Source organism: Sphaerodactylus townsendi, linkage group LG17, assembly GCF_021028975.2.
Source record: "Sphaerodactylus townsendi isolate TG3544 linkage group LG17, MPM_Stown_v2.3, whole genome shotgun sequence".
NCBI classification, from domain to species: domain Eukaryota; kingdom Metazoa; phylum Chordata; class Lepidosauria; order Squamata; family Sphaerodactylidae; genus Sphaerodactylus; species Sphaerodactylus townsendi.
Genome location: NC_059441.1, coordinates 13,444,961 through 13,586,859, shown reverse-complemented (window position 1 = coordinate 13,586,859; position 141,899 = coordinate 13,444,961). Strand labels below are relative to the sequence as shown.

The 141,899-nt window shown below is 49.3% G+C and overlaps 3 protein-coding genes and 1 long non-coding RNA gene across 5 annotated transcripts in view; 1 reads left to right on the top strand and 3 right to left on the bottom strand.

Annotated features, from left to right (window-relative positions):
* Window positions 1–47, top strand: part of LOC125424516 — an 11,386-nt gene extending 11,339 nt beyond the window's left edge. Inside the window, exon 3 of the long non-coding RNA XR_007243244.1 lies at window positions 1–47. This exon is cut by the window's left edge and continues 124 nt beyond it. This is a non-coding gene — a long non-coding RNA (uncharacterized LOC125424516).
* The window catches only part of CPLX3 (complexin 3), a 17,668-nt gene extending 3,284 nt beyond the window's left edge, over window positions 1–14,384 (bottom strand). The window contains exons 1-2 of the mRNA XM_048481827.1: window positions 13,786–14,384; window positions 9,775–9,862 (exon numbers count right to left, since the gene is read on the bottom strand). Coding sequence (XP_048337784.1) covers window positions 9,775–9,862; window positions 13,786–13,949 — 252 coding nt within the window. The 5' untranslated portion in view covers window positions 13,950–14,384. The remainder of the gene's footprint in view (window positions 1–9,774; window positions 9,863–13,785) is intronic.
* A 26,741-nt stretch (window positions 14,385–41,125) lies between these two features.
* CSK (C-terminal Src kinase) lies at window positions 41,126–106,233 on the bottom strand. 2 transcript variants are annotated; one of them, XM_048481794.1, is made up of 13 exons: window positions 105,737–106,233; window positions 65,394–65,471; window positions 62,985–63,098; window positions 60,678–60,790; window positions 59,548–59,767; window positions 53,763–53,856; window positions 53,411–53,476; window positions 50,717–50,816; window positions 47,464–47,554; window positions 45,376–45,449; window positions 44,173–44,368; window positions 43,226–43,312; window positions 41,126–42,450 (listed from the first exon to the last, which is right to left on the bottom strand). In XM_048481794.1, exons 2-13 carry the CDS (start codon window positions 65,406–65,408, stop codon window positions 42,268–42,270), a joined length of 1,353 nt encoding a protein of 450 aa, XP_048337751.1. In that variant the 5' UTR covers window positions 65,409–65,471; window positions 105,737–106,233; the 3' UTR covers window positions 41,126–42,267. The 2 variants fall into 2 exon arrangements, with proteins under 2 accessions (XP_048337751.1, XP_048337750.1); XM_048481793.1 differs by lacking the exon at window positions 105,737–106,233 and adding an exon at window positions 92,921–93,061.
* Window positions 106,234–115,982: 9,749 nt separating this feature from the next.
* LOC125424519 (cytochrome P450 1A5-like) lies at window positions 115,983–125,505 on the bottom strand. The gene is made up of 7 exons (XM_048481830.1): window positions 125,437–125,505; window positions 123,414–124,283; window positions 122,134–122,254; window positions 121,256–121,345; window positions 121,035–121,158; window positions 119,763–119,849; window positions 115,983–116,387 (listed from the first exon to the last, which is right to left on the bottom strand). Exons 2-7 carry the CDS (start codon window positions 124,248–124,250, stop codon window positions 116,081–116,083), a joined length of 1,566 nt encoding a protein of 521 aa, XP_048337787.1. The 5' UTR covers window positions 124,251–124,283; window positions 125,437–125,505; the 3' UTR covers window positions 115,983–116,080.
* Between the last annotated feature and the right edge of the window lie 16,394 nt (window positions 125,506–141,899).

The following is a 141,899-nucleotide window of genomic DNA, read 5'->3' as shown; positions in this document are numbered from 1 at the left end:
TCTGTTGTGGAGCTTTTGTTAAATAACACAGAGGCCGTGCTCTTGGAAAAAGTAGCAAAAATTTCTTTTACAAATGACAGAATTTTCCAAGTAACGTCCAATGCTAGATACAGTTTATCTGACTGTGTTTTGAAGGTACTTTTGATTTGTACATCAGAAATGTCTGTAATGCTCTGGAGCCTATTTTAATATGCCTAATAAAGGTTGTTGTATTGTTGTTGTTGTTGTATCGAATGAGTATATTTTAGTCCAGGGCAGGAAATTTGTTCTGACCTTGCTTGATTGTGTCAGATCTCGGAAGCTAAGCAGAGTTTGATCCTCCTGGTTACCATTTGGATAGGAGACCAAATAGACGCTGAGATCTGGGGCAGAAACTGGTCGGGCTCCTGTTATAATGTTAGTATTTTTAGGTAGTTGGGATATTGTCTATATATAGGAGCAGCGGTGGTGCACTCTAATCTGGAGGAACCGGGTTCGATTCCCCGCTCTGCCACCTGAGCTGTGGAGGCTTAGCTGGGGAATTCAGATTAGCCCGTACACTCCCACACACGCCAGCTGGGTGACCTTGGGCTAGTCACAGCTTCTCGGAGCTCTCTCAGCCCCACCTACCTCACAGGGCGTTTGTTGTGAGGGGGCGGTGGTGTAAGTATAGATTTTTTATGGGGGGGGGGGGGTTCAGTGACCGAGCTGACTTTCTGGCTGTTCCGTTCCATGCATTGTTTCAAGCAAGCCGGACATGTAATGGGAGGGGTTTGAAACTGTGAAACCCCCCCCCCTACCTACATCCCTGTGACGGGGAAAAGGGAAAGGAGTTTGTAAGTCCCTTTGAGTCTCCTTATAGGAGAGACAGAGGGGGATATAAATCCAACTCTTCTTCTTATAGTTTTTTTGTAGAGCTAGTGTTAGGTACGGATTGATGATGCATTAGAAGAAGAAGAGTTTGGATTAATATCCCCCCTTTCTCTCCTGCAGGAGACTCAAAGGGGCTGACAATCTCCTTGCCCTTCCCCCCTCACAACAAACACCCTGGGAGGTGGGTGGGGCCGAGAGAGCTCCGAGAAGCTGTGACTAGCCCAAGGTCACCCAGCTGGCGTGTGTGGGAGTGTACAGGCTAATCTGAAATCCCCAGATAAGCCTCCGCAGCTCAGGCGGCAGAGCTGGGAATCAAACCCGGTTCCTCCAGATTAGATACATGAGCTCTTAACCTCCTAAGCCACTGCTGCTCCTTAGGCTTAAGTTTCTGTATTTTAGGTTAGTTACTAGGCTACGTTTACTACACTAACGCTGCTGCGCTTGGTTTAGAGGGTTAGTCTTGGGTCTTTATCTATATTTTTGCAGGTTGCGGTGTCGAAGGGAGGAGCTGCTATCTCTCGTTATTCTTGTCGTTTACTAGCGATCCCATGATTATTGGCGTTTATTTATGTTCCTTGTTACGAGGTTGTGACTATTGACGCTGTCGATGCCGAATCCTGTGCTCATTTATAACAGTGGGATTATTGATGTTTATCCATATTGCCTAATGACGACGTTACGATTATTGTCGTTTATGCCATTACTGTGATGTTATGATTACTGGTGTTTATTCATGTTGCTTATCCGAGGTTATGATTATCATAAGAACATAAGAACATAAGAACGAGCCAGCTGGATCAGACCAGAGTCCATCTAGTCCAGCTCTCTGCTACTCGCAGTGGCCCACCAGGTGCCTTTGGGAGCTCACGTGCAGGAGGTGAAAGCAATGGCCTTCTGCTGCTGCTGCTCCCGAGCACCTGGACTGTTAAGGCATTTGCAATCTCAGATCAAAGAGGATCAAGATTGGTAGCCATAAATCGACTTCTCCTCCATAAATCTGTCCAAGCCCCTTTTAAAGCTATCCAGGTGAGTGGCCATCACCACCTCCTGTGGCAGCATATTCCAAACACCAATCACACGTTGCGTGAAGAAGTGTTTCCTTTGATTAGTCCTAATTCTTCCCCCCAGCATTTTCAATGGATGCCCCCTGGTTCTAGTATTGTGAGAAAGAGAGAAAAATTTCTCGCTGTCAACATTTTCTACCCCATGCATAATTTTATAGACTTCAATCATTATCCCCCTCAGCCCGTCTCTCTCCAAACTAAAGAGTCCCAAACGCTGCAGCCTCTCCTCATAGGGAAGGTGCTCCAGTCCCTCAATCATCCTCGTTGCCCTTCTCTGCACTTTTTCTATCTCCTCAATATCCTTTTTGAGATGCGGCGACCAGAACTGGACACAGTACTCCAAGTGCGGTCGCACCACGGCTTTATATCGCTGTTATGGTGACGTTATGATTATTGATGTTTTGTTGTTTTATTAATGTATTGTTGTTTATCCCTACGGGGGGCGGGGCGGGATATAAATGGAAGAATAAAATAAATTATGATTACTGATGTTTATTCATGTTGCTTATCCGAGGTTATGATTATCGCTGTTATGGTGACGTTATGATTATTGATGTTTTGTTGTTTTATTGATGTATTGTTGTTTATCCCTACGGGGGGAGGGCGGGATATAAATGGAAGAATAAAATAAAAAATAAGTAAGGAAGTCCAGGGTTGTTACAGAGAGAATGGGGAAACACTTCTGAATGCCCCTTGCCTTCAAAACCCAATGGGGTGGCAACTTGTCAAAAGCCAGCTGCAAATCCCACGCCATATGTGTGGTTCTTCTCCTCCATGGGAGCCTCACAACAGCCCTTTGAGGGAGGCAAGGCTGAGAAAGAGAGTCTTAAGGGAGTCTTAAGGGAGGGCAGAGGTTTGAGCCTGGCTCTCTCCCATTCCAGTTGAACTCCCTAATAGCTCTGCCGTGACGGATCTCACTTGCGACCTTTAGCATAACACCAACTAACAGGTGTGGTAATCTCAGCCTTAGAGTCAAGCATATGGAACCATGCTTGGCTGAATTGGGATTTGCAGCCCAGGGAGCCGACTGTTGCGTTGCAAAAGATGTAGACAGTCGCGGAAATTCGCTGTGGTCCAGAACCTACGCTGCTGTGTTAAGAGGGAGGCCGATCATCTGTTTCGATCTGGTTTTATCACGCTGTTGTTTGTACAGTGTTGTCCGTAGTGATGTATTTTCAGCGGCATTATACTGCTTTTTAGTGAATTGTCTTTTGACTGTTCGATCTGCCTTGTGTCTTGGTGAGACAGACCACAAATGAAGTTAAAAAAATAAACGGGGGAATTCATTAAGAAGATCCTTTATAGAACCTTTTCCACACCAGTTCAAACACAAATTGTATGGGAGTTTGTATCTGTCTCATCTTATTCCTGCCCTTCTCTAAGGAGCACGGACTTATGTAGATGAATCTCTTCTCCTCTGTGTTGTTTGCACAACAGCCCTGAGAGGTTGATTTGGCCAATAACAAAACGGAGAGGGATAACCCTGAACTATCCATCTAGTACAGTGGTGGTGAACCTTTGGCACTCCAGATGTTATGGACTACAATTCCCATCAGCCCCTGGCAATTGGCAATGCTGGCAGGGGCTGATGGGAACTGTAGTCCATAACATCTGGAGTGCCAACGGTCCGCCACAACGGATCTAGTACATTTTTACCTGCCCTTCCTTCAAGGCGCTAAGGCTGGCATGCACACACTCCTCTCATCCCTGCATTATTCTCACAACAACCTTGTGCAGTAGGCCTAATGTCAACCCATTGACTTTCAAGGTTAAGTGGGGACTGCACCCAAATTTATCCCATCTTAGTGCCTCGCTCGGAGCTCTGCGAAATGCTGCCTGAATGTGGAAGAGAAAGACAACCAAGCACAGAGTATATGCAAAAAATATGATTGATATGCTAGATGACAGCATCGGATCGGAGCTAAGTAATCCATGTGGTGAATTTGCAGAGGTTCTGTAGTCTGTTGGCTTTTAGGGGCAGGGGTCTCTTAGGGTCATGGATTGAAAATTCCCTCCCGATTGTTGCAATGTTTTAATGTTTTAAACATCTTGTGATTGATGCCGCTTTTAATCAAACTCTCGACTTCCGTCTCTGTTGCCTGGGGGGGGGGCGACTTTTAAACATTTTTTTAAAAAATAAATAACAAAGCAACAAAGAAACTTGGCGACACCTGAACAAATGCGACGCTGAATTGTTGTGAAGCGCTCCATATTGCTGCGCTGGGAAGCAAATTCTCTCGTCCTCAGCCAAGATTTTGGCTCTGCGATCAGCATGACAGATCTTGACAAGAATATCTCTCTCTCTCTCTCTCTCTCTCTCTCTCTCTCTCTCTCTCTCTCTCTCTCTCTCTCTCTCTCGTTTGCATGTCTGCTTTTTTCAGCCTCACGACGTGCCACATGTCTAAAGGCCAATATTTCATTTTTGCTCTGATTCTCCCTTTGCACGTTGTCTGCCTTGTCAACGCAACTTAGGTTGAAATGCTGGAAAGGGATCCCCCTCCTTTGCTGTTCCATGTTGGTAAAATATTTAGGATGTGTGCACCCAGATCGCAATCTCACTGTGTGATACAGTTATCATACAGCTTCCTGATATATGGAGATCTAGAGGACTGAAGGGCACCTATGAACTTTTTGGGCGGTGATATCCGAAAATGAGCCACATCCCCTGAAAATAAGGCGTAAGAACATAAGAGGAACCCTGCTGGATCAGACCAGAGGTCCATCTAGTCCAGCATCCTGTCTCACACAGAGGCCAACCAGTTCCTCTGGAAGTCCTACAATAGGTTACAGAAGCCCAGACCTTCAGAAGAACATCAGAAGACTCCTGCCGGATCAAACCACTGGTCCATCTAGTCCAGCATCTTGCCTCACACAGAGGCCAACCAGTTCCTCTGGAGGTTCAACAATAGGTTACAGAAGCCCAGACCTTCAGAAGAACATCAGAAGACTCCTGCTGCATCAGACCAGTGATCCATCTAGTCCAGCATCCTATCTCACACCAACCAGTTCCTCTGGAGGTTCAACAATAGGGTATAGAAGCCCAGACCTTCAGAAGAACATCAGAAGACTCCTGCTGCATCAGACCAGTGATCCATCTAGTCCAGCATCCTATCTCACACCAACCAGTTCCTCTGGAGGTTCAACAATAGGGTATAGAAGCCCAGACCTTCAGAAGAACATCAGAAGACTTCTGCTGGATCCAACCACTGGTCCATCTAGTCCAGCATCTTGCCTCACACAGTGGCCAAGCAGTTCCTCAGGAGGTTCAACAATAGGGTATAGAAGCCCAGACCTTCAGAAGAACATCAGAAGACTCCTGCTGGATCAAACCACTGGTCCATCTAGTCCAGCATCCTATCTCACACCAACCAGTTCCTCTGTAGGTCCAATAATAGGGTGCTTATTGAACCTTCAGAAGGAGACATCCAGAAGATTCCTGGGATGGTAGCATTATCCTAGTGTATCTTACCTCACAGTATTGTTTGGTTCTCTGGGACAACAATATAATTGCCTAGAGCCAGACCTTCAGAAGAACATCAGAAGATTCCTGCTGGATCAAACCACTGGTCCATCTAGTCCAGCATCTTGCCTCACACAGTGGCCAACCAGTTCCTCTGGAGGTCCAGCAATAGGGCATAGAGGCCGAGGCCTTCATAGAGCATAAGAAAAGCCCTGCTGGATCAGGCCAGTGGTCCATCTAGTCTAGCAACCTGCCCCCATAGTGGTCAACCAGTTTCCCTGGAGGTTCACCAGAAGGGCACAGAGATCCAGGCCTTCCTCTCAGGTTATCTCCTGGCACTAGGTTGCTACAAAATGTGGAAGCTCCCTTTAGTTCCCACGGCTAGCAGCCACTGATAAACCTACACTCCACGGATCTGTCTGATGCCCTTTTAAAGCTTTCGAGAGTGGACTCGATGGCATTATACCCAACTCGGGTCCATCCCCCCTACAAACCCCACCCTCCACAAGTTCCACCCTGAAATCACCAGGAATTTCGCAACCCAGAGCAGGCAGTCCTATAGACTGCAACCTTCGGGTCTCTTAACATTGTTTTTAATGCTTCGCTTTTTGCTAGAAGATCAGAAAGCGTGACTTTTTCTGTCCCTTTGCATCAGAGGTGGGATCCAGCAGGTTGTCACCAGTTCCCGAGAGTGGGTTACTAATTATTTGTGTGTGCCGAGAGGGGGTCACGAATTGGGTCTGCTTTTCCGTTAGAAATTCCATTAGGTCCAAAAATCATAAAGTCCTGTTGTTTCCTATGTGGTGGTTAGCGAAGGTAGAAAACGGGATAATTCTCCCTGTTGGGCTGTTTTAAAAACATGTTTTAGAAATATGGTCAAGTTCCTTGTTGAAGGAAAGTCTCCTTCTTTTGATTTCTAGAAACAAAATGAAGTATTTGAAAGTATTAAGTATTTGACAGGCAGTCCATTAGAGGAGAAGTAATTGTTTCTGTTGGCAGCAGACGATAGGACTTGCTATAATGAGTTTAAATTATGGACAGAAAGATACCAGCTGGAAATTAGGAACTTTTTTTTTACAGTAAGAGTTTTTTACAGTAACAGGGAAATTATTAATGCCCCGCCCCCGGAATGCCCGGCCACGCCCCTGTCGTGCCCCACCCAGCCCCACTGGCGCTATGCCACTGTTTGAATCCCACCACCATGGGAACCTGTTACTAAAATTTTTGGATCCCACCACTGCTTTGCAGATAAAGCCAGGGAGATTGGCATGCGTTAAGCTTTCTTCAGATTTTCTTGCCCCTCCTCACCTTTCCTTGTAGCTCTCGCCACCCTGCCCCATTGTGGAGCAATCAGAAGCGCTTAAGAAAAACATTTTATTTTAATTATGAAATTGACATGAAATTGACATGGTTTAATGGGCAAAACGGTGGATAGGGATACTTTGCAGGAGGAGAATCCCCGTGTAAACAAAAGATCATGGGAAAAACTCACTGCAAAGCTAACAGCCACGGGGTAAGTAGTGTATGCATCAATAGCCGGAGCTTGGAATCTAAGTGGGATTGAGCAGTTTTCAGCTGATGGATGCCCCTGCCTCGTTTGATCGTTGATCATTCTTAGGGTGACTTTTTTTAAAAAATGATTTTTACTGTATTGTTTTTACTCGCTGGATCGCCTCCAGTTGGCTGCTAGAGTTGGCAGCAGATACATCTTCTTGATAAATGAGCGAGGTTTGGACCCGGAAGCCTCGGAACACGGCAAACGCCTTCCGCGGTCCGTTTCCTGATAGTTCCATGGGAATGTCAACTCAATGCATGGCAGCTGTGAAAAAGGCAAACTCTATGCTGGGGATAATTAGGAAAGGAGTTGAGAATAAAACTGCAAGGATTGTCATGCCCTTATATAAAGCCGTGGTGCGACCGCACTTGGAGTACTGTGTTCAGTTCTGGTCGCCACATCTCAAAAAGGATATCGAAGAGATAGAAAAAGTGCAGAGAAGGGCAACGAGGATGATTGAAGGATTGGAGCACCTTCCTTATGAGGAGAGGCTGCAGCGTTTGGGACTCTTTAGTTTGGAGAAGAGATGTCTGAGGAGGGATATGATTGAAGCCTATAGAATTCTGCATGGGGTAGAAAATGTTGACAGAGAGAATTTTTTCTCTCTTTCTCACAATACTAAAACCAGGGGGCATCCATTGAAAATGCTGTGGGGAAGAATAAGGACTAATAAAAGGAAACATTTATTCGCACAACACGTGATTGGTGTTTGGAATATGCTGCCACAGGAGGTGGTGATGGCCACTAACCTGGGTAGCTTTAAAAAGGGCTTGGACAGATTTATGGAGGAGAAGTTGATCTATGGCTACCAATCTTGATCCTCCTTGATCTGAGATTGCAAATGCCTTCGCAGACCAGGTGCTCGGGAGCAGCAGCAGCAGCAGAAGGCCATTGCTTTCACCTCCTGCAGGTGAGCTCCCAAAGGCACCTGGTGGGCCACTGCGAGTAGCAGACTGCTGGACGAGATGGACTCTGGTCTGATCCAGCAGGCTCTTCCTTATGTTCTTATGTTCTTCCCTCTCCCCACTCAGGAGACGCTCTCTGTGCACTACTCCACCTTTTTAGCCTAAAAGTATGCAGTCCTCCCCTTTTATAACACAAAAACGCACTGTTGTATGCTGCGGTATCTAGCTATTGTTCAGCACTAACACATATGACTGGTGGCCATCAAATCATAGTGCCACCAAATCATAGCCAACGTATGGCGATCTTGGGATAGTTTGCAAGGCAAGAGTCATTCAGAGGTGGTTTGTCATTGCCTGCCTCTGCATAGCAGCCCTGGGGGTCTCCCATTCAAATACCAACCAGGTCGAACTCTGCTTGGCTTGCAAGATCTGGCAAGATCAAGTTAGCTTGGGCCATCCGAGTCAGAGCAGACAACTAGAGGTGGTTTGCCATTCCCTGCCTATGCATAGAAGCCCAGACCTTCATAAGGACATCAGAAGAGTTCTGCTGGATCCAACCAGTGGTCCATCTAGTCCAGCATCCCGTCTCACACAGAGGCCAACCAGTTCTTCTGGAAGTCTTACAATAGGTTACAGAAGCCCAGACCTTCATAAGAACATCAGAATACTCCTGCTGGATCAGACCAGTGGTCCATCTAGTCCAGCATCCTGTCTCACACCAACCAGTTCCTCTGGAGGTTCAACAATAGGGTATAGAAGCTCAGACCTTCATAAGAACAGCAGAATACTCCTGCTGGATCAGATCAGTGGTCCATCTAGTCCAGCATCTTGCCTCATACAGTGGTCAACCAGTTCCTCTGGAGGTTCAACTATGGAGGTTCTCCTGGACTTCCTTGGGGGTCTCCCATTCAAATACCAACCAGGACCAACTCCACTTAGCTCGCAAGATCTGACAAGATCAAGCCAGCTTGAGGGCAGTGAGGGCAAGTGAGGGCAGACAACTAGAGGTGGTTTGCTATTCCCTGCCTATGCATAGAAGCCAATACCTTCATAAGGACATCAGAAGAGTCCTGCTGGACCAGACCAGTGGTCCATCTAGTCCAGCATCCTGTCTCACACAGAGGCCAACTAGTTCTTCTGGAAGTCCAACAACAGGGCATAGAGTTTAAGGCCTTCATAAGAACATCAGAAGAGCCCTGCTGGATCAGACCAGTGGTCCATCTAGTCCAGCATCCTGTCTCACACAGTGGCCAACCAGCTCCTCTGGAGGTTCAACCATGGAGGTTCTCCTGGACTTCCTTGGGGGTCTCCCATTCAAATACCAACCAGGACCACTCTGCTTAGCTCGCAAGATCTGACAAGATCAAATCATCTTGGACCATTGAAGTCAAGGCGGACAACTGTGCATAGTGACTCTGGACTTCTTTGGTGGTGTCCCACCCAAGGGGTTCCGTTTTCTGTCATGTTGATGGGTCTCACTTTACCTTCAGTTTCCCACTCTGTTTGTGCTTTGTAACGTGCAGTAATTTAGAATGCGCCCAAGTGCCAGTTTGTTCTGATATCTCTTCACACTGCCTTGAAATCTAACAGCTCTGGCATTCCTGTTCTGTTCTGTGTTGCTTTGCTTTGATCCCTCTGGGGGAAGGGAAGAAGGGGCCATACCAGTGGGCATAAAAGCATGCTTGGGAGAGCCAGTTCTTAGAACTGGCTTCTTCTATGACCACGCTGTCGTCTGTCAACAAAGGCTTTTGATTGAAACCACTGAGTCCGATGTTGGTCGCAGATCCAGGGCTTGACACCAGACCTTAACCAGGGCCGACCCTGCGTAGCTCCCAAGTTCTGAAAAGATTGGGCAAGCCTGAGCTATGTTGGGCTACCCCTATTGAAATCTGGCAAGACCCCTTCCTCTCACCCTCACAATGAAGGCCCCAGACGTACCTTAGGCAGACGGTATTTGTCTCGGAAGTGGGTCCGCAGCGTCGCCCTCTCAGCTTTGCGCTGGGCAAACTGGGCGTCTCGTTCCATTCTGCACAAAACACAGGGGGAAGGAAAAATGGGTGTTTATTAGTGAGGTACCCAAAGGGATTGGCTACGAGGGCAGAGAAAACATGGTACTTTCTGACCACGGTCACCCAACTCAGCTCCAGAGGACAGTGCATTACAGACCTTAGCCTAACGCTGAACGGGGTGAATTCCCCATTGTGACCACCTTCCATTCTCAGGTTGTTTATTTGGAATTACGGCCAGTTTAATTCTGTATAATGACGGTACAGCCCTAAAGCAGAGTTATGGCCTTCAAAACCCTTTTATTTCAACGGCCTTAGAAGGGTGTAACTCTGTTTAGGACTGACCTGTCTAGGACACGCACCTGCTTACAACGAGTACATGATCTTTAAGAAGAATCCTTTCTGTTATCTTATGCAGTCACCTGCTGGAGACCTACATTATGTAGTACCATAGAATCATAGAGTTGGAAGAGACCCCTCAAAGGCCATCAAGTCCAACCCCCTGCAATGCAGGAACACACAATCAAAGCACTCCTGACAGATGGCCATCCAGCCTCTCTTTCAAAACCTCCAAAGAAGGAGACTCCACCACACTCCGAGGTAGTGCATTCCACTGTCGAACAGCCCTGACAGTCAGGAAGTTTTTCCTGATGTTTTGGTGGAATCTCTTTTCCTTCACCTTGAACCCATGACTCCTGGCCCTAGTCTCTGGAAATATGTGTGCCACTGAACATATTCCTGTGAAATCTGTTTTGTCTTGCCCAAGGAGAGACGTGTGTTTCCCTCTTCTCTGCCCATTTCTAATGAGAGTTTTCATTCCTTTGGTGGTCATTCAGTTAGGCTTAGCTCTCTCGAGCAAATCTAGGAGAAGAGTTGCATCTGCTCCATTTATGCCCCGCTTTTCTCTCCAATAAGGATTCGAAGCGGCTCGCGTCCTTTTCTCCTCTGTCGTATCCTCACAACAGCCCTGTGAGGAAGGCTAGGCTGTGTGTGACTGGCCCTAGGTCATCCAACAAGCTTCCATAGCAGAGGGGGATTCGTACCAGCACCTCCCAGATCCCATTCCAACACTAACCACTACACTACATTGGCTGGAAGCGCAGCTGGTTTTGGTGGTTGCAGTAATTATTTCCGCTCTTCTGAGCAGCACAGACTTTTTTGTGTAGGTAGGTAGGTAGGTAGGTAGGTAGGGAGGGAGGGAGGGAGGGAGGGAGGGAGGGATGGATGGATGGATGGATGGATGGATGGATGGATGGATGGATGGATGGATGGATGGATGGATGGATGGATGGATGGATGGATGGATGGATAGTGGATGGATGGATGGATGGATGGATGGATGGATGGATGGATGGATGGATGGATGGATGGATGGATGGATGGATGGATGGATGGATGGATGGATGGATGGATGGATGGATGGATGGGTAGATGGATGGATGGGTAGATGGATGGGTAGATGGATGGATGGGTAGATGGGTAGATGGGTGGATGGGTGGGTGGGTAGGTGGGTGGATGGGTGGATGGATGGATGGATGGATGGATGGATGGGTAGATGGATGGATGGATGGATAGATGGATAGATAGATAGATAGATAGATAGATAGATAGATAGATAGATAGATAGATAGATAGATAGATAGATAGATAGATAGATAGATAGATAGATAGATAGATAGATAGATAGATAGATAGATAGATAGATAGATAGATAGATAGATAGATAGAATATCCCGTTCTTTCTACAAGAAAGCTATGGGATTCCGCTCAACATAAAGTCTGGAATCAATCAGCCAGGAAAGTAGTGAGGAAACTATTGCAATACATTTCAAGAATTCCATTGCAGGAATGCAACAACATATTGGAAACCGTAAGCGCAGCCCTAAATAATCTGGCTTCACCCCTGCCCCCTGTCAAATCCGGGAATTGAAAACTATAAATCATAAATCTAAACTTCTCGGAGGAAATAAGCGGTAGCCCGCCCCCCGAGAAAACAATTCCATCGCTCAGCAAAAGCAGATTAAAAGATTAGGGGTTCATTAAAATGCTGTACCGGCATTCCCCGCTTTCCGCAACAAATGTAAATGCATTGTGTCCACTTCTACTTTCCCTATTATTATTTTTAGAAAGCAAGACAAGGCAGAGTCTCTTCAGTAGCCCCTTGAGGACCGACAAGATTTTGGGGATATGAGCTTTCAAGAGTCAAAACTCCCTTTGTCAGGCACCAAGTTGGGGCTTCAAATGGAAAGTTCAACTTCCACTGTTTGCATTTTGTAACCCAGATTCTTATATCTGCATGGGTTTTTTTTTTTAAAGGAAGAATTAAGGTCTGCACCGTGCACAGAAATGGCTCCGAGCAGAGATAGTGTATTTTTACACAGACGGTGCTTGGAGCTATTTTTCATTTTTGAACAGTTGCCCTATTTCTGTGCTAGGCGTGGATTACTGGATGTCTTGGTAGAAGAAACCCAATCTGCTCTGTCATATTCTGCATGTCTCTGTCTCTTAGGACAATTTCTGTGGTATTGCATGTGACAAGGGAGTTTTGATTCGTGAACGCTCACATTCCGAAAACCTTGTCGCTCTTTACGATACTCCTGGACTTGAACCCAGCTCTTCAGACCAACTGCTTACCCTTCTGAGACAGCAATACCGCAACAGACTGTTCCTTTCAGATGGGAACAGAACGTTGCTATGTGGCGTGCCAGCTATATGCCTTTGTATATGCCTCTGTGGGTGTTTTGACATTTGTGCATCCTTCCTGCTTTCAGGAAGGCTAGTTTGGAAAGGGGACGAGGGGGTTAAACCATGTATCAGGCAGATATATCAGACCTTTGCATAGCCTTGTGCTAACTTATATGGAGGTGCACTTTCTGGACTTAGGATGGACATATTGGCTGTAAGCAAACCACCCATATTCTGAGATCTTCACATAAATACGGGAATGACAGACAGGTCCCTTGACCGCAGTAGGGTGGCACAACTGAGATATGAAATAAAGATGTCACCCACTTACCTTGACTCTCTTTGGTCGGCTATGCATTTAAGTACACCTTATTCAACAACGAGGTGAAATCTATCACCTTTTTATAGCACCTCTACTGAAACTGTAGAACATTTGGTTGTGGTGGGTTTTCCAGGCTCTGTGGCCGTGGTCTGGTGGGTCTTGTTCAAGACCCACCAGATAAACCTAACTGAAAAATCCTACACATAGTCGAATATCTGACACGTGAGAAGCCTTCGACAATACATTTGCTGAACCATATGTTATGCATTTGCCCCAAACATGACTATAATACACCTGATTTCTCCAGTATATCACCCTCTCATGTAAGGGATTGCCCTACAATATCTTGGGTACATTTACTTTTATTATGATGATGATTATTATTTATTGGATTTATAGACCGCCCTCCCCCGGAGGGCTCAGGGCGGTGTACAGTACAGATAGAGCACAATCAATTTAAAATACAATAAATATGAATTAAGATGGCTCTAATAAAAATAAACCCTACCCCATTTTGGGCAATTGGTCAGCTGAGAAAATAGAGCGGGTAGCTGAATTTTTGACCAACGTATTGATGAACTGATAGAGTTCAAATGTTTTTGGTCTGTGACTTAGCTTGTACTATTGATCCCTAATAATGGTCTCATTGATTGATTGATTGATTGATTGATTGATTGATTGATTGATTGATTGATTGATTGATTGATTGATTGATTGATTGATTGATTGATTGATTGATTGATTGATTGATTGTAGCACCTGGGGAGTGCTCATAAATTGCTGTCCCAGAAAGAGGGGGAAGGGGGTTAGGAAACGTGCACTTTTTCAGTTCCCTTTTCTCGGTCCGCCCTACATCAGCTCAGCAACAGCTGCATCCCAAAAAGTCCTGATCTATCCCCCAAAGCAACAGGGTTCCCGTTCTTACTCAGTACTTACTTCTCTTCCACCAGCTGCTTCTGATATTCTTCATACTCTTCCCTCGTCATCCCGTGCGCCTCCGCGGGGGTCTTCTCGCTTTCTCCTTTCTCTTCCCCTCCTCCGAGTCCCCCCGTGAGGTTCTTCAGTTGCCCCCCGACCACCGACTTCACCATGAAAGCCATGCCTGCGGTGTGGGTTGGGTCGGAGAGAGTTTTCCTGCGACGGAAGACCCCGGAGGCGGCGAAGGGGCGAACGGAGAGGGTTAGCCGGCTTGGTGGAAGCTCAGCTGTCGGTCGGGTTTAAATCAGCATCTTCTCCCGGGGCAGATGCGCCTCTTGCCCGGTTCCCATTGATGCGCCTGCTTGGGGAAATAGGGAATGTGTTCCGGAATCTGTTCCGGAATCCAGTGGGTTTCAGCACCGGCAGGCTGCGGACAGCTCCGAAGGGCTCAAGAGCCCCCTGACTTGAGCAGGGCTCCGTTCAGCACCACGGACAGCGAGCGCCGCCTAGAGACGTGCCTTCTTGACCCGTGTCTTGTGTCTGAACGGCTCCAAGAGCAAGCAAGGTCCGACTGTCGCCTCCACAGAGCCCAGGCTGGTCTGACCTGGCTTCCCAAGCGTGACAGTTTAACTCTGCCCACTGCTCCCGCCCTCCTTTCCCTAGCTCCACCTTCTCCCTCTTGCCTGTTTCCAAAGGATTAGGTTGCTCGCTGGAGCGAGATCCCACACACACACCTCTCTCTGTAGACCCCTGTTAATCTGGAGCTTGTGCCGGGGGAGGGGGGGCAGAAAAGACCCTTCCTTGCGCAAGCGTGTGTATCGGTGAGCCAGAGAGGGAGGGTTTTCCTGCACATTGTATTGATTGGTTTGGGGTTTTTTTTAGTTTATAAAATTTACTTCAAACCAGATGCACTTTTTTTGTGTGGAGGAGGTTCCCGCTTAAAGATGCCGTGCTATAGATGTTGTTCAGAACGGATGTGTTCTTATTGTTTTAATGCTACTGAAACTGTGGGACCTATTTTATGCCTTTGTCCTAAACATGCTTATTAGAGACGTGATTTCTTCAATATGTCACCCCCTCATGTTAGGGATCGCCCTACAATATTTTGGGTATGCTTCTCGGAGCTTCTCAGAGCTCTCTCAGCCCCACCTACCTCACAGGGTGTTTGTTGTGAGGGGGGAAGGGCAAGGAGATTGTCAGCCCCTTTGAGTCTCCTGCAGGAGAGAAAGGGGGGATATAAATCCAAACTCCTCCTCCTCCTCCTCCTCCTCCTCCCCCTTCTTTCTTCTTCTTCTACGTCTTCTTCTTCTTTCTCTCTTTCTTCTTTCTTCTTCTTCTTCTTTCTTTCTTTCTTCTTCTTCTTCTTTCTTTCTTCTCCTCCTTTCTCCTCCTCCTCCTCCCCCCTCCTCCCCCTCCCTCCTCCTCCTCCTCCTCCTCCTCCTCCTCTTCTTCTTCTTCTTCTTCTTCTTCTTCTTCTTCTTCTTCTTCTTCTTCTTCTTCTTCTTCTTCTTCTATGCTTTCTTTTGGATAATCAGTCAGCTGAGATAATGGAGCTGGTAGCTGAACTTTTAAGTAATGGGTTGACCAACTGATGGGGTTCAGATTTTTTGGTTTGTTATCTAGCTTGTACTATTGATGCCTAATAAAGGTCTGGTTGGTTGGTTGGTTGGTCGGTCGGTCGGTCGGTCAGCTTTCTTGCCTTTGATATGTTATTTTCCAAACCTGCCACTCAATTGTTCTTTCCCGCACCCTGGATACTCCAACAGGTTAATATACTCCACTTGCTTTCCTACCACCAGATCCTCTGAAGATGCCAGCCACAGATGCAGGCAAAATGTCAGGAGAGAATGCTTCTAGAACACGGCCATACAGCCCGGAAACCACACAGCACCCCACTGCTACACTCTGTTTTTGAGGGGAAAGGATATAGTGTGGATACTTGATAGCCCAGGCTAACCAGATCTTGGAAGCTAAGCAGGGTCAGTCTTGGTTGGTACTTGGATGGGTAACAACCTTGGGCTAGTCACCAAGGACTACCTTGGGCTAGTCACCAAGGAAGTCCAGGGTTGCTATGCAGAGAACGCCAATGACAAATCGCCTCTGTTTGCCTTTTGCCTTGAAAGCTGTAAGGAATCGCCATATATTGGCTATGACTTGACAGCCCTTTCTGGCCCTGCTAGCTAAAAGTGTTAGCTTGGTTCTTGTAAGGATAAAAATGGAGGAGAGGGGACAATCACATAAGCTGCGTTGGGTCCCCATTGCAGAGAAAAGCAGGCTGTAAATCTCACAATAAAGAGAAGGGGGGGAGGAAAGAAACACACACACACGACGCACCAAGCAAACTGCTCTTTCAAGCCCTGATGCATCTCAAAGAGACAGCCCGAGCATCCTCCCTCTGCGGAGCGGGCGCAGCCTTCAGATCAGATCAGTGGTCTCCCTCGACAGTATGTTCTCTCGAGTGAAACTTTAGCAGAGGCACGGAAGTAAACTGCGCAGAAGGCACGGCGTGGCAGCCCTGTGGCTTGATGCAGCGTGGGGCAATTCAGAAATAAGTCTCTGCACGTGTCGTGAGACTTCCTTCCACGGAAGCACTGCCACAGTGCCTGCTCCTGCGCATGTTTGTTTAGAACCTCCTGTAGCATTCAGTGGGACTTACCCACGAGTAAATGTGCAAGAGAGTACAACTGCTTGTAGGTTTGTCTGGGTCCAAACTGTGTGTGGTTGGGGTTTTTTTTTAGACTCAGCGTGGTGTAGTGGTTAAGAGCAGGGGCACTCTAATCTGGGGAACCGGGTTTGATTCGCCACTCTGCCGCTTGAGCTGTGGAGGCTGATCTGGTGAACCAAATTAGCTTGTGCACTCCAACACATGCCAGATGGGTGACCTTGGGCTAGTCACGGTTCTTTGGAGCTCTCTCAGCCCCATCCACCTCACAGGGTGTTTGTTGGGGGGAACACATTTAAGGGGTGACGATGCCACATCTGTGTGTCAGCCGTTTATTTCAGTAGTGTGGTGTAATGGTTAAGAGCGATGCACATTTAATGTGGAGAACCGGGTTTGATTCCCTCCTCTGCCACACAAATCTAGAGAGCCAGCGTGGCGTAGTGGTTAAAAGCAGGTGCGCTCTAATCTGGAGGAACCGGGTTTGATTCCCCGCTCTGCCGCTTGAGCTGCGGAGGCTTATCTGGGAAACTAGATTAGCCCGTGCACTACAACACATGCCATCTGGGTGACCTTGGGCTAGTCACAGTTCTTCTGAGCTCCCTCAGCCCCACCGACCTCATAGGGTGTTTGTTCTGGGGTGGCGGGAGGGAAAGGAGATTGTTAAGCCCTTTTGAGTCTCCTTACAGGAGAGAAAGGCGGGATATAAATCCAAACTACTACTTCTCCTTCTCTAAAGGGTTTTTTTGGTGGGAGGAAAAGCCGAGGGAAAATGATGAAAGCTCATAAGAAATCAAAATACAAGGCCTTGCTCCTGGGAGCGCATGAAAGACACATTTCCGTGTCAATCTATCCACTTCCCGTTGGTGTTCTTGCCCCCTCCCCATTCCTGTGAGCACTAAGAAATTCTAGCTCTCGCAGTGGGGTTTCTGTGCTCTCTTTAGATGGGAGGGCAGCACAGACCTCAGATATCTTCACTATGGTGGCTTAGGAGGTTAAGAGCTCGTGTATCTAATCTGGAGGAACCGGGTTTGATTCCCAGCTCTGCCGCCTGAGCTGTGGAGGCTTATCTGGGGCTTATCTCCCACACATGCCAGCTGGGTGACCTTGAGCTAGTCACAGCTTCTCGGGGCTCTCTCAGCCCCACCTACCTCACAGGGTGTTTGTTGTGAGGGGGGAAGGGCAAGCAGATTGTCAGCCCCTTTGAGTCTCCTGCAGGAGAGAAAGGGGGGATATAAATCCAAACCCCCTCCTCCTCCTCCTCCTCCTCCTCCTCCTCCTCCTCCTCCTCCTCCTCCTCCTTCTTCTTCTTCTTTGCAGCGCATCAGAAGAGCCAAAGAGTCAGCCCTTCGAAGGTGGCAGACCCTGAACGGAACAGCATGTCTTATTGCATTTATTTAATCTACTTTTAAGCCCCGATTCCCCCCGACTTATGTCCCGCAAGGCAGTGAGCAACCGAAAATATTAAAACCAGCTTAAAAAAAAATACACAACCATAAATTACCATTAAACAAAACATAGAAATAGGCAGCAGGGTCACCGATGGAACACCAAACAAAGATGGGAAATCTTTGCTGGTTGGTGGAAGACAGAGATAGAAGGGGGGGGGGGCAGATAAAACACGGGGGGGGGGGTTTCCAGAATGTTGGTGCCAAAAGTCAATAGAGCTTCCAGTCCCTCAGCTGTATCCTCAGTGTCAGTCTGATTTCCAATCTTGCTCTCTAACCACTGCACAGTGCTGCAGCTCACTAGGTGAAAAAGTACTCTATCCCCCCCCTCCCACCTCTGCTAAATCTAATGGCAGAGCAGGTATTTAAACACGGGTCTTTTGGATCCTAGACTGGAGAAGAGGAGGAAGAGGAATTTGGATTTAGATCCAATGTGGCGTAGCGGTGAAGAGCAGGTGCACGCTAATCTGGGGAACCGGGATTGATTCCCCGCTCTGCCACTCGAGCTGTGGAGGCTTATCCGGGGAACCAGATTAGCTTGTGCACTCCAACACATGCCAGCTGGGTGACCTGGGGCTAGCCACAGTTCTTCGGAGCTCTCTCAGCCCTACCCACCTCACAGGGTGTTTGTTGTGGGGGGGCGGGGAAGGGAAAGGAGTTTGTAAGCCCCTTTTGAGTCTCCTTACAGGAGAGAAAGGGGGATATAAATCCAAACTCTCTCTCTCTGTCTCTGTCTCTGTCTCCTCCTTCTCCTTCTCCTTCTCCTTCTCCTTCTCCTTCTCCTTCTCCTTCTCCTTCTCCTTCTTCTTCTTCTTCTTCTTCTCCTTCTCCTTCTTCTTCTTCTCCTCCTTCTCCTTCTCCTTCTCCTTCTCCTTCTTCTTCCTCCCCTCCTTTCTCTCCTGTAAGTAAGAAGGGCTTACAAATGCCTTTCCCTTCCTCTCCCCACAACAGACACCTGGTGAGGCAGGTGGGGGTGAGAGAGCTCTGAGAGAACTGTGACTAGCCCAAGGTCAGCCAGCAGGAATGCCGGAGTGCAGAAACACATCTGGTTCACCAGATAAGCCTCTGCCACTCAGGTGGAGGAGTGGGGAATCAAACCTGCTTCTCCGGATTAGAAGGCCGAAGGAACCTTCCTCCTCCTCCTCCTCCTCCTCCTCCTCCTCCCCCTCCTCCTCCTCCTCACCACCACAGCCTGTTCATTGTACAGTAAGGCCGGCCCTAGTTACAGACAAGAAGAGATGGGGGAATGCACTGCCAGCTGAGCTGGGGCTCCGGTGTGCAATCTGGCTTCCTAATGGCCTGCGTTTGCAGCTGGGCAGACGGCAGGGCTGCCAATTAGAGCCTGGCTGAGAGTTAAAAGCCTTCTGTCGAGGCCCTCCATGCGCGCCTGGCTCCTGGCCCCCTCACGGCCCCCTCTCCCCAGTGGTTATTCCTACAGTGATGCGCACAGACAGTCCTGTCCTCCGGTAGGGCGCCTTGACCTCCCTTCTGAAATCCCAAGGAACGCCAGACCACTCTGGAGGGAGAGATCCCCCCGTGGGGCGAATCTGGGGAGGGCGTGCGCGCCTCTTCGCGGCCATGTGCAGGGCAGGGGTCTCTCTCCGCCACAGGGCCTTTAGGCGGCACATGCCTTCCTCATGTGCTTGTTTACATGGGCTCGTTCGGCGTCTGTCGGGGCACGTTTGTGTCATTTGGCGGGCACGCTCTCCTTTCCCCGCGATGTCCTCGGGAGCGCATGCACATTCCGAGCCGGGATGTGCGGCCGAGCCGTTTCCCTCCTGCTATAGCAGGTGGAGAGACATGGGCCTCTGTTGGGTAACCTCCCACGGGCATGTGCAAAGGGCCCTCGGGGCGCACTGTTCAGAGGGACCGGGCAAGCGCATGGAATTTGACCACCCAGGCCAGAAAGAGAGAGATGGAGTTGGTACGGCTCGACAGCTGCTGTAATTAAATAAATTCCTTCTCAAAAGGGGAGCGGAGGCGTAAAACGTGGTCAAGGGGATGCCCACGGTTAAGGATGGCATCTGCCAGCGAGAGGGGGCCTTTTGTAAACAGCAAGAATGGATCAAGGCGCGGGAGAAATGATTATACCAAGTAAAACTGCACGTCAGGTCTCCAAACAACTAGAGCACAGGTGTCAAATTCGCGGCCCTCCAGATGTCATGGACTACAGTTCCCATCATGATACTGGCAGGGGATGATGGGAACTGTAGTCCATGACATCTGGAGGGGCGCGAATTCGACACCCATGAACTAGAGGATCTCGCCAAGGTGGATCTTTTGTCCGCCTTACTCAGAAGAACAATCCTGACCCAAGAACATAAGAACAAGCCAGCTGGATCAGACCAGAGTCCATCTAGTCCAGCTCTCTGCTACTCGCAGCGGCCCACCAGGTGCCTTTGGGAGCTCACGTGCAGGATGTGAAAGCAAGGGCCTTCTGCAGCTGTTGCTCCCGAGCACCTGGACTGTTAAGGCATTTGAAATCTGAGATCAAAGAGGATCAAGATTGGTAGCCATACATCGACTTCTCCATCAATCTGTCCAAGCCCCTTTTAAAGCTATCCAGGTTAGTGGCCATCACCACCTCCTGTGGCAGCTTATTCCAAACACCAATCACACGTTGCGTGAAGAAGTGTTTCCTTTTATTAGTCCTAATTCTCCCCCCCAGCATTTTCAATGGATGCCCCCTGGTTCTAGTATTGTGAGAAAGAGAGAAAAATTTCTCTCTGTCAACATTTTCTACCCCATGCCTAATTTTATAGACTTCAATCATGTCCCCCCTCAGACGTCTCCTCTCCAAACTAAAGAGTCCCTCTTTACAGTTCCCTGCAAATGGAGATTTCCGCTTCTGCACTCTTTTGCACCTGCAACCCGGCACCCGCCTCACATGTTGAGACCAGCATCTGAGTCCACACCACAGGGAGAGAATTTACGACTACAAAGGGGTAGCTGTGTCAGCCTGCTATAGCAAAGTAAAGCACAAGTCTAGCAGTGCCTTAAAAATATAACACAAATCTAGAGAGCCAGCGTGGCGTAGTGGTTAAAAGCAGGTGCGCTCTAATCTGGAGGAACCGGGTTTGATTCCCCGCTCTGCCGCTTGAGCTGCGGAGGCTTATCTGGGGAACCAGATTAGCTTGTGCACTCCAGCACATGCCAGCTGGGCGACCTCGGGCTAGTCACGGTTCTTCGGCGCTCTCTCCGCCCCACCCACCTCACAAGGGGTTTGTTGTGGAGGGGGGAGGAGATTGTAAGCCCCTTTGAGTCTCCTTACAGGAGAGAAAGGGGAATATAAATCTAAACTCTTCTTCTTCTTCTTAAAGATGGACAACATTTGTTTCAATTCGAGCCTTCATGAGTCACAATTCTTCAGAATTTTAAGAGTCAAAGCCCGCTTTGTCCGATACCAAACAATCGGGGTTTCTTGTCCGAGGGAGTTTTGACCCTCAAAGCCTCATACCCCCCAAATCCTGTTGCTCTCTCATGTTCTGATGGGTTTGAATCTTGCTCTTCTACTGTAGACTAGCATGAAGCTGTAGACCTCTGAAACTATCTTCAGAATAACTCTTTCAATTACGGCCTGACCCATTTCCTCATTCCTCACCTTTCTTGTGTTTTTAACTAGCGTTTTGCCCAAGGAAGCCTTCCGAAGAATGTTCAGCATTGAGAAAAGGAAAAAGCTCGGTATTTTTGGAGTCAAACGTGCCATTCTGGGGTTTGCGAAAGTCACCGTTTCCCTCCTCTTTTGCACAGGTTCCTGGTTGCATTTTTTCACATTTGCAGCTTTAATCTTTTTCCTCCGTATTCCTTTCAGCTTTAAACAGGTGCACCCAAGGTGCAAATTTCTGCCTTTCTGTCTCATTCTGGGGAGCTAAGCTGTTCTCTATCCATAGCATATTTTTGAGGAAGTGTGAGTCATGTTTTAAGCTTCAGGCTCTAACCTGCTAGAAATGAAATGGAAATCCTTGCATGACCCATTATGTTAATGGATGGACTGCCAGAAGCCGGAAATATTCTCTTTGTGCCTTTTTCGGGAGCGTCAGAAGCTGACAGGCTAGGGACATGGGCAGTTCGTTTTTAGCATGCACATTGGTTAAAACACACCGATGGGCATCCTTTTCAAAACAAATGGAGCCCAGAAGTCCGTGTTTATGGATGCCTTTGGGGTTAGCAAAGTAATAGGAATAACTATCAGCTTGTTACATGTGAGTCATTTCCCCTAGCAATATAGATGGCGTCCAAGGAAATTAAGAGGCGAGAGAGCGTGAAAGCTGGGAAATATGAAACTGACATTGACGTATTCCAACCAGTGAAGTCTAACACATCTTGCAACAAGATAGGTAACTGATATTGACGTATTCCACCCAGTGAAGTCTAACACATCTTGCAACAAGATAGGTAACTGATATTGACGTATTCCACCCAGTGAAGTCTAACACATCTTGCAACAAGATAGGTAAAGGAGATGTTCAGGTGAGAAACAGAAGCACTGAATCACCTCAATTATCTTTTACATATTTGGAACCAGGTCTGAGAGGACAAAATGCCCTCGCTGGACCTCTGGACACTGTTACATGATGCTCTGTAAAGCGCCAAGCATATTGGATATCTCATAGTTCATTACATTAGCATTCATTGTATTGTCGAAGGCTTTCACGGCCGGAATCACTGGGGTGCTGTGTGATTTCCGGGCTGTATGGCCATGTTCTAGCAGCAATCTCTCCTGACGTTTCGCCTGCATCTGTGGCTGGCATCTTCAGAGGATCTGATAGTAGGAAAGCAAGTGAAGTATATAAACCTGTTGGAGTGTCCACTTGCTTTCCTACTAGCAGATCCTCTGAAGATGCCAGCCACAGATGCAGGCGAAATGTCAGGAGAGAATGCTGCTAGAACACGGCCATACAGCCTGGAAACCACACAGCACCCCATTAGCATTCATTATTGACAAACTTAACTAACTAGTTGATGGTTGTTGGCTCTGATTTGCTAAACGTTGGTTTTTCTTTTCTCCATTTCCTGTTTCGTTTACTTCCCATACCCAAATCAAGAACTAAAACGACATTCCTGCAGGACATTTTGTTTTCATGGATGGGGAAAATAATCTTCCTCATCAAATGGAGATCTTGTTAAAAAGCCTGTCTCAAATGAACCAGGAAGGACGGGTGGGCAAACAGAGAGATCAACAAATCCTCTGTTCTTAGCATGGATGTGCGGAAACTAGGAGAAAGGTGTTTAGAGAGCAGGTAGGTTGAGACAACAGGCTGTCAAGAAAGTAGAGAGGAAAAAATGGATCCAGAATATATAGTTGATTAGACCACTGCAATGCACTGTACCTGGGGCGGCCCTTGAAGAGTGTCCCAAAGCTATGGTTGCTGCAGAATGCTGCCGCTAGAAGGCTGTCTACAGTGGGTTATGGGGACTACATTACTCCAATCTTGTTCTGTCCACACTGCTTCATGGCCCGATTCAAGGTGCCAGTATCCCCCTTTAAAGCCTTATAGGGCTCGTGTCTTGCATAGTTTGAGGATCTCCTCCCATATTAACCTACCTTATTGCTAAGAAGAGAAGAAGAAGAAGAAGAAGAAGAAGAGTTTGGATTTATATCCCCCCTTTCTCTCCTGCAGGAGACTCAAAGGGGCTGACAATCTCCTTGCCCTTCCCCCCTCACAACAAACACCCTGTGAGGTAGGTGAGGGCTGAGAGAGCTCCAAGAAGCTGTGACTAGCCCAAGGTCACCCAGCTGGCGTGTGTGGGAGTGCAAGCGGGCCGCATCTGGAGATTCCCAGATAAGCCTCCACAGCTCAGGCGGCAGAGCGGGGAATCAAACCCGGTTCCTCCAGATTAGATACACGAGCTCTTAACCTCCTACGCCACTGCTGCTCCTAAGGCAAGGGTGTAAGCAGGGTGGGGAAAATTGGGGCTTGTGCCCTGGGTGTTGCTTGAAGGGGAGCGCCAGGCAGGCCACAGCCCCCACCACAAGCCCTGAAATTGCTTCCATCACTGTCCCTTCTCTGAACCCCAGCAAGCTCAGAGCAGCTTTTTACAGACCCCCATCTCCTTCGGAGGAGAGAACAAGAGATCTAGAGACTTCTGGTGTTTTTGTAATGATCAGTTTATTTATAAAGTGTACAGGTGGAGCAGGTGGTATGGGGGCGCCAGACAAGAGAAACAACAGGCCATGCTCGTCTCAAAGTGGCATTGTTATTGTTTCCCGCCCCTCGTCCTCCAAGAAACTGCTGGTTTTTTTCAGGTCTGTCAGAATAGATCAAATTAGTAGTGGATCCCGCATGATCCAGGGGTGGTAGATTTGCATCCTAGGCCTTGTTATCCTTGAATTGTTGATCAAACCATGCTGAAGAAGAAGGAGAAGGAGAAGGAGAAGGAGAGGAGAAGGAGAAGAGGAAGAGGAGAAGAGGAAGAGGAGGAGAAGGACAAGAAGAGGAGAAGGAGGAGGAGGAGGAGGAGGAGGAGGAGGAGGAGAAGAAGAGGAAGAGGAAGAGGAGGAGAAGGACAAGAAGAAGAAGAGGAGGAGGAGGAGAAGAGGAAGAGGAGGAGAAGAAGAAGAGGAGGAGAATAAGAGGAAGAGGAGGAGGAGGAGGAGGAGGAGAGGAAGAGGAAGAGGAGGAGAAGGACAAGAAGAAGAAGAGGAAGAGGAGGAGGAGGAGAAGAGGAAGAGGAGGAGAAGGACAAGAAGAAGAAGAAGAGGAAGAGGAGGAGGAGGAGAAGAAGAGGAAGAGGAAGAGGAGGAGAAGGACAAGAAGAAGAAGAGGAAGAGGAGGAGGAGGAGAAGAGGAAGAGGAGGAGAAGGACAAGAAGAAGAAGAAGAGGAAGAGGAGGAGGAGGAGAAGAGGAAGAGGAGGAGAAGAAGAAGAGGAGGAGAACAAGAGGAAGAGGAGGAGGAGGAGGAGAAGAGGAGGAGGAGGAGAAGAAGAAGAAGAGGAGGAAGAGGAAGAGGAGGAGGAGGAGGAGGAGAAGAAGAAGAGGAGGAGGAGGACAAGGAGCTTGGATTTATATTCCCTTGGGGTCTCTCCCAGCTCTTTGTTCAATTCTATGATGATATGGATGAATGGCCTGGGAGAGAAATATGTTGGAAAGATCTTCCAACAAGATCGGGGCACATCCAGACGGCATAGGAACTGCATTGACACCCGTCTTCCCATTCTGCTCCTCCGGGCTTTAAAACTAGCCCCTCAAATCTGCCGTGATGGGTGTCTTTGAAATGCAGTTAGATGGATTAGTCAGGATAAAAAGCAGCCGTCATCTCTGAAGTCATGTTTTAGAGTTCCAGGCTAAGCCTGGGAGAAAAAGCAAATGTTCTATTCAAATGGAAGACTTTTAGAGACACATTTTTTTTCTCCTCTCCGGGGAGAAGGGGGGGAAGGTACAGCCTTATGGCGCTCGGATTAATTCACCATCATTACCTAGGAGGCGTCGAATGTACTATTCTGCAAATATAGTTTCCTGTTGGCGCAGACGGCCGCTTGCGGGGAGGTAGCTGCCAAGTCGCAGACGCTCTCCCTTTTGTGCCCCGTCACGGCCTGCAATTAAGACAAGATGGTAGGGTTTCGCACGGTCTCAAGCTGGGCCCCCCCACCGGGCTGGCTGGATCCCTGGCGCTTCTCCGCTCAGAAACGTAGGGCTGCAAAGTCCCACCCCAAATGCACGTTAAAGAAAAGAGGTTGTGCTAGAAAGGAAAACCCACGCGGGTCGAGGGGGCGCAGCTCTGGCGTCTCATTAGGGAAAGAATTTGAGTTTCGCCAGACCTGCCAATTATTTTGCCGTGCTGTTTCGACGACCCGTCGTGGAAGGAGCCTTTATTTGAAAACACCGAAACTCTGAAATTCTGGACAATTCAGAAGGTTACTTTGTCAGACTGCACAGGGAGGCCATTGAACTCCACAAGCACATGGACAACTTCCAACAGGAAGGAAGAAACCATGAAAATGAACAGAATTTGGCTGCCAGTGTTGAAAAACTCTAGAATCAAGACAGTGACTAATCAGCTCCACACAAACACAGGACGACTATAGACAATAGCACTCAAAGGAAACAAAGACCAGGATACTTCTATTCAGATGCATTCACCGATTGACCTTGCTATCTTCATTGTTACTCCCAGGCTACAGACTTCTTTGTGACTCACATACCAGGCTACTTCTATTCAGAGGGCCTCACCTTTTGACCTCACAGTATATATACTTCACTTGCTTTCCATTCCTACTATCAGATCCTCTGAAGATGCCAGCCACAGATGCAGGTGAAATGTCAGCAGAGAATGCTGCTAGAACACGGCCATATAGCTCGGAAACCACACAGCACCCCAGGAAAGAAGAGACTTTGAAAATTAGCAAAGCTTGGCTACCAGTGCTTAAAAACACCAAAAGCAAACCCCAAGGGCGTGCTAAGTTCATGAACAATGGACTCCACCCAAACAAAGGATTTGCATTCACCAATACTACGGCTGCTGCAGGGCATGAAAATGTGAATCACTCCCTGGACGGATAAGCCCCACCCACAATACAATACTATCAACCACATCTTTGCATAACAAGTTCCACCCAAACACTTACTGATTGGTTCCCCACCCTGGGACATGGACAATATATACCCCAAACATTTCCTTCTCTCTGGACACAGTGTGTAACAGGCTTCCCTCTGTGATACACCTCTGAAGATGCCAGTCACAGATGCAGGAACAAGATCCACCAGACCACGGCCACACAGCCCAGAAAACCCACCAGAACCAGAACCTTAAATGCATTTGTGGTAGAAGAAGAGTTTGGATTTATACCCCACCTTTTTTCTCCTATCAGGAGATTCAAGATGGCCTACAAGCTCCTTTCTCTCCCCACGAAAGACACCTGGTGAGGTAGGTGAGGCTGAGAGAATTTGGAGAGAACTGTGACTAGCCCATGGTCACCCAGCAGGAATGTAGCAGTGCGGAAACACATCTGGTTCACCAGATAAGCCTCTGCCACTCAGGTGGAGGAGTGGGGAATCGAACCCGGTTCTCCACATTAGAATCCGCCTGCTCTTAACCACTACACCACGCTGATAAATAGATGAATGACAGCGGCCTATTGAGGGAATGTCGGATCTCCTAACTGCTTTATCCTCCTCTTGTGGTAAGGATTCTGTGGACCCGATCCGTTTCAACTTACACGTTTTCCTAGCAATTCTCAATTCATGGTTGCCATCTCTGGGTTGGGAAAGACCTGGAGATTTGGGGGCGGAGTCTGAAGAGGGAGGGGCTTGTGGAGCGGAGGGACTTCGGCAGAGTATAATACCAGTAGACCCTGCCTTCCAAAACAGCTATTTCCTTTGGGGGAATTGAGCTCTGTTGCCTGGAGATCAGCTGTGGTCTCAGGAGATCGCCAAACACCACCAAAAAGCTGGTAATGGAGAGAAACATACCTCAGCAGGGGTGTATCTGCCTGGGGACATGGGGCGGCTTATGTCCCCGGGCGCAACTAATCTGGTCATGTGGGGGTGCAAAATCTCCCCTCACAATAAACTGTGGCAAGATAAACAGAGCGAAATCTTGAAGATATGGACAATATATGCGGACTGGATGAAAGAAGCTGGAGTCAATGAGGAGAGATGGGAGAAGAGATTACAAAGAATGAACTTACTGCTGTTTGTTTGATAAAACTATGAAGAAAATACAGGGGGGAGGGGGGAAAGGGGGAAATGTATTGTTTGAAAACGAATGAAGAAGAGCGTTAATATAAAATGGAATATTCAAATGATACAATAAACATTATTTTTTTTAAAAAAAAACCCACATAATCAGATGGTCTTCAGATGGCTTTGCCCACCTTCTTGTCGTGGCACTGCGGGGGGCGGGGCTCCATGACCCACTGGAGGAGGAGGTTTTGTCCCCTGGCACACTTCCCCCCCCCCCATATGCCTGTGCCTCTCTGTGACATTTCTCTGAAGATGCCAGCTATAGATGCTGGTGAAACATTAGGACCATAAACTACCAAACCAGGGCCACACGGCCTGAAAACCGACAACCGTCGGTTGACAATCCTACTTCTTTTAGTTTATAGGTGGGGATCAATCCCCATAATAATGCTGGGGATCATTAGGAAAGGAATTGAGAATAAAACTGCAAAGATTGTCATGCCCTTATATAAAGCTGTGGTGCGACCGCACTTGGAGCACTGTGTCCAGTTCTGGTCGCCACATCTCAAAAAGGATATTGAAGAGATAGAAAAAGTGCAGAGAAGGGCAACGAGGATGATTGAAGTATTGGAGCACCTTCCTTATGAGGAGAGGCTGCAGCGTGTGGGACTCTTTAGTTTGGAGAGGAGACGTCTGAGGGGGGATATGATTGAAGTCTATAAAATGATGCATGGGGTAGAAAATGTTGACAGAGAGAAATTTTTCTCTCTTTCTCACAATACTAGAACCAGGGGGGAATTCATTGAAAATGCTGGGGGGAAGAATTAGGACTAATAAAAGGAAACACTTCTTCACACAACGTGTGATTGGTGTTTGGAATATGCTGCCACAGGAGGTGGTGATGGCCACTAACCTGGATAGCTTTAAAAGGGGCTTGGACAGATTTATGGAGAAGTCGATTTATGGCTACCAATCTTGATCCTCTTTGATCTGAGATTGCAAATGCCTTAACAGTCCAGGTGCTCGGGAGCAGCAGCAGCAGAAGGCCATTGCTTTCACATCCTGCAGGTGAGCTCCCAAAGGCACCTGGTGGGCCACTGCGAGTTGCAGAGAGCTGGACTAGATGGACTCTGGTCTGATCCAGCAGGCTCGTTCTTATGTTCTTATGTTCTTATGCCTCTCCGTGACATTTCTCTGAAGATGTCAGCTATAGATGCGGGCGAAACGTTAGGACCATAAACTACCAAACCAGGGCCACACGGCCTGAAAACCGACTACCGTCGGTTGACAATCCTACTTCTTTTAGTTAATAGAGAATTGATCTCAATCTAAACGGACCGTCCCCCCTCCTGCCGCTGAAATATCTCCCTTGTTGGCTGCGATCAGCGAAAAGATTAGAAACAGAGCAGGGCCGAGACAAAAATATTTGGAAGATGTGCCGGGAGAAAGAAGGGAGCAGGTGACACGCGAAGAGAAGGAGCCGGGCTTATTTTTATCCAGAGGGGGGTGACGGCTCCCACTGGAGCCGACGCTCTATGTCTTAAAACATTTTAAGCATCATTCGCGTGGCTTTGACTGTAAATTATTTTAATCTTCATAATCCCTCCGAGTGAAAAGCTGCTTATAAAAGCCCGTGGGCTGGGAGGAAGGAGTACAAGTGTGTGGAGGGGCCGGACTGGAGCTTGTGGGGGTCGCCTGGGAATCATTTGGGGTGGGGGAGATGGGGCGGGGGGCTTGGGGAAGGGAAGGCTGAGAAATCACCCCAAAGACTGGGCGTGGAAGAAGGCCCTGTCCCAGTTTCCTGCTAGATCCCAGGCTTCGTGGGTCACTGGTGAAGGAGAAAATGCCAGTCGGATGTGTGTCGGGGTGTGTGTGTCGGTACATGTCTGCGCATCACAGGTCGCTGGGGCTGAAGGCATTTTTGCAAATCCTCTGGGGTTGAAATGCTTTGCGCATCACTTCCCTTCTCTCCGACGTTTCCTGACACGCGCCAACCTTCTGCCGCTTCCCAGCTGATCAGTCACTATTTAAAAACCTCTCAAGAAAGGTGCTGTTTTCACGAGCCAGATGCTCGTCCGGGCTTTCTTCCGTGGCGTGGATTTTTCCCGTGAAAGGCAGTGCGGTGTAGTGGTTAGAGTTGTGAGACTAGGATCTGGGAGAGCCAAGTTCAAGTCTCCACTAGGAGAAGATTAGCGTCTATTCTACTTATACCCCGCTTTTCTCTCCAAAGAGGACTCGAAGCAGCTCGCGTCCTTGGAAGCTTGCTGGGGGACGATGGAGCCGGCTTACTCTCTTTCTCTCTTGGCAGTGGCATAGGAGGTTAAGAGCTCGTGTATCTAATCTGGAGGAACCGGGTTTGATTCCCAGCTCTGCCACCTGAGCTATGGAGGCTTATCTGGGGAATTCAGATTAGCCTGTGCACTCCCACACACGCCAGCTGGGTGACCTTGGGCTAGTCACAGCTTCTCGGAGCTCTCTCAGCCCCACCTGCCTCGCAGGGTGTTTGTTGTGAGGGGGGAAGGGCAAGGAGATTGTCAGCCCCTTTGAGTCTCCTGCAGGAGAGAAAGGGGGGATATAAATCCAAACTCTTCTTCTTCTTCTTGGCCTACCTCACAGGGTGATTGTTGTGAGGTTAAAATGGAGCAAAGGACAATGTAAATGGGTTATTTTTTAGGGGGAAAGAGGAGTATGAATGAGGAAATAATGGCCTCTGACATGTTCCAAGGCTGTTTGCTGGTCCGCAGATCGCTTCCAGTGTTGTGGGCAACATGTATTCCCATATCGGAATGATCCTGTAATCTTAGGGCAGTGGTGGCGAACCTTTGGCACTCCAGATGTTATGGACTACAATTCCCATCAGCCCCTGCCAGTATTGGCAACGCTGGCAGGGGCTGATGGGAATTGTAGTCCATGAACATCTGGAGTGCCAAAGGTTCGCCACCACTGTCTTAGGGAACACAGCCCAGTATTTGTTCCAGGCCACGACACTGAGAGAAATTAACACCACAGGCAATAGTCTCTCCTTGTTACATTGATATTTATCAATGTTTATCTGTAGTAAAGGTCGCTGAATTTGATATAGTTCTTCAGTGGTTCTGTTAGATAAATATGATAAATCTGACAAGTGGATCTAATGTGGTTAACTGTGTATTTCTATCTTTGGTGTCCTTGTTTTTTTTTCCATGTATGGATCTTGGGAATATGGTTCTTGGGAGTCTGTTGTTGTGCTCTCCAAGTTTCACTAGGAATAGATAGAGACATCTCCCCGGAGAGATTCATGGCACACTCACAGAAAAAGCGTACATGTCCATATTGCTCAACCTCTGAGGAATCTTTGGGGCATGTTCTATTAGTCTGCCCAAAATTCACAGATCTCAGACCTAGCTTGTTCTTTTCAACACCGACTTACTTGTGCCCTCCATATTCCAAATTGAACAATGAGGATCCCAGGCAGTTGAAAATGGTGGCCAAGTTCCTGCTCGATATTGTAAAATAAGTTTCTGACTCTCTTTTTATTTACTTATTTTCCTGAAGTTTGTACTGTATGAACTATGAGCAGTTGTTTTACCCTGTCAAACTCAGGATCATATTACTGCACAGTTTTATCTGTATTTTCTCTTGATGCCTAATAAAGGTCTTTGAATTTGAATTTGAGATAGAGACATTCCCAGATTGTGGGGATGGTTGAACTCCTCTGAGTAAATATGCTGTCCAGTGGAGGAGAGCCTATGGGATATGTAAAGCCTAGATCTGGTGTACATTGGTCTATTCTTCTAAACATAACTCTCCCCACGTCATAATTGAACCAACACCCAAAGTATTGTCTTTGTAACAAGGCTTACGCTATCCTGCCGAACTGCTTATGTAAACCAACTGCAATTTTTGTCCATCTGTATTTTATCTTGTCATTTCAATAAAGGTATTGTATTGTATTGTATGGCATCCCATATCCTTGTTCAACGGTTCTGACAGTTACGACTGAAGGAATAGAGATGAATATTTGAAAACATTTTGGCACATGGCCCACGCTTGTGGCTCCCGAGAACATATTTGGACATGTTTGATCAGACCTGTGATTTCCCTTCCTACGTGACGGTGGTAGCTATGGAGACTCCAAAGGGATAAACAGAACTTCCAAGCCGGCCAATATTTGACAATTGAAAAGGAGGACGTGCCGGTGACTCCCCCTTTTCTTGGGACAGCCCCCCCTCTCCCCCAGCGGCCTTTACATTTCCCCAACGTCTCTGCCGCACACTAACATTACAAGCTTTGCTGGTTCTTCTAAGGCGTCAGAAGGTGTTTGTTCTAGTTAGATGTGCTTACCAGAAACGACAAACAGCGCTCCTAAAATAGACGAGCCAGATCCACCTCGGCAATTATGATGTGCGAAACTGCAGGCTGTGAGTTGCGAGGTGCCTTTGTGTGCGTGTGCAACTTGCCGTCATGGGCATGTGTTAGAGACGCGAAGCCGCAAGCCCTCCGCACGTGGAGACTTAAGTTTTAGAGATTTGGGGGGAGGGAACACACTACAACATTCATATGACGTGGTTTTTCACAAGGCTGAGCTGGTCTTGGAGTTCACTAGCAAAGGAGGGAAGGCAAACCCCGAAGTGCTGAGAAGGTCTTTGAGAAGAAGAGGAAGAAGAGGAAGAAGAAGAGGAAGAAGAAGTAGAAGAGGAAGAGGAAGAAGAGGAAGAAGAAGAGGAAGAAGAAGAAGAAGAAGAGGAAAAAGAAGAGGAAGAAGAGGAAGAGGAAGAGGAAGAAGAGGAAAAAGAAGAGGAAGAGGAAAAAGAAGAAGAAGAGGAAGAAGAAGGAGAAGAAGAAGAAGAAGAGGAAGAAGAAGGAGAAGAGGAAGAGGAAGAGGAAGAGGAAGAGGAAGAAGAAGAGGAAGAAGAAGAAGAAGAAGAGGAAGAAGAGGAAGAGGAAGAGGAAGAAGAAGAAGAAGAAGAAGAAGAGGAAGAGGAAGAGGAAGAAGAAGAAGAGGAGGAGGAAGAGGAAGAGGAAGAAGAGGAAGAGGAAGAGGAAGAGTAGTAGTAGTTTGGATTTATATCCCCCTTTCTCTCCTGTAAGGAGACTCAAAGGGACTTACAATCTCCTTTCCCTCCTTCCCCGCCCCCTCCACAACAAACACCCTGTGAGGTGGGTGGGGCTGAGAGACCTCCGAGAAGCTGTGACTAGCCCAAGGTCACCCAGCTGGCGTGTGTGGGAGTGCACAGGCTACTCTGAATTCCCCAGATAAGCTTCCACCGCTCAGGCGGCAGAGCGGGGAATCAAACCCGGTTCCTCCAGATTAGAGTACACCTGCTCTTAACCACTGCACCACTGCGGCTCTCGAGGCCCTGTCCGCACCTGCAGAATAATGCACTTTCAATCCACTTTCAATGCACTTTGCAGCTGGATTTTACTGTGCAGAATAGCACAATCCACTTGCAAAACAGTTGTGGAAGTGGATTAAAAGAGCATTATTCTGCGTGTGCGGAGTGTTTCTTTTAACGCTGAATAAATTCTTCCTGGTAAACGGAACTGTTTTCAACCCTCTTCTGCTGTGTGCGAGAGACGCTGTTTTAAATGCTGGGCAAATTGAGGTGTCACCGGGGGGGGGGGGGGTGCATCCTTCATGCGCCATTTTCTTGCTTTCCATTATTCTAGAGATGAAAATCGACGTGTTCACTTTGTGACTTCCTCCATTTTTTGGCAGCAAAGGATGATCGCTGGCAAGAAAACAGGATCGCCTTGCAACATGCTCTGAGTTTGAAACATACCTCAACGGCTGCAAGGTGGGCTACGGGCACTTCATGGGGCTTTAGCGTTCATGCGCACGCATCGATGCACATGTATGAGAGATATAAATTACGCACTCCGAGTGGTGCTAGGGAAAAAGTCCAGAAGAACTCTAGGAGTCCACTGTCGCCAAACTTTAATAGGACATTCCCCCCCCCCCCAAAAAAAAAAACCCAGGGAAAAATTGTTTCGAATCTGGTAAAAGGGGAAAGTGTGTGTTTTGTGTCTCTCTACCTGCGGCCGCGCAGAATCCGTAGTGGTTAAAAGCAGGTGCACTCTAATCTGGAGAACCGGATTTGATTCCCTGCTCTGCCACTTGAGCTGTGGAGGCTTATTTGGGGAACCAGATTAGCTTGTGCACTCCAACACACGCCAGCTGGGTCACCTTGGGCTAGTCACGGTTCTTTGGAGCTCTCTCAGCTCCACCCACCTCACAGGGTGTTTGTTGTGAGGGGGGAAGGTAAAGGAGATTGTAGGCCCCTTTGAGTCTCCTTACAGGAGAGAAAGGAGGGATATAAATCCAAACACTTCTTCTACAGAGGGAGACACACTCGGCCAGGAATGCCGAGAGCTCTGAGCCGAACATGTTCAGCAAGCAAAGGTACCATTTTCATACCGTGTTTCCCCGAATATAAGACAGTGTCTTATATTAATTTTTGCTCCCAAAGATGCGCTATGTCTTATTTTCAGGGGATGTCTTATTTCTCTGTGTTCTGTTCGTCGGGCATGCTTCCAAACAAAAACTTTGCTACGTCTTACTTTCGGGGGATGCCTTATATTTTGCACTTCAGCAAAACCTCTACTATGTCTTATTTTTAGGGGATGTCTTATATTCGGGGAAACAGGGTATGCTCCAGGCAAACTGTTAGGTTTGTAAACTACTAGTAAAACGTGGCTTGGAGCCAATGCACTTACATTTGGTTTGCTTCATGTTTGTAAATATACAAATTTCAGCACGGTGGTTGGCCCTGACCTGGATAAACCAGGGTAGCTCAATCAGGTCAGATCTGAAAGCTAAGTAGGGCTGGCCCCAAGTCGGACTTGGCCGAGGGACCATCAAGGAATACTACGGTTGCTATGCAAAACCAGACAAAGGCAGACAGCCGCTGGATATCTTTTGCCTCGAAAAACCCCTCCGGTTGCGATTTAGCAGCCAATGAAAAGCCTCGTGGACAGAAAGTCGGACTGAGGCTGACGAGTTCGATTCCTCCCTCTGGTCCAAATCTTCCCTGCCGGAAAACGCACGTTGGCTCACTCCGCACATACAGAATAATGCACTTTCAAACTACTTTCAATGCTCTTTGAAGCTGTGCGGAATGGCAAAATCCACTTGCAAACAGTTGTGAAAGTGGTTTGAAAACGCATTATTTTGTGTGGGCGGAAGGGGCCGTTGTGAACTCGGACCACTTGCTCCTTCGCTTGCTCAGACTAACCTACCGCACAGGGTTGTTGTGAGGCCCAAACGGAGGCAGGGACAACCGCGTTGCGCCCCCGCTGGGCTCCTTGGTGAGAGGGAGGGGCGTTTAAAAACAACGCTGCAAAAGAAACGGTCGGAAAGACCACCCCTCCGGGCATCCTCTTCCCCCCAATAAAGCTCACCAATGAAAAACGCTCTGGTAGAGCGGGACAGCGAACATAGAGGATTTTTAGCGTGCCACTCGGTGGTTTCTGAACACTGGCAGCCTGACAACGTCGAGTAGAAAACAGCTGACCATACTGCAAATCCCATTAGCGTATGGATGATAAAGGGCCTCAAATGACCTGGATGGATACAGATTCCGTGAATGTAATTGGTCGTGCCAGCCCTGTGGCCCAACAGACGCCAAATTGACACGACTGCAGGATCTCACTGCATCCAACTTGACCGTTCCTAAGGGTTTCCGGGTGCGTTCAGCGTCAAATCTTTTAATCCCCCGATCCTCCGCTCCCTCTCTTTAGGTATGATTTCTTGGGCTGGACGCCTGCCTCAATAGCCACGTCTGCAGAATTTCCTTTCTGAGCCAGCCTGGCGTAGTGGTTAAGAGCAGGTGGGTTCTAATCTGGAGAACCGGGTTTGATCCCCCTCAGGCGGAGGCTTATCTGGTGAACCAGATGTGTTTCCGCACTCCTACGTTCCTGCTGGGCGACCTCGGGCTAGTCGCGATTCTCTCTGGACTCTCTCAGCCCCACCTTCCTCACAGGGTGTTTGTTGTGGGGGAGGGAAAGGAGCTTGTAAGCCACCTGGAGTCTCCTTACAGGAGAGAAAGGTGAGGTATAAATGCAAACTCTTCTTCTTCCTGATGCATACTTTGATACCCAGTGAAGCATAGGAGCTTTGGCAAGCTGGGATCCAAAGCCCCAGTTAGCTATGAAACACCTGGGGCAGGTCACATGCACTGTTTGCCTAGCCCAAGGATTCCCACTGTGGTGGCAATGAGTGCCATGAGCCCGCTGCCCCTTTCCTCATGCCTGCTAGGTGTTTTCTAAGCGCGAAAGGAGCCAGGTGCCCAGCAAGGTTTCCGATTGGCTGTGCGGATTTCAAACGTTTTGCTGAGCAGCAGTGGCGTAGGAGGTTAAGAGCTCGTGTATCTAATCTGGAGGAACCGGGTTTGATTCCCAGCTCTGCCGCCTGAGCTGTGGAGGCTGATCTGGGGAATTCAGATTAGCCTGTGCGCTCCCACACACGCCAGCTGGGTGACCTTGGGCCAGTCACAGCTTCTCGGAGCTCTCTCAGCCCCACCCACCTCGCAGGGGGGAAGGGCAAGGAGATTGTCAGCCCCTTTGAGTCTCCTGCAGGAGAGAAAGAGGGGGATATAAATCCAAACTCTTCTTCTTCTTCTGAAGTCACAAGTGCCACGGCAGCGCGAGGATCTTCACGGTGTGACTGAAATTAAGCTGTGGCAGCCATTTTGTGGCTTGTCCGGCTTCCAGCAGCCGCCCTGTGACAGAATCCCAATGTACCCAGGTTCAAAAAGGTTGGGGACCCCTGGCCTAGCCAACCTCGCAGGGTTATCGTTTCTTTCTATAAGTACCCAGGGAAATTGCGGACCAACTTAACTGGTTATATGGAGATTACAGAGGGGCAACCAAAATGAAATTCAATCCACATACAAGACAGGGGGGTGGGGGTGGGGCGTCTATTTAGCTGTCTTGTGTTTAACAGCCACTTAGGGGCCTTTTCTGTCACAATATAAAAGCAATGAGCTGAAGCATCAGACTTCAGCAACTTACAGGCGTACGAACTCCAGAATTAACTTTTAGAAATAAAGGGGAATCGAGGAGAATGGATATGTAACAAATTCTGGGCAGCCAACGCTAAATCTTGCGGCGGTGCGTTCCACAAGTTATTTAGTCCAGCAGCAAGAATGAATGAACGGATCGACAAACGTCATTTGGGTCACATGTTCTTTGGAGCGGCTTGGGACCAATGGGAAGCCAGCCGCTATTTCTGTCCGCCAATAGGGGCAAAGAGAAAGAACGTGCCTCGTAACGTGGAGGCGGACAGCCACCTAGTGGTGAAGAATATGATGTCTCTCTCTGCTGGGAAAATATTAAATAGAGAAGGAAGTTTCAACACAGTTATTGCAATGGGCAATTCAAGCAGCTGTTTGTAGTGAGAAAGAGGGTCAATTTTATTCAGGCTTAAACATTCTCCCGCAGGCTTCAATGTTAAATCTGGACGTCTTTCACTCCCTCAAAAAGGCGGCATTTTAAGTTTATCAGTCCGAAATTTGGCACTGTCCTCGGGGAATACGACTACCCTCCTCAAAACTGTCCACTTTGGAAGGGAAATCATGAAAGCGCCGCCTTCGCACGAGGCCCCACGTGGAGGTTGCGGCGCGTCCGAGCCTCTTTGGGCAGGGGAGCCGCTGGGGATGCTGCTGCTGCTGCCCTCCAGTGGCCAAAGGTGTGCATTACAAGCGCACCCACCCCGAACATGGCATTTCTCAGGTTATAGTTGCTATAATGTGGCGTGTTGGGGCCTCTTTGGGAAGGGGAGCCGCTGCGGAGGGCTCCCGGAGATCGTGGTAATGCTGCCTAGATCATGCTAACGGCAGTGGCAGCGTTACAACTCTCTAGGACAGCGCTACCACGATCTCCGGCAGCATTACCACAATCTCAGAAGCGTTACAACACTCTCTGGCAGCCTTACCACGATCTCAGAAGCGTTACAGTGCTCTCTGGCAGCATCACAACTATCTCAGAACACGTTACCACGATCTCAGAAAGCGTTCCAACGCTCTACGGTAGACTTGGCGCGATCTCAGAAAGCTTTACTACGATCTCAGAAGCATTACAACGCTCTATAGCAGCCTTACCATGATCTCGGACACATATTGGAGACCGTTACAACGCTCTCGGGGAGCCTTAGCACGCTCTCGGGGAGCCCTCCGCGGCGGCTCCCCTTCCCAAAGAGGCCCCAACACGCCACATTATAGCAACTATAACCTGAGAAATGCCGTTTTCGGGGGTGGGTGGGTGCGCTTGTAATTCACACCTTTGGCCACTGGAGGGCAGCAGCAGCAGCAGCCCCAGCGGCTCCCCTGCCCAAAGGGGCTCGGACGCGCCGCAACCTCCACGTGGGGCCTCGTGCGAAGGCGGCGCCCTAGGAAGGGCTCTCGGCTCCCTTGTCCAAAGGGGGCTGCCCAGCTCCAAGAGGCCTGGGAAGATAGCGGAATCCCGCCATAACCTCCACGTGCGGTCTCGTGCGAAGGCGGCGGTCAGCGTGGCGTGGTCCAGGGGAGGGACGGGGGGGGCCTCGCCCGAGGGGCAGATTCTGCTCAGCTGCGGCACAAGATCAGGACGGGCGGGGGGGGGGAGGTGTCCCGGGGGAGCCAGGCCAAGTTGGGGGGGGGGCGTTTGAAGCCAATGACGGGAGCCCCTCCCTCCCCGTCTCCTCCGGGGTGATAAGTCCCGAGAGAGAGTGCTGATTGGGCCGCTGCCCTTCCTCCTCCTGCCGCTTGATTGGCCGGCGGGGCAGTAAAGGCGGAAGCGTCCAAGGGGTCCCAGCGGGGGGGGGGGGGGGGGGGGGGCCCCTTCTGCAGGGTTGGTGGCTGCTGCTGCTACTGGAGGGTCGTCGTGGTCGTGGTCGTGGTCGGTGGGGGGACTCTGGCCGCCCTCCCTCGCTGGCCCTGATGGACGGGAAGGAGCTGTCAGTGGCAGGGGCGTGTGGAGGCAAACTGGAGCCCTGGGCAAAACCTAAGTTGGATGGGCCGACACCCCACCCGGACCAAAAACATTTTTTTGCACCAGGTCATTGGTGCCTGCAGGGAGTGCGTTTCAAAACGTATCCGCACCAAAATGTCACCATATCATCAGGAGACTGTCCTGACGCTACCCCTCAAGTTTGGTGCAGTTTGGTTCAGAGGGGCCAAAGTTATGGACCCTCAAGAGGGTAGCCCCCATCTCCTTAGCTCCCCTTGGAAAGAATGAGGGATGGGGGCACCCCCTTTGAAGGTCCATAACTTTGGCCCCCCCTGACCCAAACTGCACCAAACCTGGGGGGTATCATCAGGGCAGTCTCCTGATGAGACCCTGAAACTTTGGAGACTGTGCCTTCAGAAATGTGCCCCCCTCCCCAGCCTGCATCCCCCATTGAGAGCATTTCAGAAAACTCACCCCAGAACGATTCTTGGGCAAATTTCTGGGATGCTCCTGCAGGGGGCGTATTTTTGGACGTATCGGAGCAAACTTTCAGGGTATCATCTGGAGACTGTCCCGACGCTACCCCTCAAGTTTGATGCCGTTTGGTTCAGAGGGGCCAAAGTTCTGGACCCTCAAGAGGGTAGCCCCCATCTCCTTAGCTCCCCTTGGAAAGAATGGGGGATGGGGGCACCCCCTTTGAGGGTCCATAACTTTGGCCCCCCCCTGACCCAAACTGCACCAAACCTGGGGGGTATCATCAGGGCAGTCTCCTGATGAGACCCCGAAATTTTGGGGCCGATACGTCCAAAAATGCACCCCCCTGCAGGGCAAAATGTGAAAAAACAACAAAAAAATAAAAACGGATTGCTCCCACGCCCCCACGTGACTCAAAATTCCGATGCCCTGGGCAATGGCCCAAACTGCCCAATGGATCTTACGGTCCTGCTCCCACGCACAACTCTAGTGGGCAAGTTGACTTGAGCAGGAGTCTCGAAAATGTGCACCCTTAGAATGCTGGGAAAGCAACAAAGCATTCTGGGAAAAAACCCAAAGTAGGCTCAAAACAGTTAAGGCAGTGGTGGCGAACCTTTGGCACTCCAGATGTTATGGGAAAACCCCAAAGTAGGCTCAAAACAGTTAGGGCAGTGGTGGCGAACCTTTGGCACTCCAGATGTTATGGGAAAACCCCAAAGTAGGCTCAAAACAGTTAAGGCAGTGGTGGCGAACCTTTGGCACTCCAGATGTTATGGGAAAACCCCAAAGTAGGCTCAAAACAGTTAAGGCAGTGGTGGCGAACCTTTGGCACTCCAGATGTTATGGGAAAACCCCAAAGTAGGCTCAAAACAGTTAGGGCAGTGGTGGCGAACCTTTGGCACTCCAGATGTTATGGGAAAACCCCAAAGTAGGCTCAAAACAGTTAAGGCAGTGGTGGCGAACCTTTGGCACTCCAGATGTTATGGGAAAACCCCAAAGTAGGCTCAAAACAGTTAGGGCAGTGGTGGCGAACCTTTGGCACTCCAGATGTTATGGGAAAACCCCAAAGTAGGCTCAAAACAGTTAGGGCAGTGGTGGCGAACCTTTGGCACTCCAGATGTTATGGGAAAACCCCAAAGTAGGCTCAAAACAGTTAGGGCAGTGGTGGCGAAACCTTTGGCACTCCAGATGTTAAGTGGGGAAAACTATACCAAAGAGTAGGCCTTCAAAACAGTTCCAGGGCAGTGGTGGCCGAACCTTTGGCACTCCAGATGTTATGGCGGGGAAAACCCCAAAGTAGGCTCAAAAAACGAAAGTTAGGGCAGTGGTGGCTGTAACCTTTGGCGGCACTCCAGATGTTATGGAAAACCCCAAAGTAGGCCTCGAAACAAGTTAGCGGTGCATAAACCTTTACACCTGCATGTTATGGGAAAACCCCAAAGTAGGCTCAAAACAGTTAGGGCAGTGGTGGCGAACCTTTGGCACTCCAGATGTTATGGGAAAACCCCAAAGTAGGCTCAAAACAGTTAGGGCAGTGGTGGCGACCCTTTGGCACTCCAGATGTTATGGGAACCCCAAAAGTGAGGCCTCGCTGCAAACAGTTAAGGCAGTGGTGGCTTAACCTTTGGCACTCCAGATGTTGGTTATGCGGGAAAACCCCAAAGTAGGCTCAAAACAGTTAGGGCAGTGGTGGCGAACCTTTGGCACTCCAGATGTTATGGGAAAACCCCAAAGTAGGCTCAAAACAGTTAAGGCAGTGGTGGCGAACCTTTGGCACTCCAGATGTTATGGGAAAACCCCAAAGTAGGCTCAAAACAGTTAGGGCAGTGGTGGCGAACCTTTGGCACTCCAGATGTTATGGGAAAACCCCAAAGTAGGCTCAAAACAGTTAGGGCAGTGGTGGCGAACCTTTGGCACTCCAGATGTTATGGGAAAACCCCAAAGTAGGCTCAAAACAGTTAGGGCAGTGGTGGCGAACCTTTGGCACTCCAGATGTTATGGGAAAACCCCAAAGTAGGCTCAAAACAGTTAGGGCAGTGGTGGCGAACCTTTGGCACTCCAATTGGCCATGCTGGCAGGGGCTGATGGGAATTGTAGTCCATAACATCTGGAGTGCCAAAGGTTCGCCACCCCGGAGTTAGGGAGAGGGGGCCATTCTTCCTCATCTCGTTCCTTGCCGTTTCTCAACTCCCCTGCAACGAACTTGGGAGGGGAACGTCGATGACAAACACGGCAGGCCACCCGGCGCTTGTATGGAATGGTTTCTTTTTATTATTACAGTTTAATCTCATGGTCGGCAGCATTAAATGAGCATAAAAGCACGAGACAGGACCGGAAAAGGCCTCAGAAGATGGGCATGCAAACACCGTCGTAAGCAAAAAACGATCCAAAACGGTCGATCCGTGGGGTGGCGTCTACGGTTTGAAACGTGCCCTCGCCGGGCGGCCTGGATACAAGCTCGCTAAAGTCGAGCGTGGTTTACTTTGTGTCTGTGTGGATTTCTCCTCTCTCTTTCTCTTTTTAAAACTTTTTTTAATCATTACCTTAAAAAATAAGATTTGTAACTTCGGTACAACCCAGCAGACGAGCTGATTTTTTCTTTCGGTGCAGTTTTGAAAACGAGAAAAACAGGATCGTAATAATAATAATAATAATAAAAATACCTGGAACAAAATAAGACTGCGGGAGGGGGGAGAAAATACTGGATTGGGAACTGGGTGGTTCCCAAAACAGCAAAAGTACCAAAAGGCGCTGAAAAACCCTCCAATCTTAACCCCCCCCCCCCCAACTCTCTTTTCCTTCCCTCGGTCTCCTCTCCTGATTGTGACTGAATTTCACGCCTCTTTTTAATTCCTCCCTGTCGGTACAAAGTCAGGTCCTAAGGAGAAATTAAAAGGGGAAGGAAAGACAGAAGTGGGCCTCGATCCGCAAAGAGGAATTGGAGACTGTTTGGAAGGCTAAGAACATGCTACTAAAATATCGCTAAATCCTCCATGGCCAATCGGATTCCTACAAGGTGGGGAGTGAAGAAAACCCTGGGAGGCGGGCAGATCTGCCGTTGCTTCTTTCATGTGCATCTTCAGGTGAAAGGGATGCAGGAGAGAGCTCCCCGCGGCTGCGGAAAAAGCCAGATTCCTCCCCCTGCGGCCACCCACCAAGGTAGGTTGTGGATACGCACAAGTCCAGTATGGTTTATCTAAGTACGGTCCTTTGAGTGGCGAGGTGCCGATTCCTGATCAAATGAAAAAAAATAATCAACGCGCTCGGTCCCTTGCTCAGACCCCCCCACCCCACCCCGACACACGTGCAAGTGAGGTGGGGGGAGGAGGTGGATCGTAGGAAGTGATGGAAGAGGCGTGTCCGGAGGAAGCCCAGCCCCCAGCCCCGCCCTCACTGGTAAAGCTCGGCGGCTTTGATATGCTCTAGCTGTTCCCGTAGTTGGTGGAAGGCAGGCCGGTGGGCAGGGTCCAAGTGCCAGCAGTTCTTCATCACGTCGTAGACAATCGGGGGGCAGCCGTCGGGGGAGTCCATCTTGTATCCCTTCTCCACGCGAGGAACTACGTCCTTCAGAGGCTGCAGGCCGGAGGGGAGACGAACAAGGCGTTAAAAGTCAGCAAATACAGATAAATAAGATCCAACCAAAGAATCCGGCACTCTGGTCGGGACCCATGGCTCCGTCTAAAACAGTGGTTCTCAACCTGTGGGTCACGGGCCCTTTGGGGGTCGAACGGCCCTTTCACAGGGGTCACCTAAGACTCTCTGCATCAGTGTTCTCCATCTGTAAAATGGATAAATGTTAGGTTGGGGGTCACCACAACATGAGGAACTGTATTAAAGGGTTGCGGCACTAGGAAGGTTGAGAACCACTGGTCTAGAAGAAGAGTTTTGAAATTATACCTCCTCCCTTTCTCTCCTGTAAGGAGACTCAAAGGGGCTTACAATCTCCTTTCCCTTCCCCCCACACAACAAACACCCTGAGAGGTGGGTGGGGCTCAGAGAGCTACATAAAGCTGTGATTAGCTGGAATGTGTTGGAATGCACAAGCTAATCCGGTTCCCCGGATAAGCCTCCACAGCTCAAGTGGCAGAGTGGGGAATCAAGCCCGGTTCTCCAGATTAGAGTGCACCTGCTCTTCACCACTACACCACTGCTGGCTCACTGAAGCTCTTGCACTGAGCCAGGATCTAAGGAGGGAGTCCTTTCCATCACCTGATCTTTTGCAGGGGAGGTGCTTAATAGTCATTCCCACCCTTCCAAATCTGGAGCTAAAGGGAGGATCTCTGGGGTCCCCTTCCCCACACTGAATTCCTCCTCCTCTGGAAAGGAACGGGCGGCGAAATTCACTTACAATTCTCGGATAAGGCACTCGCCCGAAGGAGTAGATTTCCCAGAGAAGTATACCAAAGCTCCACACGTCTGACTTCGTGGAAAATTTCTGCCGGGGTGAAAAAAGGCACCCATTGATTTAAAAAAACTGACCTCGGCAAAGTTAGAAATCGGCAGTCTCCTAATGAACACACGAAGCTGCCTTTTACCAGATCAGACCCTTGTTATTATCTTATCCTTATGCCAATAAAGGTAAATAAGGTCAGTGTTGTCTATTCAGACGACGAAGAAGAGTTTTGGATTGATATTCCACCTTTCTGTCCTGTAAGGAGACTCAAAGGTGGCTTACAAACTCCTTTCCCTTCCTCTCCCCTCAACAGACACCTTAAAGTGAGGTAGGTGGGGCTGAGAGGGTTGGGAGAGAACTGTGACTGGCCCAAGGTCACCCAGCAGGAACGTAGGAGTGCGGAAGCACATCTGGTTCTCCAGATAAGCCTCTGACACTCAGCTGGAGGAGTGGGGAATCAAACCTGGTTCGGAGAGAACTGTGACTGGCCCAAGGTCACCCAGCAGGAACATAGGAGTGCGGAAGCACATCTGGTTCACCAGATAAGCCTCTGACACTCAGCTGGAGGAGTGGGGAATCAAACCCGGTTCGGAGAGAACTGTGACTGGCCCAAGGTCACCCAGCAGGAACGTAGGAGTGCGGAAGCACATCTGGTTCACCAGATAAGCCTCCGACACTCAGCTGGAGGAGTGGGGAATCAAACCCGGTTCTCCAGATTAGACTCCCCCTGCTCTTAACTACAACACCATGCTGGCTCCTAGATCAGCTCTACTGGGCATCAGAAAGCCAATCAATTGACACACCAGAAGATTGCCAGCAAGACTTCATGAGATCGGCCCATTTGGCTCTGTTACTGGCCACGCTCCTCCCCCCTCCCCCCCACCCCAAGCATCTCTCCTTACCTTTTCTCTAAGTGCTTCTGGGGCTGTCCACTTCACCGGCAACTTGCCCGTGTCCTGGGTGGACGAGGCTTCTTTCGTCAGCCCAAAATCACTGACTTTGGCAATGTTGTCCTCCGAGACAAGCACGTTCCTCGCCGCCAGGTCCCGGTGAACGAAATTGTTGGCTTCCAGGTACTCCATGGCTTCGCAGACGTCTCTGCGGGAAGAGAACCGTCAATTTAAGAGGCTGGCGGGCAGCTAGGATAGAAGAAGAGTTTGGATTTATACCCCACTTTTCTCTCCTGTAAGGAGACTCAAGGTGGCTGACAAGCTCCTTTCCCTTCCTCTCCCCATAACAAACACCTTGTGAGGCAGGTGGGGCTGAGACAGTCCTGAGAGAGCTGTGACTAGCCCAAGGTCACCCAGCAGGAATGTAGGAGTGCGGAAACACATCTGGTTCACCAGATAAGCCTCCGCCACTCAGTTGGAGGAGTGGGGAATCAAACCCGGTTCTCCAGATTAGAGTCCACCTGCTTCGGGGATGGGGCGATATATTTAATTGATTGATTGATTGATTGATTGATTGATTGATTAATACACCACGCTGGCTCTTAGCTGAGAATCCCCTTTCCTGAGGAAAGTTTTGCATTGGACTATACTCTGTGTCCACAGAAGGGTGATAGCACGGTTGTATATTCCTCCGCCACAGAAGAAAACACACCAGACCTTCTTGGTTGCAGCATGATCCGTCTGGGTCCTAGTGCCAACCTACCCCTGCTTCCCCGATCCGTTTGAAAGTAGAAATACATTTTGGCGAAAATGTTGTATCAAAATACTAGTTCAAGTATGCACAAAAAATAGTTTTGACAAAGGCAGCGTGTAAAAATGAATGATAATATTCATTTGGGACTATATTCTAACGCGGAAGCATACAATTTTTTCAACTGCTGCGCCTCGACTGACAGAACTATCATCTTTCTGTGGAACAAAATATAGGAATGATTGTGTGTAGTCAATTTTTTAATCAACTTGGGAGTCAGCTGATTGGCCAAAGACCTAATCAAAATAGAAGCTTCTGCAAATTTCAGCACCCACAGATTTTAAGCTCCAACTTGATCTGAAAGGGGCATGAACCAACTTGATACCCAAACCAAGTCACACACCCAAACGGGGAGGGAAAATGAGAAAGAGGCAGCAAGCAACGTTTGGAGCCTTGGAACTTACAAGGAGAACTTTAGCAAGCAATCTCCTCCCAGCACAGACCTCCCTCGGGAGCGGAGGTAATCGACTAAGCTTCCCTGCAGACAGAACACAAAGGAGAATTAAACGCTATCGGCACAAGTAATTTCTCTGCAAATGAAGGTGTGGTTGGGCCAGACCGGAACTTCCAAGGGTTGCTATGACAGGCATTCAACAGCAGATGGCGTGTTCTTCTCAGATCCAGCATTCACACAGATGCTCTCCAAGAGCTATTTTCTTGCATGGATTAAAATGAACGGCTGATACACTTTAGAACAGTGATGGCGAACCTATGGCACTCCAGATGTTTATGGACTACAATTCCCATCAGCCCCTGCCAGCATGGCCAATTGGCCATGCTGGCAGGGGCTAATGGGATTTGTAGTCCATAAACATCTGGAGTGCCATAGGTTCGCCATCACGGCTTTAGAATGTTAACATTCATAGAATCATAGAGTTGGAAGAGACCCCCAAGGGCCATCCAGTCCGACCCCCTGCCATGCAGGAACACACAATCAAAGCACTCCCAACAGATGTTCATCCAGACTCTGTTTACAAAACCTCCCAAGAAGGAGACTCCACCACTCTCCGAGGCAGTGAATTCCACTGTCGAACAGCCCTGACTGTCTGGAATTTTTCCCTGATGTTTAGGTGAAATCTCTTTTCCTTCATCTTGAACCCATGACTCCTGGTCCTGGTCTCTGGAGCAGCAGAAAACAAGCTCACCAACATGGCATCCCTTCAAATATCTAAACATGGCTATCATTATCACCTCTTATCCTTCTCTTCACCAAACATCCCCAGCTCCCAAAGTCTCTCCTTGTAGGGCATGGAATCCAGACCTTTGACCATTTTGGTTGCCCTCCTCTGGACCCGTTCCAGTTTGTCAATATCCTTCTTGAATCGCGGTGCCCAGCACCGTCCACAATATTCCAGGTGAAAATTATAGGAAACATTCTTTTAAAATATTAAGTTTGGGGACGGGGAGCGGGAGGGGGTAAAGGCCTTAAATTGGGGGAGGAGGAGTCAACCGCATGGAGTCGAGTAGTCACACAGTCAACTCCTGATCTGAAACTTTTCACTTTGGTCACTCAAGGGCCCACATGTACAGAGTCTGTGTTCGTGCGCAGTATGTGTAAATATATATACCGTATATATACCAGATATACCTTAAATAGAGATATTATGGGGAGCCTGTTGCACAGACTCAGCAAGGATATTTATTCAGAATTATTTTGTAGCGCTCTGTAAAATAAACTTTGCCTTAAAATATATATATATATATAAAGGTGTATATGTGTGTGTGTGTGTGTATTCCAATATCTTTTCTAGGATATACATATATACATATATATACACATATACATATATATACATATATAAATACATACATATACATATATATATATACATATACATATATACACACACACACACACACACACAGGTGGGATCCAGCAGGTTCTCACAGGTTCCCGAGAGCAGGTTACTAATTATTTGTGTGTGCCGAGAGGGGGTTACTAATTGGTGATTTTGCCACATGATTTTTGACTTAGTGACGCCCCTCCTCTCAGCAGTAGCGCACAGAACTTGAAGCAGTCTAGCAGGAGGTGCACCGGCGTGTGTGGCAGCCTGCGTGCATTCGTTTCCCGCCCAAGGACCGGCGCAGTGACTGCATCCTTGCCCCAGCCCCGCCCAGGAATGCCCCGCCCCCGGAATGCCCGGCCACGCCCCCGTTGTGCCCCGCCCAGCCCCATTGGCGCTACGCCACAGTTTGAATCCTACCACTATGGGAACCTGTTACTAAAATTTTTGGATCCCACCACTGTGTGTGTGTATGTGTGTGAGTGTGTGTGTATGTATATATGTGTATATGTGTATATATGTATGTGTGTGTATATATGTGTGTGTGTGTGTGTGTGTGTATGTATATAAAGTTTATTTTAACCTCCGTTTATCGTTCCGCACATTCCCCTTGGTTTTGCTTTGACCAACAAATTACTTTTTTAAAAAGAAAGGAGGACAGAAACAGGCTGGAAAAAATAAACGGGAACGAATCCCAGAGACTCCTACCTTTGCCATGTATTCCGTGACGATGTAGAGGCCACTCTTTTCTTCCACAATCACCCCCAACATCTGCACTAGATTACTGTGTCGTAGCTGCCTGTAAAGAGATCGGCGGACGTGTTTTTTATTTAATAGAAATGTAATCAAAAGAGGGGTTTAAGATTAAGTGTGATTATCAACATTAACAAAGTTCTGGTTAGCTGTCTCTGGAATCCAGCGATTACCCTATATACTCGTGTATAAGTCGACCCGCATATAAGTCAAGGCATTTACCACAAAAAAACTGGGAAACCTTATTGAAGAAGAAGAAGAAGAGTTTGGATTTATATCCCCCCTTTCTCTCCTGCAGGAGACTCAAAGGGGCTTACAATCTCCTTGCCCTTCCCCCCTCACAACAAACACCCTGTGAGGTAGGTGGGGCTGAGAGAGCTCTGAGAAGCTGTGACTAGCCCAAGGTCACCCAGCTGACGTGTGCGGGAGTGCACAGGCTAATCTGAATTCCCCAGATAAGCCTCCACAGCTCAGGCGGCAGAGCTGGGAATCAAACCCGGTTCCTCCAGATTAGATACACGAGCTCTTAACCTCCTACGCCACTGCTGCTCCTGAGTATAAGATGAGGGTGGGAAATGCAGCAGCTACTGGTAAATTTCAAAAATAAAAATAGATACCAATAAAACATGTTTTTGAATATTTATTTCAACGAAAAACAGCACGGTATCAGCAATAACATTAAAAGTTCTGAAGTGGAATATAGAACTCTGACGGACAGGATCTCTTCAGAGTTTCACAGGGAAGATGTTCAACAAGATCCCCCTTTTAAAAAGTCCCTACAGGTTCTCCTTCAACGCAGACAGCTTATCATTACACAGTGAAGAGGCTTGCACAGTGATGGCCCCAAAGCAAGTCTTTTTTGCAGGACTGCAAGCTCAGCCGTTCACTCGCGTACAAGTCGACGGGGGCTTTTTCAGCACAAAAAATGTGCTGAAAAAGTAGACTTATACGCGAGTGTATACGGTAAGACATGAGGATATAAACAGAGAAGTACAGTAATTCTGGCAAGTCTCTATTCAGTGTAGAGTAACCGTTAGCATGTCAGAGTAGGATCTGGGTAATCCGGGTTCAAATCCCCACTCGGCCATGGAAGGTTGCTGGCCCTTTATCCTCTGGGCCCTTCCGCACATGCAAAATAATACACTTTCAATCAGTGGTGGGATCCAAAAATTTTAGTAACAGGTTCCCATGGTGGTGGGATTCAAACAGTGGCGTAGCGCCAATGGGGCTGGGCGGGGCACGACGGGGGCGTGGCCGGGCATTCCGGGGGCGGGGCAGTAATAATTTCTCTGTTACTGTAAAAAACTCTTACTGTAAAAAAAAAAGTTCCTAATTTCCAGATGGTGTCTTTCTGTCCATAATTTAAACTCATTCTAGCAAGTCCTATCGTCTACTGCCAACAGAAACAACTACTTCTCCTCTAATTTACTGCCTGCCAAATGCTTAATACTTTCAAATACTTAATTTTGTTTCGAGAAATCAAAAGAAGGAGACTTTCCTGAAACAAGGAACTTTACCCTATTTCTAAAACATGTTTTTAAAACAGCCCAACAGGGAGAATGATCCCGTTTTCTACCTTCGCTAACCAGCCACATAGGAAACAACAGGACTTGATGATTTTTGGACCTAATGGGATTTCTAATGGAAAAGCAGACCCAATTAGTAACCCCCTCTCGGCACACACAAATAATTAGTAACCCACTCTCGGGAACTGGTGAGAACCTGCTGGATCCCACCTCTGGTTTCAATCCAGTTTCAATGCACTTTGCAGCTGGATTTTACTGTGCGGAAGAGCAAAACCCACTTGCAAACAATTGTAAAAGTGGATTGAAAGTGCGTTATTCTGCATGTGCGGAAGGGGCCTACCATAGGAGCTGTTACAAAGAGAAAATGAAGAAGAGGCGTTTGGATTTACACCCCGCCTTTCTCCCCTGTAAGGAGACGCAAAAGGGCTGATAGACTCCTTTCCCTTCCCTTCCCCACACCTTGAAAGGTAAGTAGGGCTGAGAGAGTTCTGAATGAACTGTGACCAGCCAAAGGTCACCCGGCAGGCTTCATGTGTAGGAGTTGGAGAACAAATCCAGTTCGCCAGTTAAGAGTCCGCAGCTCAGGTGGGAAAGTGGGGAATCAAACCTGGTTCTCCAGGTTAGAGTTAACCACTACACCACATTGGCTCTCTATGGCGGAGAGGAGAAGAAGAAGTTGTATTTATATCTCCCCTTTCTCTCCTGCAGGAGACTCAAAGGGGCCTACAATCTCCTTGCCCTTCCCTCCTTGTCCTCACAATAAACACCCTGTGAGGTAGGTGGGGCTGAGAGAGCTCCGTAGAGCTGTGACTAGCCCAAGGTCACCCAGCTGGCGTGTGTGGGAGTGCACAGGCTAATCTGAATTCCCCAGATAAGCCTCCACAGCACAAGCGGCAGAGCTGGGAATCAAACCCGGTTCTTCCAGATCAGAGTGCACCTGCTCTTAGCCACTACGCCACTGCTGGAGAGGAGAAGGGTATAAGCCTCTTTGGGTTCCAACTGAGGAGAAAGACAGCACATAAATGAAGTAAGAACATAAGAACAAGCCAGCTGGATCAGACCAGAGTCCATCTAGTCCAGCTCTCTGCTACTCGCAGTGGCCCACCAGGTGCCTTGGGGAGCTCACATGCAGGAGGTGAAAGCAAGGGCCTTCTGCTGCTGCTGCTCCCGAGCACCTGGTCTGCTCAGGCATTTGCAATCTGAGATCAAGGAGGGTCAAGATTGGTAGCCATAGATCGACTTCTCCTCCATAAATCTGTCCAAGCCCTTTTTCAAGCTATCCAGGTGAGTGGCCATCACCACCTCCTGTGGCAGCATATTCCAAACACCAATCACACGTTGCGTGAAGAAGTGTTTCCTTTTATTAGTCGTAATTCTCCCCCCCCCAGCATTTTCAATGGATGCCCCCTGGTTCTAGAATTGCGAGCAAATCAATTCCACTGACAGAACCATCACGGTATCCCTCAAGGAACTCTAGGTAGATTCTACAACAAACTCTAGGATCTCTGTCAGAGAATTGCCAGCAACAAGCCTAAACATTTCTAGCTGTATTTCAGGGGAATCCAGAGTAGGTCCCCCACATCAAAAATCTGTTCAAGTTTCTCAACCGAGGGCAACTTCTCTTTCCCAAAACCTTCCCCACATCCCGACCGCCCCATTTCGCCCGTCAGACCGGCACTCACGTCATTACTGAAGCTTCTGCTAGGAAGGCCTGCGCCGTCGCGTCGTTTTTAATGCATTTCACAGCCACCTTGTTCCCGTGATAATCGCCAAGCATCACATCTGCAAAAGAAGGACCACAGAACGGTCAATGGGATGCCACCGGCGCGGTGGAGTGGTTAGAGCAGTGATGGCGAACCTTTTCGAGACCGAGTGCCCAAATTGCAACCCAAAACCCACTTATTTATCGCAAAGGGCCAACACTGCCTCAATACTGAGGCTTTAGTTTAGAAAAAACAGTTGGCTCCGAGGCGTGCGTTACTCGGGAGTAAGCTTGGTGGTAGTCGGTGGCTTTGCTTTGAAGCAACCGTGCAACTCTTCCAACGGGTGAATCACGACCCTAGGAAGGTTTACTCAGAAGCAAGCCCCGTTGCCAGCAACCGAGCTTACTCCCAGGTAAAGGATCGCGCTTTAGTTCTTCCCATGAAAATCAGTGGGGTTTAACAGCGCTTAATAGGGTTACCTACACTAGGTCTTAGGTTTAATGCTAATAATGGAGCCCAGCGGCCCAAGCCAGCCTAGATGTGGGGGGGGGGGAGCAATCTGTTTGCGCATGTCCACAGAAAGGGCTCTGAGTGCCACCTCTGGCACCCGTGCCATAGGTTCGCCACCACTGGGTTAGAGCATTGGATTATCGTCCTGAGTTCGAATTCTCACTGTGTCCGCAAGCTCGCTGAGTGACCTTCAGGCGGTCACGACCATGCCGCCGGGGAGGGCAAACCGGGAGGAAGAGAGAAACAGCCCTGAGCGTCTTGCAGAGAGATTAAAAAACGCCCTCAGCGGGCAAGACAAGACACACACAAACGTTTCGCCTGTTTGTCCTGGACACTGAGATGTTTCACAACCAGGGAAGTCAGACAATTTGTGTGTCGGAAACGGGTTCCAGCCAGTTGACCGAGTCCATTGGGGTTTTTACTGAAACGGGTCGAATGGTGAATGTGCACACAAACCTTGATTACAAAATACTTGGCAAATGTCAGCACAACACGCGTCTTATGCTCAGTTGCCGCCGGCTGTGTGCGCGAAGTTCTCCCACCTGGCTCAATTCTCCCAAACTTCCCACCTATCCACAATGCTGCCTTCCCGTCCCAAAATCCTACACCAGTGGGGGCGAACCTATGGCACGGGTGCCAGAGGTGGCACTCAGAGCCCTCTCTGTGGGCACACGCAAACAGAGTGCCCCCCCTCCCATCTAGGCTGGTCTGGGCTGCTGGACTCGATTATTAGCATTAAACCTAAGACCTAGTTTTGGGGAAGCAGGGTAGGTAACCCTGTTAAGCGCTGTTAAACCCCACTGATTTTCATGCAAAGAACTAAAGCGCGATCCTTTACCCGGGAGTAAGCTCGGTTGCTGGCAATGACCTCCTAGGTGCGTGATTCACCCATTGGAAGAGTTGCTCGGTTGCTTCAAAGCCAAGCCACCGACTACCACCAAGCTTACTCCCGAGTAACACATGCCTCGGAGCCAACCGTTTTTTCTAAACGAAAACCTCAGTATTCAGGTTAAATTGCCGTGTTGGCACTTTGCGATAAATAAGCAGGTTTGGGGTTGCAATTTGGGCACTCGGTCTCGAAAAGGCTCGCCATCACTGTCCTAGACCTCTCAACACGACCATTTCACGCCGGCCTCCTTTCCCATCCCTCCCTCAGACTGCAATTTTATCTTCTCCCAAAAGTCCATTCTCACAGATTCCTTATCAGTTCTTTTGGCTCATGCCGTTTTCCCGTTACCATTTATCCGAGAAGGATTATCAAATTATTTTCCTTGATTGATTACATCGGGGGGAGATGATGTCCTTTTACTTCGCTGAAGTTGCGCATTGTTTTGTTTTTCTATTTTCCTCTCTGAGTTCATGTCTGGGTGGCTGAGCCCAGTCCAGTAATTTATTTCTTTTATCTACAACAAAGTCCGTTTCTATGTTTTCCTTTGCCATCTGGATATATTCATGAAATGACAGGCCGGTTTCTCAGTTCAGGCAAGAACGGTCATTTCAATCTTTTCCTGAAATTATTCTCTCCTCCCGATACCACCCACATTTAGGCTTTGAATTCCGCCCATCTGCTCTAAGAGAGTTTAGATTTATATCCCACCTTTCTCTCCTGTAAGGAGACTCAAAGGGGCTCACAAGCTCCTTTCCCTTCCTCTCCCCACAACAAACACCCTGTGAGGTTGGTGGGGCTGAGAGAGCTCTGAAGAACTGTGACAAACCTAAGGTCACTCAGCTGGCATGTGTTGGAGTGCACAAGCTAATCTAGTTCACCAGATAAGCCTCCACAGTTCAACTGGTGTACACCGCCCAGAGCCCTTCGGGGGTGGGCGGTCTAAAAATTTAATAAATAAATGAACAAACAAACAAACAAACTGGCAACACTCTTTTCTGAGCCTCACTCCTTCGCTGCAGTCTACCTCACAGGGACGGCAGGAGGCAGGAGAGAGAGAGAGAGTGTTTGGATTTATACCCCACTTTTCTCTCCAGCAAGGAGACTCAAGGCGGCTTACAAGCTCCTTTCCTCTCTCCACAACAGACACCTTGTGAGGGAGGTGAGGGCTGAGAGAGTTCCCAAGAACTGTGACTAGCCTAAGGTCACCCAGCAGGAATGTAGGAGTGCGGAAACAAATCTGGTTCACTCAGCCAGCCTCGAACTGGCCAACATACCCCCAAATTCGCCTTTGCCGATGGTCTGCAGCAATTTCAAGTCCTTCATGTTGAGGGCCCATCCACCTGGAGGGAGAAAAGAAGTACAAAAGAGCAATGAAGAACAGGCCGCTCTGCGCTCTCAATTGCAAGCATCTTTCCAAATAAGAGCACTTCCCCAGTTCCTCATACGACGCCTACCGGGAGAGTGCGAGCAAGCCGCAAGCGTTCCCCCCAATAACAAGAACGCCCCTAAAATGCAAGTCAACTGCCAATTTCCCACGCAGTATTTACTGGGCGAGTGCAAACGTGCCTCAAAATATGAGCGTGCCCCAAAAGACGAGCGCATCGCCAATGCCGCGGGCATACTTACTGCGCGAGAACTCGTCCTGGGCAGCCACGGTGCCCTCCATGACTTTGGGCTTGATGAGGCGTGTGCACAATCCGTCAGCGTCCGAGGTGTAGTGCTGCCAAGGAAGACGGAGGACGAACGTTTAGGAAAAGAGGTCCGTTCCGCACATGGAAAACAACGCAGTCATCTAGACACTAGACATTTACTGCTGCAGCCCAGAATCGCACAGGCTTTCTGTCTCTTTAGCAGCGGTGGCATAGTGGTTAAAAGCAGGTGCGCTCTAATCTGGAGAAACCGGGTTTGATTCCCCACTCTGCCGCCTGAGCTGTGGAGGCTCGCTTATTTATTTATTTATTTATTTATTTATTTATTTATTTATTTATTTATTTATTTATTTTATGGGATTTCTATACCGCCCAATCCCCAAAGGGCTCTGGGCGGTGTACAACATGGAACTAGTTATCTGGTGAACTAGTTGAGCTTGTGCACTCCAACACATGCCATCTGGGTGACCTTGGGCTAGTCACAGTTCTTTGAAGCTCTCTCAGCCCCACCCACCTCACAGGGTGTTTGTTAAGGAGGGGAAGGGAAAGGAGTTTGTTGTTGAGGAGGGGGAAGGGAAAGGAGGAGCAGCGGTGGCGTAGTGGTTAAGAGCAGGTGCGCTCTAATCTGGAGGAACCGGGTTTGATCCCCCGCTCTGCCACCTGAGCTGTGGAGGCTTATCTGGTGAAGTAGATTAGCTTGTGCGCTCCCACACACGCCAGCTGGGTGACCTTGGGCTAGTCACAGTTCTCTCCTAACTCTCTCAGCCCCGCCTACCTCACAAGGTGTTTGTTGTGAGGGGGGAAGGGAAAGGAGATTGTAAGCCACCTTGAGTCTCCTATAGGAGAGAAAGGGGGATATAAATCCAACTCTTCTTCTTCTTCTTCTTTAACAGGGGTCTAATGCGAGGAAGAGGGTAACATGTACATGATGTTCTCTTATACTGAATCAGCCCCTTATAGTCCACTCTGACTGCCAACGGGTCCCTAGTGACTCAGGCAGGGCGTCTTTTGCATTACCTACCGCCTGGCACTTTTAGCCAGATGCGTAGGGAATCGAACCAGAGACTTTGCCACTCGGCAATGCCTCTCGGGAGCACCCTGATATTCCTAGTCTTATCTAAGAAGCCTAAAACTCAGCAATGCTACCTTGGGAGAATCCCAATTCTCAGGGGGATGTGGAGAGCGCATAGCACAGGGGTCTGCAACCTGCGGCTCTCCAGATGTTCATGGACTACAAATCCCATCAGCCCCTGCCAGCATGGCCCCATCAGCCCCTGCCAGCAAAGGCCCCAATTGGCCATGCTGGCAGGGGCTGATGGGATTTGTAGTCCATGAACATCTGCAGAGCCGCAGGTCGCAGACCCCTGGCATAGCAAGATTATGTCTGAAAACAGACCGCATTGAGACTAGCGACAATGGGCCTGGCCACTAGGGGGCGACGTGAGGCAGAGAACGGCTCTTGCGGCTTTTCGGCCGCCCCCAGAGAAGAGCCGCGCACATGTTTGGTTCGGTTCACGTGCCCCACAATGGCAATGCTCTGCAGGTGGCAGGGCCGCTCTTCCTCAGCCGGAGCCGCTGTTTAGAGCCCCGGCCAGCACCCAGCCTCTTCCTCCCTCTCCACTGTGCGCCGGCGCATGGCGCATACACCCCTGAAACGGGGCCCCATACCTGCTGCAGCAGTGAGCACTTTCAAAATCGCTCAGAACTGGCTTCCTGCCTGGCTGGGGGGGAGGGGGGGGACGAGAGGCAGGAAGCATTTGGCATGCCTGGAGACTGCGGCCGTCTCCAGCCCAGTGGGAATGATCTACCCCATGTGGCTCTCCACAGAGATGCTATCAAACTTTTTCAGCCCACCACGCAGAGTTTTTAAAAATGCCCCGCATCATGCTTGTTTCTCCCTTGTGCAAACCTCTATTTCCTCACTGTTTTCCATTCTTCCACACTGCATATATAAGAACGTCAGAAAGAGCCAGCTGGATCAGACCAGAGTCCATCTAGTCCAGCGCTCTGCTACTCGCAGTGGCCCACTAGGTGCCTTTGGGAGCTCACCTGCAGGAGGTGAAAGCAATGGCCCTCTGCTGCTGCTGCTGTTCCCGAGCACATGGTCTGCTCAGGCATTTGCAATCTCAGATCAAGGAGGATCAAGATTGGGAGCCGTAGATCGACTTCTCCTCCATCAATCTGTCCAAGCCCCTTATAAGAACATAAGGAAGAGCCTGCTGGATCAGACCAGAGTCCATCTAGTCCGGCACTCTGCTACTCGCAGTGGCCCACTAGGTGCCTTTGGGAGCTCACCTGCAGGAGGTGAAAGCAATGGCCCTCTGCTGCTGCTGTTCTCTCGCAGCACATGGTCTGCTCCAGGCATTTGCAACTCAGATCAAGGAGGATCAAGATTGGGAGTCGAGATCGACTTCTCCCTCCATCAATCTGTCCAAGCCCCTTATAAGGAACATAAGGAAGAGTCTGCTGGATCAGACCAGAGTCCATCTAGTCCAGCTGCCTGCTACTGCAGGGCTCCACTCAGGTGCCTTGGGAGCTCACCCGCAGGAGGTGAAAGCACGGCCTTCAAGCGTTGCTGCTGTTCCCGGTTAATACGGTCTGCTCAGGTATTGCACCAGATCAAGGAGGATCAAGATTGGGAGCCGTAGATCGACTTCTCCTCCATCAATCTGTCCAAGCCCCTTATAAGAACATAAGGAAGAGCCTGCTGGATCAGACCAGAGTCCATCTAGTCCAGCGCTCTGCTACTCGCAGTGGCCCACTAGGTGCCTTTGGGAGCTCACCTGCAGGAGGTGAAAGCAATGGCCCTCTGCTGCTGCTGCTGTTCCCGAGCACATGGTCTGCTCAGGCATTTGCAATCTCAGATCAAGGAGGATCAAGATTGGGAGCCGTAGATCGACTTCTCCTCCATCAATCTGTCCAAGCCCCTTATAAGAACATAAGGAAGAGCCTGCTGGATCAGACCAGAGTCCATCTAGTCCGGCACTCTGCTACTTGCAGTGGCCCACCAGGTGCCTTTGGGAGCTCACAGGCAGGATGTGAAAGCAATGGCCTTCTGCGGCTGCAGCTGCTGCTCCCGTCTCACTGAACTCACACAGTTTGTTCTCATCGTTTTGTCATTTATTTTATTCACTTCGTTTATAGACTTCATCTCATCCCTGTGGGGATCCAAAACTGTTGATGTCATTCTCCTCTCTGTTCAATCCGCACAATGTCCCTGCGAGGTAAGTTAGGCTGCGAAGACATGAACAGCCCTACGTTCATCCAGCCAGTGTTCGTGGCGGAGTGGGGATTCGAATGTGGGTCTCCTGGTTCCAACATTAGAACCACTATATCCCTCAACTGCAGAGAAGGAAGACACAATTAGTTTATACCCCGCTTATCTCAACGGTAAGGAGTCTCAAAACAGCTTACAAATTCTTTCCTCTCCCCACAATAGAAACCTTGGGACTGGCCCAAGGTCACCCAAGCAGGCTTCATGTGTAGGAGCGGGGAATCAAACCCGGTTCTCCGGATTAGAGTCTACCACTCTTAACCTCTACGCCACGCTTGGAACGTCGAAACAGATTTCTGCAGCAAGGATGGTCCGAGCACAACAACGGAAGTCCACGGAGATACCGAAATTGGAAGACTGGAGAAATAAGGTCCAAAGGTTATACGTAATGGACAAAATATCTTTTAACCTTAGAGCAGAGGTCTTCAAACTATGGCCCTCCAGATGTTCATGGACTACAATTCCCATCAGTCTCTGCCAGCATGGCCAAGTGGCAGGGCTGATGGGAATTGTAGTTCCTGAACATCTGGAGGGCCATAGTTTGAAGACCCCTGCCTTAGAGGAAAGCCAACTGAAGAATACTACCAAACTTGGCAGCCATGGATAAGTTATGTAATTAAAGTATATAAAATGCCGTTCTACTTATTTTGAGTTAAGGTAAATTTATTTACCTTCTTAATGATAAATATCTGTTTTGTAATTTTTTTAATTTCTTCTCTTCTTGGTTGTTATCTACGCCTGTAAGGAACAGGTTTTGCTTAAAATTAGATTGGTGAAATTTTGGAAGAAATGTAGAGGGGAAGTCGGGGGGGAGACAGTTTTGGGAGGGGAGGGAGGAGGGGGGGAAAGGAAGGGGAAATTATATAAGATGAGCAGCAAAGTCCTTGATTTAGACTAGATCACAAGGTTTTATAACTTGTTTTCCTTTTAAAAAATTGGACAATTATGCGCTCATAAAATGTTGATGTATCAATGTATATTTCCTTCAGAATTTCTGAAACAGCAATAAAAATTTACCCCCCCCCCCCCCCAAAAAAAAAAAAAAGAAAACGGGGGAAGGACTGCAACAGCAGCACGTAGAAACGTCATGAGGGCTTATCCAGACATCCCAAAACTCTGTTACCCGGAAGAGAAACCAGCAGGCTAGCTGGCAGGCGATCCACCAAGAGAATCGATAAGGAGAGGAAAATGCAAACAAACGAACAGCTGGGAGATTTGAAAGGCAGATTTTTCTGTATACAAATGCAGGCTGGGTTGTCAGGGAAGAAGAATTATCAGGCGGCATTTGAGCAACAGAAGAAAACGCGTTCAAGGAACGGGGCCACGGCCAAACATGTGCTCAGCAGACAAAGTCGTCATCTCTGCTCACGAGCAGCTCAGAATAAGGAGAAAGCCCTGCCAGAGGGCTAGGAGATTCGCTCCCGTTCAGGAATTAAAGGCTCAGGCAATTCAGCAAAGCACAGATCTGAGCCCAAAGGACAGTCTGAACTTACAAGCGCCCAAAGGCGTTTAAGCATTGTCTAAGCACTGCCTGTACGGTTTTCTGTTCACTCAGCTCTGCAAGGTCAGTTTTGGAAGTTCCAGAACAAAACCGCTTGAATCGGAACCTGGTTTTTCAAAATCCTCTCCTAACCACAGTTTCCAATTATGGCTAGTAGCGAGCCATGGTCTGTAAATTTGGACATCACGGCAAACCTCAGTTAGCACTAAGCCAAGGTGTTCAAGCCTCAGTTAGCACTAAGCCAAGGTGCTTAACCTCAGCACTAAACCAGGGTGTTTAAACCTAAGTTAGTACTAAGCCAGGGTGTGGAAACCTCAGTTAGCACTATGCCAGGGTATTTAAACCTCAGTTAGCACTAAGCCAAGGTGCTTAAATCTCAGCACTACGCCAGGGTATTTAAACCTTAGTTAGCACTAAGCCAAGGTGTTTAAACCTCAGTTAGCAGCCAGGGTGTTTAAACCTCAGTTAGCACTAAGCCAGGGTATTTAAACCTCAGTTAGCACTAAGCCAGGGTGTTTAAACCTCAGTAAGCACTAAGCCAGGGTATTTAAACCTCAGTTAGTACTAAGCCAGGGTATTTAAACCTCAGTTAGTACTAAGCCAGGGTATTTAAACCTCAGTTAGCACTAGCTCCCCTCCACAAACCTGACTCTATAGAGTTCATTTTTGCGTTGCCGAACAAACTTCCACTGCGGGCTAAAAATGTTCAGATCTGCATGGTATACCTTCGCATCTACCTGCTAGCTACCACAGGCTTCATCTCATCCTCCCTTCAAGGGGCTGAAAGCATCATGCAAGGCTCGCCCTCAATTTTATCTTCACAACAGCCCTGTAAGGTAGGTTCAGAGACAGAATGTGCACAAGCACCCTTGGTAGCAGAGCAGCGATTTGGACCTGGGGCTCCCCACTCCTCTAACTATTACACCGTGCCGGTTCCCCCGGCCTCTTTGCCAAAGGAGGTCCAAAGTGGCAGCAGCTCAGCCTCACCTCTACCAGCTGCATGAGGTTCTCGAAGTACGCCTCTTCGTCGATGCTGAGCTTGCTGGAGGAGTACATGATGCGGTAGTGCTCCACCTTCCCGTCGCAGCTGACGCAGAGGGTATAGTCCCCTGGGTAGTTGGTGCTCTCGCGCACCAAGAAGAGGCCCGTTTCAGGTGGGTACAGCAGCCGTTCAGCCTGCTCGCGGGTGATCTTCCCGTGGAACCAACTGCCAAAGGGAGACAAAGTTGCATGAGAGGTAGAGGCAGAGTCGCACTATGCAAGGAGCAACCAGAGGCAAAGTCGCACTATGCAAGGAGCAACCAGAGGCAGAGTCGCACTATGCAAGGAGCAACCAGCGGCAGAGTCGCACTATGCAAGGAGCAACCAGAGGCAGAGTCGCATTATGCAAGGAGCAACCAGAGGCAGAGTCGCACTATGCAAGGAGCAACCAGAGGCAGAGTCGCATTATGCAAGGAGCAACCAGAGGCAGAGTCACACTATGCAAGGAGCAACCAGAGGCAGAGTCGCACTATGCAAGGAGCAACCAGAGGCAGAGTCGCATTATGCAAGGAGCGACCAGAGACAGAGTCGCACTATTACATTTTGGCCCTACAAGGTAGGCCCGTGTTATTTCAGCAGCTTGCTTTGGCTTGCTTTACTTATACCCTGCTTTTCTCCCTGCAGTAGAGAGCCAAAGTGGCTTAAGATGTCATTCACACCTCCCCTGTCTTACCTTCGTCACAACCCCCAGGTAGGGTAACCAGAAGAGAGAATGACTGAGCCAAGATCAGCCCTGGCACAGTGGGAATGAAAACTTAGCACTTCTAGTCTGACGCCCTAATTCCGGCGTCCCTGACTTTTTCAAGCCTGCGGGTCGCGTTCGAATTCCGGCACAGCTTGGTGGGCGCAGCTACAAAGCGGCTGCGAAAAAACGGCGGCCCCGGGAGGTGGAGGCCACCATCAAACAGTGGCCAAGCTCACCTTCGGTCACACAGTAACAAAGCGTGTGTTGTGTTGTGTTGACCCCTGCCTGCCAGTTCTTTTCTCCAAGCTCCGGGTCCAGCCACCCACCCGCCCACATCAGATCGGAGCTGCTCGTGATGCCCGGCGCCACTTCCGGCCCCGTTCATACTCACGGCATCAGGCTGAGCTTGATCCCGGCCTTCACCCCTTCCCGCTTCTGCACGTAGTTGGCTGGGATGATCCCTTCACGGCCCACCTTATTTTTCGCTTTGTACCAGTTGGGGTCCTGTCAAGGGAAAGAAGACGTCACGGGCTTCCGGCCACCTGCCAACCCTCTCGGCCCAAAACACCAGCCGGGGGAGAAGATCTATTTATTTGTTTAAAATATCCAGCAGCCGCCTTTCCACCGGGCAGAAACTCACGGCGGCTTGCCACACAAACACAATAAAACACATAAATGTTAACAATTTTAAACTGCTTCCTAAAAAGCCAGGCGTATTTCTCCGATGGATGAATGAAGCCTCCATATGCAGCAGCAGTGTATCTCAGAGTACCAACTGCGGGAGACAAGACCACGGAAAAGCTGGTGGCAGTCTGACCCCGTTGTTGGGATTTTAGGAGCCATCTGGCTGTGGTGGAATTTTAGGACGCATCTGGTTGGCCACGGTGGGAGCCAAAGGCTAGATTCCCTAGATCACAGGTGTCAAACTCGTGGCCCTCCAGATGCTACGGACTACAGTTCGCATCATCTCCTGCCAGCATCATGCTGGCAGGGGATGATGGGAACTGTAGTCCATAGCATCTGGAGGGCCGCAAGTTTGACACCTATGCCCTAGATCTTTGGGGCAATCTAGCCATTCACTTTTTAAACAGAGATTTATAATTCAGATTCCGAAACGTGAAAATCCTCACCCTGGGACTTGCCCGAGTGACTTTCTTTCAAGGTTTAAATAATGGCTCAGACTAATTAAAAACAACTGTTTCGCCCATTGCTTTCCGGGCCGCTGGGGAGAGTCGACAGAAGCGGGAAGAACGCCGAGTAACCCCCAAATACTGCAAAAAACAGTGAGTTATCCCTAGTGCAGTGATAGCGAACCTTTTCGAGACCAAGTGCCCAAATTGCAACCCAAAACCCGCTTATTTATCGCAAAGCGCCAACACAGCGATTTAACCGGAATACTGAAGGTTTAGTTTAGAAAAAATGGTTGGCTCCAAGGTGTGCGTTACTCAGGAGTAAGCTTGGTGGTAGTTGGTGCCTTTACTTTGAAACAACCACGCAACTCTTCCAATGGGTGAATCATGACCCTAGGAGGGTTTGCTCAGAAGCAAGCCCCATTGCCCACAACCGAGCTTATTCCCAGGTAAAGGATCGCGCTTTAGTTCTTCGCATGAAAATCAGTGGGATTTAACAGCGCTGAACAGGGTTACCTACACTGCTTCCCCAGAACTAGGTCTTAGGTTTAATGCTAATAATTGAGCCCAGTGGCCCAGGCCAGCCTAGATGTGTGGGGTGGGGGCACTCTGTTGGCGCGTGCCCACAGAGAGTCTAGCTCTGAGTGCCACCTCTGGCACCTGTGCCATAGGTTCGCCATCACTGCCCTAGTGGATACTCTCAAATGTCACCTCGTGGAAAACCTTCTTCCAGATCTCCCTCCTTAAGTTTGCCTAGAACAGGGGAATCAAACCTTTGGTCCACCCCAGCCCAGTACCCCCAGACAGCGGCTAGTAGAAGAAGTTTTTGGATTTATACCCCATCTTTCCCTCCTGTAAGGAGACTCAAGGTGGCCGACAAGCTCCTTTCCTTTCCTCTCCCCACAACAGACACCTTGTGAGGCAGGTGGGGCTCAGAGAGTTTGGAGGTCATCCAGCAGGAATGTAGGAGTGCAGAATTACAGGGAAAGGAGCCGTGGTGGGATCCAAAAATTTTAGTAACAGGTTCCCATGGTGGTGGGATTCAAACTGTGGCATGGTGCCAATGGCTTTTGGCGCGGGCCGGGGGGGCATACCGTGAGGCGTGTGCACAGGCATTCCCTGGGCGGGGCTGTGGGGAAGGACGCAGCTTACGCTCGCGTACCGGGTCCTTGCAGGCGGGGAAAGCGAGTGCACGCACTTGAGCGCCCGAAGGCTGCCACGCACGCCGGTGCACCTCCTGCTAGACTGCTTCAAGTTCTGCACGCTACTGCTGAGAGGAGGGGCGTAACGAAGGCAAAAATCACGTGGCAAAATCACCCATTAGTAACCCCCTCTCGGCACGCACAAATAATTAGTAACCTACTCTCGGGAACCTGTGAGAACCGGCTGGATCCCATCTCTGGAAAGGAGCTCGTAGACCACCTTGAGTTTCCTTACATGAGAGAAAGGTGGGATATAAATGCAAACTCCTCCTCCTCCATAAGGTTTGCTCAACCCTCCTTCAATCTTCCATTTGCCCCCTCCGTTTCAGGACCAAGGACGAGAGCGGTCCAGGACGGTCCGGTTACCTTGGTGACAGAGATGATGGTGAGAACATCTCCTTTGCTGAACGGAAGGTCCTGGTCGGCAGTGCCGTGGAAATTGTACTTGGCGATACATTCTGTACCAGACTGCCAGACGGCCTGGTGGGAGAAAAGAGGGGGGGGGGGGCGGCAACAGTTTTGACCGAACTGTTCAGAGCTCATCGCACAATACTGAAGTTGCGGGAAAGAAACGCAAGAGACCGAGAAAGCAGAACCGGATACCGCGCGCGGTTCTGTCGGGGTGGGAAACCTAGGCCCCTTCTGCACGTGCAGAATAATGCATTTCCAGTGCACTTTGCAGCTGGATTTTACAGCAAAATCCACTTGCAAACAATTGTGAAAGTGGACTGAAAGTGAATTATTCTGCACGTGCGGAAGGGGCTCTAGTACGGCAGGCACGCCCCTCCGCAGCTAGAGGGGATTTCGTGAGCTATAGCCTAATTTTAAAGTATTGTAAAGTAAAGAAGGCTTTCACGGCCGGAATCACTGAGGTGCTGTGTGGTTTCCGGGCTGTACGGCTGTGTTCTAGCAGCATTCTCTCCTGACGTTTCGCCTGCATCTGTGGCTGGCCTCTTCAGAGGATCTGAAAGTATATATAGTCCACTTGCTTTCCTACCATCAGATCCTCTGAAGAGGCCAGCCACAGATGCAGGCGAAACATCAGGAGAGAATGCTGCTAGAACACGGCCGTACAGCCCGGAAACCACACAGCACCCTAATTTTAAATCTTGACTGTATTTCTGCAACGATTAGGCCAACTGGGAACTTAGCCAGTGCCGACTGGCCGCCGTGCCCTAGTCTAGTTCCTAAACCTGGGCTGCCTTATTTGCATTGTTGGCAAATACTTTGGCAGCGATGCAAACTAAACCCATTCATCAAGGCAAAAGGACTGGTGTCATCAGCGAGAAAGGATCTGCGGAGGCAACACACACACGTCGCCTCTTTCTTTGACAGCTGCCAAACCTGGCTGGGAGAGGCGGGGCTGGGCCCTCTTCAGCATCACTGAGTCCTCCTTCATTGGCTAGGACAACAGAAGGCGGGAGCTACCTGGTTCCTCGCGAAATGATTGGGTAGAATTCTGCCTACACTTTTCACAATGGGGCAGGTGGGTCTGAAAGGGCAATGGAATTGCTTGGAGAAAAAAATACATTGAAAATGAGGAGTTCCGATCAAAAATGTTTTTAAAAAGAGGGAATTCGGGCAGTGGTGGGATTCAAATAATTTAACAACCAGTTCCAGTGACGGGATTCAAACGTCAACTGGTTGTTTGCAAGCACCATTTTAACAACCGGTTCTGCCGAAGCGGTGAGAACCGGCTGAATCCCACCACTGAATTCAGGTCTGCGAACAGGTCAAGAAGGCACAGAATTCTGCCAACAGGTCAAAAAGGCGCAAAGACAGAACTGCAACGGAGACCAGACCTCATTTTTATTCAACTGGAATATTTGTATGCTGCCTCTACAGCATAGGTGTCAAACTCTCGGCCCTCCAGATGTTATGGACTACAGTTCCTATCATCCCCTGCCATGCTGACGGGATGCTGGCAACTGATGTCGAGCTCGGAGAACTGGAACAACCTGAATTCTAAGGAACAACTTATTGAAGGCCCGGAGGTGTGTGTGTCAGGGAGTAAAACTGAAGTTGAGTCTCTCTCCTTCAGTACAGAGAGCAGAAGAAACAGGACGCCCCCCGCTCGAAATTAGACCTACGCAACATCAGATTCACGGCAGACTCAGGGTGCCGTGAAGACGTCAGGGCCACCTAGAGCTCACCTTCTCGGGAAGCATTTCAATCTTTCTCCCCACCCCTTCTTGTTTCCTGAAGACGGAACCCAGCCGCCTCAAATTTGTATCTCCAGCTTACTCAAGGGCACCTCTCTGATGCAAAGTTGACAGCATTGCGACCCGGCGTCAAGTTTGGAGCAAGCGCGTTTGTTTCCGAAAGCAACATTTCTGGTGCCTAACAACCACGCGCATCCACAGCCCATAAATAAACACAACACACACCCAAACGTGTGAGTTGGAAGGAGTCAGTTGGCTTCTTTCCCGTTCTTCCGAACTGTTTTGCAAAACAAGTAAACTCGTTTCCCTCCATGAAAAACGCCTTTCGGGGAACACACGACACTCACAGAGCATCAGAATTGTCTCCGCTGTCTGGCAATGGCTCTCCAGAACCTCAAAATCCGGCCCAAAGCCAGGAGAGGGAGGGGCGTCTCATGGAGATGCCGGTAGCCGAACCTCAGCCTCCTGCGTGCAAAGCCACCGATAGGCAAGGGCAGCGTGTCACAGTGGGCGGATCTCATTTTCATAGCCACAGTCCCCATGCAAAACACGGGACTCAGTTTTCTGGCCCCCACCCCTGTTTCACAGTCTCCTCCACAATTTTGGTCCTTACCTGGATTCCTGACATTTTTTCGGGGGACTCCGGGGACTGGATCTCACAAGAAGGACACGTCACTGGGTACCATGAGACCTAGAACGAGAAAGGGAGACACAGCAATATAGTCATAGTCAAGTATTTACTGTTTGAGCCATTGGCTATAACAATACAGAAATACATGCAGTTAAAACGGTAACTTAGTTAAAACAATAATTTAAACTAAAACAATAATTTAGTTTTACATTAAAATATAAATTATTAGTGTTCGCAATCTCTAAATTGAAATGCCCCATCAAATACGTCAGATGTTTTTGCAGCTTCTTCAGCTCGTCTAAGTTAATCTCCAGTACTTTAGAACATCAGTTCAAACAGCGCTTTACATACTTTGCTCGTAGCTTCCTAGCCGCCAGGGCAAAGAGAGCCATCTTATAAGAAACATAGGAATCCATATCAGATAATAAGAAAATCAGTTTCTCATCATCAGACAAAAAAAGCTGTCCTAGGTAGTATTGGCGCCAAACACCTTTTCCTTATTTCAGAATATAAAGGACAGGAGAGTATGTAATGGAAGAGATCCTCAGGCTCTTGTTTTCCACAGATACAAAAGCGCTGAGAAGATGGTACTAGCAATATTAACATCCTGTTTTCTGTTGCGCGTTTACAAGTTCGAGACACATGCAGGGGAATTCACTCGCCAAGGATATTCAACAGGGAAGCAACCCCAAACATTTAAAAAAACCTGTTTCTCTTTGCAACTTTATCACCCGGCACGTAACCGGGTTAACTCTGTATAATTTGCAACCCAAATTATATAGAGTCAACGCGCGTTTCTTTCCATAAGTCCACGTCGAACGTGTTGGAGATGTTTAAACCAGGGATTTGGAGGAAAGAGAAAAGGAAGAACTGGGTCCCATTGGGGGTGCAGATGGTTTTGCTTTGGAGAGGGGGAGGCAGCTGGCGGGATTTGTTTTATTTATTTCCCGTTATTTATGATCCACCTTTCCCATCTGGACTCAAAGTCGATTGCACAGAGGGAGTCAATGCCATTGACAGTTCGATAAACAATGAGATAGGAATTTTAGAGCTAAACAGAAGTCTTAAAAACAGAATTGGAGCAAGCATGTTGTATTAAAGAGAGAGAAAAACCCATCACCTCAAACGCGCAAAGAGAGAACCGCTTGCGGGTGCAACAGCTGGTGTGAACCGCCGACGCCATTTGCTACGGATCCATACCGAAATCTCTTGTTACCTGCTTAGGCGAGACAGCCAAATCTACTTTGTACCAAATCACATCGTTGCGACATCTAGTCCAGAAACAAGGGGGGGGGAATCCACGTCGGGCCTTACGCAGGAACAACCAAATTGGTGCAAAATAACTCAGCAAGCTTCCGAGCCCACCAGATCTCTTCATCAGGGTGGATATTACAAGAACGAGCAGAAGACCAAAGATTGGAAAGCCGATCTCTCGGGCCGTGGTGCAGAAGGCACAGCTAGCCCTGTATGGCAGGCAGAAGTTCTCCAGGACTTCAGGCAAAGAAAGGTCTTTCGTCAAGAGTTTCCGCCTGGGGAATTTCCAACTGGAGATGTCAGCAATCTAACCTGGGACCTTTGGCGTGCCACTCCCACTGAGATGACAACCATCAGCCACACAACAAACAAAAACCCACCCGGTTTTGTTGCTCCCAGACTTTTTCGTCCACCCGTTTCACCCAGCTGGTCAAAAGACCACCCGCTTGGCGGGTCCGCCCCCCGCCACTACGCCTGCCCATCAGAAAAACGCAAAATCCTTCCCGACGTTCCTCTTTTGTGCAAGAGCCGCGGCTGCCGGCTTCCGTGCAGCCCCCTGACATATGCTTAATTTTACAGCATCCGGAGAAACTGATGGATGGCCGTCTTTGGGAAGTGCCGAGGCTCCATTAGAGCTTCATTGATTACGAGGGAAAGCTTTCAAAGAATGATTGTTATCGAAGGCGAGCCGTGCCGGACAGCTGCGTCTCGGAAGAGCCGGCCCTGCCATTTCTATCTGCAAATTGAAAAGGAGAAGCAGTGGCGGCAGCGAGCCCAGGCAAATTGGGCACGAGTCCAGCGCGAGGGGGAAATATCTCGCCGTGAGGTGCCTAGCGGCGTTTACGGGAACCAGGCAAATAGCATTCGAAGAAGAAGACAACGAGTTTGGATTTATACCCCGCCTTTCTTTCCTATAAAAAGCCACGAGGCAACTTACAAATTTATTTTCCCTTCCTCTCCCATAAGATAAGGGGGTGGAGCTGAGAGAGTTCTGAGAGAACTGTGACTGGCTCAAGTTCACCCAGCAGGCTTCCTATGGAGGAGTGGGGAAACAAATCCCATCCACCAGATGGAAACTTGCTGGATGACCTCGCAAGGTTGTTGTGAAGATAAAGGGAAGGGAAGGAGAACCACAAAAGTCATCTTGGGTCCACAATGGGTAGAAAGATGGGGCGTAAGCAAAGAAGAAATGAATGGATAACTCCCCGTTGTTCTTCCTAGTGGTCCCCAATCTTCTGAAACTCAGAAACGCATAAAATATACGTATCGTATAATACCAACATATTTTATCTTTTAATGCCATCAATACACACAGTTTCTTTTTTTAAGTGAAAAGAAAAGAAAAAAAATGCAGACTTGTTCTCTGGTGTGAAGGAAGGGCCAAATTTTTTTACGCAGATTTCCAGATCACGGGGGGCATCGCACCGCTTACCCCAGCGACGTGAAAGGGATGACTTGGGTCCCTTCTACACATGCAGAATAATGCACTTTCAATCCATTTTCAATGCACTTTGAAGCTGGATTTTACTGTGCGGAAGAGCCAAATCCACTTGCAAACAATGGTGAAAGTGGATTGATAGTGCGTTATTCTGCCTGTGCGGAAGAGGCCTATATTTGGGGGAGGCTGTTTTGGAGCTACGCTGAGAAAGGAAAGCAAGCAAGTCACGCTCCATGGCAATTTCCTTCCATCCGCGGAAATTACCGGTGGGTCCAAAATCTACCTTGTAGGGTTGTTGTGAAAAGAAACCAAGGAAGGACAAAGCACGCGTGCCACTAGGAAGACTAGCAAGATAAAAACGTGGAAGGTAAATAACCGTACTATGATCTGTTTATCTTTCTGTAGGCCAGGAGAATGTACACCAACTTGAATTCTCTAAATCAGGGCTCTGCAACCTGCGGCTCTCCAGATGTTCATGGACTACAATTCCCATCAGCCCCTGCCAGCATAACCAATTGGCCATGCTGGCAGGGGCTGATGGGATTTGTAGTCCAGGAACATCTGGAGAGCCCACTGCTCTAAATGAAAGGTGGGCTCTAGGTGGTCCGAGGGTATACATCATCTGAATTCCCACAATCCAAGCCTCCTCGCTCAAGTCTTTTAAAAACAAGTCCTAGGTCTAGTCTGTGCCTGGAATGCAAAGCCTCCCGGGAGCTCTCAGTTGATTCCATGATGGAAGAAAGGCAATAAGATAAATAAATCATGAGAATTTAATAGTCCTTTCCCCCATGCAGACACCCGCAGAAAGAATGGCTGATGTCTGGCGACAGTAATGGGAAAAAGAAAGTCCAAAGGAAGAGTGTTTTATCTCCGGCAAGGCAGCGTGGCGGAAGGCGATCGTCAGTTACAGCAGAATTTCGCCAATATTTTTGGAGCGGGACCTTCTTCCGAGCTTCCATCCGCTCGTCGGGACCTTTCTTCAAAACTGCTCCATGTTTCCGCCGGTCTCTTCCTCAACGTAACACGCCAGAATCACACCTGTCAGGAGTGCTTTGATTGTGTGTTTCTGCATGGCAGAGGGTTGGACTTGATGGCCCTTGGGGTCTCTCTTCCAACTCTATGATTCTACAATACCACCTCTCCACAAATATAGAGCCACTGGTGTGAAGAGACATAGCCCACCAAGTGTTTCCACCAGACTCTGAATCAAACTGGGACTCTCAGACATGCAAGGAGCAGCAGTGGCGTAATGGTTAAGAGCAGGTGCACTCTGATCTGGAGGAACCGGGTTTGATTCCCAGCTCTGCCGCCTGAGCTGCGGAGGCTTATCTGGGGAATTCAGATTAGCCTGTGCACTCCCACACATGCCAGCTGGGTGACCTTGGGCTAGTCACAGCTTCTTGGAGCTCTCTCAACCCCACCTACCTCACAGGGTGTTTGTTGTGAGGGGGGGGAAGGGAAAGGAGTTTGTAAGCCAGTGATGGCGAATCTTTTCGAGACCGAGTGCCCAAATGGCAACCCAAAACCCACTTATTTATCGCAAAGTGCCAACACGGCAATTTAACTTGAATACTGAGGTTTTCGTTTAGAAAAAACGGTTGGCTCCGAGGCGTGCGTTACTTGGGAGTAAGCTTGGTGGTAGTCGGTGGCTTTGCTTTGAAGCAACCGTGCAACTCTTCCAATGGGTGGATCACGACCCTAGGAGGGTTTACTCAGAAGCAAGCCCCATTGCCAGCACCCAAGCTTACTCCCAGGTAAAGGATCACGCTTTAGTTCTTCGCATGAAAATCAGTGGGGTTTAACAGCACTGAACAGGGTTACCTACACTGCTTCCCCAAAACTAGGTCTTAGGTTTAATGCTAATAATCGAGCCCAGCGGCCCAGGCCAGCCTAGATGTGTGTGGGAGGGACTCTGTTTCCGCGTGCCCACAGAGAGGGCTTTGAGTGTCACCTCTGGCACCCGTTCCATAGGTTTGCCACCACTGTTGTAAGCCCTTTTGAGTCTCCTATAGGACAGAAAGGGGAGGATATAAATAAAGGAGGACATAAATAATCCTCCTCCTCCTCCTCCTCCTCCTCTTCTTCTTCGCCCCTCCCTCCCCATCTACCTGTTTCTCCCCCTCCACCACCATCTTGCAATTCTCCACCTTGGCTATCTTAATCCTCTTCCTGCTCTGCCACTCGCTTGACCTCTCCTGGCTGCCTCGGAGTATCGCACCTGCTTTACAGTCACCCCCCCCCCTTCCCAGTCTGCTCCCCCCCCCCCACGCCCCCAGCCTGGCTATATTTAGCATCCCCAGCTTTCCATCCTGAGAGAGAAACCTCCCAAAGCTCCGCATCTGCTATTAATGGAGCTGGCAGCCAAGGGCATCTGCTTTGACAGGTGGATGGCACGATCTCCGCCAGAGCCCAGAGGCGGCGTTTGCTCGGGAGAGGTAACCCTCCTCGTAGGCGGGCGGCAGCCCGGGAGAGGGGGAAGGCGTCCAGAAGGGTCACCCGTAGCTTGTCACCCTGCTGACAGATGGGCCGAAGATGCTTTCCATCTGCTCAACCGCAGCAGCCTTTGCGTGCCAGTAAAAGCTCCGGTTTGCAGGGGGGTCTAAAGGGCCTGAAAGGCCGTCGACGGGTTAAACACACAGGCGGGGCTGAACAGAGTGGTCAAAGGGGCCACGGGGGTGCGGCAGCCCCAGCGTACGGCAAACTCGTAGGGTTTTCACAGAAATAAATGTTCAGTGGTAATTGGCCACTGCCTGCCTTCTTGCACTGCCAAAGAAGAAGAAGAAGAAGAAGAAGAAGAAGAAGAAGAAGAAGAAGAAGAAGAAGAAGAAGAAGAAGAAGAAGAAGAGGAGGAGGAGGAGGAGGAGGAGGAGGAGGAGGAGGAGGAGGAGGAGGAGGAGGAGGAGGAGGAGGAGGAGGAGGAGGAGAAGGAGGAGGAGGAGGAGGAGGAGGAGATGAAGAAGATGATGATGATGAAGAAGATGAAGAAGATGATGATGAAGATGAAGAAGAAGAGAAGATGATGAAGAAGAAGAAGAAGAAGAAAAGAAGAAGAAGAAGAGGAGGAGGAGGAGGAGGAGGAGGAGGAGAGGAGGAGGAGGAGAAGGAGGAGAAGAATGAGAAGGAGGAGGAGGAGGAGGAGATGAAGAAGATGATGATGATGAAGAAGAAGATGAAGAAGATGATGATGAAGAAGAAGAAGAAGAAGAAGAGGAGGAGGAGGAGGAGGAGGAGGAGGAGAGGAGGAGGAGGAGAAGGAGGAGAAGAATGAGAAGGAGGAGGAGGAGGAGATGAAGAAGATGATGATGATGAAGAAGAAGATGAAGAAGATGATGATGAAGATGAAGAAGAAGAAGAAGAAGAAGAAGAAGAGGAGGAGGAGGAGGAGGAGGAGGAGGAGGAGGAGGAGGAGAGGAGGAGGAGAAGGAGGAGAAGAATGAGAAGGAGGAGGAGGAGGAGGAGGAGGAGGAGGAGGAGATGAAGAAGATGATGATGATGAAGAAGAAGATGAAGAAGATGATGATGAAGATGAAGAAGAAGAGAAGATGATGAAGAAGAAGAAGAAGAAAAGAAGAAGAAGATGAAGAAGATGAAGAGGAGGAGGAGAAGAAGAAGATGAAGAGAAAAAGATGAAGAAGATGAAGATGATGATGATGATGATGAAGATAAAGATGAAGATGATGAAGAAGAAGAGGAGGAGGAGGAGGAGGAGGAGGAGAAGAAGATGAAGAGAAAAAGATGATGATGATGATGAAGAAGAAGAAGAAGAGAGGAAGATGTTGATGATGAAGAAGAAGAAGAAGAAGAAGAAGAAGAAGAAGAAGAAGAAGAAGAAGAAGAAGAAGAAGAAGAAGAAGAAGAAGAAGAAGAAGAGGAGGAGGAGGAGGAGGAGGAGGAGGAATGAAAACAAAACTGCTGTTCAGAATCTGCCCGGCTGACATCACAGCAAATTACAGTTCGCCTCAAGTCAGGAAATCAGCAATTGGGTTGCAGCTTCAAGGGGAGTGGGGGTGAGGGGGTGGGGGTGAGAGGGGGCTGCAGGCTCATTCACAAAACAGCAAACCACAGTCTGATGCCATGCTTGGAAGAAGCCCGTATCCAACAAACTAATCTCCATTTGACAGAACCCCTTGCATTTGGGGCATTCACCAGATGATTACAAGCTCACAAAGAAGTCCCTCCTGGGAGCATTATTTGTGGACGGGCAAAGCAGAGCCTGACAGGCCTCGTCATCCGATCACGTCCCCTAAAATGCAAAAACCCAGTTGGAATTTTCCTATACGAACAGTTGCGGCTAAGTGTTCAAAGTACACCCGGTGCGATAAACCTGGTAGCGCCCAAACCACCGTCCCAGCCTCCCTTGGGAAGGCAAGCTATCCCGTCCGGCGTGGCGTAGTGGTTAAGAGCAGGTACACTCTAATCCGGAGAACCGGGGTTGATTCCCCACTCTGCCACTTGAGCTGTGGAGGCTTATCTGGGGAACCAGACTAGCTTGTGCACTCCAACACATGCCAGCTGGGTGACCTTGAGCTAGTCACAGTTCTTCAGAGCTCTCTCAGCCCCACCCACCTCACAGGGTGTTTGTTGTGAGGGGGGAAGGAAAGGAGTTTGTAAGCCCCTTCGAGTCTCCTTACAGGAGAGAAAGGAGGGAAATAAATCCAACTCTCCTTCTTCTCCTTCTTCTCGGGCGGGGAGAAGCAAGCTAGGAAGCGCCAAAGAGCCGAGAGAAAGATATTCCCTTTCTGGCAAGCTCGTGTAGGGTTTCGACAAGCCCACAGCCAAGATACGGGCCCTACTGCGTGGGTCTCGGAACAATCCGGCCTTTGTCCGTGTTGACTTGACCTCTCCGGATGTATGAGATCACTGGCAAAAGGCATTAAGCGAGGGCATTCTTGTTCAACGGAGGGGTGGTGGGAGGGGGGGAGGCAGAGGTGGCTAGGGCGCATTAGGGACCGCTAACAAGTGCCCCCGAGTCGAGGAAATGTCAGGGGACGCTGCTGGCTCTCTCCCAAGACCAATTTTTAACTCAGCCCTGACCCAGCGCTCCCGAGTCCCAAACAGGCATGTACTAAATTAGGTCTTTTTTGGCAGTGTACCGTGTTTCCCCGAAAATAAGACAGTGTCTTGTATTAATTTTTGCTCCCAAAGATGTGCTATGTCTTATTTTCAGGGGATGTCTTGTTTTTCTATGTTCTGTTCGTCAGGCATGCTTCCAAACAAAAACTTTGCTACGTCTTACTTTCGGGGGATGCCTTATATTTCGCACTTCAGCAAAACCTCTGCTACGTCTTATTTTCAAGGGATGTCTTATATTCGGGGAAACAGAGTAGGTAGGATTGTGTAGTTGGGCTGCCGGAGTATGATATTATCAGGAAGTCTGTTGATGCCTGTTATTAATTAGAAGAAGAAGAAGAAGGAGAAGAAGAAGAAGAAGAAGAAGAAGAAGAAGAAGAAGAAGAAGAAGAAGAAGAAGAAGAAGAAGGAGGAGGAGGAGGAGGAGGAGGAGGAGGAGGAGGAGGAGGAGGAGGAGGAGGAGGAGGAGTTTGGATTTATATCCCCCCTTTCTCTCCTGCAGGAGACTCAAAGGGGCTCACAATCTCCTTGCCCTTCCCCCCTCACAACAAACACCCTGTGAGGTAGGTGGGGCTGAGAGAGCTCCGAGAAGCTGTGACTAGCCCAAGGTCACCCAGCTGGCGTATGTGGGAGTGCACAGGCTAATCTGAATTCCCCAGATAAGCCTCCACAGCTCAGGCAGCAGAGCTGGGAATCAAACCCGGTTCCTCCAGATTAGATACAAGAGCTCTTAACCTCCTACGCCACTGCTGCTCCTTGGGATCTTCTCCAAGCAACATCTACGCTCTGCCACCGAGCTGGGACCCCGTCGCTGCCACAGCTCAGGGGCAGCGCGCATGCACGCCTGAGCCCCCCCTCATCTCCTGGAGAAGCTGTTATTTTTTTTAACCCAGCCGATGAAACTGGTACCGCACAAAAACCAGCCTGCCTCATAGCCCCGGGGGCTCATTGCACAAACGCAACCATAAATATGCACAACCATCCGTGCAGGAATGACAAGCGGGCGGTGGGGAGGGGGGGGGGAACGACGCCAGCATCGCAAAGCTAAGGCCCGTAATGTGCAGAAAAGCCCTCCCAGACGAGCCGATCTCTCAGAGCCAAAGAGCCCCTGGCAGATAGATATGGCCGTCCCAGGAGGAAGAGGCTGGAAGGAAGGGGCGTGCAGCTGAGAAAGACGGCGTGCGCTACCGAAGAGGAAGCAGAAACACTGTGAGCAAAAAGCCAAGAAGGTTCTCAGGCCCCTTCTGTGCATACAGAATAATGCGCCTTCGATCCACTTTCACAACCGTTTGCAAGTAGATTCGGCTATTTCGCACAGTTGCAGAAGCGTTGAAAGTGGACTGAAGGCGCATCGTTCTGCATGCGCGGAAGGGGCCAAACAGGCACTTCAGAGCTTGAACATCATAAAACTGAACTATAGGATCCACTGGGCTCACTGGAACGAGCCATATTTTTTTTTAACATGCAAGTTTCTAGCTCTCAAGAGGTTGGAAGAAACAGAAGCCGGCTGATCTGGCAAGAGAGCTTGGAGCTCACTCGCGACCCCTTCTATTGTCGAGGTGCGCGGCCTGTGCCCCCAAATGCACCCACATTCTTGCGCCACGCAAACTCTTTCGCAGATTGCCTCTAATCCCCCCCCCCCCCCGCCCCACACCCAATAACTATCTGGGGCCAGGATGCTCGGAGGTGACAATATACCTGTTCTTTCTTTCTCCCACCTTCAGCTTCAACAAATTAATATCAAGAGTAAAAACTAATCAATGTGTCTATTTCTCCACAACAACAGTGCGTAAGGAAGAAGAGAAGAAGAGTTTGGATTTATATCCCACCTTTCTCTCCTGTAAGGTGACTCAAAGGGGCTTACAATCTCCTTTCCCTCCCTCCCCCCCCCCCCACAACAAACACCCTGTGAGATGGGTGGGGCTGAGAGAGCTCTGAAGAACTGTGACTAGCCCAAAGCCACCCAGCTGGCATGTGCTGGAGTGCACAAGCTAATGTGGTTCACTAGATAAGCCTCCACAGCTCAAGTGGCAGAGCGGGGAATCAAACCCGGTTCTCCAGATTAGAGTGCGTAGGTTCTGAACCACTACACCATGCTGGCTCTCTCCCAGGAAGATCTGGGAAGCCTCTGAAAGCAGAACGGAAAGCCAGGGGGAGGCCAGGAGTGGGGCCACAGTTCAACGGGTCAACACCTACTTACCATGAAGAAAGTCCTGGGTTCCACTCCCGCCATCTCCAGCCGAAAAGGGGCCAGACGTTTGGCAATGCTGAAAGACTTCGTTTGGAAACCTTCGAAAGATGCTGCCAGTCACAGTAGGCCTCAACAATGCCGAGGATCTGACTCGGTTCAAGGCAGCTGCGCGTGATTACGAGAGCCGGGTTCGAATCCTCATTCTGCCGACTGAGTAGTATCTTTGCGCCAATCCCTCTCCTGTAGGCTACATCTATCACACAGCGAGGACCGAACGGAGAGCGGGAGAGCTGTGCATGCCCTAAGGAAGGGCAGGAGAGAAACGTACTTGCTAGAGAGGAACTCTAGCCTCACAGGGAAGTAGGAAGTCGGGTTAGCGTGTTTACAACTCCCCCAGTCTTTATGACGCTCTGACCGCTGCCTCTGTGACATTACCACACGGGTGGCTGAACTATGCCTTTGCTAAAAGAGTTCACACTGATGGGGGGATTCTCTAACGCCATTGATGGTTTGACATTTTAAGGCTCAATGAAATATCCCACTGACTGAGAAATGCCTGATGCTTCCATTGCGAGGAGGGAGAAAACAGTACGATTGCAGGAATGTGTACTGGGGAAACTGAGGCAGGGAGTTGCAGCCACAACGTTCTTTGGATCCCAACCGTGTAATTTGGGGGGCTCGTTCCGGACTTTCAAAAAAAACACCCCCGTCTTCACTGAGATGTTCGAGGCTGCAGGCGGGGAGCTCCGATTCAAAGCCAGATCCAAAACAAACAATAAAAATCCTTTTCATCAAAAAGTCCTTCCCAACAGAACCTAAAACAGCATGCAAGCTTTCAAGCTCAGCAGAATTCCTCAGCAAGGCCTGGATGTTCTCAAAAGGGGGGAAAGAGAGAGACACACACAGAGAGAAAGAAAAGCTATTTCGGTCTGTGATCTTATCGGCATCCTGTGAAGATCGACAGATCGGAATCTTTGCTGGGCGGAACTGGTATCGGGTTGTGCTTTTGGTCTCCGGGAACCCGGAAGGGAGCCGCCGATAAGATATCAAAACCGCCAGTGATTCTTTGGGCTCTAAGTGGAAAACTCAGACCCTTACAAGGCTGAGATCAAAGGGGAAATCTCATTATCCTACAAAGGATACCGGAGATTAGTTTTAGGGGCGCTCTAATTAACAGGGTCATTAGAAGACAACTTGGGTAATATCGCCCAGTGAACAGGCAAACATACCCTGTTTCCCTGAATATAAGACATCCCCGGAAAATAAGACGTAGTAGAGGTTTTGCTGATGTGCGAAATATAAGGCATCCCCAAAAGTAAGATGTAGCAAAGTTTTTGTTTGGAAGCATGCTTGACGAACAGAATACAGAAATATAAGACATCCCCTGAAAATAAGACATAACGCATCATTGGGAGCAAAAATTAATATGAGACACTGTCTTATATTCGGGGAAACACGGTAGTAACTTCTCTGCGTTCGCTTCCTTCTAGCCCAGAATCCTTCTTTTGTCAAATCCGTTCGAGGATTTCTGAAGCTTGTAAGCGGCTAGGATTTTTATGACTACGGCTTATTCCGGGGGTCTATTTCAACCCCTCCTACACACGTGCTGGTAAAGTTTCTCGGTTTTTTTGCTGTTTTGTGCTCGAGCAAAGGACTCAATTTTAAGGCAGACGTCAAGAGGCAAAGCCGCCTCGGACGTTAAACCTCTAAAGGCATTAAGAGTCGCTCTCGGCCGCCCGATTCGATTTCTGAAAAGCGATCGATCGCCCGCTCGACCCTATTACATCATCCATGATACAGCAGCCCTCCCCCCCTCCCCGAACAGCAGCTATCATATCCGGTTGGTTTAGCTGCTCCTAAACCAACAAGCTCTTGCTACCCTACTGAAGGGCAGCAAACACAACATACAAAAACACAATAAAACAAGACTTAAAAATCCATTTCAACAATCTATCCTAAAACAAGATGGTTGCCGCCACTCGACGTTACAAAATCCCTTTTCTCGTGGGTTGCAAAGACGAAGGGAAGAGGAGGAGAAAACGGAGGCCGGATATCCAACGCCTTTTATAATTTTATGGCTGTCAAGGGGGATAAACCGTTGAAGAACTAGTGGATGTTAAAAGGCCTAGATTGTGTGTGCCTTTAGTTGACAGTCCCACCTGCTTTGGCCCTAGAGGTTTATAAAAAATAAAGAGGTAGATTTGAAAGGGGCAGGCAAATCCACCTTCCCCCTGGCTAGTTCACGCTCCACCTGCCGCGTCAACCCGTTTTCCGTCACCTCTCCCGACCAGCCGACAAAGACAGAAAGCAAGAGCCGGGAAAGGGGAAAGCAACATTCATTCCTTTAGCGTCTGAGTCCTCTGAAGCATAGAGAAACACAGCTCGGTCTAGCCCCTACGGTTTGCGGGTCTAAAAATACCCGGGAAAGAGGAACAGAGAGATAAGGTCAAGTCACGGCGTAAAGGAAGTGGCAGAACACGGAGGGGGGTGGGATGAGTGAAAGAGACCGAGAAAGACATGCTGGCTCGGTGTAGAGAGACACAGATGTGTATTGGGTCTGCTTTAAGAGCAAGAGGCCCGCCACCATTTTGTGAGCGGGTTTCCGCAACTTCAGCTCTGCAGTTCTCAAAGGTGAAGCCCAACGTGCATGTTTAGGTATCCTCCACTGTTCGTTCTGCTGCCAGTCGAGGTTAAACCGGAATCGGTTCCAAGCTCTGACGTTCCGTGATCTCATTTGCTCAGGAAAGGTCTTCCAAATCATTGGCTACCACGCTCTTGAAGAAGAGGAGTTTGGCTTCATACCCCGCCTTTCTCTACTGTGAGGGGACTCAAGGGGGCTTCCAAACTCCTTCCCCCTTCCTCTCCCCACAACAGACACCTTGTGAGGCAGGTGGAGGCGGAGAGATTTCTGAAGAACGATGACTAACCCAAGGTCGTCCAGCAGGCTTCATGTGGAGGAGCAAGGAAACAAATCTGGTTCACCAGATAAGCGTCCACCGATCATGCGGAGGAGTAGGGAATCAAATCTGGTTCTCCGGATTGGAGTTCACCTGCTCCTAACCACTACACCACAGTTCCAAAAAGGAATAACAGTTTCAAAGGCTTCTGAGAGCCCCAAGATGGCTCTGGAATCAAGGGGTCTGGTCCCACAAAGAGGGCACATGGTGGAATATAATTCAGGGGTCTGCAACCTGCGGCTCTCCAGATGTTCATGGACTACAATTCCCATAAGCCCCTCCCAGCAAGTTGGCTATGAACGTCTGGAGAGCTGCACGTTGCAGACCTCTGGAATAGATCTTTGGTAGTCTTTTAGCATCACTGATGGCCCCATCTCACCAGATCTCAGAAGCGAGATCTAAGCAGGATCAGTCCCGGTTAGTATCTGGATGGGAGACCATTGTCAAGGATGGCAACTAGTTAATTGGGGGGGATTCATGAACCGATCCAGCTTGATTGTATCTTGGTGATTGAAATACATTCCGTCAATGTACCTGCCACAGAATATATGTACTCAGCCTGCTTTATGTTACCATGTTGTAAGGGGACGTTCTTTCCTTGATCTTTCCTCTCTCTTTCACACGCCTTGTAGATAACTAGGCTTATCCGTGACACCTTCCTCTCCCATGGGAAAAGGGACTCGAGGGGGTGGAAGTCAATGTGATTTTGGGCTGTATCAATAGGAGTATATTATTATTATTATTGTAGATTTCACAGCTGCCAGAGGCCTAGGAAGCTGTAATGTATCGGCGTAGTATTCGTGCGGATCCCAGAAGGGCTGCCTTCTGAATTTGACCGATGTTAATTTTGTCAATTCGAAGATGTTTCAAGTGCTGCCCTAGTGTTTTTGGGATGGCGCCCAGCAAGCCGATTAACACTGGGACGACCTCAGCTGGTTTGTGCCATAGATGCTGAAGATTATTATTATTATTATTATTATTATTATTATTATTATTAGTAGTAGTAGTAGTAGTAGTAGTAGTAGTAGTAGTAGTAGTAGTAGTAGTAGTAGTAGTAGTAGTTCAATTTAATAACCCGCCCACCCCCTAAAGCTGTGGTGGCAAACCTATGGCCCTCCAGATGTTAATGGACTACAATTCCCATCAGCCCCTGCCAGCATGGCCAATTGGCTATGCTGGCAGGGGCTGATGGGAATTGTAGTCCATGAACATCTGGAGTGCCATAGGTTCGCCACCGCTGCCAAGGGCTCTGGGCAGTGTACAACAAAACAGCGCATAGCTACAATACATAATAAATAAAACAAAACATAAACGTGATATTCAAAACACAGCAGCATTAACACAACCGCCATTGGTTGAGCACAAATTATTTGACGGCGGCCAAGGCCGGGACGGGGGGTCAGATAAGATCTTACATTGGCAGTGCCGGAGATGGCACAACAGAGGGCACGGGGGCATCAGAGGGGGCAGGCAATCCGCGGCTGGTATAGTGTCTAGTTCGAGGGATGTGATTGTCCCTCTCTATTCTGCATTGGTTAGACCTCGCCTGGAATATTGTGCACAGTTCTGGGTCCCACAATTCGAGAAGGATATTGGCAAGCTGGAACGGGTCCAGAGGAGGGCAGCCAAAATGGTGAAAGGTCTGGAGTTCATGGCCTACGACAGAGGTCTGCGAATTGCGGCTCACGGATGTTCAGCAGACTACAATTCCCATGGACAGTTTCTGCCAGCTCAGCCTGCAAGCTGGACCGAGCTGGCAGGGGCTGATGGGAATTGTAGTCCATGAACATCTGGAGAGCCGCAGGTTGCAGACCCCTGGCCTATGAAGAGAGGCTTTCCGTTTGTCACGATGTCCCCCACCCCAACAGTATTTGCATCTCACTGTATGCAAGCAGAGGAAAGCAACTGGGCATCTGTAACAGCCGCCGGCATTTTCCAAGCTCACAGCGTCAAATCATGGATCGGCGCTCTAACTGAGTGGTGCCGTTCATGCGTGCACACACGATGCTCACGTCAGGGGCCAAAGGCCCACCTTTGCTTTGGGAAAACAAAAGCAAGACAACGCTAGGAGGAAGAAGAAGAAAAGAAGAGTTTGATTTACATCCTTCCCTTTCTCTCCTGTAAAGAGACTCAAAGGGGCTTACAATCTCCTTTCCCTTCCCCCCCCATAACACCCTGTGAGGTGGGTGGGGCTGAGAGAGCTCCGGAAAGCTGTGACTAGTCCAAGGTCACCCAGCTGGCATGCGTTGGAGTGCACAGGCTAATCCGGTCCACTAGATAAGCCTCCACAATTCAAATGGCGGAGCGGGGAATCAAACCCGGTTCTCCAGATTAGAGCGCACCTGCTCTTAACCACTACGCCACTGCTGCTCCCTAGCAAGTTTTTACAGCCTTTTTCATCACAGGGCCCCTTGAGAAAGATTTTGGGTTTTCCAGCAGCTGTAAAAAGCGCCTGCTCCAGCAAAGATATTTTTTCCACAATATTTTTGTGCGGCCCAGGGTTTTGCAAACAAAAATAATTGGCACACGCCAAGACGACAGGAGTGAAAACGCTGCAAAGCAACTTCCCACAACACCTCTTTTGAATGCAACACCCCTTTTGAATGCGGTTAACAAGATGGAACAAAAGAATCCAGGAAATGCAAAAATTAAAAAAAAAACGGCCACACCAGAAGCCGTCTGCGTTGAGAACAGAAGCTCGGCTTGTTCACAATGCCGGCCTTCTTTCTCCTGTCATTGGCGGGGTTGTGTTTTGTTTTCAGGATGACAGTTCAGGTTCGGACAAATCTTAACGCAACCCCCCCCCCCCTCCAAAAAATGCAGAGGGGGTGCAGTGGGTTTCTGATGCGACGTTGGGCTCTGCCCCATCACGGACAATTGGGAGAAGGGTTCAAAAAACAGGTTTTGAAACCAGTTTCCAAATGTGAACTTATGACACCCTGATGCACGGCTCACAGTCACCCGTTGCGACACTGAATGATAGTTAAGAGAAGTATGACGGGGAGACAAACTTGGGGGCGGGAAGGACGGAAGCCCAGAGCGCCCAGGCAGATTCCTCAATTGGAACTGCAAACGGGACGCGTCATTTCCAGCAGTCCACGGAGGAGGCACAGAGAGCCAGCGTGGCGTAGTGGTTAAGAGCAGGTGCGCTCTAATCTGGACAACCGGGTTTGATTCCCCGCTCTGCCACGTGAGCTGTGGAGGCTTATCTGGGGAACCAGATTAGCTGGTGCACTCCGACACACGCCAGCTGGCTGACCTTGGGCTAGTCACAGTTCTTTGGAGCTCTCTCAGCCCCACCCACCTCTCAGGGTGTTTGTTGTTGGGGGGGGGGAGGGAAAGGAGATTGTCAGCCCCTTTGAGTCTCTTTACAGGTGAGAAAGGGAAGGATATAAATCCAAACTCTTCTTCTTTTCTTCTTCTTCCACGCCTAGCAATGTCTTGCTTTTGTTTTCCCTTTGAGTCTCCTTACAGGAGAGAAAGGGGGGATATAAATCCAAACTGTTGTTGTTGTTGTTGTTGTTGTTGTTGTTGTTGTTGTTGTTGTTGTTGTTGTTGTTGTTGTTGTTGTTGTTGTTGTTGTTGTTGTTGTTGTTGTTGTTGTTGTTGTTGTTGTTGTTGTTGTTGTTGTTGTTGTTCTTCTTCTTCTTCTTCTTCTTCTTCTTCTTCTTCTTCTTCCTCCTCCTCCTCCTCCTCCTCCTCTTCTTCCTCCTCTTCCTCTTCTTCTTCATGATCTCATATCACCTCTTTGGTCTCACCTCCAGCCCCAAAGGTGGCACCTTCTTTCTTTCGCCCCCTTGAACACAGCCAGGAAGACACATCTGCTTGGGGGGGGGGGTAGCTGAATCCAGGCAAAAGGAGCATGTAGCCCTGACGTGGATGGCTAGCCCGATCTTGCTAGCTCCGAGAAGCGAAGAAAGGTCAGCCCCGTTTGGTATTTGGCCGGGAGACCACCGCAGAAGCCCAGGTCGCTCCACCGAGGCAGCCAACGACCAACCACTTCTGAACGTTTCTTGCTTTGAAAACCCTACAGGGTTGTCGTACGGCGGCTGCAACAGCCCTTTGGAGCAGCAGTGGCGTAGGAGGTTAAGAGCTCGTGTATCTAATCTGGAAGAACCGGGTTTTATTCCCAGCTCTGCCACCTGAGCTGTGGAGGCTTCTCTGGGGAATTCAGGTTAGCCTGTGCACTCCCACACATGCCAGCTGGGTGACCTTGGGCTAGTCACAGCTTCTCGAAGCTGTCTCAGCCCCGCCCACCTCACAGGGTGTTTGTTGTGAGGGGGGAAAGGCAAGGAGATTGTGAGCCCCTTTGAGTCTCCTGCAGGAGAGAAAGGGGGGATATAAATCCAAACTCCTACTCCTACTCCTCCTCAGTGGGGGGGAAGGGAGAGTAGATTGTAAGCCCCTTTGATTATAAATTTGGTTATAAATCCAAATTCTTCTTCTTCTTCTCCTCCTCCTCTTCTTCTTCTCTTCTTTTTCTTCTTCTTCTTCTTCTCCTCCTCCTCTTCTTCTTCTTCTCTTCTTCTTCTTCTCTTCTTTTTCTTCTCCTCCTCCTCTTCTATTCCTCCTCCTCCTCCTCTTCTTCGTCTCCTTCTCTTCTTCTTCTTCTTCTTCTTCTTCTTCTTCTTCTCTTCTTCTTCTCTTCTTCTTTTTCTTCTCCTCCTCCTCTTCTATTCCTTCTCCTTCTCCTCCTTCTCTTCCTCCTCCTCCTCCTCCTCTTCTTCTTCCTCTCCTTCTTCTCCTCATCTTCTTCTTCTTCTCATCTTCTTCTTCATCATCATCTTCTTCTTCTCTTCTTCTTCTTCTTCATCATCTTCATCTTCTTCATCTCTTCTTCTTCTCCTTCTTCTTCTTCCCGCCCCCCGGCATCACGTAGCTCAGCACAATAAAGGAGAAAACACAAAGGGCTGCTTTCCAAAATTACTGCCCTCCCACACGATTTCAAGGGCGACACAACAGGGTGTTTCGAGCCCACTGGATAATTTTGTTGCTGTTGTGCGTTCTCTCAAAGCGACCCGGAGACATGACCTGCAACTTTCTCAAGCCTCTTTCCGCATTCTGGCGAACGACATCTCAGACTTCTCTACCCCACCCACCTCCGCAGGGTTCGCGGGCCTGGCCTATTAGAGGCGGCGTTGCCCTAAAGCCGACTTCGGTCGGGAAAGGGCGGGATGTGAATCCAATAAAATAAATGCATGGGGCAGGGACGCAGAGAGCGCCGTCAGCCCCACCCTTGACAGCTGCTTCCAGAGAAGAGTAAGGAAAGGAATGCTTTCCCCTCGTATGGGAAACGAGAATTTTGGCTCCCTGGATGTCGCGGGAGGGGGGGCGGCTTTAATCCGCCTGCCGCGGCCTGTTTGGGATTACGAACCCAACAAGATTAGTCCACATCTGGCTGCGCTGGAAGGCTTTGGGTTTTGCAGCCAAGGCCTCTGGGATGGTGGATACCGGAGCCAACCAAAACACCGCCCAAACAGGACAGTGGTCAGAACAGCCGGCCTACCTCGTGACGAACACGACGGTCGCTTTTAAACCTACATCTGGAGAGGCGTGCTGGGACAGCCATTTCGGTTTATGGCTCGCAAGACCCACGGCTCGGAAAGCAGACCCAAACACGGCGTGGGTCCGGAAGCGCAGGTCCGGAAGCGCAGTTCCGAAGGGCTCAGGGTTTTGCCAGGCCAAAGAGGCCATTCGCAATCCTCGCGTCTGACCGGTCGCTTGCGTCGAACTTTGCACGATTAATCTCCAGCCTGATCTCCCTGAGTCAGCCGGGGCGCCGCACCTTTTTCTCACAACTCGGCTGGGCTGGGAAACTTAGTTTACGAGGTGAGCGGGTCGCCCGAGGATCCGCCTGGCTCTCCTGCGCTAGTCCTCGCTGCCAACAACCTTCGATTAGCAGAGGGGAGCAACTTACACATGAGTAAGCCCACTGTTCTGAAACCGCTTTTCCCTAGGCTCTGTTGGTTCTGACTGCCAGCATAGTGGAGCGGTTAGAGCACAGATGTCAAACTCGCGGCCCTCCACATGTTATGGACTACAGTTCCCATCATCCCCTGCCAGCATGATGATGGGAACTGTAGTCCATAACATCTGGAGGGCCACGAGTTTGACATCTGTGGGTTAGAGTGGGTTAGAGCGAGTTTGACATCTGTGGGTTAGAGCGAGTTTGACATCTGTGGGTTAGAGTATCAGTCCAGAAGTTCATTGGGTAACCTGGGCACAGCCACACCTTCTCAGCCAAGCCTACCTCGCAGGGGTTGTTGTAAGAATAAAATGGAGAAGAGGAGACTGATACCGCCCAGAGCCCTCCGGGGATAGGGCGGTATATAGGATTAAACAATAAATTAAAAAATAAAATAAATAAATAACCCCGCTACGGAGAAAGGTGGGGCACAAAGGAAGTAAAAAAAATCAACGTCACACTTGCGGTGTTGCAAACTGTGGGTCATATCACCAGCTGCGTTGGCACAAGGGAGAAATTCTTGATTATACTCTGTTTCACATAAAGATGTCAGTTCAGTCCATTGAGGTGCAGCAGTTGAGAAAATTGCATGCTTCCGCATTAGAATATAGTCCAAATGAATATGAGAATTATTATTCATTTTTATGTTCAGAGGTTAGCAGATCTACAACAAAGAAGGTCCAGAATGCTATGTTCTGTGGCAAAGGAGTCTATGATCTACTAACATCTTTATGTGAAACAGAGCGTAGCCTATTCCAAGGGTTGACGGATTTTCCAGTGGATCTCCCAATGTGTATTTTAGTGGCAGAGGGTTGGGGGCGGGGACGGGCTCTGAGTCTCTCTGGAGAATTGATTTACTTTTATTTATTTAAAACATTTCTTCAACGCCTTTCCACCTTGCAGATTTCAAGGCGCAACAACAAAACACACAATTTAAAGCCACACTTCTTCAAAACTGCCACCAAGTTAATCAGAGCATCCCTGAATAAAACCATCTCCAGGCGCCACCTAAAGACTGAGAATAGGGGGGACCAGGTGGCCTCCGTGGGGAGGCTGTTCCATAACGGTGGGGCCACCACAGAAAAGCCCCTGTCTTGTATACCCACTGAATGAGTGTCTTTGGTTGGTGGAAGGGCTTCTCCCTGCAAACTGCTTTAAGCCTCTGGAAGGGAAGAAAAGACTCAAAACACAAAGAGGGCTGGAATTGGGTATTTGGTGGGAGGGAACCCACAATCCAAATAAGGTTCGGCTCAGCCAAGGGAGGCAGGCCCAGTCCACAATACGCCCTCAGGAAAACAGCTGCGAGCGAAATACGGCTGGCCTCTGGAAGTTCCATTTTTACATTCTCTCTTTCTCCTTTTTTTTTAAACAATAGCTCTTCCTTCCTTCTCTGGGTCTATTTTTAGCTCAGGGAGAAAGGAGGAACGGCAGATAGAGCCAAAAAGGCATTTTAGTGCCAGAACTAATTGAAAAAGGGGGGTGAGCACACAGACACAAACATACACACACACACACACACACAAAAGCACCGCTTTTGAGCTGCCGTGTGTCCCAAACGGGATATTCCAGAGCCGTGACTCATAAAGGCCTTGCTTCTAAACTTATTCTGCTTTTTGGGACTCCCCTTGAAAGGCTGTTTTATACTCCTTTCCCCTCCTCCGGGCAAAATGCAAGATCTCACACCAGCGACGACCATATTCGTATTTTATTTTTCACGCCTGGCGTTTTATCTTTCATGTCTGGCACCACACAGAACAGCTAAGGAACAGGCTGCATGTCAGGACTGTTGTGTTTCAGGGCTGTATGGTGCAAGGGTTAGGCCCCTTCCGCACATGCCGAATAATGCACATTCAATCCACTTTCACAATTGTTTGTGAGTGGATTTGGCTATTCCGCACAGTCAAATCCAGCTGCAAAGTGCATTGAAAGTGGATTGAACGTGCATTATTCTGCCTTTGCGGAAGAGGCCTGGCTTGTGTGTTTTACTTTTGGAACACATCTTTGGGTCGATAGGAGGAGAAACAGAATGGAAACATTCACTACATTTCTTTATTCAAATTGTGCCGCAAGTCTATAGTGCCCGGCTAGACAATTTCTTTTCCTGCCCTTCTTCCACAATTTTCTCTCCTCCTCCTGTTTTGTCCTCACAACGCTCCTGCGAGGTACGCAAAGACAACAGAGGTTGACAGGTTGAGGGTCTCTTCGTGGCTCTCTAGCAGCAGTGGCGCAGGAGGTTAAGAGCTCGTATATCTAATCTGGAGGAACCGGGTTTGATTCCCAGCTATGCCACTTGAGCTGTGGAGGCTTATCTGGGGAATTCAGATTAGCCTGTGCACTCCCACACACGCAAGCTGGGAGGCCTTGGGCTAGTCACAGCTTCTCGGAGCTCTCTCAGCCCCACCTACCTCACAGGGTGTTTGTTGTGAGGGGGGAGGGGCAAGGAGATTGTAAACCCCTTTGAATCTCCTACAGGAGAGAAAGGGGGGATATAAATCCAAACTCTTCTCTTCTTCTTCTATTGGACAAAAATCTGGGAAACCTGGGTTTTGAAACTCCATTCAGCCTGCATTGGGAACTTGCAAGGTGATCGTCCCGCCAGTTGCAGGTATCTTCTCCGAACTAACTCTACCTCGTGAAAATTATTTTGGGAGGATAAAATGACCCCAATTTGCCACCATGTTTCCTTCTGAGCCTTCATTCATAGCTCAGCCGGTTCTTTCATCCACTCTCCTGAGACCGAAAGTGCTAAGATTCCTGATGTCCATTATTGAGTGCGCATAATGAGAAGAGGCAGTAGAAAAGACAATAATGCTAAAAGAAAAGTTGAAGGCAGAAAGAGAAAGAGAAAACCCAATATGATAAAGGAAACCAGAGGCGTGTAGTGGTTAAGAGCAGGTAGCTTCTAGGCGGGAGAACCGGGGGTTGATTCCCCACTCCTCACACCTGAGTGGTGTGGAGGCTTATCCTGGTGAACCAGATGTATTTCCTCGCCAAGACTCCTACATTCTCCCTCTTGGGCTAGTCACAGTTCTCTCCTGAACTCTTTCAGCCTCCACTCTGCCTCCCACTGTAAAGGGGTCTGTTGTAGTGTGAGGAGAGGGAAGGGAAAGGAGATTGTCAGCCCCTTTGAGTCTCCTCTACAGGAGAGAAAGGTGTAAGGGTATAAATCCAAACTTCCTCCTCCTCCTCTTCTTATTGCAAGACCAGAGAACTTATAGGCTGTTAACAATAAGGGATGTTTTGGGAGGACTTTGTTTTCTATAGGGTTACCGCTATGTCGTTTCCAGAAGCAATTTGATGGCACTTAACACATCACGTATTTTTGGTGCATTTCAGCTGAGTAGCTGGAGGTTATGAATGAAAGGAAGCGGCCTATGAGAAATGGAGGGGGGGGGTCTCTCGGCTTCCAATCGGCTTCCCCTTTAACGATTTCCAAAAGCGTATACAACTTGTGTTCCACACCTCTGCCAAATTCTGCACATGTGCCGAAACTCACACCCCCTGCCACCCACGGCCAGACGTGAGCGGTCAGTGAAAAGACACACGTCGGCTCTATGCCAAATGAAGACCCAGTGTGGCACGAGGCTTTCTTGAAAACCTTCTTCTCTCATGTAGAGAGGCCCGTCTGGAAAGGTTCCCCTTTAAGCGCAACCAAAAATTAAAATGATCTGAATGGGGCTATCTGTTGGTGAGGCAGGGCTAGGGCTCTACCGCTGCCCCGTTCTGCCAAATCGAAATAAGGAAGCATAAGAACTGACGCCTGCTGGATCAGACCAGAGTCCATTTAGTCTCAGCTCTCTGCTACTCGCAGTGGTCCACCAGGGTTGCCTTTGGGAGCTCAATGCGTGCAGGAGGCAGAAAGCAAGGGGTCTTCTGCTGCTGAAATAAATTCAGATTCCCCCCATAATTCAAAACAAAACAAAAACCTGAGTTCAAAACTGTGGATGGTCGGAGGCGGGGCTCTCATATGCAAGCATCTATCGGGACAATGCAACGGTGTGAACGCTTTTAGAATTTCCTCTTCACCTAATTTCCTTCCAAGCACATGCAGGAATAACTGGCACTTTGAAAGCCAATAAAGTTTTTATTAATACACTTTAAAAAGGCTAAACTTACAAAACAAATGATATAAGTGCTCAACCGGAATCATACATAAAATGCAATATAGTATTGAATTTTCCCATACATATATAGATCCATAGATCCATTTAATACCCTCTACCACCCCTCACCCCTTAGTGCCCCTCACCCATGCTTTACAAGATAGTAGTACTTAAAATGTTACTTCGGATTTACTTTCTACAAGATATGTATTATAACATTAATATTTTATCATGGATAGTATTATTACTTCTAAATTTACTTCTTACATAGAATAATGCACTTTCAATGCACTTTGAAGCGGTGCGGAATAGCAATATCCACTTGCAAACGATTGTGAAAGTGGATTGAAAGTGCGTTATTCTGCATGTGCGGAAGGGGCCTGAGAATCTTCTTGACTTCAGTTTTTAAAAAATAATAATTAAAGTTGTCACATTTCTCCCTCCATATTCCACGCGCTGCAAAAGCTGCCGTTATTCCGGGGCCTGCGTGCCGTTCCCTAGCGAACCGTTTGCGGAGCCGTTTAAGCCGTCAAACAAGAGCCAGAAAAGCAAACAGGGTAAGTGGCAACTCGGCGAGCTCCGAGCGAGGACAGAAATTCCCCAACAAAAGATCCTCAGCACACGTTCATTGCCAAACAGAAACCCGGGAGGCAACTGCCCCTCCGGGGGGAGGGCGGTAAATAAACCTAACCAATAAATAAATAAATAAATATTCATCTTCCTCCTGAAAACATTTAAAATTTTAAAAAATGCCAGGAAAGTCTCCCCGGGCGGGGAGTTCCATGTTTAATTTATTTAGAATATTTCTATGTCGCCTGCACTGGTATGGATGCGACCGTTGAAAAGGGCAAAATCAGCACCAGAAATTAACTGAGAGCAAGCGTGGTGTCGCGGTTAAGAGCAGGTGGAGTCTTATCTGGAGAACTGGGTTCGACTGCCCACTCCTCCACATAAGCAGGTGACTCTGATCGGATGAACTGGATTTATTTCCCCCCTCCTGCACATGAAGCCTGCTGACTGACCTTGGGCTAGTCACACTTCTTCAGATCTTTCAGCCCATGTTGTGGGGAAAGGAAGGAAAGGAGTTTATAAGCCTCCTTGAGGCTCCTTAAAAGAGAGAAAGCCTTGGGGTCTGCAACCTGCGGCTCTCCAGATGTCCGTGGACTACCATTCCCATCAGCCCCTGCCAGCATGGGCTGATGGGAATTGTAGTCCAATTGTAGCCTGTTGTGTTTGGTATTCGGACGCTGCGTTTTAATGGGGTTTGGTTTTAATGTGTATAGAGCCATGGTGGTGAACCTTTGGCACTCCAGATGTTATGGACTACAATTCCCATCAGCCCCTGTCAATTGGCCATGCTGGCAGGGGCTGATGGGAATTGTAGTCCATAACATCTGGAGTGCCAAAGATTCACCACCACTGGTATAGAGCCATAATTATTTATTTAATTAATTATGGGATTCATTGATTTTATTTCGTGCTCTATTTGAATATCTTGTTAACCGCCCTGAGCCCTCTGGGGGAGGGCGGTATACAAGTATAATAAATAAATAAAAATAAAATAAATTAATGAATGAATGAATGAATGAATGAACATCTGGAGAGCCACAGGTTGCAGATCCCTGGGAGAGTCCTCTCAGAAGTCTCTCAGACCCACCAGACCACGGCCACACAGCCCGGAAAACCCACCACTAACCAGTTGAATCCGGCCGTGAAAGCCTTCCAAAAAAGTTAACTTGCCGAGTAAACCAAAAACAAATAAACAGCGGGGAAGAGTTCGCAGCAAGTTGGCTGGCCGGCGGCTTCTAAACCGTCAGGATTTTTTTCCCTTTAAAAACACACTTTGGATGAACGAAGTTGTTAATTCCACACCCTGGGAGAATACATCTATGAATGAACGAATTAATGAATCGCAGTCTAGACCCAAAGCCTGCGAGAGAGAGTGAATGAATGAATCACAGTCTGTGAATGGGGACGCAAAACTGGCGACAATCCCAAAATAACCTAAGCAGACTGGATCTTATCTTTTATGGAGGGAGAGGGTATGAATTAGTAAATCCAACAGGAGGCAGAGACCCAAAACAGCAATCGCTGGACAGAGGCCAGGAGCAAATGTTTCAAAAAACAGTACAGCCCTGGTACCTATTCAGCATCAGTGACCAGAAGCTGGGACAGGAGGAAGAGGAGGAGGAGGAGGAGGAGGAGGAGGAGGAGGAGGAGGAGAAGGAGGAGGAGGAGGAGAAGGAGAAGGAGAAGAAGAGGAGGAGGAGGAGGAGGAGGAGAAGGAGGAGGAGGAGAAGAAGAAGAGGAGGAGGAGGAGGAGAAGGAGAAGGAGAAGGAGAAGAAGAGGAGGAGGAGGAGGAGAAGGAGGAGGAGAAGAAGAAGAAGAGGAGGAGGAGGAGGAGGAGGAGAAGGAGAAGAAGAGGAGGAGGAGGAGGAGAAGGAGAAGAAGGAGAAGAAGGAGAAGGAGAAGGAGAAGAAGGAGAAGGAGAAGGAGAGGAGGAGAAGAAGAGGAGAAGGAGGAGAAGGAGGAGAAGGAGAAGGAGGAGGAGAAGAAGGAGGAGGAGAAGGAGAAGAAGGAGAAGGAGAAGGAGAAGAAGAGGAGGAGGAGGAAGAGGAGGAGGAGGAGAAGGGGAAGGGGAAGAGGAAGGAGTAGGAGTTTGGATTTATACCCCACCTTTCTCTCCTGTAAGCAGACTCAAAGGGGTTTACAAGCTCCTTTCCCTTCCTCTCCTCACAACAGACACCTTGTGAGGCAGATGGGGCTCAGAGAGTTCTGAGAGAACTGTGACCAGCCCAAGGTCACCCAGCAGGAGTGCAGAAACACATCTGGTTCACCAGATAAAACTCCGTCGCTCAGGTGGAGGAATGGGGAATCAATCCCGGTTCTCCAGATTAGAATCCACCTGATCTTAACCACTGCAGCATGCTAGCTCTTTTTACAGGTGGAGCACGTGCAGAGTACATTTCTACCACTACAGAGTCCATTGCAACCAGCTCCTACACCTGAGATTTGGTAGAAAAATCATCCAGGCAGAAAGAAACAGAAGAAAAGACCGGCAGGATCGGACCGACGGGCAACGTAGTCCAGCAGCCGGTTTCGCATTGCAGCTAACCAGATGCCCCCAGAAGGCCTACAAGCAAAGCACAGGGGCCCCCAAGAAGAGTTTGGATTTATATCCCCCCTTTCTCTCCTGCAGGAGACTCAAAGGGGCTGACAATCTCCTTGCCCTTCCCCCCTCACAACAAACACCCTGTGAGGTAGGTGGGGCTGAGAGAGCTCCGAGAAGCTGTGACTAGCCCAAGGTCACGCAGCTGGCGTGTGTGGGAGTGTACAGGCTAATCTGAATTCCCCAGAGAAGCCTCCACAGCTCAGGTGGCAGAGCGGGGAATCAAACCCGGTTCCTCCAGATTAGATACACCAGCTCTTAACCTCCTACGCCACTGCTGCAAATCCCCTAATTGTAGCTCCTCAAGCACTGGGATGAAGAGGTACACTGCCTTTGAACATGGAGGTTCCACTTGGTTGTCAGAGCCTGCTTGTGTGGACTGACTTGGCCAACTCGACTCTTAGCCATTACTAAAAGAGATGAATCCCTCAAGCCAATCGCTCTCAGAGCAAAGGAGCATTTCCTTTCATTCGTCTTGAATCGACCGTCCTGTAGTAAAGCAGGTGCCCCCCCACCCAGTGCCATTCATAAAAGGGCCATTCATAAAAACACCCCATCCACAGACACGGCAGGGAATTCTACGCATCAGGGGGATACCTCAGGTATGGCCCCCCAAATCTAAATTAACCAAAGGGGACTTAATGCTCAATGCTGTTGAGAGTCAATTAAGCAACGGGGAATAGAGAGGAAACTCTCTGGTAGAAACCTGGAAGGAAAGACCACAAGGTAGGGAATTTCCACATATTTTCCACCTCAATCCCTGAGATTTTATATGTACCCCCGTCTTGTCCACAACAAATGGTAAAACTGCATCTGGCTAGATGCGTCGTTGGTATCGCGCAATCCATGGCTGCTCCACGCATGCACACGCGGCCGCCACGTTTCCTCGGCTCTCTTCCCACTTCCAATTCCTCTCCCCCCCTGACCTGCCAAGACAAAGGTGACCTTGCCCTCCCCCACAATGGGGGGGCAGACTCCAGAGCAAAACCACGCCTGCCGAGCGGCCCCCTGCCATCCAGATCCCGTGCTACCTGTCACACAACTGTCAAATTTATTTCCAAAAGACGCCCTCCCTTACCCATAGGCATCAACGCCACCCTCTCGCAAACAAGTCCCAGAACTCGGGGGTCCCAGGAGGCCCCCTTTACCAGCTCCCCAAACCTCATTCCCCCAAGAGGAGAAAAGCAAACCCGGACGAATAATTTGCACAGGCTTCGCCTCCGTGCGGCTGTAACACTGCATCGTGGGGCCGGGCCAACAGCCCCTCTACGCGCTTGAATTATGGACGAAATCTCTAGCGGCCCGGGAGAAATAAGAGGATTGGAAGAGGGGGGGCGGCGAGAAACGAGAGAGGGACTTACAAGCCCAGAGCAGGAGCCGAGAAGCATCTTGCGTTATGTAACCGCCACAGCGACGCATGACAACCGCCAGGCTCCCGACCGAAGCCCCCTTTCCGCTGATATCCCCTCGTCCCTTTGGGGGAGAAAGCTGAAGATGAGATAAGCTGGAATTACAAAGCGTTCGATCCAGCCGGCTCCTGGAGAGATCCACAGAGGGTAGCAAAGCGTGCTCCAATTCCCTGGAAGAGAATCACCAGATCCACAGTTCTGATGCAGGTACCAGACCCACTGGACTGGAGGCACAATATCTCACGGCCCCGTCCCGCCCTCCCCCCCGGCTTCTGACATATCTCTTCCCTTGGGTTCAAGCCAATGCTTCATGCTGGAGTCCAAAACTTGCTGACCCACTTGAAATTAGACACACAAACACACAATGCATTTTCAGAAAGGAGGAAAGATGGCTTAATGCAGGGGAAACGAAGGGGGGGAAATATGCAGATGGTTTAAAATAAAATGAGAACAGACAGCTTTGGAAGAGAACAGTCCACCTGCTCCCGGCTCGGAATACGACTGATAACATTTTTGACTTTGGACATTCCATTCTTTTTGCATTGTTCGACATATTGCGTATGATACCCGTCGCATGATGTCTACTTTTTGTAATCCTAGCTGTATTGCATTGCTTGTTAGGCGTTTTAGAGCCAGCGCGGTGCAGTGGTTAAGAGTAGGTGCGCTCTAATCTGGAGAACCGGGTTTGATTCCCCGCTCCGCCACCTGAGCTGTAAAGGTTTATCCGGTGAACGAGATTAGCTTGTGCACTCCCACACATGCCAGCTGGGTGACCTTGGGTTAGTCACAGTTCTTTGGAGCTCTCTCAGCTTCACCCATCTCACGGGGGGATGTAAATCCAAACTTTTATCTTCTTCTTATTCAATCAATCTGATTAGAGTCTGATTGAAGTCTCCCTAAGGCTGTTTAGAAATCAAGTAAATCACCCGAACGAAAAGGTTTCTGATCTTTCACCCCAAAAAGAGCATAAGCCGTTGGTATATGTGTGTGGGAGGGGTGGGGTGGGTGGGTGTGAACGTGCTGAGAACACAGAACAAATCTGGGAAGAGAAGAATTTAGTACCCATAATCAAGTGGGTGCAACTATTGCTCCACCCACCCTAGTACATGATCCGGCGGCCTCATTTGATGTGGGAGGAATTTATCCCAAAAAGTAGCTAGGACTACAACAATCGAAATAGGATCTGGAAGACCCAGGTTCAAATTCTGCCTGCACTGAAGACACACTTAAGAGCAGCAGTGGCGTAGGAGGTTAAGAGCTCGTGTGTCTAATCTGGAGGAACCGGGTTTGATTCCCAGCTCTGCTGCCTGAGCTGTGGAGGCTTCTCTGGGGAATTCAGATTAGCCTGTACACTCCCACACACGCCAGCTGGGTGACCTTGGGCTAGTCACGGCTTCTCGGAGCTCTCTCAGCCCCACCCACCTCACAGGGTGTTTGTTGTGAGGGGGGAAGGGCAAGGAGATTGTAAGCCCCTTTGAGTCTCCTGCAGGAGAGAAAGGGGAGGATATAAATCCAAACTCCTCCTCCTCCTCCTCCTCCTCCTCTTCTTCTTCCTCTTCTTCTTGGCACTGAAGTTACACACTTTTTAAAAAAGGTAAATAACAGTATATAACCTGTAGTTTACAAAGCAGTATTGCATCAAACGTAACAAGAAAATATCCTTCGCGTGAAACACAGGGGCTGGGGGCTTAGGCAAGGTAGACACACCGTCCCTCCCCCTTCACCGTATGCCAAATAGCATATTGTTTGACCCAGCACAAATCTGCAAACAAAGCAAAACCGAAAAATAGGGGCCGCTTGCTTTTGCTCTGCTAACCGGTATTCCCAACTGAGAAATCAACCGCTGCTTGAGACCTCGGTTTGCTGGGAAAGCGTAAACCGCGGTTTGCCGATTTCAGATATCATGGCAAATGACAGTGTGCCCCAAACATTAGAAAACATGGGGGGGGGGAGGTGTTCAGGGATTGTGTCCACAATCCCAGGATCCTTTGGTGCTTGCTTGGACATCCCCAAATGACAATTTCCTGTTCCTTCTGAAACCAAGCTGTAGCAAGGGAGCCCCACAGCTGAAGTAATATTTAAGGTGATTTTTTTTTCCGAACAAAAAATGGGTGTAACTTTTCAAGGACAAAGCTTTACAGTTAATTTTCAAGGGATGCGCTAGTTCTGACGGCTGTCTGGTAGAGACCAGAGCGATGGGATCGGCGCAAAACGGAGCATCTTTCTGCGGACCTCCCATCTCCAAGCCATTTGGAAATTAAATCTGGACTCTGCCTAATGGGCAGGTAATTTAATTTCTTGTAAACAGACTCGGAGAAATCCGGTCCAAGGACTCGAACAGCAAAACGCTGAGAAGACACTGGAATCTGCCAAATGGATGCTTTGCTCACATGCAGGATGGCACCCGGCTTGAACTAGGGCGCTACGAGAGCTTGGCACAACCTTTTTGACGAGCCCGCGAGCACCTTCAGACTGGCTGTCTTGTTTTTAAAAACCTGCACAACCTATTGTATTTTCAATTAAAAACCTTGCTGGGCAAACCTCCCCACCTGGCCCCAACCATTTTCTAATAATATTAGAAATTAGAGGTTAAGAGCATAGTGGTTAAGAGCAGGTGTACTCTAATCTGGAGGAACCGGGTTTGATTCCCCGCTCTGCCGCCTGAGCGGTGGAGGTTTATCTGGGGAATTCAGATTAGCCTGTGCACTCCCACACACGCCAGCTGGGTGACCTTGGGCTAGTCACAGTTCTTTGGAGTTCTCTCAGCCCCACCTACCTCACAGGGGGTTTGCTGTGAGGGGGGAAGGGAAAGGAGTTTGTAAGCCCCTTTGAGTCCCCTTATAGGAGAGAAAGAAGGGATATAAATCCAAATCTTCTTCTTCTAATAACACTCGGGCACTGTGATACTTAAGGAAGTACAAAAGATTCTGAAGATAGCCATTTAAAAAAAAACCGGAGGTTTTTCTATTGGGAATTTTGGGAGAAGACTTTCCTAAGCAATACAGAATGTTATGCATATGACAACTGCAGCAAAGATTTTATTATGCACAAAAATGGAGAGATAATTAGCAACAAAAGAGACCGGGACTCTGAAAGCTATGGAATATTCATAAACAGTGAAGCTGTTTTTTTAGAAAACTGGAAACCTTTTACGGAACATCTTTTGAAAATCTATTCAAGTACAGAAGGAAAGACAGGGCTCAAAATCTAAAGAAAACAGCAGATTGCCACCACTTGAGTACACTTAAGAAATAACTACTGAATTAATGTCTTAATTAGAAATGCACGAAAACGCAGAGATAACATTTAATCAAAGATGAAATACGGTAGCTAGAAGTCAGTCTATGACGTGCAGGGAGTTGTGTGTGTTTGTTAATGTTATGTGTGTTTTGTTTGTCCACTTTGCACGTGAGAGAATAAAAATTAAAACCTGGGCATCAGAAAAGGTGTTGGTGGGTGTCTTGGGGCTGACGGGCACGACATTGGAGATTGCTGGTCTAATCTATACACTGAAGCCCGCCAACTCTAGTTTTAGACAGCAACGTACTAGACCAATCAACAGAACAAAAAAAGAAAGAAAGTCCTTTACTACTCAGGCAGTGGGTTGAACAAACCGACCTCATAAGAACATAAGAACTAGCCTGCTGGATCAGACCAGAGTCCATCTAGTCCAGCACTCTGCTACTCGCAGTGGCCCACCAGGGGCCTTTGGGAGCTCACCTGCAGGACGTGAAAGCAATGGCCTTCTGCTGCTCCTGAGCACCTGGTCTGCTAAGGCATTTGCAATCTGAGATCTAGGAGGATCAAGATTGGGAGCCATAGATCGACTTCTCCTCCATAAACCTGTCCAAGCCCCTTTTAAAGCTATCCAGGTTAGTGGCCATCACCGCCTCCTGCGGTAGCATATTCCAAACACCAATCACACGTTGCGTGAAGAAGTGTTTCCTTTTATTAGTCCTAATTCTTCCCCCCAGCATTTTCAACGAATGCCCCCTGGTTCTAGTACTGTGAGAAAGAGAGAAAAATTTCTCTCTGTCAACATTTTCTACCCCACGCATAATTTTATAGACCTCCAAAGCATACGTTTTTAAAAAGTTGTGGGGACTTTAGCGCGCGTGATACCATCTGCAAAGAGGGAAAAAAATCTATACGTCATTAAATATTTCCCTTTTGCACTCCAGTAAGAGGACAGCAGTCGAGGCGCCAATGAGAAAATATAAGGAAGTTCACCCCGTGCGTAGAAAATAGAAGGACGTTCACTTTCCCATTCAACGAAAATGGGAAAAGGGGCAAAAATGACCCCGGCCCACTCAGTATATACTGTCAACCTATCAACTGTAATTGACAAAATTATTGAGGAACTTGAAACACCACAGGGCAATTGACCTTATTAAACACACTAATACTTGGAAACACTGAAGGGACCAGTCAGCTATGCGGAAAAATCCAATAGCTACGCAAAGCAATTGTGAAATTGACCGAACGCTTGTACATTTTGGTACCTACGAAGGCCGCAAAGGGGAACATCACACAGTCATCGCACTATTGGATTAGAAGCCAACAGGATTTTTGGGATGTCACTTTTGACTCTCGAGTGTGGGGTGGGGGGAATAAAACTTTTTCAGAAAAAGAGTTTTATTTTTACTCTTTGTTTCACCTCATGTGTAGTGTCATGGAGTCCACCTTCCAAAGTGGCCATTTTTCCCAGGTGAACCGAGTCACCTGGAGATCAGCTGTAACGGCAGGATATTTCCAGTCACCACCAATGTGATTCTGAGCTGCATCAATAGGAGTATAGGCCCCTTCCGCACACGCAAAATAATGCATTTTCAAACCACTTTCACAACTGTTTGCAAGTGGATTTTGCCATTCCGCACAGCTTCAAAGAGCACTGAAAGCAGTTTCAAAGGGCATTATTCTGCATGTGCAGAATGAGCCATAGTGTCCAGATCTAGGGGTGTAATAGTACCTCTCTGTCCTGCATGGGTCAGACCTCGCCTGGAATATTGTGTACAGTTCCGGGCACCGCAATTCCAGAAGGATATTGACAAGCTGGAACGGGTGCAGAGGAGGGCGACCAAAATGGTCAAAGGTCTGGAGTCCACGCCCTATGAGGAAAGACTTAGGGAGCTGGGGATGTTTGGAGAAGAGAAGGTTAAGGGGCGACAGGATAGCCCTGTTTCAATATTTGAAGGGATGTCATGTTGGTGAGGGAGTGAGCTTGCTTTCTGCTGCTCCAGAGACCGGGACACGGAGTAATGGATTCAAGGTGCAGGAACAGAGATTCCACCTAAACATTAGGAAGAACTTCCTGACCGTCAGGGCTGTTCGACAGTGGAATTCACTGCCTCGGAGAGTGGTGGAGTCTCCTCCTTTGGAGGTTTTTATAGAGAGGCCTGATTGGCGCTCGCCTAACGCTACAAAGTCCTGCCACAACACACACACCCCCAATTCACAGGGCAAGGTGTGGTTGTTTGCCGAGCTTGACGCCAAGCTCCGAGTTCCCAAGAGCTCTGATTCAGCTGATCTACCCGTGCCACTCGAGCAAATCTTTAAACATGAGGGGCTAAGTCACATGCCGAAGCAGGAAACACACCTGTAACAGAGAGCATGTAAATGCGCTGAAGCCTGAGCCCATTGCCAAAGGAGCTCTGCTCATGCAAATCGAAGTCCCAAAAGCATTTTCTGGGCAATTCACAGGCCGGGCACAGTCGTCGGAGGGAAGAATGGGCGGGATGAAAGAACACAGAGGTGCCAGGCAGAGGTGGGATCCAGCAGGTTCTCACAGTTTCCCAAGAGTAGGTTACTAATTATTTGTGTGTGCCGAGAGGGGGTTACTCATTGGTGATTTTTGCCTTAGTTACGCCCCTCCTCTCAGCAGTAGCGCGCAGAACTTGAAGCAGTCTAGCAGGAGGTGCACCGGGGTGCGTGGCAGCCTGCGCCTGCGTGCATTCATTTCCCGCCCAAGGACCGGCGCAGCGGCTGCGTCCTTGCCACAGCCCCGCCCAGGAATGCCACGCCCCCGGAATGCCCGGCCACACCCCGTCATGCCCCGCCCCGGCCCATTGGCGCTACGCCACAGTTTGAATCCCACCACAATGGGAACCTGTTACTACAATTTTTGGATCCCACCACTGGTGCCAGGACGTTGCCCTGCCTCCTCCAGAGTAGCACTATGACAGCTGTCAGATTCCTGGGGTCAGTAACAAATGGGGGAATAGACATTGCAGACTCAGGAAGAAGTGTGTGCATGGGCGAGTGCCATAGCGCTGCCCTGGGGCAAGGGACCCCATACTGCACTATGACAGATGCCGTTGGCCGCCCTCGCTCTGGTCTGGCACCAGTGCCAGGAAACAACAGAAACAGGCACACAGGCACAGCCGCCGCTGCATTTTGTTTCAGAAGCGGGAACAAAAGACGGCACTATGGCAGCTACTTTGGCCGCTCTGAGTTACAGAGTCCTCCTCCACGTTACCAGGTGCGAAAAGAACAATTTGCATGGCCTCTGAAACATCTGCCCAGGTTACTAGTTTGATTGCAAGGTCAAATGAAAACACAGGCGTCTGACCTTTGAAACACCGCCTCTTTTCAAGACACCTATTCTGCCTGCCTTTTAAAATGTCAAGAAGAACGCAGGAAACCCAAGCAGAGATTGAAGGGTTAATACACCCCTCTCTCTTCGCCCACAGGGCCCGGACGCAAATCGAGGACAGCAGAAGACTTACAACGGAATAGGATTCCGGTTGCAGAACCAACCAGAAATCTAAAGAAACAGAACTGAAGCAAAGAAAGATAGTCGAAGTGACACGTGAAAGGATGCAAAGTTACATAACAGGATCCAACTGGGAGAGAATCGTACACAGCAGTAGAGACTACAGCCTTTAATAATTTATCCGAGCAACTCTGTGAGTGATTTTGCACCGTTCAGTCCTATTGGCTGCGTAGAAAAGCCCTCCTGAATAATTCAGCTTTGCATAGTTTTGTGGAAAGCCAGAGAGATAGGCCACAACAGAGAAGGCACAGTTTGCGGGCAGTGGCCGATTTTGTCCATTTGCAGGTTGGCATGGGCGGAAGACGCGGTGCCAACCAGCCAAGCTGTTGCGGGCGAGCGCACCAAGCCGAAGGGGGCTCGCGGCACAGATGACGCGCAGAACACAAACTAAAAAAACAGAACCACCAAAATTTAAAACCACGATTCTGGACTGCTAATAAAAGCAACCAAACCCTCCCAAACAAATAAGAAACGAAACACGTAGCAGCCGCGGCACTGTTTGCCGGTAGCTTGTTTTTGGGGTGGCCTTATGGTAGCAAAGGTGAAAGAAAGGGAAATTATAAAGCTATCCTATAGCGTATTAGCTGATCACCGTTCAAACAGTTAAACAATTCATCTATTCTCAAAAAGGTGACAATGGGGAGCTATTCTGCAACACAGTTACACCCCAAAGGGGGTCACGTTAAGTCTGGTTACATGCGCATTCACCCAGATTTAAGTTACCCACACCAATCTGCTTACCCCATACTGGCAAAATAATATAATTCAAATTGGCAGCTAGCCCTATGAACAGAGGACCAAATGAGGTCTCTATGCAAATTCAGCAAGAAACTGTCCACCCCGATGCAAAAAACCAAGCACAACGCAACGGAGTCCTGTTTTAACGTTCATTTGGATGTCGCTCGGTTGCAGACAAGCCCAGATGATTTATCTGAGTTCCGCATATGCCGAATAATGCACTTTCAATCCACTTTCACAACTGTTGGTGAGTGGATTTGGCTATTCCGCACAGTAAAATCCAGCTGCAAAGTGCATTGAAAGTGGATTGAAAGTGCATTATTCTGCCTGTGCGGAAGAGGCCTGGCTTGTGTGTTTTACTTTTGGAACACATCTTTGGGTCGATAGGAAGAAAAACAGAATGGAAACATTCACTACATTTCTTTATTCAAATTGTGCTGCAATTCTGTAGTGCCCGGCTAGACAATTTCTTTTCCTGCCCTTCTTCCACAATTCTCTCCTCCTCCTGTTTTGTCCTCACAACGCTCCTGCGAGGTACGCAAAGGCAACAGAGGTTGACAGGTTGAGGGTCAGCCAGAGACCCTTTGTGGCAGAGTCAGAATTTGAACTCAGGTCTGCCAGATTCTAGTTAGAGAAGTAAAATTTCCTGAAAATTTGAAGTTGGGGGCGGGGGAGGGTTCTATATCCCAAAAAATGGAACTGGCGATGAAGAGGTATTAAATACATTCATTATTTATGTTTTATTCATCCTCTACTTATTTTTCTGTCTTTAAAAAAAAGGAATCATTTGCAATTTAGCAGATTTGCAATTTTTGCAATATTTATGTAATCTGGAAGTATCAACACTTCCATTTTCTACAAGCAAAACTGAAAATATAGCCAACACTAAGAGAGAGCTTCAAATCGCCATGGCCTGTGCTACTTCAGCAGATGTATTTCAGCTTTTTGCAAACTTGAGTGTTAGGAAGACACAAACACTGAAAACAGAAAGCACAAATTGTGTAGTAAACAAAAGGAAGTGTGTTACTGGAACAGAAACAACCTCATGCAGCGATATTACAGAGAGTTGCCTACTTGATCATTGCATTTACTGAAGAATTTTGTATTTATAAAGTCTCACCCCCATAAACATGCTAGCATATTAGCTGCAGCCTCAAATGTAAACAAAAATACAACCGTGAAAACAAGTTGCAAATGTCTACGGTGCACACTTTCTAACGCTGCGGATTATTTTACATAAAAAATCTTCAAGTCATAGAATCTGGGAGATCTCTGTTCGAATCCTCAATCTGCCATGGAAGGTCACTGGATGCTCTCGGGTTGGTCACATGGCCGAACCAACATCACAGGGTTGCTGTGATAAGGAGAAAATGTTGTAAGTCATTTCAGGTCCTCGTTGGAGAGGAAGACGGGGAATAAGTAAAGTCAACAAGGAAAAATAAACAAAACTTTCAATCCACTTTCACAACGGCTATGGATTTTTCTATTCCGCACAGCTGCAAAGTGGATTGAGAGTGGACTGAAAGTGGATTATTCTGCGTGTGCGGAAGGGGCCAGAGTGAATCAAACTTTATCTTACCAAGAATTTCACTCATGCCAAAAGCTAAAATATTTCGGGTCTACCCCAGAAATTTGGCCTTCCTGTTAAAAAGAAATGGAAGAAAATCTTCAGAAAAAAGGAACATTTTTGACTAAATCACATTTCTAGGAAATCCGGCCCTCTAACCACTACACCACATTCCGGAAAGTTCCACGAAAACACACAGTGTCCTACAAATGACCCTAAGTCCATGAACCTGACTCAAACTTGAAAACTACTGGTGTACATGAGAATTGTCATTTCAGGGTAATAACTTTGGGACAGCCTCCAAAGCAAGCGAATAAAGGAATCCCTTGTTAGCATAAAGCCGATCCACAAAGACCCATAATTTAATCCACAAATTATACCCTTAAAACGACATGGGTGGGGCTGGCCCATGGCCAAGTTATCTGGGGGAGACAAAAACGTACACGTGATACGCAGGCCTGCAAAAAAAAAAAATTCAAACCTCTCTTGTAACGGCTCACGACCCAAAATGTGAATTGTGACTCCCCAAAGACAAGATCTCTCAGCGAGATCTGAAACTCTGTCGCGCCGTTTCCTGTTAACCCGTTGAGTACCGCGTCACATTTGAGGACTTGGGAGAGTCTGGAACACACTGCACGGTGAACGGCGGCTCCCGTGTTTTCGGATTGAGCGCACAGATGTGATTCCCATAATCCCGGCACTGATAAATAGACCCACATTTGAAAACACAAGCATCACAACTCTGCGTGTTCATGCATAACAGCTGTGGCTATTTCCATCCTAGAAATCAATAAGTGTCATATAGTAAAATCCTAAATAGACTGACGATACGGCCACCACCCCAGCGTTCAATCTCCTCTACCTGAGCCATTGCCCCTTCCGCACGTACAGAAAAATGCATTTTCAATCCACTTTCACAATTGTTTGCAAGTGGATTCTGGCTATTCCACACAGTAAAATCCAGCGGCAAAGTGCACTGAAAGTGGATTGAAAATGGATTATTCTGCATGTGTGGAAGGGGTCTCAGTTTGCATAACAAAAGACAAGGCTTTGGCAAACACACCTGGAATTGGAAGCCAAGGACTATGGGCTGAGCTGTGGGGCAGACCCCACATCAGATCTGTGTGTTTACCCCATTTCTTCCTTTTGCAAGCTATGCTCTAACACGGGCCCGCAAAGCTCACCGGCCAATGCCCCCCTTCTTTAATGCATTCTTACAAACGGCTGCTTGAATGCACAGCCATGTTTTCCTGAAGAATCGGTTGATTTTTGATATGATAATCTTTGATACAAGGTCACTGCTCGTTCATAAGTGACTATCAAATGGAGGGGGGAGGGGAAGCAGGGCCAGGTAGGCGCTAGGACCCAGGTGGAACATTCTACAATAAAGAGAGTCCAGCCTGTTGACTTCTACATGGTCACCCAGTGAGCACCCGTGGCACGAGTGGTGATTCGAACCAGGGTCTTCTAGATACTAGTCCATAACTTTTAATCGTAACATCTTAGTGGCTCTCTCTGCATAGGTGGAAATGGCGCCGCGTGGAAACTCCTCTATCTTGTGGGGAGCATCAGTGCAAACCTTTATACAGCGGAACCTCGGTTTTCGTTGGTACTCCGTCCGAAAAGAATCGATGAAAACCGAAACCGATGAAAACCGAGGCAAACTTTCCCATAGGAATCAATGTAAATCCAATTAATCCGTCCGAGGCACTCCAAAAAACATACCGAAAACACATTTTTTGGTGAATAAACGTAGTGTTTAACACTGAAATCAGTAACAAACAATAACACTAGACAGTGGTGGCGAACCTTTGGCACTCCAGATGTTATGGACTACAATTCCCATCAGCCCCTGCCTGCATGGCCACTAGGACCAGCTTCAGAGCCAGTGGACCAATGTCACACCTGAAAGCTGTCCAAAGAGGTCTGTTTCTGACGCCTCTTTAAGATTGGTCTGAAATGGGGCAAGACATTGTCATTAAACAAGTTGCAGACACGGCCTGCAACAGTTTTGTCTGGGTGATTTTTCTCCACAAACCCCTGCACCTTACTGCAAATCGATGAAAACCGAGGCAAATCCATGAAAACCGAGACAAATTTTTCACTGAAAAAAAATCTATGAAAACTGAAACCGATGAAAACCGAGGTTCGGCTGTAGTTTGTTTACAAAAGATGTCGATGGCCATTTTGAACCCTGGCAAAAGCCATGTAAAATCCCGGCGTTTCGCCTGCATCTGTGGCTGGCATCTTCAGAGGATCTGCGGGCAGTGAAGATGCCAACCACAGATGCAGGCGCAACGTTGGGAGAAAACGCTACCGGGACACGGCCACACAACCCGGGGAACCCACAACACCCTAGCGGTTCCGGCCGTGAAAGCCTTCGACGACACAAAGCGTCAATTCCTTCCCCCGGCGAAAACAAGCAAACATATATGCATGAAAAGGGGCGCTTTCTTCATTCAGCGACTCAACAGCTGTTCTTCTGAGTGCCAGCTTCGTGGAGCCCAGATCCAGACAGAGAAAGCGTTCACACAGGCGCAAACCGAGTGATGGTTTTAATCAGCCCGCCGCCAAAACCTTTGGCTAAACCTTTCATCCCATCAAACGGCTACCTGCGGCTTCCCCGGGGCATCAAACCTTCCCCGTCCTTTCCCCACCAGGGTGGCGTACGCCAAGCGGCAGGAGGAGATAGCACAGATCCTCCGCCCGGCCGTCCACAGGCCGTTGTGAGTCACTGAGGGTGGAAATGGAGAAAAGGAAAGATCACAACCTCTAGCCATCAATAGCTGCACTGTATTCCCCCGGCCTTTGGCTTCCAAAAGGATCTGGCGGGCCGCGGCCGGCCCCACAGTATCTTACAGCGTGCAAAGTAGCAGAATATCGACCATGAGAAAGCAGTGTGTGCTTGTTTGTTTCCCCTTCCGAGATGGAGAAAGAACTACAAACAGCCTTTCCGAGCCCTCGTCCCAACTTGATGCAGGGCCCCGGGTTCCGGAGGGCGCGCACTACGCCACTGACCGACCCGATGTGCTCGACGTGGGCAGAAACCCTCTTTCCACAGAGGTCTTGACCCCATCTTCCACCCCCACAGCTTCATCTGTGCATGTCCTGTAAAGGAAACCAATGAATCCAATCGAGTCACCCAGAACCAGGGAGGAAAATGATACCTTCTCGCATTTGAGCGTCTGGTTATGCCACCCGGGGCCACCCAAAGGACACCAGGGGGGCCCTCTGGATACCCCAAGCGACGAAGCAGGAAATCTTATCTCTCCATCCCCCCCCCCCCCAAAAAAAATGCCTCTCGCCTCGACACGGAAGAAAGGGGCAGAAGCAACTACAGGCCTACTCCAAAGCACCAGCACCAACGCAAAACAAAATAGCCATCTTAGAGGAGGCAGCGGTGGGGCAGGGAGGGGGGGGGGGTGGTCCTCAAGGCAAGGGAACATCTGTGCCCCCCCCCTTTCCACAACAGAACGACCACTCTGCATTGGATGCGGGCAAGGTACCCCTCCCCCCCCCCCCCCAGGGACCAGCCACTTAAGGGACCACTCTCTCCTCACCCGGGCTACAAGAACTCCAGGTGGGCGAGCATCTATCTCCCAGTCATGCACATTAAAGGGGGGGGGGGTCTCCTTCTGCGATGCTGGGATTGTACCTGGTTGGGGGGGCGGGCTAGGTCTTTGCCACTCACCTCTGCCTCCGATTCCCAAGGCGGGGTCTCTGGGTGGGCTTCTTGGGGCTGGGGCGGGGGGTCTTCAGGCGCCTTCCATGCGCCCGGGGTGGAGGGGTGGGTGGGAGGGGTCGCCGGGGGGGCTTCGAGGGAGGGAGGAGGGGGCGGCGGGGGAGGAGGAGGGGCGGTGGGGAGGAGGGAGAGAGAGGGAGGAGGGGCGGGGAGGAGGGAACAAAGCCGCCGCAGCCGCCGCGGACGTTCCAATTTCGAACGTTGCCGGTCCCGCTTTGGAACGTTGGCGCGGCGAAGGTTCCAAAGCGCGGTGCCGCGCCCGGCGGGCGATGCAAAGAGCCGGGGACGGGGGTGGGGGGGGCTCTGCGCGATCCCTGCCCGCGGGGGCGGCGCCGGCGCCCCTTCCTCGCCCCTCTCCAGCCCCGCCGCTCCCGCCGCCGCTGGGAGCTCGCAGGGCCTGGTGGCTGAAGGGAAGCGGAGCCCCAACCAGTCCGCGCCTGCGCCGCCCTGCCTTTTTTTTTTCCCCCCCCCCCCCCCTTCCTTTCCACTCCCTCCCGAGGTTGGGGACTCAGACAGAGTCGCGGCGGCGCCCCCTGCTGGCCGTCCCTATGGCCGGCCGCGGGAAGGGGAAGGAGGGACCCCGCCGCCGCCAAGCGCCGGAATTGAGTGCCGGTTCAAACGGAACGGGACTCGCGTTCACGTGGAGCGCGGTTTTGGACATAACAGCCAGAGGCGAAGCTCTCCCAGATCTTCAGAGATGGCTCCACCTGTGGAGTTGGCAACCAGGCCCCGCCCCTCCTAGGCTCCTCCCCCTAAGGGTTGCCAATTTCCAGGTGGGACCTGGGGCTTCCCCATAATTACATCTCATCTGCAGAGTACAGATTTTCCCTTGGGAAAAATGACTGCTTTGGAGGAATGGCATCCCCGGGGACTTTGTACCCCCCCCCCGTCCCCTTCCTCCCCAGACAGACCCCCAAATCTCTATGGGTTTCCCAACCCGCGGCTGACAGTCCTACTTACGGGAGCAGAAAGACAGAACATTCATTCATTCATTCATTCATTCATTCATTCATTCATTCATTCATTCATTGCTTTGTTTTCTATACCGCCCTATCCCCGAGGGGCTCTGGGCGGTTTACAACATAAAAATCCAATATAACATCAACGAGGAGCAAACAATAAAACAATTTACATAGGCTCCAACAGTTTACATCGCTAAAATGAGCAATAAAATCCCATTAAAACAGCGGTAGTACAATAAAGGCGCCGAAAAAACCTATTAACAGACCCTCCCCCCAAAAAAACAGAAAATGGGGAGGACGGCGGGTCCCAATAATATAAGGGCAACCCTGATGTTAAAACAGAGGGGGGCACCACCTCAGCAGTGGTGTAAATGTTGTCAATATATAAATTTACTCCTGGATAGTGGCCGCCTTCCAGATGGGTTTGGGGATGTCCCCATTGGAGAGAAAGGAGGGATATAAATGAAATAAGGAAGGGACTCCGGTGAGTTTAGACGCAGGCAGGACCGGCACAGAGCAAAGATGCCTGCATTGCCTGACCAAGGTCCTGAGTTTTAATCCTGAGCCTTTCAACGGGGAAAAATGCTTCTCTGCCAGAGTTGGCGGCAAGCCTGTGAGGAAACGCTCAGCCCGACTGAACCCCAGACTCCGCGTGAAGCAATTTCATGTACTCATCTACGTAGGTGAACGATGCAGAACGTTAGCCTACGGGACGGACTGTCTCAGATAGACAGCTCTCGAACTGGGAGCTCGCGAGGATAGATATGGGCGGCAGGCTCCTCTTTCCAGATCTTTCCTTGTCGAAAGCTTTGCAAAGGGCCTCCTCCCGAAGGGAGAGAAAGAGAGAAAAACCCTTGAAGTCGCTGGTGAAAATAGACTCAGAAGACCACATTTCGAGCTGTCGGCTGCTGTTTGGTGCCTGCGTGGGCGTGGGGTTGGTGGTTATCTCTAAAGCATATCAGCGCTCAGGAGGAAAAAACACCGTGCTGAGAAACTGACGCTGCGTGAAGTTTTGCATGTGAAAATAATACGTCAGCCTGTAAGAGAGTGAGGGGGAATTTACAGGCCGAACAAAGAAAAACACACACACACATGTCCCATGTCTGCATGAAGTGACCCAAAGGGCACGCTTGTCGAGTTTCAGACGTCACGTCGAGAGGGACAAGATCCCATGTAGCATTTCGTGTTTTATAAACAAATTCCAGTGAGTTAGGAGTCCTCGAACCAGGATCCGAAACCAGGACCTGAAACCGTTGCTTGAAGCTGATTGGTTAAACCACGGTTGCTCTTAACTATGGTTTCGCGTGTCCAATCATGGGCATTTTAGCTGTCTCCTGACGTGCTCTCTCAATTCCCGTATACCATATATACTCGTGTATAAGTCTACTTTTTCAGCACATTTTTTGTGCGGAAAAAAGCCCCCCTCGACTTATACACGAGTGAACGGGTGGCGAGCGGGTGGGGTGGGGGGTCGACTTATACGCGAGTATATAGGGTACTTAAAATGCAGAGATAGTGGGTCAGAGGGAAACCCAGCATTTTGTTTGTTTGTTTTTAAGTTATATTTTTATTGTTTTTTTGAAATGCGGTAATGTACATACTTGTAATAAGTCAATGCAATATTTGTGGAGGATAGAGAAGAAATACGATTTATATAATACATACTATGTGTCTAAATGCTTGTTTCTTACAGTTTACATAAATAATAATAACAATTGAGGCAAATGAGGATAAACATTTCAAACAGTACACCTAAGTGTTGTAAATTGGATTCTACATTGCTGTTATTAATGGCGTAGGAGGTTAAGAGCTCATGTATCTAATCTGGAGGAACCGGGTTTGATTCCCAGCTATGCCACTTGAGCTGTGGAGGCTTATCTGGGGAATTCAGATTAGCCTGTGCACTCCCACACACGCCAGCTGGGTGACCTTGGGCTAGTCACAGCTTCTCGGAGCTCTCTCAGCCCCACCTACCTCACAGGGTGTTTATTGTGAGGGGGGAAGGGCAAGGAGATTGTAAGCCCCTTTGAGTCTCCTGCAGGAGAGAAAGGGGGGATATAAATCCAAACTCCTCCTCCTCCTCCTCCTTTTCTTCTTCCTCTTCTTCTTCTTCTTCTTCTTCTTTTAGGGAGAAAGCTGGCATTTTGTGAGATGAATCGGGATTGGAGGAATCCTGGTTTCGGAAACTAACCGTGGTTAAAATAAACCGTGGTTTCTGTATTGTGTCTGAATTAGTCTGTTCCTGTGTGAAGAATTATAGGATGGTCCTCGTGGGTTTAACACAGATTTATTAATGGCTAGCGATATAAACTAGTATAGCAGTGAACAGCTAGCAAAACTTTTGGTCTGGACTCCTCTAAGGCCCCTTCCGCACATGCAGAATAATGCACTTTCAATCCGCTTTCACAATTGTTTGCAAGTGGATTTTGCTATCCCGCACAGCTGCAAAGTGCATTGAAAGTGGATTGAAAGTACACACTTCTGCAGGTGCGGAAAGGGGCCTATAGCTCAGTTTCAACCGCTTTCCCCGGGTCTCTTAACTCCGCCCATTAATTCAAATCTTTAAAGGCACACAACACCGTCATGTGGGCGGCCTAGAAATCGGTGACCTCGTACCGGTGTGGTGGTTTGGTCACAAACAATTTTTCAGGGCGTTCCAAGACTCTAGCATGGTGCAAAAAGTCACTCCGCTGTGGAAACAATAATTCTGGGGACTTCCTGTTAATTTCGCTGCAAGCTGCCGGTTTCTGTGCTTCGGGTGTCAATTTCTTTGCAGAACAAGTTGTGGCTGAGAAACCAAAACTTCTTTTTCCGAATGTTTGTTTTTATGCCTTTTCCAGCCTGCTGCAAACTGAAGGACACTTTCCCACCAGTAAACTTTCCTGGGATTTTTAACTGCTGGGTGGTGGAAGAGAAAGGATATTACAGAGAGAAAATGTTAACTTGGGCCATGTACCGAATGCACATGGGGATATATTCCTTTTGGGGGAATAGAAAGGCGAGGCCACGTCGCCCCCTATGGTTCAATGTGAAAACAACACATTTATTTATTTATCTGTTTGTTTATTTAGTTATTTATTCCTTTTTTTTTTATCCCGCCAATCCCCCAAAGGGCTAGAGGCGGTTTACAAAATAATTAAAACATAACACAATAGTTTAAAAGTAATACCATGGCTGATGGGAAACAGAATTTGCCCGGCATAACCGACCCAGGTCATAGGCAGGAAATTCATGAACAGTCTCTCTACGTCGATCTTTCTGTACTGAAAAGCGGCCTGAAAGGCAATCAGGAGCAAAGAGTCGGGGGGAAATATTCCCATCCTTCCTGAAATGTTCCCACTCAAATCACCCAGCAGGCGGCCCTCTTCCCCCCACATTAGGGGAAAAGATACACAGTTCCCATATTTTTTTTCTTCGGGGTAGTGGCCCCTTCCGCACATGCAGAATAACGCACTTTCAGAATAACGCACTTGGCAGCTGGATTTTACTGTGCAGAATAGCAAACTCCACTAGCAAGCAATTGTGAAAGCGGATTGAAAGTGAAGCGAAGTCTTTATTTACAGCCAATGACCAAATACGGATTGAAAGTGCATTCTTCTGCAATGTGCGGAAGCAGCCAGAGAAAAGATGCTTGCAGAAGACGTTTTTGAGACGGCAAGAGGGGAAAGGGTTGCAAAATTGCTGTCCGGGGGCCACCTTCCCCTCCAAGTTTTTCAGTTTTTGTAAAGTTGAGAGCGCTCTTTCAGGATAGCTTTAAAAGGGGCTTGGACAGATTTATGGAGGAGAAGTCGATTTATGACTACCAATCTTGATCCTCTTTGATCTGAGATTGCAAATGCCTTAACAGACCAGGTGCTAGGGAGCAACAGCCGCAGAAGGCCATTGCTTTCACATCCTGCAGGTGAGCTCCCAAAGGCACCTGGTGGGCCACTGCGAGTAGCAGAGAGCTGGACTAGATGGACTCTGGTCTGATCCAGCTGGCTTGTTCTTGTGTTCTTATGTTCTTACGATACTCTTCCACTGGATTATTATGCATCGCGCATGTTGAAATAAGTTTATAGGAACAGTAAATATTATGTAATGACGAAATAATTACTATTATTTAAGGAAATTACTAGCCAGAAATAGGAGGAATTAATAGGAATCAAATGGTTTAATTCTGATGGAATAAAGAATCCAAGAGACAGTTAGAAATATTGATGTATAGAAATGTAATAGATTAATCAAGATTGAAGAAGAAGTCTTCTTAAATGTTAAGTAAATGTAGGTTTTCTTATCGTGTTCCTCTCTATAAATAAGAAAATATATAGATTGGTGACAAGGATATTCTTACTTCTGGAACTGTTCTCTCTCTTTTCTCCTTTTCCTTTCTCTTCATTTTCTTCTTCTTCCTTCTTCCTTCTTCCTTCTTCCTTCTCCCCTCTTTTCTTTTTTGAATCTCCTTTTCCTTGCTTAATTTTAGTAATTGTCTGTAACTTTTTTCTTTTTCTCTTTTCTGTCATTGTTTGAAATTTTAATCAATAAAGATATTTGAACAAAAAGAAAGAAATAAGTTTATTTTTATCAGTTTGCTTGTCTAGGGGACTTCTGTGCCGCCTCTCCAAGGCCCCTCCCACACACGTAGAAAAGCGCACTTTGAATCACAATTGTTTGCAAGTAGATTTTGCTATTCCGCACGATGAAATCCAGCTGCAAAGTGCACGAAAGCGGATTGAAAGTGCACTGTTCTGCATTTGTGGAAGGGGCCCAAGAGTCCTCTTTGAGGCCGTTTACAACGCAAAACAATGCCACCCAACCATAAAAACGGCATACGTTCTCCATATTTTTAAAAGCCTGCAAACCACAGGAAATAACCAGTGAACAGCCTTAAAAAGATCCCTAGCACTGGCTAGATGCAGATCACAGAATCATTGAAAGTAAAAGTCCAGGGAATGTCCTACCTTGGGCCTGGTTTGGAAATATGTGAGTAATATCGCCGGCAGCTGGTAAAGTCCTGTTATAGTACATTCCAAATTCAAGGGGCCACCACTGAAAACACCCAGTCATTGTTTGCCGCCACCTTTCTCACCTCTGCAGGTGGGGCCAAAGAAGCCAGAATTTGGGAGGCGGACCTTAACTGATATCATTTCAAGGATCACATATTTCCCATTTACAGCATTTCAAAGCACTCTCATGAATACCAGAGAAAGTATTCATTGAAAATGCTGGGGGGAAAAGAATTAGGACTAATAAAAGGAAACACTTCTTCACACAACGTGTGATTGGGGTTTGGAAGATGCTGCCACAGGAGGGGGTGATGTCCACTAACCTGGATAGCTTTAAAAAGGGTTTGGACAGATTTATGGAGGAGAAGTCAGTCTATGGCTACCAATCTTGATCCGCCTTGATCTCAGATTGCAAATGCCTTAACAGACCAGGTGCTCGGGAGCAACAGCCGCAGAAGGCCATTGCTTTCACCTCCTGCAGGTGAGCTCCCAAAGGCACCTGGTGGGCCACTGCGAGTAGCAGAGAGCTGGACTAGATGGACTCTGGTCTGATCCAGCAGGCTAGTTCTTATGTTCTTATGTTCTTAAGTACCAGTAGAGCGCACCAGAGGTGCAAAACTCATCACCCGTCCCTCCTCTCTGCAGTGCAACCCAGCGCTTTTGTAGCTATAAAACAGCTGTGTAAGAAGATGGGTTTGAAAGACCGGTTTTGGTGATTTCCCCCACCTGCCGCAGCTGTTATCTTTGCATCTTCCTTGCTTCCTTTCCCAGCCTCGGGACAAAAACCCACCCTTTTTAAATCTCATTCCTTCTCGTGCTCGAGTATTGTCTTCTAAATACCTCGGCTCATCCAGAAAGGGGCACGAGATGTATCAGGAAGGGTTGGGCCCTCGGGAATGATGACTTATTGTGGAAATATTGACACCCAGAGATCCCATGCAAGAAGGGGATGAATTTCCTGGGGGCAGAGAGAGGATGAATGAATGGAATTCCTGCTGCAGCTTCACACAAGCTCAGGAGAGCATAAACATCTTTGCATCTTTGTTATTTGCATCTTTGTTATTTGAACTCTAATTCCACTTAGAAGTCTTTGGGAAGAAGAAGAAGAAGAAGAAGAGTTTGGATTTATATTCCCGCTTTCTCTCCTGTAGGAGACTCAAGGGGGCTTACAATCTCCTTGCCCTTCCCCCCTCACAACAAACACCCTGTGAGGTAGGTGGGGCTGAGAGAGCTCCGAGAAGCTGTGACTAGCCCAAGGTCACCCAGCTGGCGTGTGTGGGAGTGTACAGGCTAATCTGAATTCCCCAGATAAACCTCCACAGCTCAGGCGGCAGAGCTGGGAATCAAACCCGGTTCCTCCAGATTAGATACACGAGCTCTTAACCTCCTACGCCACTGCTGCTCCATCACTGGGACAGTGATATATAACGAGAACATTTTATAGGGCAGGGTGAGGTGCGGATCCTGCAATCTGGAGAACCGGGTTTGATTCCCCGCTCGGCCACTTGAGCTGTGGAGGCTTATCTGGTGAACCAGGTTAGCTTGTGCACTCCGACACATGCCAGCTGGGTGACCTTGGGCTAGTCACAGTTCTTCGGAGCTCTCTCAGCCCCACCCACCTCACAGGGTGTGTGTTGTGGGTGGGGGAGGAAGAGAAAGGAGATTGTAAGCCCCTTTGAGTCACCTTACAGGAGAGAAAGGGGGGATATAAATCCAAACTCCTCCTCCTCCTCCTCTTCTTCTAAAAACATGGCTAACAATGTATTATCTTCCTTTATTTCAGTTTTGCGTTTTGTAAACAATTTGGCCTGTGCAGACAGCAACTGACCAGTAGGTGGCAGCACATCCCCAGCTTGGAATCTTCGAGGCCCGCCAATCCAGAAATCCTCCCAGCGCTCCAAAGGCTGAATTCAAGGTTATGTAATAACAAAATTAAAGCGGAAATGCTGCTTCAAAGCAAGAGCTGGGAGAACAAATGAGAGGACAGATTACATTAAGTTAGGCTGGGGTGGCCAGCCTATGGTGCTCCCATCAGCCAATTGGCCATGCTGGCAGGGGCTGGTGGGAATTGTAGTCCATGAACATCTGGAGCACCATAGGTTGGCCACCCCTGGGTTAGAGTGTCAGGTTAGAATCGGGGAGACCTAGCTTTGAAGAATCCCTGCTCTGCCATTGAAGTGCACCTTGGGCCAGGCAAATTTCACCCTAACCTCGCAAGGTTGTTGTGAGGATGAAAAGGAGAAGAGCAACATGGTGTAATTTGCTTTGAAAACAAAACTCGAAGAAAGCAAAGCCCAACCAGAGATGGCGAAGTAGTTGGCAGAGATGAGATTAATTAGCGGTCGTTTTGTTATTTTCAAAATGTAAGACCTGGTAAGTGAACAAGACAGCAGTTACCCAGACACGAGTTGCAAATATGCTAAGTTTCATTCCCGATGCCATCTGGAAAATGGTTCTATCAGTCACAAGCCGATTTTTCATGCAAGTCACTCACAAGGTGCTGAGTTCCATAGAATCATAGAGTTGGAAGAGACCCCAAGGGCCAGCAGGTCCAACCTTGCAGGAACACACAATCAAAGCACTCCTGACAGATGGCCATCCAGCCTCTCTTCAAAAACCTGCAAAGAAGGAGACTCCACCACCCTTCGAGGTCGTGCATTCCACTGTCGAACAGCCCTTACTGTCAGGAAGTTTTTCCTGATGTTTAGGTGGAATCCCTTTTCCTTCACCTCGAACCCCTGACTCCTGGTCCTAGTCTCTGGAGCAGCAGAAAACAAGCTTGCTCCCTCACTTGGCCAAAGACCAGACTGTTATTCCAGTATCGGTTCTACTTGGCGACACATAGATACAGGATTTATGGGTTCAATCTACATGGTTTTCTTAGGAACTGAAAATGTAGTCAAAGCAGGAAGTTGTATAAAAATCCCCACCACATGGAAGACTAGGGTTACAAAATCCGGGTGCGCTGGTCCCTTGCATAACGGGAATAATACGAGCAAACACTATTGAGCATTTTTTGTAAGGTCTTCTGAGTATAGGGTAAGACACTCAGCCAGTAGGACGACATAGACTCAAGGGCTCAAGTGATGCCATTTATTAAAGCATGATCCTGCAAAAAAAAGGATGGTGAAAATATATTTTTTTTCCAGAAGAAGGAATTATAAAGACAACAGGGAAACAAACCAAACACATTGCAAACCAAGGAGCTGAGATCGAATTTATTTTGCTGAACCGACTCTGCAAGAGGATTTGTCAGCCAAGAACTGCAGTAAAAATAATTCCCCGGATGTTCTTGGTTGCTGCTTGCCCAAGTGGGCGCACTTATCTCGGGTGGGAACTTCATATAGTTTGGAGTTACACAGATTCCTAAGAAGGTCAATAAGACGTGGATCTTTCAGGTGTCTGCAGGTAGATCCTTTCTTCATACTTCGTATCGATGCTTACAATATACAGAACATCTTGCTTGAATGAGCAAGGTGTCCCAACTGTCCTTGGCAAGACATCTAGGTGGACAAATAACGGGTGAAGACTGTAAAATCGCGGGTCAGAGGAATATATTGCACTTATATTCCCCTGAAATTGAGTCTCCTCTCATAGAAAGGCACCTAATTTGGCTGAAGAGAAAGGAAAAGGTACGGATCCTTCCAAAGCAGTGGTGGCGAACCTATGGCGCGGGTGCCAGAGGTGGCACTCAGAGCCCTCTCTGTGGGCCCGCACAAACAGAGTCGCCCCCACCCACCCACACACATCTAGGCTGGCCTGGGCTGCTGGGCTCGATTATTAGCATTAAACCTAAGACCCAGTTTTGGGGAAGCAGTGTAGGTAACCCTGTTAAGCGCTGCTAAACCCCACTGATTTTCATGTGAAGAACTAAAGCGCGATCGTTTACCTGGGAGAAAGCTTGGTTGCTGGCAATGGGGGCTTGCTTCTGAGTAAACCCTCCTAGGATCATGATTCACCCATTGGAAGAGTTGCACGGTTGCTTCAAAGCAAAGCCACTGACTGCCACCAAGCTTACTCCTGAGTAACGCACGCCTCGGAGCCAACCATTTTTTCTAAACTAAAACCTCAGTATTCAGGTTAAATTGCCATGTTGGCACTTTGCGATAAATAAGTGGGTTTTGGGTTGCAATTTGGGCACTCGGCCTCGAAAAGGTTCGTCATCACTGTTCTAAAGCCTTTTCCACATGTGCAAAATAACGCACTTTCAATCCACTCTGCAGCTGGATTATACTGTGCGGAATAGCAAAATCCACTTGCAAACAATTGTGGAGAGTGGATCGAAAGTGCATTATTCCGCACGTGAGAAAAAGAAAGCTTAGCACAGTGTGAAAACGTTTCTCGGTTCACTCGGCCGGCCTCTTCGGAGAACGCCTGGTCACTTGGAAGTGTTCGCATCTTTTGAGCTTCATGGTCAGCCCGTAGCGAGGCGTCATGTCCACTTTGACTCCGCCCTCGACTGCGAAGCGCAGTTCTTGCAGCAAAGAGGTCAAGAACAGGAAGACCTCCCCTCGGGCGATCGTCTCCCCGACGCATCTTCGCTTGCCCAAACCAAACACCAAGACCTTCTCGCACGCGTCCTTGTTGAGTTCCTTGCCGTTGGCGGTAAGGAAGCGTTCTGGTCTGAAGGCGGAAGGATCCTTCCAAAGACTCCTGGAAAAACGAACACACGTTTACATCCTGGTTTCTTCAAAGATGTTTGTTTTCAACTCTGGCTATTCTTCAGCGATACTGACCTGCCCTTTCTCCTGTTTTATGTATTGATACAGTGGCGGGGCTACCAGGGGACGGAGGGTGCGCCATGCACCGGGCGCACGGCTTTGAGTCACGTGGGGGGCAGAACATTCCCCCAGCCCCTCTTCCTTCCCCCCCCCTTGTTGGCTGGCCGCTCAGCTCACCCCCCGCTCCCTCTGCGATGACGCCCCCACACTTACTTTAGAAGAAGAAGAAGAAGAGTTTGGATTTATATCCCCCCCTTTCTCTCCTGTAGGAGACTCAAAGGGGCTCACAATCTCCTTGCCCTTCCCCCCTCACAACAAACACCCTGTGAGGTAGGTGGGGCTGAGAGAGCTCCGAGAAGCTGTGGCAAGCCCAAGGTCACCCAACTGGCGTGTGTGGGAGTGTACAGGCTAATCTGAATTCCCCAGATAAGCCTCCACAGCTCAGGCGGCAGAGCGGGGAATCAAACCCGGTTCCTCCAGATTAGATACACGAGCTCTTAACCTCCTACACCACTGCTGCTCCCTGTTTAACAAACAGAGCAGGCCTGCCTGTGTTCCCTTCCAGGCTGCAAATGGCTTGGTGGGAACTACATTTCCCAGGAGACCCTGGGAAATGTAGTTTCCACCAGGTCGTTTGCAGCCTGGAAGGGAACAGGCAGGCCTCTTCTCCAGCCTGCTCGGTTTGCTAAAGTAAGTGTGTGGGGGGGGGGGGCGCCGCGGGGGGGGGGAGCCAGAGTGTGCTCCAGGCGCACTCTGGCCCAGCTACGCCTCTGCATCGATGCATTCGTTTTGTTATCTAACCCAAATGATCTGGGCAGAGGACACGCCCCCCAACGGAATCCTTACAAATTCTAAAACTCAGCTTACTGGACTGGCTTAATGCAGGTCTATGATTCATTCAATGGACGGCTCTGGATGTATGGTGGACGTATGGAGAGATTCAGTAACCCAAAGAGGTTCCAGACATTAAGTTGTCCAATCGGGGCCACTTGTCAGCGTGCGCTTAATGTTCTGGGGCCTCTTTGGGTTACTGAGTCTCTCCATTCATTTCTTCCTCCTCCCTGTGTTTGGAACATAGATAACAACGGCATCTCTGGCCTTCTCCGCAAAGGGAGGGGTGGCCAGATGGCTCTAGAAGAAGAAGAAGAAGAAGAAAAGAAGAAGAAGAAGAAGAAGAAGAGGAGGAGGAGGAGGAGGAGGGAGAGGAGGAGGAGGAGGAGGAGGAGGGAGGAGTTTGATTTAATTCTCTCCTGTAGGAGACTCAAAGGGGCTTACAATCTCCTTGCCCTTCCCCCCTCACAACAAACACCCTGTGAGGTAGGTGGGGCTGAGAGAGCTCCGAGAAGCTGTGACTGGCCCAAGGTCACCCAGCTGGCATGTGTGGGAGTGTACAGGCTAATCTGAATTCCCCAGAGAAGCCTCCACAGCTCAGGTGGCAGAGCTGGGAATCAAACCCGGTTCCTCCAGATTAGATACACGAGCTCTTAACCTCCTACGCCACTGCGTAGATCAGACCAGAGTCCATCTAGTCCAGCACTCTGCTACTCGCAGTGGCCCACCAGGTGCCTTTGGGAGCTCGCATGCAGGAGGTGAAAGCAATGGCCTTCTGCTGCTGCTGCTCTTGAGCACCTGGTCTGCTAAAGTATTTGCAATCTCAGATCAAGGAGGATCAAGATTGGTAGCCATAGATCGACTGCCATATATCTTTCCCTAGACCTTGGGAAGGGACTTTTGCTTTCTTCTACTTTTCCTGCTTGTATGTTGCGTAGTTGGGGGCAGGGGAGGGAGTGAACAGGGCAGTGGTGGGATCCAAAAATTTTAGTAACAGGTTCCCATGGTGGTGGGATTCAAACAGTGGCGTAGCGCCAATGGGGCTGGGCGGGGCACGAGGGGGGCGTGGCCGGGCATTCCGGGGGCGGGGCATTAATAATTTCTCTGTTACTGTAAAAAACTCTTACTGTAAAAAAAAAGTTCCTAATTTCCAGCTGGTATCTTTCTGTCCATAATTTAAACTCATTGTAGCAAGTCCTATCGTCTACTGCCAACAGAAACAACGACTTCTCCTCTAATTGACTGCCTGTCAAATACTTAATACTTTCAAATACTTAATTTTGTTTCTAGAAATCAAAGGAAGGATACTTTCTAAGGAAAAGTTCCTTGTTTAACTTTACCATATTTCTAAAACATGTTTTTAAAACAGCCCAACAGGGAGAATTATCCCGTTTTCTACCTTCGCTAACCAGCCACATAGGAAACAACAGGACTTTGTGATTTTTGGACCTAATGGAATTTCTAACGGAAAAGCAGACCTAATTAGTAACCCCCTCTCAGCGCACACAAATAATTAGTAACCCACTCTCGGGAACTGGTGAGAACCTGCTGGATCCCACCTCTGCAACAGGGGTAATAAAGCTATGGGCCTTTGGGATACGGGTCAAAACTGACTTTGTAAATGCCAGGGGTTTAGTGTTTGTTCCATTGAAGACTTCTGACTGATGAAATCCAGAGTTGGTCATTGAATGAATCATAGACCTGACACATGAACCTTTTGAAATTGCCATCTGCTGAATCAGGGCTTTGGTCCGTCAAGATCTGTATTGTCTACTCTGACTGGCAGTTGTTCTTCCGGGTCTCAGGCGGTGTTTTTTTTCCTACTGCCTGGTCTTTGTTAACTGGAGACAGCGAGAATTGAAACGGTGACCTTCTGCACGCCAAGTAAAATCAATAAAATTGGAAACGGCGTTGTACAGTTAAAGGTACTCTGATTCACACAGATGTAGTTCTGGGAACTTCTGGTGCTCAACCAAAAAGAAAAAAGATCAGAACAAAACACTAGCAAAAAAAGAGAATCTATCTGATCAAAATCTGCATGATTGACACAAAGAGAAAAACATGATTTTGAAGGGAATTTTAAATGAACGTGTATTAAATGTTGAAACACATATTTCAACAATCCCCACAACATGGGTGTGTGAACCTATATAGCTTAATGAAGTGAATATCAGCTAATCAACTAACCAAATAAATAAATGCACAGAAACATATTTTAAACTTATAAAATACAGTCAGAAATCCAACAGATGAGTGTAAACTATAGTTTTGATGTCCAACTCCACTCATGAAGTAATGTACTCTTTCTTGAAGCAATTAATTTTTTTTCTTTTGACATGGAGGAAAACTCAAGAAAATATCTTTGTAAGCTGCAGTCAGAAATCCAACAGGTAAATATGTTCTGCTGTAAGTTTTTTTTTGCTAACACCTGGTGCTCCCAGATTTTTTCCCCGTGAAAGATTTCGGAACTACTCACTCATCCCGGTTCACTTGCCACTGGTTGACAAACACGCACATATCCTTCGGGATATAGTAACCATTCAAGACGGTGTCTCTGGTGGTGCTGGAAATAGAAGATAAACTCGTTTTAAAAAACCTGTGTTTTGGCCACTGGCCGACGGTTAGGTGGAGTGCGGGTTAAAAGCAGGGCGATGCAATCCCAAACACACTTTCCTGGGAGTAAGCCAGAGGTGGGATCCAGCAGGTTCTCACAGGTTCCCGAGAGTAGGTTACTAATTATTTGTGTGTGCCGAGAGGGGGTTACTAATCGGTGATTTTGCCACATGATTTTTGCCTTAGTTACGCCCCTCCTCTCCACAGTAGCGCGCAGAACTTGAAGCAGTCTAGCAGGAGATGCACAGGCGTGCGTGGCAGCCTGCGCCTGCATGCATTCGTTTCCCGCCCAAGGACCGGCGCAGTGGCTGCGTCCTTGCCACAGCCCCACCCAGGAATGCCCCGCCCCTGAAATGCCCAGCCACGCCCCCATCGTGCCCCGCCCAGCCCCATTGGCGCTACTGTTTGAATCCCATCACCATGGGAACCTGTTACTAAAATTTTTGGATCCCACCACTGGAGTAAGCCCTACTGAATAGACCTCAGTAGACTTCTGAGTAGACCTGCCTAGGATTGCAATTGGGCAGTTCCCATTCACAGAGTTCTTTGGAACATTTTTCTGCAGAATTTCCTGCTGTATGGACTAGATTTTGCTTCTTTTATTAAAAAAAAACCTGAGCATCTCAAAATAGAGAAACTTCATGGCACTCCACAGATGAGAGCAGGAGGAGGAGGAGGAGGAGGTAGGTGGGGCTGAGAGAGTTCAGAGAGAAGAAGAACTTGTGAGGTAGGTGGGGTTCAGAGAGTTCGGAGAGAACTGTGACCAGCCCAAGGTCACCCAGCAGGAATGTAGGAGTGCAGAAACACATCTGGTTCACCAGATAAGCCTCTGCCACTCAGGTGGAGGAGTGGGGAATCAAACCCAGTTCTCCAGATTGGAATTCACCTGCTCTTAACCACTATGCCACTCTGGCATAGCCTTGGGCTCCTTCCGCACATGCAGAATAATGCACTTTCAAACTGCTTTCAATGCTCCTTGAAGCTGTGCGGAATGGCAAAATCCACTTGCAAACAGTTGTGAAAGTGGGTTGAAAACGCATTATTCTGCATGTGCGGAAGGGGCCTTGGAGATCAGGTGCTGCCTGGCACATGCTTGAGAGTCAACAAATGTTTCCTTCAAATGACCAAGGCTTACCAGTGGGGAATTGTGAAAGGTAAAAAGGAAGAATGTCGGAAGACTTCCTGGATAAAGGCTTCTGTATAAGGCAGCAGGGACCGGTCAGAAAGTCTTGGCTTCCTCTCGCTTCCAATGTTCTCATCTGCAGGTTAGAGAAGAGAGAACGAAATTGGAATCACCAGCTTGCTAAAAAGATTTTAATGATTGCAATTTTTTTAAAAAAAAATATTTGGATTTACCTATTTCTTCCTGGATTTTCTTCTGAATTTCAGGATAAACTACAAGGTACGTGAGACTCCAAGATAAGGCTGTGGTCACTGTGTCGAAACCTATAGAAACACCAAAAGGACAGCGTTTGGTAGATGTTATGGCCAGTGGTGGGATCCAAAAATTTTAGTAACAGGTTCCCATGGTGGTGGGATTCAAACAGTAGCGCCAATGGGGCTGGGCGGGGCACGATGGGGGTGTGGCTGGGCATTCCAGGGGCGGGGCATTCCAGGGTGGGGCTGTGGCAAGGACGCAGCCGCTGCGCCAGTCCTTGGGCGGGAAACGAATGCACGCAGGCGCAGGCTGCCACGCACGCCGGTGCACCTCCTGCTAGACTGCTTCAAGTTCTGCGCGCGACTGCGGAGAGGAGGGGCGTCACTAATGCAAAAATCATGTGGCAAAATCACCAATTAGTAACCCCCTCTCGGCACACACAAATAATTAGTAACCTACTCTCGGGAACCTGTGAGAACCTGCTGGATCCCACCTCTGGTTATGGCCTGCAAAATGTTTTCCACACAGTTCTACAAAGTCAGCTTATACAGAAGCAGACCTTTGGTCTATCTAGCTCGAATGGCCTTTTCTGACAATGTGTTCTGCCATCCCCCAATTTGCCACCTGGGATCCTCAAACTAGAGACAGCAGGATTTGAATCTTGTCTGGGAATACCCCAGGTTGTATCTGTAGATATCCCAATATGCACGAAGGAGCTTAGTAGGGGAAAGGCAGTAAGTGCAAAGAAGCTTGTGTCCGTTGTCGCAAAGCAATTTTGGGGGAATTCCTTATCTGCCACATTTTTTTCTTTTGTTCTAGGTATCACTTTGCCTTTGAACTTTGGAAACACACTGACCGGCGCCGAAAATATCGTTGACAAGGTTCACGATTTTTCCAGTGGGGACCCGAATCTTCGTATTTTTGTCCTTTTCTTGGCTGAGATCGATGAGAGAGTAGGTGATGTCACGGATGTTGTCCTGAAAAGACAAAGCTGGTTCACATCGTCCATCCTCTTGGGGAGGGTCCGTTTGGAAGGTTTACACAGGTATAAATCAAATAAATAAATAAACAAAGCTAACGAACGAAGGAACGGATGGATGGACGAACAAACAAACGAATGAATGGGGTGCTGTGTGGTTTCCGAGCTGTATGGCCGTGTTCCAGCAGCATTCTCTCCTGACGTTTCGCCTGCATCTGTGGCTGGCATCTTCAGAGGATCTGATAGATGGATCTGATAGAGGATCTGAAGATGCCAGCCACAGATGCAGGCGAAACGTCAGGAGAGAATGCTGCTAGAACACGGCCATACAGCTCGGAAACCACACAGCACCCCAGTGATTCCGGCCGTGAAAACGAATGAATATGCTATCTGGATGCAAGCTCAGGTGTGTGGCGTGTGTGATTCCTTCTGCAGGGTCTGTGACCGTTACAGATCTGTTTCATAGCCCGTTGTAGAGGCTACTAAGCCTGAGCAGAAAGGCAACTCTGAAATAGGCTGAGAGAGTTCGGAGAGAACTGTGACCAGCCCAAGGTCACCCAGCAGGAATGTAGGAGTGCGGAGACACATCTGGTTCACCAGGTAAGCCTCTGCCACTCAGGTGGAGGAGCGGGGAATCAAACCCAGTTCTTGTGGAACTTGTGCAACTCACTACTTCATGGTGTAGCAGTGACTGATAGCTTATATCATAGGTGTCAAACTTGTGGCCCTCCAGATGTTATGAACCATATTTCCCATCATCCCCTGCCAGCATGATGCTGGCAGGGGATGATGGGAACTGTAGTCCATAACATCTGGAAGGCCGCGAGTTTAACACCTGTGGCTTATATGCTTTTAAAAATTGATTGGACAAATTAATGGAGGAGAGATCCAGCACTGGATTTTAGCCTCATTGGCTAAACAGAGCCTCCATGTAGAAAGGCAACGTGAAGTTTGTTGAGGGCATGGGAGGGACACACAAAAAGAAAGGGGCATCAGTTTGTGTGCCTTCTGAGACACCTGGTTGGCCACTGCAAGAAACAAGATACCGGGCTGGAAATACTGTGGGTTTGATCCCGGAGGAGTCTCCTTCTCTGTTGCTTTCCTATAAATACCTCTTGCTCCTTCAAGGCTCGCTGAGACAACCTTCAACTCCTTACCTTACTGAAACTCTCATAATGCTGTTTGACGATATTCTGCAGGAAAACGAGGAACTGCTGGTTGAATTCCTTAAACTGCTTCATGCTCCTGCTCCTCAAACGCTGGAGCAGGGGGATGAAATCGACCGGGTTCCCGGAGGAGGCGAACTCGTCGAACCGTTCACTTTCGTTCACGATGCTGAGCAGGCCCTGGTCCTCGTGGCCATAGCGCTTGCCGAAACAGATGGCGGAGATCACGTTGGCCACGGAGACCACCAGGTACCGGAAGGGTTCGAACCTCTGCCGCTCCCGCATCACCTGTTGCAGCTTGGCGGACAGGCGTTCCACCTCTTCGGAGACGTGTTCCTCCAGCAAGCTGGAGGACGAGGAATCCGGGCTAGGGGCGGAGGCGAAATTCCTCAAAGCGCTCTGAACCAGTTTTCTGCGAGCCAGCCAGACCTCCCCAGAATCGGGGCTGAAAGCCATGCTCTCGCCATCCCCAATGTGCCTCATCGAGTACAGGTCTGGACGCCCCATGAAGTCTCCCCCTTGCCTTATCAAAGCCTCCTTGATGGTCTCAAGCCCGCTCAGCACCAGCACGGGGGTCCTGCCGATGTACACCTTCATCACGTCCCCGTATCTCTTGCTCATCTCCGTCAGGCTGAGGTGGGGGTTCTTGCCCACTTCCAGCATGCTGCCGATCAACGGATAGCCGACCGGCCCGGGGAGCTCCTTCAGTCCCTGGGGTATCTGCTGCTTCCAGTAGGATTTCATGAGCACGACCATCAGGCCGAAAACAGAAGCGGCGAGGAGGAATTCGGTGGCCGACATAAAGCCCAGGATTCCGGAGAAGAACATGGTGACCTTCGGTTTCCAAGTTCGAGAATCCTACTAAAAGTTGACACACAAATGGGTTTCGGGAAAAGGGGCATGGCTTACCAAAACCTCACCCTGAGTGCTGTGCTCCCCCTAGCTGCACTCCTGCCCCCAAACTCCACATGGAGTTCAAGTGCAGGGCCGGCCACCACACCCCAACCGCCACATGGGGTTCAGAATGGCGTGACCTGTTTGGTGCTCCTCGAGGCTGGGGCATAGTTATGATGGCGGAATGGCAATGCACCCCCCTCAGAAAGTTGTATGCCGGTCTCCAGCCCCCTTGCACCCCCTCATTATTGTTGTTGTTGTTGTTGTTGTTGTTGTTGTTGTTGTTGTTGTAGATTTCACAGCTGCCAGATCTTTAGCTGGTTGTTGGCCTTCATTACAATTCGAGCCTCACCCAGAAGCCTAGGAAGTTGTAATTTATCGGCGTAGTATTCGTGCGGATCCCAGCAGGGATCCCAGAAGAAGAGGAGGAGGAGGAGGAGGAGGAGGAGGAGGAGGAGGAGGTGGTGGTGTTTGGATTTACATCCCACCTTTTTCTCCTGTAAGGAGACTCAAAGGGGCTTACAATCTCCTTGCCCTTCCCCCTTCACCACAAACCCCCTGTGAAATGGGTGGGGCTGAGAGAGCTCTGAAGAACTGTGACTAGCCCAAGGTCACCCAGCAGGAATGTAGGAGTGTGGAAACACATCTGGTTCCCCAGATGAGCCTCCACAACTCAAGTGGCAGAGCGGGGAATCAAACCCGGTTCTCCAGATTGGAGCGTGCCTGCTCTTAACCACTACACCACGCCGGCTCTCATTGCCAGAGATGTCTCTGAGATAAACACATGAGAGAGAGAGAAACACATGAAGCTACCTTGTCCCGATCCAAACCATGCTCTACCAAGGTTGGCACTGTCTACTCGGACCGGCAGTAGCTTCCCAGGGTCTCGGGCAGAGGTATTTCATATCGTTCATTGTCCGATCCTTTTAATTGGAGATCGGACCTGCAGTCTTTTGCATGCCAGAGAAAATAAGCAACCTGAAAACTATCGAAGAGCCAAACCGAGGGGAACTTTCGGTGTTAGCAATTTTCTGTGCATGTGGTCGATCACGACCAGGAAACCAAGCGAAATTATGGAATCATCTGTCAAAGCTCGTCCTGATTCTAAGCCCGTAGTTACCTGTGAGTCGCAGGCAATGGAAGAACAGCACGGTTACCTTTCTGCAATGAATCTGGACCTTTGTCTTCTGCTGGTATTCAAGGTACGCCTTCTCAGCAGGCTGTTTTTATAGAGCACAGCCAGAGGAATAATCCACGCCCCCCCCCCCCGTCATCAAAGTTTCCTCACTGCAGCCAAGTCCAGATTGATAAACAGATGAGGACTGGAAGAACTCCAATGCCATACTGGGAGCACCAGAACTCTGTTACAAGACTACGGGGCAGCCATAAGTTAACTGTGACTGTGCTCTCCAGCGTGGTGTCGTGGTTAAGAGCGGGGGGATTCTAATCTGGAGAACCGGGTTTGATTTCCTCACTCCTCCACCTGGGTGGCAGAGGCTTATCTGGTGAACCAGATGTGTTTCCGCACTCCTACATTCCTGCTGGGTGACCTTGAGCAGAGGCACAGTTCCAAGGGGACGGGGGGCGTGTGATGCATCTGGGGGTGTGTCCCTGTGGGGTGTGATGAGGGCGTTCAGGGGTCGTGGAGGGAGCGTGGTCAGGGCAGGACGGGGGCGTTCCAGGGGCGGGATGGGGGTTCCGGGGCGGGACAGGGGCAGAGGATGCACGGGTGCACCGGGCGCCTTTCCCCCTTGCTACGCCTACCTCTGACAGGCTGATCCACCAGTTCTCTCAGAACTCTCTCAGCCCAACCTACCTCACAAGGGTTCTGTTGTGGGGCAAGGAAGGGAAAGGAGCTTGTAAGCCACCTTGGGGCTTTCCGCACTGACAGAGTTGTACTGGTTTCTATCTAGGTTCACCTCAGTGTATCCGCACTGCAACTGAGCTCAACGTTGTTTTGTCTCAGTTCCCCCCCCCCCACAGAACTGTGACATCCCTGTCGCAGTTATGAACTGCACCTTTCTGCTGGAACAAGGTCGATACCGCTTCGAAGCTTCGAAATGCGGACGCATCGAAATGACACCTCATCCGTTCAACCAATCAGGAGCCGCTTTTGTGGCATGCGCAGAATGGGAGAGTCGTGGCGGGCATGTAACTGTAAACTGTAAACTGTAAAAACTGTAAAAAAAAAGAGAACGCTCCCGTTTCCCATGGTAACACAAGCTCCAATCACGATCGAGGAGCAAAACAGGCACCAAGATGATCCCGCCCACTTAGCTCGGTTCCAGGGGGCCAAGTAAGTTGCTGTGTGGACAGCCTGGAATTGCCCCCTACTGAAGGGAACCGAGTCGACCTTAGCTCCCTTCTGTAGTGCAGAAAGCCCCCTTGAGTCTCCTTACAGGAGAGAAAGGTGGGGTATAAATCCAAACTCTTCTTCTTCATGCCTTGAAAACCCGACTCGGCTGCGATAATTTGACTGTGACTCGACGGCCTTTCCTACCACCAAATTATATCTAATAAATATTTAGTCTAAAGGATTAGCATTTACTACAGATAAAGAAATGTAAACACACGATGGGTGGGTTGCACAGCGTCTCCATTCTTCTCCTTGCTTTGCACAGCACAGGAAAGCAGCTCTCTGCCCCGGAGCGTTTACAATCAAGAGAGGGAGGCAGGTGGCCGATATTTATGATCTGGCTGCGTGGCGACGTTTTCCTGCCCATCTACCCATCTCCATCGCGACAGAAATTCTGGTTAGAGGCCACCACGGTTCTTGATTCCAGCAGGGGATTGAGCTCAGGCGGTCAGATTGGTGGCCTGTGAGCACAAAGGTCAGGCCCAGGTTAAAAATTGCCCAAGTTTGCGTGAGAAGCCGTTTGGCTGAATTCCCCCCTGCCCTCCGGAGCCAACAGGGGGAAGGGAACAGGCGGAGATCAGGCTATGAAAAGTCCAGAGTCCTGAGCAGCAGAGGGTGGGCTTCAAAGGAGAACGGGGCCAGGGCTTTGGGAGAGAGTGTCTGTTTTGTGTGCAAAAGGCTGCAGGTTCAATTCCCCCCAAAGGATCTCAAAGTAGCAAGCGTTGGGAAAAAGGGGTCTTCTGGGTATTGGAGGGCAGCTTCCAACCAGAGTTGCCAATAATGGGTTGGAAATTCCTGGATACTTGGGAGTTGAGTCTGGGGAGCAGAAAGTCCTTAGGGCACAGGTGTCAAACTCGCGGCCCTCCAGATGTCCATGAACTACAATTCCCATCAGCCCTTGCCAGTATAGCCAATGCTCATGTTGGGAGGGACTGATGGGAATTGTAGTTCATGCCAGCTGGGTGACACCCCTGTCTTAGGGGGTATAATACCGTAGACTTCACCCTCCAACACAGCCATTTTCTTTGTGGGAACTGTAGTGGAGTAGGAGGTTAAGAGCTCGTGTATCTAATCTGGAGGAACCGGGTTTGATTCCCAGCTCTGCCGCCTGAGCTGTGGAGGCTCATCTGGGGAATTCAGATTAGCCTGTACACTCCCACACACGCCAGCTGGGTGACCTTGGGCTAGTCACAGCTTCTCGGAGCTCTCTCAGCCCCACCTCACAGGGTGTTTGTTGTGAGGGGGGAAGGGCAAGGAGCTTGTAAGCCCCTTTGAGTCTCCTGCAGGAGAGAAAGGGGGCATATAAATCCAAACTCCTCTTCTTCTTCTTCTTCTTCTTCTTCTTCTTCTTCTTCTTCTTCTTCTTCTTCTTCTTCTTCTTCTTCTTCTTCTTCTTCTTCTTCTTCTTCTTCTTCTTCTTCTTCTTCTTCTTCTTCTTCTTCTTCTTCTTCTTCTTCTTCTTCTATTTCTGTCATCTGGAGTTCAGTTGTAACCTCAAGCATCTGAGGAGATCAAGCTATCCTAGGGCTAGTCAGGTCAGGGCCGAGGCAGTTCACAATGCACATAAAACAATAATGGTTTTTAAAAACACACATACGAGACCACAACCCTTCTTAGCCTGATGGCCTAGTTAGATGCAGGAATAAACAAACTCCAAGACTTATCACTGGGGAATCGTAAAAGGCAAAAAGGAGGATTGTCTTAGGACATCTAAAATAAAGGCATCGAGATAAGACGGCAGAGGCCGGTCCAACCGCCGTGGCTTCCTCTCACTGCCAAAAGTGCAGTCTGCAGGTAGAGGTGGGATCCAGCAGATTCTCACAGGTTCCCAAGAGTAGGTTACTAATTATTTGCGTGTGCCGAGAGGGGATCCTGTCAGTTCGAGTTTTTTGCCGATGATTTTTTTTGCTTGTAATTTAAGCCCCTCCTCTCCTGGCAGTACGTCTTGGGGCAGAACTTGAAGCAGTCTAGCAGGAGGTGCACTGGCGTGCGTGGCAGCCTGCACCTGCGTACATTCGTTTCCTGCCCAAGGACCGGCGCAGCGGCTGCGTCCTTGCCACAGCCCCGCCCAGGAATGCCCCGCCCCTGGAATGCCTGGCCACGCCCCCGTTGTGCCCCGCCCAGCCCCATTGGCGCTACGCCACAGTTTGAATCCCACCACCACGGGAACCTGTTACTAAAATGTTTGGATCCCACCACTGTCTGCAGGGTAGAGAGGACGAAAGAATGGGTTGGAATCCAGCCAGCCCAAAGGACCGGGGTAGATCCATGCCTCCTCCAAGAAGTCTTCCGCCAACCTAAGAGACATCCTCCAACCAAAGTGGATCTTCTTCCAACAGAATCACAAAATCATAGAGTTGGAAGAGACCCCCAAAGGCCATCCAGTCCAACCCCCTGCAACGCAGGAACACACAATCAAAGCACTCTGACTGTCAGGGTTGTTCAGCCCTGACTGTCAGGGTTGTTCAACAATGGAATTCACTGCCTCGGAGAGTGGTGGAGTCTCCTTCTTTGGAGGTTTTTAAACAGAGGCTGGATGAACAAACGTCGGGAATACTTTGATTGTGTCTTCCCGCATGGCAGGAGGTTGGACTGGATGGCCCTTGGGGTCTCTTCCAACTCTATCAGCCTATGATTCCATCTTTTCAACCCCCTTGGCTTTGACACCAGTCTGAACTGGGACTCTGAAATCCACAGGTCTATTTATACTTGAGCCTGAGTCCCCGAAACATGACCAAAACATGAATTCCATTTTACCCCTGTTTCCCCGAATATAAGACGTCCCCGGAAAATAAGACGTAGTAGAGGTTTTGCTGAAGTGCAAAATATAAGGCATTCCCTGAAAGTAAGACGTAGCAAAGTTTTTGTTTGGAAGCATGCCTGACGAACAGAACACAGAAATATAAGACATCCCCTGAAAATAAGACACAGCGCATCTTTGGGAGCAAAAATTAATATAAGACACTGTCTTATTTTCGGGGAAGCTTCGGTAACTGTACGGTCCCCTGATTCGGTGAGGGTAAAGCTTGCCCTCGGCGAATCGCCGCTATTCACTGGAGCCGCTGGCATGGACCAAACCCTCTGATAAACAGTCTTGCAGGACTGAATTCTGTTATACAAAACTGGGATTCCCGAGGACCACGACTTAAAAATAGAAAGTCTTATGATTGCTCTGGCTGAGAGCTTGTGGGCTAGAATAGCACTGTTTCCAATAGCAGTCAGCCTCCAGATGATATTTTAAAACTTGACAAAGGCTGATTAAAACAGTGGTTCTCAACCTATGGGTCGTGACCAGAGGTGGGATCCAGCAGGTTCTCACAGGTTCCCGAGAGTAGGTTACTAGTGATGGCCCCAGTAATGCGCCGAGAGGGGGTTACTAAAAGGTGATTTTGCCGTGTGATTTTTGCCTTGAATTCACGCCCCTCCTCGCCATTGGCGGTACAGCGCCCAGAACCTAACGCAGTCTAGCAGGAGAGTGCGCAGATGTGCGTAAACCGGCCCCTGCGCTACTGCGTGCATTCGTTTCCAGCCCAAGGACCGAGAGCAGCCGACTCGCGTCGCCTGCTATACAGCCCAGGGATACCCCGCCCCTGGAATACCCGGCCACGCCCCCGTCGTGCCCCGCCCTGCCCCATTGGCGCTACGCCACAGTTTGAATCCCACCACCATGGGAACCTGTTACTAAAATTTTTGGATCCCACCGCAATTGGTCGTGACCCCTTTGAAGTCCGAGCGTGACCCTTTCACAGAAGTCATTTAAGACTCTCTGCATCAGTGTTCTCCATCACCGAAATCGGATCAATATTAGGGTTGATTCTCCACAACAGCAGGAGCTGTGATGATAAAGAAAGAATTAAGCTGACGTTAGGAAGGTTGAGAACCACTGGATTAAAAGATGCCGAGTGGATCTTTAACTGAGTTTTTTCTCCTTTCCAGCTTTTCTAAGGTCTTGGGCAGGTGAGAGAGCTGTGAGGAACTGTGACTAGCCCAAGGTCACCCAACTGGCATGTGTTGGAGTGCACAAGACAGGCTGGCTTCTCACAGCGACTCCAGGGCAGTTTCTTCCGCAGGGAAAGCTGCCGTGTGCAAAGCTCACCCCTGACGCTTCAAAGCAAAGCGCCAGCAACCTGGGAACCTGCGTCGAGGTGGGTGACACAATTGCAGCAGCACCTGCGTCTCCACGGTTCCCACACGGACCCGGATCAAACGGATCAGCATGTTCGTGACAAACTCAAATCAGGAGCGAGTCATTTGCCCATGCCTGGCAGAGGTGGATCCCGCTCCTCCCCGCTGGCGGGTATCAGAGAGCGGCTTTGCGTGCCAGGCAAAGATAGCTCTCAGCCTCCCCACACCTGCACACACCCTTGCTGGTCTGTGTTTCTCTCTCTCTCACGCACGCACAAATGCATGCACGGTGGCTCCTCCAGAGATTGTTCTGCTCTGACAAAAGGATCTCTGCCCAGGGAAAAGCGCTTGGCTCCGGGCGAGGAGCGAGGAGTCTCCAATGCCTGCTTAGGCAAAGAGCATCTTGTTATTTCAGAGGAGAAAAAATTCATTCCCCCAACCCCCTTCCCCGTGACAATCCAGGTGAATCAATCCAGGTGAATCAATCCAGTATACTGTGGCACACTAAAGATGGACAGATTTATTACAACACCCCCCTTTTTTTTTTTTGGATTATAGGCCACTTCATCGGGTGCATGAAGAAGAAGAAGAAGAAGAAGAAGAAGAAGAAGAAGAAGAAGAAGAAGAAGAAGAAGAAGAAGAAGAAGAAGAAGAAGAAGAAGAAGAAGAAGAAGAAGAGAAGGAGGAGGAGGAGGAGGAGTTTGGATTTATATCCCCCTTTCTCTCCTGCAGGAGACTCAAAGGGGCTTACAATCTCCTTGCCCTTCCCCCCTCACAACAAACACCCTGTGAGGTAGGTGGGGCTGAGAGAGCTCCGAGAAGCTGTGGACTAGGCCCAAGGTCACCCAGCTGGCATGCAGGTGTGGAGTGCCTCCAGGCTACCCCACCTTCCCCAGATAAGCCTCCACAGCTCAGGCGGCAGAGCTGGGAATCAAACCCGGTTCCTCCAGATTAGATACACGAGCTCTTAACCTCCTACGCCACTGCTGCGCCACTGAAGAGTTTGTATTTATATCCCCCCTTTCTCTCCTGTAAGGAGACTCAAAGGGGCTTACAATCTCCTTTCCCTTCCCCACTCCCCCAACAACAAACATCCTGTGGGTGGGGCTGAGAGAGCTCTGAGGAACTGTGACTAGCCCAAGGTCACCCAACTGGCATGTGTTGGAGTGCACAAGCTAATCTGGTTCCCCAGATAAGCCTCCAGTGGCAGAGCGGGGAATCAAACCCGGTTCCCCAGATTAGAGTGCACCTGCTCTTAAGCACCACACCACGCTGGTCGGGACGAACTGGGAGAAACAGGCAGACAAAGTCATGCTTTATTTTATTTACTTATCCAAACATTTCTATCCCACCTTTCCTTGTAGTCTGAGGCAGCGGTCAAGAACGGCTGAAAATATTTTCCGCTGCAGCCCAAAAATAAAATAGCAGATTCTCCAAATCTAGTGAGCCAGACGAGGACCTGCATTCGAATCCGCACTTTGCTGCAGACCCTTGGACCCTGTCACATGCTTTCAGAGCCTGCCCTACCTCGCAGGGCTGTTTTGAAGGGAAAAATGAAGAAGAGGAAGACGACAGAAACTGCTTTGGGTCTCCAATGTGGGGAAAAACGGGGTCCAAATGAAGGAAATAAGTATGATTGGGAGACGATTCAGACAGGATTTGGCATGCGTTCGGATCTTGCTTAACTAGAATCCCTGTTTCCAGCAGAAGCTAATATCGGGCTCATCAGCATAAATTTGGCAGCCATTTCCAAAGGGAAATATTTTTGTACCCCTTGACCTCTGGAGCCCAGCTACAAAATAGTAGCCAGATGAGAAGAAGCCACGAATCTTAAGACTTCTATGCATATGTAACATGACACATGTTCTTTTAAATACAGTCCACAAAGACGTCTTGAATGTTCCACAACGCTGTTGCAACAAACTCAAAGCAAAACTGTGCAGAATGCACAATCCGGCACATTTTCATCCCCCCCTCCAAAGAGCTCTGAGTGTACCTCCCAGCATCACACCGACCCTGTGAGGTAGGTTAGCCTGAGAGAGAGTTATGGAACCACTACACCTCGCTGGGGAGGCTAAGCTTTTCTTTCCTAGATCTGCACCTTCTCCTTCAAGCAGGTCAACTCCAAAAAAAAAACATAGATGGCTTTCCTTCCCTCTTCGCCTCACAACAGCCCTGCAAGGTAGGTGGGGACTGGCCGACACGAGATCTCCCAGCAAATTTCGCAGCTCAACGTCCTTCTGAACCCGAGTGTCCTAAATCCTATTCTAACCCAGGGGTCTTCAAACTATAGTCCTCCAGATGTTCATAGACTGCAATTCCCATGAGCCCTACCACTTGGCCATGCTGGCAGGGGCTGATGGGAATTGTAGTCCATGAACATCTGGAGGGCCATAGTTTGAAGACCCCTATTCTAACCACAACACACAGGCTGTTTACACTGCAGTGCCACCGTATAACATTAAAACCTGCCTAATTTTTTTTTAAAAAAAGAATCACAGACCTACAATCTACTCTGCCATTTGGAATCGCTCCAGGTAATCATTTGGCTGCAACTTCACGCATTTTACACAGAAGTTTATATTAGCAGTTAATTAGTTGCTGTCAGTTTGACGCTTCTGCGAAGCACTTGGTCGGTATCTTTTCATCTGGTTCCATTAACCTGGCATCGAAGTCGCTCCAGACAGCTTATACAAGACTCACCTTTGCAATCGGGTAGGTAGTTGCCAGCCTCCAGGGAAGGCCTGGAGAATTCCCATAATTCCCCTGAAGGGAACAGCTGTTGTAGAAGGTGGATCTGTATTCCTCTAAGTTCCCCGAGCCCCACAGGAAATCTGATAGTGAGAAAATGGATTTGTTTGAAATGAGGAGAGTTTTGCAGACATCCTGGGCCGCCGCAAAGACAAATTAGTGCGTTCAAGATCAGATCAGGCCTGAACTCCCATAGGGGTCTGCAACCTGCGGCTCTCCAGATGTTCATGGACTACAAATCCCATCAGCCCCTGCCAGCATGGCCAACTGGGAGGGCCTGCTAACTGAGGCTCTTATTCTTTGGTCAGATGATAGCCCCTTCCGCACACGCAGAATAATGCACATTCAGTCCACTTTCACAATTGGCTGTGGTGGGTTTTCCGGGCTGTGTGGCCGTGGTCTGGTGGATCTTGTTACACACTGTGTCCCTAACGTTTTTTTACACAGTGTGTAACAGACTTCCCTCTGTGATACACCTCTGAAGATGCAGATGCAGGCGAAACGCTAGGAACAAGATCCACCAGACCACGGCCACACAGCCCGGAAAACCCACCAGAACCAGTTGAATTTGGCCGTGAAAGCCTTCGACAGCACACTTTCACAATTGTTTGCAAGTGGATTACTGTCCGAAATAGCAAAATCCAACTTCAAAGTGCACTGAAAGTGGATGGAAAGTGCATTATTCTGCATGTGGAAGAGCTTGGATTTATATCCTGCTTTTCCCAACCAGAAGCAATCCCAAAGCAGCTGACAAACTCCTCTTCTTCCTCTCCCCACAACAGACGCCAAATTGGCATGGCTGCCCTCGTTCGCCTTTGTGGCCCGAGCCGTCCAAAGCAAAGCGCAAAGTGCTAGCATTGAACTCAGCGCATCTCACAGTATAATGCATGCAGGTTTACTCCGGAGAAAGCACCCCTTTCATAAACTGGGCTCCCTCCCAGGTAACCACGCAGGACAACAGTCTGAAATCTACTGCGCTTTCAGCGGATTGGGCCTACGATCTGGCGTCATGGAATCATAGAGTTGGACGAGACCCCCAAGGGCCATCAAGTCCAACCCCCTGCCATGCAGGGACGCCCTCTGTTTTCTGAGAATCGGCTTCCTTGAATTCTGCAGGGCTGTGGACCGAACTGACAAAGCGGAGTGACTCTGGTTTAAACTGATTCCAGCGAGGCCCGGTAAAGCAATTGGCTTCTCGGCCCCCAGAAAGCGTGTGGAGCGGCACAGCTGAGAAGATTGTTTGAAAGCAAGCTGATCCGCCCCGGAGGGACTTGGGTGTGTGAGCCGCGCAAAATCACTGCTCATTGTCCTACTCGGTTTCCCCCAAGGGCCAGCCCCTCCCTGCCCCCTGCCCTCTCCCAGCCTAGCTTCATTCTCACGCAAAGTCCCTGAAAGTGACCCTTCGCTCTCTCCACCCCCACCCCCACCCCCATGTCCCTGTTTGCTTTTGCACGGGAAACCGGTGAAATGCAGCCAAATTGCCTTCTCACGCAAACCAGGGCAATCTTTAACCTGCAAAGGGGGGGGGGGGGGACACCAGGGCCAGGGGAAGGCACTGCTTGGAAAATGGCCTGATCAACTTTCATGGGACGGACCCGGTTTTGGCTGGCCCTGTGGTTGCCAATCTCCAGGCAGGGGCCTGGATATCTCCTTGCGTTTCAACTGGTCTTCAGAGAGCAGCTCCCCTGGAGGAATTGGCAACTTTGCTCTGTGGCGTAACACCCCGCCCAAGTCTATAGCCATGTGAGTCTACCATAGTAATCAAGGCAGGCGTACAACAGGTGAAGGAGGTGGTGATGGCCACTAAGCAGCAGTGGCATAGTGGATGTGGGTAAGAGCAGGTGCATTCTGATCTGGAGGAACCGGGTTTGATTCCCAGCTCTGCCGCCTGAGCTGTGGAGACTTATCTGGGGAATTCAGATTAGCCTGTGCACTCCCACACACGCCAGCTGGGTGACCTTGGGCTAGTCACAGCTTCTCGGAGCTCTCTCAGCCCCACCTACCTCACAAGGTGTTTGTTGTGAGGGGGGGAGGGCAAGGAGATTGTCAGCCCCTTTGAGTCTCCTACAGGAGAGAAAGGGGGGATATAAATCCAAACTCTTCTTCTTCTTCTAACCTGGATAGCTTTAAAAAGGGCTTGGACAGATTTATGGAGGAGAAGTCGATCTATGGCTACCAATCTTGATCCTCCTTGATCTGAGATTGCAAATGCCGTAGCAGACCAGGTGCTCGGGAGCAGCAGCAGCAGCAGCAGCAGAAGGCCATTGCTTTCACCTCCTGCATGTAAGCTCCCAAAGGCACCTGGTGGGCCACTGCAAGTAGCAGAGTGCTGGACTAGATGGACTCTGGTCTGATCCAGCAGGCTCTTCCTTATGTTCTTACGTTCTTATAAGGGGCTTGGACAGATTGAGGGAAGAGAAGTCAATGTATGGCTACCAATCTTGATCCTCCTTGATCTGAGGTTGCAAATGCCTGAGCAGACCAGGTGCTCGGGAGCAGCAGCAGCAGAAGGCCATTGCTTTCCCATCCTGCAGGTGAGCTCCCAAAGGCACCTGGTGGGCCACTGCGAGTAGCAGAGTGCTGGACTGGATGGACTCTGGTCTGATCCAGCAGGCTCTTTCTTACGTTCTTATGTTCTTAAAGACCAAAGTAATTACACCAATGCATACTTCTACTCGCTAAATGAGTAATATTTCAACCGATAATAAATTGGAATACAATTCTACAGTTCTCTGGAACAACTCAAATTATTATTAGTCTAGTTCAACAGGTAAACATGCAGGCTGTTTGACTATAAAACCTCTGGATTCGGTTTTGATTTCAATGGCTGATTCACCATGGGCCAAAAACAGCAGTGTGAAAACGGTGTGAAAATGGTGTGAAAGGGTTTTAAACGGTGTAAAGGGGTTTATACTGTTTTCACACCGTTTTCACACCGCTGTTTTTGGCCCATGCGGAATCAGCCGATGATTCTTTTTCAAGCAGTTCTGTAAAGAAACCCAGTATTCCCAATTAGAGTCCATCGCTCATGTGGAGGAGTGAGGAATCGAACACAGTGCTCCAGATCAGAGTCCGCCGCTCATAGCCACGACACCACGCTGGCTGTACAAGAGGTTCTGCTCAAATCAGGAAGGTAACCAGACTCCCATTCAACGGTGGGACTACATAGACGCCAGTTGGGGATTGGGCGGGATATAAATCCAATAAAATTAAATAAATAGTAAATAAGGACAAATACAGTCAGAGAAGGACGGCAGAATCCGGACTGGCTCTGCTGCCTTCTGCCTTGAGCCCTGGGCATCCAAAGAAGAAGAAGAAGAGGAAGAAGAAAAAGAGGGAGAAGAGGAAGAAGAAGAGGAAGAAGAAGAAGAGGAAGAAGAAGAAGAAGAAGAAGAAGAAGAGGAAGAAGAAGAAGAGGAAGAAGAAGAAGAAGAGGAGGAGGAGGAGGAAGAGGAAGAAGAAGAAGAGGAAGAAGAAGAGGAGGAGGAGGAGGAGGAGGAGAGTGAAGTAGGTGGGGCTGAGAGAGCTCCAAAGAACTGTGACTAGCCCAAGGTCACCCAGCTGGCATGTGTTGGAGTATACAAGCTAATCTGGTTCCCCAGATAAGCCTCCACAGCTCATATGGCAGAGTGGGGAATCAAACCTGGTTGTCCAGATTAAAGTGCACCTGCTCATGACCACTACACCACGCTGGCTCTCTTGAGATCACCAGGTGCGCCTACAAGACGGTGCCATGCGAGAACCCTGCTTCCAGTCGGCCTGTGTAATTCAGGCAGCCCGTTGATGTCTGTCGTCTCCCCTAATCCCTGCCAAAGTCAGACAGACTGCTTACGCTTAAGGTGCATGAGTTCAGGAAGCTGGTTTGCATGCCAGGCTACTGCTAAATCGCATGCATCTAAACACACCCAGCCGAACACACCCGGTTTCCTTCCTCCAGACACGCAGGGGAGGACTCCGCATCCTTTTCAGCAGGGCACAGAGGTCAACACGGTGCCTGCCTTCTTCGGAAGGGATGCCCACCAAAGAAACAAGGGGAGGCTCACTGTGAGGGGCTGTCCCACCTTGCAGGGTTGTTGTGCAGGCCATGTAGGGAGAGGGAGAACCGTCTAGTCTGCCTGAAGGGGATAAAAGGGAATAAAAAGGGGAAGGGGATAAAAAAGGGAAGGGGATAAAAACGAGAAAGATAGACCTTGTGCATGAGGCAGTGTGATATAGCGGTTGGAGCGCCGGACCACGACATGGCAGAGCAGACCCTGGTTCGACTCCCACTCTGGCATGGAAGTTTACTGGGTGACCGGTCCTACGCTCTTGGCCTAACGCAGGGATCTTCAAACTATGGCCCTCCAGATGTTCATAGACTACAATTCCCATGAGCCCTACCACTTGGCCATGCTGGCAGGGGCTGATGGGAATTGTAGTCCATGAACATCTGGAGGGCCATAGTTTGAAGACCCCTGGCCTAACCGATCTCACAAGGTTGGCATGAAGATAAAATGGAGGAGCAGAGAAGGACGCAAGCCACTTTGGGGCCTCACCGGGCTAGGAATAAAGTCAATAAAAATAAATGAATTGGTCTGGCCTATCTGACCGTTGCAAACTAACCCAACAGGCTGCTGGCCACTGCCCCCCCCCCCCGCCGCCCAGCGCTTGACCGTCGGATCTGATATCTCTGGTCTAGAGACCAGCCCAGATGAAGACGAAGGGCCCCTTCCGCACATGCCGAATAATGCTCGTTCAATCCATTTTGTAGTTGGGTTTTACGGTGCAGGATGGCCAAACCCACATGCAAACAATTGCGAAAGGGGATTGAAAGTGCGTTATTCGGGATGTGCGGAAGGGGCCAGAGACTCCAGCGGGGTGACATGCCCCAGAGCCCACCCCCAAAAAACGCCCCTGTCCTCCAGGGGGAACAGACCCCCGTCGCCTGGAGATGCGCTGCGATTCTGGGAGGTGCCCAGGTCTTCCCAGGAGGTTGGCATGCCTGCTTTCCAGGTCTTCCCTGGAGGTTGGCATGCCTGCTGCTCATGTCTTCCCTGGAGGCTGACATGTCTAGTGCCCAGGTCTTCCCTGCAGGCTGGCGTGCCTAGTTTAAGGGGCATCCTTAGAAGCCTAGGTCTTCCCTAGAGGCTGGCATCGTGCCTAGTGCCCAGCTCTTCCCTGGAGATTGGCATGCCTACTGCCCAGGTCTTCCCTGGAGGCTGGCATCATGCCTAGTGCCCAGGTCTTCCCTGCAGGCTGGCGTGCCTAGTGCCCAGGTCTTCCCTGGAGATTAGCATGCCTGCTGCCCAGGTCTTCCCTGGAGACTGGCATCATGCCTAGTGCCCAGGTCTTCCCTGGAGGTTGGCATGCCTACTCGGGCCCCAGGTCTCTCTCCTGAGGCTGGCATCATGCCTAGTGCCCAGGTCTTCCCTGCAGGCTGGCGTGCCTAGTGCCCAGGTCTTCCCTGGAGATTAGCATGCCTGCTGCCCAGGTCTTCCCTGGAGACTGGCATCATGCCTAGTGCCCAGGTCTTCCCTGGAGGTTGGCATGCCTACTGCCCAGGTCTTCCCTGGAGGCTGGCATCATGCCTAGTGCCCAGGTCTTCCCTGCAGGCTGGCGTGCCTAGTGCCCAGGTCTTCCCTGGAGATTAGCATGCCTGCTGCCCAGGTCTTCCCTGGAGACTGGCATCATGCCTAGTGCCCAGGTCTTCCCTGGAGGTTGGCATGCCTACTGCCCAGGTCTTCTCTGGAGGCTGGCATCATGCCTAGTGCCCAGGTCTTCCTTGGAGGTTGGCAGGCCTGTCGCCGTGCCAGCTGGCAGCCTGGCGCAGCGTCCGTGCCCGGGCTCCTCCTGGGGGGGAAGGCGTGCGTGCGAAGGAAAGGGCTCGGATCTGAGCCACACGCGAGGAGGAGGAGGAGGAGGAGGAGGAGGAGGGAGGGCGAAGCTGCGTGCGAAGGAGGAGGCGCCGCCGCCGCTGGCCCGCTGGCCTCATTCCCCGGTCGCCGGTGGGGCGCTGCCCCGGGGCGAGGCCGCCCCATCGCGTGTGTGCAAAAGCCCCGGTCGCCGCGCAGGTTTGGGACGCCCCGTTGCAGGCGCTTCTCACGCAACCCGTTGGCCTGATGCAAGGCAGGGAAGCGCTGCGGGGCGGCCACTGCGATCCCCGAACGGCTCGAGCCGGCGCCTCGGAAAGGGCTCCCCCCGATTTGCAAACGGTTCCCCCTCTTCTCTTGCTTGCATCTGTCGGAGATCGCCTGCCCGGGCGCGTTCACACGACCTTTTCAACCTGCTGCGTTTGGAAGGGCTCCCCCCGGGCCAAAACTCCATTCAGCTAGAAAGCTAGCGCGGAGCTTCTCTCCTTGGGCTAGATTTCGGCTCGCAAGGCATAACAGCAGCAGCAGCAGAAGAGTTGGATTCACATCCCCCCTTTCTCGCAAGACTCAAAGAGCTTAAAAACTCCCCCCCCCCCCCGCACAACAACAAACACCCTGTGAGGTGGGTGGGGCTGAGAGAGCTCCGAAGAACTGTGACTAGCCCAAGGTCACCCAGCTGGCGTGTGTTGGAGTGCACCAGCTTAATCCGGTTCACCAGATAAGCCTCCACAGCTCAAGTGGCAGAGCGGGGCATCAAACCCGGTTCTCCAGATTAGAGTGCCCCCGCTCTTAAGCACTACACCACGCTGCCTCTCGCGGTGGCTTATTTATTTATTCAAGGGATTCTTGGTGGCTTGCTTACTTATTTACTTATTTATTAAATTTCTATCCTGCCCTATCTCCGTAGGGCTCAGGGCAGTTTATAACATAGGTGTCACAATACTATAATCATTAGAACCTGTAAAACCAATATATAAATAAGCAATACTAAAACAGGCACAACAGGTTTTAAAGACAGATGGCGATTTAAAAAAACCCCAACCCTTCTCTCCCCTCCCGTTAGGGGTCCTAAGTTGGTCGGCCGGCTTCATTTATTGCCCTTCCTGTCTCCCAGTGGGGCCCCCAAACGGCTTCGGGTGTTTTCCTTCCCTCCGTTTTATCCCTTCAACAACCCTGCAAGGTAGGCTGGGCTGAGGGCATGTGGCCGGCCCATGGTCCATCAGCGAGCATTCAAAACGGGGTCCCTCAGATCCTTGTCTGAGTAGCCGCCGCAGGACACTGGCGCAGATGTAACCGACTACTAAAAGGAAAACCGCTTTGGCCGTGCTCAGAGGCACTCTTTTTGTTCAATTGTTTCTTCTTCTAAGAGCTGTGGCTCAGTGGTAGGACATCTGCTTGTAACTGGCTACTAAAAGGGAAAGCACTTTGACCGTGCTCAGAGGCACTCTTTTTGTTCGATTGTTTCTTCTTCCAAGAGCTGTGGCTCAGTGGTAGGACATCTGCTTGTAACTGGCTACTAAAAGGAAAAGCACTTTGACCGTGCTCAGAGGCACTCTTTTTGTTCGATTGTTTCTTCTTCTAAGAGCTGTGGCTCAGTGGTAGGACATCTGCTTGTAACTGGCTACTAAAAGGAAAAGCACTTTGACCGTGCTCAGAGGCACTCTTTTTGTTCGATTGTTTCTTCTTCTAAGAGCTGTAGCTCAGTGGTAGGCACCGTTTCGTAACTGGCTACTAAAAGGAAAAGCACTTTGACCGTGCTCAGAGGCACTCTTTTTGTTCGATTGTTTCTTCTTCTAAGAGCTGTAGCTCAGTGGTAGGACATCTGAGTTCAATTCCAGGCATCTCGAGTTGAAAGCTCCAGGTGGTAGGGGACAGGAAAGACCCCTCAACCTGAGACCCTGCCTCAGGGGTAGTGCGTTTGGTGGCATGCAGAAGATCCAGCCCCCCAAGTCCTGGGGTATCAATCTCTGCCCAGCCCGAGTGTCTTGGGGCCTTTCCACCTTTCCCAAAGGCTGGCTTGTCTTTCCCCAGGTCTGCGAAGAGCTCCTCCCCGGATTCCTCCCCGTGCTTTCGAACTGCCTGACTCCTCCACCCCTCCGTGTCAGGCTCGCTTCCCTTGGCACGCCACAAAGGTCCCGGCCCCGATCCACTTCCCAGTTTTGTTTCCCTGGCGCCGCTGCAGCCCGGCGCTTCTCACGCGAGGGCTGGCAATCTTTAACCTGCAGGGCGCTCCGGCCAGGAGCTGACCAGCACGCACCTTTTCCTCCTCCTCCAGTCCACGCGGGCTGGCTCGAAATGCCAGGGAAACGTTGAGGGCCCCCTTCAAGCCAGGAGGGCTTTCCTGTGCCCTGTGGGCGGAAGGTCAATCAGGATTTGGCCCAGAAAGGTCAACCGGGGCTCAAATCCTGAAAGGTTTCGCAGGGCGAATCGTGCACTGCTTGGTATGCCCACGCAAGTCTGTGTTTTTATTTCTCTGCCCCTTGTCCAGAGATGCTTGGTTCA

Coding starts and splice junctions, on each gene's coding strand:
- CSK (XM_048481793.1), bottom strand. CDS start 92,947: ATGCTTCTCGGCTCCTGCTCTGGGCTT. Junction 45,450..47,463: donor TCACGGAATACATGGCAAAG/GTAGGAGTCTCT, acceptor TTCTGTCTGCAG/GGAAGCTTAGTCGATTACCT. Junction 43,313..44,172: donor CAGAAGCACTTAGAGAAAAG/GTAAGGAGAGAT, acceptor TCACCCCGGCAG/AAATTTTCCACGAAGTCAGA.
- LOC125424519 (XM_048481830.1), bottom strand. CDS start 124,250: ATGTTCTTCTCCGGAATCCTGGGCTTTATGTCGGCCACCGAATTCCTC. Junction 121,159..121,255: donor GAAAATCCAGGAAGAAATAG/GTAAATCCAAAT, acceptor TCTAACCTGCAG/ATGAGAACATTGGAAGCGAG. Junction 119,850..121,034: donor CCTTTCACAATTCCCCACTG/GTAAGCCTTGGT, acceptor TTCTATTTCCAG/CACCACCAGAGACACCGTCT.